A 144,179-nucleotide genomic window follows, 5' to 3' on the forward strand; every position below is an offset into this window, starting at 1 on the left:
CAGGAATACAAAAATGACAGGAATACAATTCAGACAAGACACAAAGGTCCTGCACGAGCCCTTAGTGTATGCCCGTATGTGTTTGAGTGCGTGTGTGTGTGTGTTTGTGAGGTGACAGGACAGGACAGGACAGGGGGGACCAGTAGGCGACCAGCATGGCTCCCAGTATGAAAGGAAAAGTGGGCTTGGATCAGTGACGTTAGCTGCTGCTGGAGAGAGAGAGGGAGGGAGAAAGAGGGACGGCTGGACTCCATTAAGCCGAAGCCTGCAGGAAAACTGTTTGGGATACTTCACTACTTCGGCGAGTTCTTTGGGGATTTCTTCCCGTTTTTATTACCTTCGAAAGACTTAATACATGATTTAAAGAAGGGGGGACTTGCCCTGTACCGTGTCGTCGACTGTTTTAGTTGTGTTTTTTCCGTCTTTGTGAAGGTGAGTGTACATATTTAAACGTCCGCTTTGCTCGTTCGCCGCTATGAAATATGAAAACGTTTTTTTTCTCGTTCTTGTCGTCTCACCGCTCCTGTTATAGATGGCCACGTTGTCAATTAGAAACCGCCTTTGCTTTTTTAATTGGTTTGTTTGCTTTTAGACACACTTTTCTGTTGAACTTACTCCTGTAGCCGAACGACCGACTGAGCGAGTGTGCATGCAGCCCGGGGGAGCCGTGGTACAGACTGTGCTTACATAATGAACCCGTCTCGCTATTTGTAAGAGTGCCTTTACCGTTATTTCTTAACAGGTGAACTGCCACATTAGCGGAAGTAATAGGTGCCAAAGGTAACTAACTTGTAGCCTATCAAAAGGTGCCTGTAGCCTTTGTTCTGCCGTGTTCATTGATTAGACGGCTGTTCTTCTAATCGCCGAACAGCTCCACACTGGACAACCGCAAATCAAAGACTTGACAGACAGGCGGATAGGATAGGCTAATGTAAACTTTTTGCATTTGACTTGACACAAAAGTTACACGTACAAGGTACAACACAGTAGATATGTAGCCTATCTGATTGTGTTCACGTCATCCTTTCCTAAATCGTCCTTCAGGGTCAAATATTCATTAATGAGCTAAATGACCTCATCTGTTACCGCTGTGGCGTTGTCATAACAGTGTGTCTGAGGAAGTACTATGTCTTCCTTTTACTAAAGTAAAATTAGTAGTAGGCCTACCACAATGGGAAAACAATCTTAAGCGTAAGTGCTGCATTCAAAATATAGGCCTAACAGAATCAGCAGTAAACGTTCTTTTAAATGGGCTTACTATTATGGCCTAAGTAATAGAAGTAAATGTACAATGAAGGATGGACCCTAGTTGTCTTTGGAGTTATCAGTACAATCCTCTTGTGTGCATTTTTACATCGTGATATTGATAAACTCAATATATCAATGAAAATCAATTGAAAATGTGCTAATGGATTACATAAAAGTTAAAGGTCATGATCTAAATGTATGTTTTTTGTCAGATCCAGTCAATGGAAAGCTTGACAAATCGAAAAAAAATTCATCCCGTTTTGAAGGAAAAATGACCTGCAGTTTTGTTTCGTACTGTGCCTGGTAAAGCATGTTTCCTATGAAATATCTTAACTCCCAGGTCAAGCTGACATATGGTGGTCGCCCTGATGACATCACTATGACACCATCAGGGTTACTTTTTCAGACTTTTTGGAAACCTCTTCCAGAGCAGAGGATATGATGAAACTGATGTCACAGGCTGGGCTGTCCCACAAATAACGTGAATAGTCTGAATTGAAAAGGATACCCAGCAATCATGATGTGACAATATCTCTGATGGTAGATTTTTCTATTGTCCTATTGCCCAACCCTAGACACCATTTAAGTGTGGGAAAAATATTGACGCTTTTACATGTAAGAACTGTTTTAATGCTTTATTATGTGTAGGTGGTACCCAATCGAATTACCTTTTTATACCTTTAGATTGTTTAAAGTAGTGTGTGGTTTTATGAACAAATTAGCAATCAATGCAGAACACTCACTGTCAAATACTGTAACTGCAATGGAGTATAAATGTATAGTTTCATGGGAATATATGTAGAAATTAAAATACTAGAGTGCTCAAGTTTATTTACATCTCTCCTCAGCCTACATTCTCAGAAATATCTGCCTTATGTCTGTCTTCAATGATCTAACAGTACAGTTATTTCTCAAGGCCTTTGCACCACATTCATTCCTTTCCAGAGGGTCAAAAAGTGCAGTTTTCTACTTCAGTGTGACAGAAGATTATCTGGACATTTCCCCCTCCCTCCTGACCGTGTGTGTGTGTGTGTGTGTGTGTGTGTGTGTGTGTGTGTGTGTGTGTGTGTGTGTGTGTGTGTGTGTGTGTGTGTGTGTGTGTGTGTGTGTGTGTGTGTGTGTGTGTGTGTGTGTGTGTGTGTGTGTGTGTGTGTGTGTGTGTGTGTGTGTGTGTGTGTGTGTGTGTGTGTGTGTGTGTGTGTGTGTGTGTTTTTCAGGATGGCGCTGGACGGGATCCGGATGCCCGATGGCTGCTACGCCGACGGGACGTGGGAGCTGAAGATGCATGTCACCGACCTCCACAGGGACGTGTCGCTGAGGGTCACTGGGGAAATCCACATCGGAGGGGTCATGCTCAAACTGGTGGAGAAACTAGGTATGCAGGCAATTCACTGCTGTGTATCTTTTCCAAAGCAATTTATCTAAAGCGCAATAAACGGACTGAAGCGTATAGTCTTGACTGTGACTAGACTGCAGATTTGGGACGCATTCCATTTGCCAAAAGAGTGGGTCTGGCTGGAGATAAAAAATAAATAAATAAAACATTTCCTCTGACGCTTTATCATCCTGCCCAAGCAAAATTTAGTTATCATGTCAATAGCTGACTTGTGTTATCTATCACGTTTGTTGGGCAATAAATACCTACATTTTTTTCAAAAGTAGAGACCATTATGAGATAAGTAAACGCAGCGCTTGTATGCAAAATACAAAACTTTTTTTTGAAATCTGGTCATAGTTAAGAGAAGACATTCTCCACCTTTGTCAATGCTGGAAACTCAAAAATATGCTCCTACCAGTCTAAAAAAACACTGAGAGAGAAGTATGAAGTCAACAGTATTGTCGATGGAAATAAAAATGAAAAATGTTTTAGCAGACTATTTATGGAAATCTATCTGTCCTTGACCTTTGTTGCATGACACTAGCTCAAACTCCTCTTTCAGGTGTTTGGACCTGCCTTTCAGTGGTTAATATACCACTTTGTTACCCTGCATTGTATATGGGTCAGTAGCCCAAGGTATAAAGCAACCATACACAGCAACTGTATCATGGACTGTTCTTGTAACTGCAGCTACTAACATGACACGTTTGGGTGCAAGTAAGCATAAGAGTCCTCTGTTCCAGCCACTTGAACACTGCCCTGTTTGACGGAGGCTGGAGAAAGTTCAGCAGTGGCGGCGAGTGCCGTGCCATTTGGGAGTGACAGTGTGTTGTGTGTGTGTGTCGATGGCGCTCGAATGCTCAGCATTCCTGCAGCGCTCCAAGGTTTTATTCCCTGCCCCATGCTCCCGTTTTTAGCTCTCCTGTTGGAGCTCCACATAATTGAGGTCTTTGTTCTCTGTGGTCGTCTGTGCCGTGCAGCAGCATCTAAGCTAAGGGGCGAGTGCAGTGTTGCTGCCGCGTGTGGGACGACATGAATTCATTGGTCCTCCCATCACCCCCAAACTCCACTCAAGACCATGGCCTTATCCATTGTTTGAGTCGTGTTTGCACTTTTTGTCGAGGTCTGGTTGAAGGGTACGACTGTTCTTGACGCGACACCTTCTCTGTTGTGCAGTGTTTGAGGGAAATTCTTTCAGCGGGGGCTAGTTGTTTCGTAAGCGTTATTAATACGTGATGGGAGTTGGACTTTTTTTTTCATTTTTTTTTCACCATTCTTAATTTTGTGTTTTCCTTCTCTTAAGGATGTAGCCATTTAGCCATGCTGATTACTTTTTCCTTTTTTATCTGGTCAGGATTCCGGTGGTTTGAGGTCTTCACGTCAGCAGTTGTTGACAATAGTTTGATTTGTTAAACACGATGTTTTCGTTGCGTGTTACTTGTTTAGGCGCCTAAGTGAAACAACAGGTTGTAAGTTTGCATGGTTGTTTGTCACTCTCTGTCCGTTTCAGACATTTCACATAGTGAGTGTGGGGACGTTTCATTTGACTGCAATCTCCCTCCTACCCTGAGTCAACAGGTTGTTTTGCATTGTAATCATTAACCAGCAAACAACATGGGTTTATCCACATGGCTACACAGTGCAGGAGACTGGACACTATTCATTTAACGCACACTATGTTGTGCTTGGAATAGATTGGAGATATTGCATTCCATAATCCAGAAAATAAACATCCTTAATGATCATTTGGGACAGTATAGACCAAGCTCTGCATTCAAATCTGTCCAAAGAAATAACATCTTCGAAATGAGTGGAGAGACCTTCTTGTAAAAAAAAAAACACTCACCGTGTTAGTGTGCAATCTGTGTTGCTAGGCAATAATCTGTGCAAGTATATTTATAAGATTGAAAAATATATATATAGCAAACTGTTCTCATGTGACACCCTTCAGTAGTAAACATCTTGAGGGTCTTTTTGTCAGTTTAGCTCCCAGCTCTTACTGGTGACAGTGCTGCAAAGTCCTCACTGGACACCTCTTTAGTGCTGTCACATACTCTGTGCTGGATTCGCTGATTGCGTGGATGTGGTGGTTATACATAGATACTGTACATGTGCAGATGAACACACAAATATCCACCGTGCTGCTGTGAGAAGGGACACGTAGAGAGCACAAAGTTTTGGCAGGCGATGCCGCTGCGTCAGTTTCACATTCAAAGGACATCCTGGTGCAATGAAAAATCTGTCCCTTTTTCGCTTTCTCTTTCTTTTTGTCTCTTGATCTCATACTCTCCAAAATGAAGGACGTCTTGTGAATCGGTTGCTTTCCAAAAGACTGACAGACCTCTTGGGTTTTTTTCACTTATCAAAAACATTTGTAGCTGACATGCAATTAGCTCTGAACAGCAGCATCGGTTTGGTATGAATATGTGCTGGCGTCAGCTGTCTTTTGTGCGATTTTGCCGGTGTTTTCTCACTAGTAGTATTTGTGCATGTGTTTCCCACTCGTGAGCGTAGGTTGTGTTGGGCAGTGTCGGGTGGGTGTATCCTGCTTCCATCTTTCAACTACTTTACTCGTGAGCCACAGGTTCTCTCGTCCATATTGCTGAGGCTCAAATGGCCTTCAATAATGGATTAAATAGACAAATGCCAGGAAGGCACTTAGCTATTGATCACTGTTGCGAACACTGCGTCCATTTCCCCCACAACCCCTCCAGGAGAGCAGTATTTAAAGGCCAGATGATAGTTCTCCAGCTCTCGTAATCCTTTCATCCTTCCGTTTGCCCAATCGTCTTTTCTGACTTTGTTGTTGTTGGTGATGCCCTCCTCCCTGAAAGCAGATTGTGTGCCATTTAGAAAGGGGAAAACAAATCATTGCACACAAACAACATTAGCTGGCGGGTGTTTTTATTGGATTTAAAGGGATTGTTCCCCCAAGTGACATAGCTTTTAGGTCCGGCAAAGCGTTGCTTACAGTAAGTGCTAAAGCTGTCAATGTTTTCCCACAAATGCATTTCTGTTAAGCACATGGTAAAGGTAGAAAAATACCAACTTTTTTGTGATAATGGTGTTCTCCATGCCCCTGGAATCAATGCCCCGGCCCCGCAGCCTCTCACGACTGTCACGAGATTAAAAACACAAGGCAATTGCACAAACCACAGAAGAAGCAAGTTTTTGGAATAATCAGCGCTAGCTAGCTGATGTAAATGATTGGTGAACATGTTGTGATACTACCCTTGTTGTAATGGTTCTGCATAGCCCTAAGAAAAGACAGCTGAGGGTAGAGGGGCTGGATGGAGAAGAAAATGGGAGGTAAAGAGAGAGAGAGAGGGGGGGTTGCAGAGTCATAAGGGCCTCAGCCTTCTCTCTCTTTCCTTCCCGTTGTGACGTTTGCCACGCTGCGAAAATTCCATAAAAGTCTTTGACGGAGAAGGAACTGACTTCCAGGGTTTGGCATGTTGTTCTCCGGTGGCTGCCGTCATTGCTGGATTCACTGCTGCCGCCACTTCCCTCCCTCTCTCTCTCTCTCTCTCTCTCTCTGTCTCTAACTCTGTCAGTCCTCCCTTGTTTCCTTTCTCCCCTTTCCTCTCTGTCCCACTCCCTCCACAACAAAATTTGTGTGGAAAATATTTTAGTTTAGTCTCGCTTTTTTCACAGCTTTGGCAGCCATGTGTTACACGCTCCTCCAGCCACGTAGCAAGTCTTAATAATGATTAGACAATGAAAGAACACATTGTTCACTTTCTCATGGTTTCCGACTACAGGTTCATGTACACTGGCTGTTAAATGCTCCATAAATAGAACTTGAGTGGACTAATTGGTCTGGTGTGACTCTGATAGTTCATCTGGTGGTTTCTTTTGAGGGGGGGCCTGCAGTTTTTTGGGCCGCCGTACCATCAGCCAAGCGCAGATAACTTTCCACCCCGCTTGTCAGAGAAAATATGTGTTTTGTATTTTGCCATGACCTACATATTCACGTTGCAAAGTGAGTCGGACAACCGTGTCCTCATCCCACATTCATTTCAGTTTTGTTGTAGAAACCATGAAATAAATGTATTCGAAATCAACCATTCTGTTTCAGAGGCACTTCTAACAAAGCAACAAGCAAGTAGCATTGTTATCATTTTCAATTAGAAATCACTTAAGTGATTTTAATATTTCCTGAGTAACCTTGGTTTTTCAAAATAATGCTCCATTATATCAGCTGTTTTGAATTCTGTGACCTTTGGACGATGCCAAGATGCTGACTGCTGGAGGTTGCGTTGACCAGAGGGAGATGGCTTTGGGTTTGACAATGGAGTGCAGGTTTCATTAGGAAACAGACGCGATTTAACACAGGATACTGAACTTCCTCTGGGGCTTTTTTTATGCACCATTCTCCCATGTGCCTTCCTTGCATTCCCGCCTTCCTGCCCTCGCCGTGTCCCTTCACTGAGGAGAAAGATGGTTTCTTAAGTCCCTACAGAGCTGAGATACGTCATATCTGTCCTGATGAGGCATCCTGACATCTTTACATTCAATATCAAAGGACAGTGGAAGATTCCTTTTGATAGGTGGCAATAACCACTTTCCCTCTCCCCATGTTATCTTGCCGTGACGTGCAGAATATATCACCAAGTGTAATTACACTCATTGATTGTGAATGTGGAGCCGTACTAAATGTCCGGCAGAACGAAGTGAGAGACGGCCTGGCAGCCCGTGTGATCATCCTGCTCTCTAATCTTTCTGACAGGAAGTAGTTAGCCTAAGTAGCTGGTCCTGCCCAGGCCAGAGCTTTCCTGTTTCACTAGCAAGATGCTAACAGTGATTGTGCTGTTCTGTACTCAGATTTGCCCTTATTGCTCTCACACAGACCTATATGTTAACATGCATGCTTACAGTTTCTCACATATTTTAGCATCCCAAACAAATAGTTATGCCCCAAACATTTCCCTTCAATAGTCTTGCTTTGTCGTGCAGACTGGGGAAAGTTAGTCAGTGTCACACGTGCTACTATGTGGATTGGAAACGTGACCTCCTATGACCAGTCCTTGACTGATGCTTTGGTGCTTTGAAGAGAATTTAAAAGGAGATGATGTCTGTGTAAGTAATTAACTTGGTAGCATAGAACTGATTCACTAACACAGCAGGTTTCTTCATTGACAAGGCAATGTTCCATATGTTATGACAGAACTAAAATAGTCTTTGAAAGCTTTTAGTTTAATGTATTCCCTTGATGAAGGGCCATGACTCATGTGGGAATCGTATCAGCTGCTTAGTGCTCCAAATATCACATGATCAATTATTCTGCACTGGGATGTAGGCTTTCTAGAAACTGACTGTACAAATATATTTAAAAAGCACAGCGTGATCAATTTACCATATCTGAATTATTTCTTTTTTTTCACAAATTCGGACACTTTTAGGAAAGCCTGTTGTGCTTGTTAAGGATGATTTAATTAGTTATGTTTGGCATCTTAAACACGCGGTGGAACTAACTGTTATGCCCCCTCTGGGAATCTGAAGTTTATTGCTTTTTGTCCCTCTCTGCTTCCTGTAGTTGCAGGCAGCACAGGGGATCCAGTGGAAGGAAATGTTAGAGCAGCACATTGTTGTTGTAACACCACACACCTGTATCTCAACGGAGTAAACTGATATGGAGTTTTTGTTCTTGGTTCTCAGCCCACATTGTATACATTAAGACTCCCTGTACTCTGTCCTTTACAGAGCAAAAGGGCAAGAGAGGTGTTTGGTGTCATAACCGAGGGATGAGGCTTTATAAGGGCAGCTGTGACAGAGCATCAATTGTGCGAATATTTCATTACAGCCCTGTCACTCCTAAAGTTTATACATGATACATATGCCAGCTAATTTAAAGCATTCCCTGTTTTCTCTTTATTTAATTTGCTCAACAGCAGGTGCATATGTCTAAAAGAGTATCACAAAATGATTAAAAAGGCAAAAATGCTGTCTCTAATCATTCAATTTGACTGACCACCAGTCATAAAAATATTATAGGAAATGGAGAGAAGTAGCCATTTTCACATTTAAATAGCTGTCACAGGGAAAACATATTCATTCTTATACTTGAAAGTGATCCATTGATTATCGGAATATTCTGATATTTTCATTGCTGCTGAAGATTGGTCAAATATTTAACCTGGAAGCAATTGTTTGTTAGCAGACTCAACTATTCAGTAGTGTCACTTTACCGTAGAAGTTCTCCTTACAGGGTTTCTAGAGATATACAGCTAGAGGCTTGGGAGTAACTGAGCCTTCTGCTTCACTCTCAAGAGGCCATCACTGTGTGTCAGATAATCCCAGTCCTGAGGGGGGACGTCTGGCAGGATGCATACATGCATGGGAAAGACGGATGAATATTGTCTATCTCCTCCATCGATCTAATTCCCAGAGTTTCTTTTGTAATGTCATTATCCCACTGGGTCCCTGAACACTTAATTGTATCAAGCATTGTCAGAGCGGAGGGGGAGTAGTGAGTACCCCCTACTGTTTTGTTGTGTTTGGAAAATGACACAAATGAATACAAACTTTGAGTCTCTAAGGAGGTTTCTTCTAATAGCCTTCCAGGCCTCTCCTAATGCATCAAAGCCAGAGCTATTGCACTCTCTTCTTACTGTAACAGGCGACATGCTCCTAAATATCAAGTCAAGATATCTGACTCACTCCACTCCACTGTGCTAAGGACATGTTCTTAATGTATTTTTTCCGGGCCTGGTTCTACATCCACCACTTTCAAAGCTGAGGTACTGTCCAATTTTAGATGGAACGCCTGTTACCAGCACTTGGTGGGGCTAATCCTGAAGCATAGTCCTAGCTCATCTAAGATTCTTTAGGCAATTGACAATTTTAGATATTTCGTGCGTGCATGTGTGTGTTGTCAAATCAGACGGTATATTATCTTTTCAAAATATATAGTAAAATATTTAGATTTACATTTGTGTGTGTATATTGGGAACTAGAAGTGCCAGTACAACACTATTGAATTCAATCAATATCTGTCACAATGTCTGACTCCTTTTAAGCCAGCCATGACCTTAAAGGATTTCTCACTGTGTATCACGGACACAGGGACAAACCTTTTGTTTCTCATTTCTTCAGCCTAAAAGCTTAAAAGGCAGGCAGCTTTAAGAGTCAGTTTTGTCTAAATGCTTTGTCAGGTAACGCTGACTGCTTGAAAGGGTTCGGACTTTGCCTGCCAGCAGAATTTGGGAATCTAATGCACTGTGTATTGCATATTTAATGCTTGTGATAAATGGCCTGTTACGGCCTCCGCACACATCCTGCGTCTACCTCTGGAGCGCGTCGCCTTACCTTACTGCTGCGTCTCTCGGACTTTTCTCGGACACACATGGAACGTCTCAGCAGCTGCTGCTGCTGCTGCTGCTGCAGCGCTAAAAGCCCTATCTTTCTACATAGAGCTTTCATAGATAATTCTCATTAAAAATGAAGTTCTTTCGTGTCATTTATGATGCATATGATTTATATTGAGTCTAATATTGAGTCTGGACAGTAATCCGTGCGCCCCATTGCCTTTTTTTTATTTTTATTTTTTTTGCCACATTTTCGCTTGTTGGAAGTTTTATTTTGAAAGGGACACACCAGGAAATGGTGAAACTACAGCGAAAGCTGCCGGTGTGAAGTCAATATGACTCTCAGCAGAGTATTTCTCTATCAGTTAAAGCAGAGAGACCCGAGAGAGACGCGCGGCTCTCAGAAAAAAATAGGCGAGCCTCCTGACGTAAAGGGGAGCGTCGCTGCAGACGTGCCTCCGACATGCATCAGCAGCGCGTCTGAGGTTGGATGTGTATCCGCTCTAGGTTGATTACACGGTCAGTGACAAAGTCAGATGCAGACGCGAGGTAGACGCGCAGTAGAGGTAGGATGTGTGTGGAGGCCGTTAGATTGACGATTCCCAGGAAGCTGAGCTGTTGTGTGTTGTTTGCTGCCTGAAGTGAGCTCGGCTTACATCGTTGAACTCAGGTTGTCGATGGAGAGTTCTTGAGTTTTATTGGTTAGTGAAGAATACCCTAAGGACACAGCTGGAAAAGATCAAAATATTGGTCAATAATTTCACCTTTGAGGGTCCATGTCAGGCAAAATGATTGTTGCCATTACACACTCTTGATTGTGTTGTAGATGAAAACAGATGCACTACAAGTATGACTTCACAATTCAGCTTGTTATCTCTTGATCATTCATCACAGGTTCAGAAACGAGTCTATCTGCTCCTTGGCTGTCTTTCTGTATAGTTATTGTGACTACTTGATGCTGCATACATTGTTTTCAGAGTGATCATAGGTATTGTTGAATTCATCATCACTTCAATCTCCCATTGTGATGTTGTGTGACTCTCTTATCTCCTGTCTGCCATAGATACTGTCATCACCTGTCTCTATAGAACTTGTACACATGTTGGATATCTGATGCTAATACTATCTAGCATGACTGCACACACGCAAGTGTAGTGCCTAAAGGCCATTTACAGTACATCTAATTTAAGGACAATGCAGAACAGTTGCTTCCTGTATCTTTTGCTTGTCAATACCAACCTTCACCATGCATCAAGGCAGCATATATTTAGAAAGAGAGAGGGGCTTCCATGTTGTAGAGGTGGATATACACTTGAGTGTGTCTGTGTACACAAGAAAGAGATAGAATAAGACTGACAAACCTTCAGCTCTGTGTCTTTGTTGTGTATGAAAACAAGTTGTCACGCCGGTCCACTGCCCCAGCAGCGCCAGCCAGGAGTCGCCAAGGAAACGGCATGACCAGCCTCACCCAGCTGTAATGTTTTATCAGCTAATGGCTGAAAATGACAAAGCCTCACGCTGCATGGCCTTGATTATCACTGACAGCCAACAGCGTGACTCCGACAGCTTATGAAAAACATGTTGAAATGGGGAAAGGTGAACCGTGCAAACACAGTCAAAAAGCCCTGACGCGTAAGTGTGTCCACTCCGTATCACCCCCATCAGTGATGCTAGAGATAAACCTAGATTTGGCTTTGGTTTTCACCTGACTGTCACTGCTTTGTGGATTGACGCCTTATAAGATAAGATTACATTTGAGTCATTGGGTGCAAATGTTACAGTAAATATATCTTTTTTTTTTCTTTTTTTTTTACTTCTAGTCAAACAACTGGCAAATTGATAATCTCACCTTGAACAGTTTTCTGTTATTTTATTATTAGTATTTCAGATGATAAGAAAATCAACCCACCATTTCCCTCAACTTATCCAAATATCCTGCCAGAATCGAAAATGCATATTGTTGTTCTGCAACACATGAAAACATGTCAGTTTGCAAAATAACACTTCGGTCTGGTTTCTGTCATAGGCGTAAAGGCAATTTTTCAATTTTAGGCTGGAAATCAAATTGGATATACATTATTTATATGTTTGTCTCATTGGCCAGAAGACTTTCATTTTGACTTTCCACTCAGCTCATGCTTGCTTTGGCTTGTTGCGTCTCGTATATTTATCGTGTCCCCGGCAAGAGCTCCTCCCTCGTCCTCTGCTCATCCTCTCCTTTTCATGCCCTTTTCTCTCATTCCTTCTCTGTCATCCTGTCCTGTGTTGTCCCGTCCCTTCCCCCTCACAGACAGGCCTCCATAAACATAGCTGCCTCCAAATGTAAACACCCCACATACTCTGACTAGGAGGGGACGGATGGAGAGAGCAAAGAGGAGTGATGGGGAGGATAGGGCCTCCTTCATTCTGCGTCCTGTATTATCTAAACCAAAGTCCTCCAAACTGGCCACTGCTGTGTGTGACTGCTTTGCAACATTTCAAGTACAATGTCACAGTGTGCTCTTTGCATAATTGATTCAAAGAATATTAAATATGTCCATGACCTTTTTGAAAAGTAGTATTTCTCACTGTGGAATCTGCTACACAAACCAGAGTTGTATTGGTCATGGTCGAGATCTGTGGTGGTGGTGGTGATGGTGTTGAATGAAAAGGACCACATTTATGTATTCATTTAGCTTGTTAAAGCACACACACAATCACACAGCTAATGTAGTTAATGGATGCATCAAGACACCCTTCGTATGACAAATCCCCAAACCCGCGCACACACAATCTCTGTATCATTTTTCACATCCTGCAGAGGTCATAAAACATGGTTTTCTCATTCTGTTTCCCCCTCCCCTTGTCTTTCAAGCCCGCCTTTTGCACATACACGCACATACACACACATATCACTCTACTGAGGGGCTGTGGGTCCACATTTAATGCACCCAATTACTTAGGCCCCCGCTCCTCTGGCTGCTGCTGCTGCATTACGTCAGGCTTGGCAGGCTGTATTTTTAGCTTGGAGATGCCATTGGCCCTCTCTCCCTCCCGTTCTGTGGATTGAGTTACCACCTTGTTGCTGAAAGAACCCAATGGACGCCTACCGAGGCTGCCCTCGTCCAATCACAACACATCGAACCACTGCGTAATGACACAAGCAAAGCAGAAGGAAAAGACTATGTCCATTAAGGTTTTGGCTGTGGGCGGTGACAAGGAAACAGTGGAGCAGAAGGGGCCAGCCATCGGAAGCGTAGACCAGCCGAGACGTGCATTCACGCCTTGCCTCTGACTGTATGGTGGTCATGCATGCTGAGTATGAAAACGTTTCTATAGAACGTGGTCTGTGGTTCTGAAGAACTGAGTGCCAAACGTTGATGCTAGCTTTTCAGCGTTGCTCCCAGACACCAGAAATTACAAGGTTGTAAAAGAGGAAAAGAACTGTCAGCAGAGTTATGAAAATACGTTCAGGTTCTATTTTAAATTTTCCTCTCCTTACTCCCTCTCATTACTCCAGCCTTTAATAGCTGCAGGGCACTTAAGGGCGCAGTTTTCTCTGATGATAGCAATGAAGTTGTGTTCTGCACAGCTGAGGCATCAATGTGCGGCGATGACAGCTAGACCCCATGCTGCTAGAGTAACTCACACAGGGTCTCCGAAAGAAAGCTTGGAATGTTTTCACTCAAGTACCAAAAGTGTTTCCCCCACCGGAGTAAACAGTATAAAACCCAACAGCTTGACAAACAAACCCCCCCCCCCCCCCCTCTCTCACCCCACAAGACTATTCACACAGTCCTAGGGCCTTCACAATGAGATGCATTGAGATGCTGGTGGCCACACGGCTTCTAAAACTTCACTCGCCATCACCAGTGTAATCTCTTCCTCATTCCAGTGTGCTCCACTCACATCACAGCAGTCCTGTTTCCTAGTTTTAAGCAGCCAAATCTGTTGTTTCACCCACTCACCCGCTAATCCGACTCATTCAGCTTGTAGACGGGATCAGCAGGAGAGTGTCAACATTGCATATGGGTGCCCCTATGTAAAGTTAAGGTCGCAAAGAGACAATGGCAGCACATGGACACAGAAAGGCCACTCAAGGTTTACGTTACCATGGCACCAAGCTGTTTGACATACGGAGAGGTCAACGTTGAGCAACATTCAAAATCATTCCACCATCTTTTATAACTGTTGCTATATTCCTCTCTGCCAGTGCAGGATTATAATGAAAGAATCTGGACCGCCATAGTGTTTTTCCTTACTGCTGTTTGCTTGCCATGCATTGGAAAGTAATTGTAATCCATTATGGCTGCAATTTGTCCATTAGTGGCTATGCCCTTCCTCCTTTGATAAGTAGATGTTTGTGCTACCAGCCTTGAGTACAAAATAGATGCATTTCTTAATGGGTGTCTAAATGCAGCTTTTGCCTGTCTGTAAACTCAGGAATGTTCTACAGTGAGTAGGTGATGGTCAACACTAACACATATATTTTTCGATTTTTTTTTTTTTTACCTATCGGGACACTAATGCTGAAGCTATTAATCAGTTATCTGGTTGTCAAATATTCGCGCATTCAACAGATTTGATGATCGAGTAATAACTGTCAAGTCATTTATCAAGGAAAAATACCAAACATTTAAAGGATGACTGTGCGGACGTCTGTGACTCTGGACACAGTGATTCTTGTTCAGAGAGACCCAGAGTGAGTCGGAGGATAGGCTGGAGAAGCGATGATGGGGTATGTGGGTGGAGGAAATGAGACACCGCTTTGGGAAGCGCCTTCCTGGACTAATGCCGGAGTAATGACATCACTACTGGGTGGGGGGGGGGGGCAGAAAGTATAATAGGCTAAAAAACTAAACGTTAAAGACCACTTACTCAATTTCAACTATCATACTGCTAAGGCCAATACTGTCAGACAGAGTAACACATGACAAGTATGGGGATAAACAGTTTTTATGTCTTTTCTCAAAACCTTAAAAGTGAAGAGAAGTCAATTATTTGCCTGCTATTCATTTTTACCTTTTAACATATTTAGATATTGTGTGTGTGATCGTATATCGTAATGATAGAAAGATAAGAAGTGGATCCAAAGGAACTTTCTTGAGTGTGTGTGTGTGATGTGTTCGCTTTCACTTTGAAGCGATTTGCCGCTCAAACACAACTTCAGTCCTTAGCAGTGCTGCTCATATACAAACCAGAGCAACGTGATCTGGAAAAACAGCTGCTTTGAATTCCCTTAAAAGCCCTTTAGACACATACCCATGCACGTACACCCCCCCCCCCCATGAAACCACAGCAGGTTCATCCCTATTGTGCTGGCCTCGAAAAGCCTGGGAGCCATGTGGGGTTTTGGGTGGCTTGTGTCTGCTGTTGCGGGATCACAGAGATAGTTTAGAACAAAGAGGGAGGTATGAACCTGATATCCCCACAGTGTCACACAAACAGCCACGTCTTTTCGCGCACTCGGTGGCCTCCTCCCTCTCACTTTGACTTCACCGCCCCCTGTGCAGACCTTCTCTGTGCCCCTTAACCCCAAATGTAACCCGCTACCCTGGAGGGACATATTTGTTGAGCTCAGGTCAGTACAGCGTGATGGATACAGACTGAGCGCTCTAGTTACACTTTCCTTTTGCCAACAATATCTTCCCCTTGCTATCAATAGATAGAAATTCCGTCTATAGCAACGCAATTGGCAAAGAGAACGCTAGTAGTAATTCTACTATATTTTTTGTTGTGTTTTCCTTTGCATCTTTGCCTTTATAACTAAATCTCCTCCATCCTACTGTTTTCCCTCCCCTCCGTAGATGTGAAGAAGGACTGGTCAGACCATGCCCTGTGGTGGGAGAAGAAGAAGACATGGCTGTTGAAAACCCACTGGACGTTGGACAAGTACGGCATCCAGGCCGACGCCAGGCTGCTCTTCACGCCGCAGCACAAGCTGCTGCGTCTCCAGCTGCCCAACATTAAGCACATGAAGGTCAAGGTCAACTTCTCGGACCGGGTCTTCAAGAACGTGTCGGACATCTGCAAAACGTTCAGTAAGTGGAAATATTGACTCGTTTACAGGACGGCCATAAGAGCGGCTTTCACTCCATTTGAGATGTGGAAAGCCCAATGCGAGATGAGGTGTGACTTACTGCCAAAGAGTTGTGGGAACAAGAGTATAATTGTGGTCCAGTCTACTTTGAGCTACTGAAGGCACACACCCTGCTGGACTGAAGATGTATCACTTCAATGTTCTACATCTCACTTGAACTAATCATGTCCTTCCACTCACTTTTTTTATCCCTGGCATTTTGTTGTGTTTATTAAACATACTCTGAGTTGTGCTTGCTGAAGTCATGTCTCCTGACGTTGTAGTCCACTGTTGGCACTGAAGTCGTGTCCTTGGAACCTGAGCTCCATCGGTCTCACAGTAATGTTTAGTAAACAGAGATTATCAATCTGTCTCAGTATTATAACAAAGGCCCGCACCTAAGTACAAATTGCTGTAACATGTAACTAATGCATACTCTTGCTTACTTACTGCACCTTCTACATAAATATCCAAATTTAACTGACCCCAGTAGTGTACCCTAGTGTCACACACTCACACAAGCACATACTATCAATATCTTCACCCCATCCTGTCATAGATGTGTCAGAGGTCACACTCTGTGACCCCAGTGACCTCTGACCTGCTAACGCCTACTCTTCCTCAGCTCATACCTGCCGCCTGCCTCTTAGTCACTGTCTCCAGTTGGGTTTACAGGCTTGGAGTACCAATATAAATCCTTCAATCAGGCAGGGTCACACAGCACACCTGTTGTGCCTTTGTCACTGGACTGGGTTAGGCAGGCAGGATCAAGGGCTCTAGTGGCAGCTCTCCTGTATTTATTGGCCTCTAAAGGTAGCACTGGAACTTGTTTTTAATTCGGCAGGAATGGAGTTTTTAAATTATTTCATAAGATGAGAACAAATGGCACTCTTTATTAAGGGCTGTTTTTTTCTTTTTCTTTTTTTTTCTTCTTTTTCTTTTCTTTTTTAAGTCGGTGCAAGGAGACCTAGTTCACTCCTAGTTAGGAATGTGTCTGCTGCCTCTGTGATAAATCTATTTCAGCTTAGCAGAAATCCAAGACAAATAGTTTTTGGCTGACATTGCGCGTGACAGGATGTTGCAAGATGTCACACTGTGGCTGGAAAGAGCACCTCAGTGCTTCTACTGTTGTACATTATCACTGTGTACATTATCACTTGCAAAAAGCACAACTTGTGACAACAAGGCCTTAACTGGAAGTGTGTGCACGACAGCTGACTCGCAGCTGGTCGGGCCTGGAAGCATTTCAGTTTTTGTTTTCTGAGCAACTTTTCAGTTTTACAATTTCCTGTGAAAATTTCTGCTGACTCTGTGCAAGCTGCACGGCATAGAGAATCAGAAGGGACATGAAGAGACGAGGCCTGTCCTACTGGCCTTCGCTCCAGACAGCAGAAAGGGAGGGACAGTGCTAGTGGAAAATCTAAACTGATAGGAATAGTCTTTAGAGTTTTTTTTTTTTTGTTTTAAGCAACTCACTATTGGCTCCAGTTCATTTTTCTCATACTCATTTATTTGGAGGGTATTTTTGCTCTGGCGTGTCCGGTCAATTTGTCTCACAGAAGCTATTTCCTGTTCCAAAACGAGTTCAGTTCTCCAGTGTAGTATTTGGCTGTTTGAATCCCCACACCCCTCCATTGTTTATTTTTCTACAGTTTAATAATAATATGCCTCAACATTCTGTCAGTCATTTTCTAATAACAGCCAATACAGAATGTTTTTAACTCAAACTTTCTATTTGTTTTGATTTGTTTGTCTCCAAAGCAAAACTAAAACTTTAACAGTGAGCGTCCCATACAGTGGAAAAGCATAGAAAATCAAAGTAACACTACAGGTTTAAAGTATAAAACCAATTATCAATGCTGCACTTGTCCCATGGCCATGGCAGCTGTGTCCTGACACAGACACAGTCCATCTGGACTGGCTGGGAAACCAAGAGGAGAAAGGCTGATGTACTGTAATACATAAAAACCACTCAGTCACTTCCACTCCTGCTTTGACCTCTGATTACATTTGGCAGCTCTTACATCCGGTGCTGCACTGCTCGCTTGATAGTGAAGCAAAGGCATTCGGGAGTTTCCACATTTAGTTGCAAGATAGCATTTTTGAACTCTGTCAACAATTCTGAAAATGTTTTGAACCAAAGTTTGTGCATTTGGAAATCTGAAGAATGTCTTGGCTATATAGCGAGTGTTGTGCTACAGTGCCAGCTGCAACTGTGTAGATATGCTGTAGATCTGCAACACATCATTATTGTCCTCATCTATTATACAATTAATAACTTATTTCAGTAAATGCCAGAAAATGGGAGTACATGTCTGTCACAACTTTGTGGATTCCAGACTCACATATCTATATGACTTGTTTTGTTAATCCAACAGTTGAACAGCCATGTATATTCAATTTCCAATAATATTAAGCAGAGAGAAGCGGAAAATTCTCACAACCAACCAATATTTGGCAGTTTTGTGAATATAAATGATAAATGACTTAAGTTTTTAATTAGATGATCGAAATTATTCCTGTTGACAGTTTAAACCTAACTTGCTCTGTCTGTAGTTTGAGCAAAACATTAATAATGGCACTGAACTGGCTCCTCTGGCTTTTATAAAGATTAATTTCCCCAGTGAACAGTCACTGTTAGACATGAGCTCTTCCCGTCTAGACAATTTAGACTCGCGTCCAATTAAATCCACCCATACACCCCCTCCTCCCTCTGATAGGAGGCTGTTTTACTCACTCCTGTGAGCCAGCGCACAGAATGTACTCTTCACGACTGACGCACACACGACTGTGTGGACCTGGAAGCCTGAGTTGGTACAAAAATGAGACTGCCTCTCTCAGCAAAGCAAGCACCACTTCAGGGTAACAGGAGTCAGGCTGCTCCACTTAAGCACTGTGGCTTTTTTTAAGTAAGCGCTCCTTTACTACCTACCATGTGTGGGGAAAACTGAGACACAATAGCATTCCCTGCTATATAAAAAAGGCAGCCACGGGGCGCCCATAGCTCAGTTGATAGGGCGTCCCCCCCCGGGCCAAGGCCCCGCAGCGGACCCGGGTTTGAGTCCTGCCCGGGTCGGTTCTCTGCATGTCCTCTCCTCTTTGCCCCATTTCAACACTGTCTCCCCAATCTGTCTAATAAAGCAAAAATGCCCAAAAAATTATCTTGTAACTGTAACTTTATTAGTCTGTAACGTTACCGTGAGTCAGATAAACGAGAAGAGAAAATGGAAGACCAGGCTGAAAAATAAAGTGGTCGCCAATATCTTTGGACCAGGACTACAGGTGGATGAGTTTGAAGGGAGTTGACGGTTGCGAAGGCTTAGTGCAGTGAAATATTTGGTCAGTGTGATTTTGTCCTCCAGAAACCTTTTTAGATTTGTGTGGGACTTTTTGCTTCACCCTTTTGGCCGAGCAGATTCATGGCCCCTTCAACCTGTGGTCTGCTGCACAACTGGCCCAAATGTGCTGGCCACTGTTGTCATAACACAGTAGGAGTGCGGGTTGGCCTCGGCTCCAAATCCTAAATGCTTTATCATTGTTTTTGAGTGGCCTTTTAGCATCTCAACCTCTGACACTCTTAATAAGTCTACTCTATTTATGTCCTTTTTTCAAGTTGTTCAACTCAATCTGAATCAGCCTAACTTCCCTGTACTAGTCATCGGCTAAATTCTTAAAAGGGAAAATATCCACATTCCACGCCTTGTAAATCTTCATGATTTCTTCCTTCCGTACTGACCCCATATGGGATGAAGCTTTTACCCTTCATTTTATTAATTGTTCCCTGGAAAAAGGTTTGATTTAGTTCTGAGTATTGATCATTCAGCCAATAAATACCTTCTCACCACATTGAGAAATATAGAGGGGGGAAAAACAGAAGGTGAAATCACTCCTCCTTTTTTAATTTTTTTTGTCCATGTAGGGCCTCAAACTGTTTGTACGGTAAACTTTAGTGCTGTAAAATTAGACGGTGACGGTGTTTGTGATTCCTCTGCGGCTGGACTTACTCACTGCAGTGAATCATGTGTTCCGAGGAGTTTAGATCTGTGCGAGCCCAGCTGGCTTTCAGTCAACTCCTCTCCTCTGGCTCGTCGCCTGGTTACTGCCACAAGTCTACAGGATGGAAGATCGGGCTCTTATTGTGCGTGGTGTCATTTCTGCTTATGGAAATCCAGCAAGCTTTTCTAAGCATTCTAAACATCACTCACAGTTCCTCATGCTGCTGACTTAGTCCACAAGTATGTGGTGATTGTAGGAGCAATTCCCCACCAGATCAGGATTCTTAAATTATCAATATAAACATACAATTCAACACTCAAGTCAGAATGTCAGCAGAAATGTACTGTAATGCTCGCCTGTGGAGCATTTCCCCCCTTAACCTGGGTTATGTAACTTTTATCTCTATATTTTTTGATGGTATCCATACTTTAGCAGACATGCAATCTCCATCATATCTACTACTACGCCTACTCCCTTCATAGAAGTGAGGAAAAGAGCATATCTGTCCATTTATTTACCCCACCCACCCATTTCCCACTTCCCTTCTTTCCAGACGATCGTACAGCAGAGGTGCCTAAAATAGGGGGCGCCTTTAGCTCAGTTGGTAAGGCGTCCCCCTCCCAGGCCGGGCCCAGCGGCAGACCCGGGTTCGGTTCCCGCCCGCGGTCGTTCTCTGCATGTCACTCCCCTCTCTGCCCCATTTCACCTCTGTCTCTCTGCACTATCAATAAAGCATAAAAATGCCCAAAAAATATCTTAAAAAAAAAGAAAAAAAAGAGGTGCCTAAAATATTACTTTTCCAGGATCCAAAACCTGTCAGAGAAAATATATCTTTACCAGACTTAGTAATGATTTTATGAAGATTTTGTAGCCAAACCTTCATTAATGGCTATTGAGTTTGGATCTAATAGAGGGCAACAATATATCAGGATGTAACAGTTCCATGGAAAAAAAAGTAATTGATGATTATTCATGAGCTCTATTGTGTCACAGCTTGGTCCTGCTAAATAGATGTCAAGTATTCATCCTATAAAGGAGTTCCTGGGTGTTGGTGACAATGAGGTCATAAGAATGAACAGTGAAAATGACATCGTAGTAAAATGCCACATGCCTCTGCAATGCCTCACCAAGAGGCGCAGTCTGAGGCACACACTCACAGTTTGATCCACGCTTCACCGTGCGTGTGTTTTGGCCTGCTCGCACGGCTCAGTGGGACTGAAGCTCGGCAGCACGCCTGCAACTCACATGGCTGTATAAGGGCACAGGGATTGTGCTTCACTGCCGCAGCAGAGCAGGAACGGAGGAGGAGGGAGGCAGGGAGAAAGAGAGAGAGAGAGAGAGAGAGAGAGGGTGAGCTCCCATCTGGTAGTTCTTAAAACTCCTGGAATGCTTTTGCTTTAGTTACACAAACCAAACAATCTTTCTCACCAAGCCAAGACGTTCTCTCTTCTCTTCTGTCCTTATCAACCTCAGCGACCTCTTTAATCGGTCTTCAACACCTTTCCAATCCCTCATCTCTCTTCATCAAAAGTTGATAAGGGTGAAAAATAAGAGATACATTTCAGTGGAAATGAGAAAATTATTTTTTTACAAAAATCCAACATAAACAAAATAATGAAAAACCGCTCTTGAATATCCGCTAGGTTTATTAATTTATATGGCATCGATGGATAAACCCAGATCCAGCTGAGGATCCAGATGTGCTCCCCCTCTCGACTAACATCATCCATTTTAGTCCTGGCACATTATGGCCGTCTCACTGCTTCAGCAGAACCGTCCCGAGCTCATCTTAAAACATCATGGCTGCTAGTGAGTGATGGTTCCCTGGCCTCCAAGCCCCAGGGAGAGAGAAGGGGAGAGAGGGCCTGCTCTGTTTTAGTCATTATTATATTTGGTGTGGTGTCATACCGTCTGATTGGGATCTTGCACACGGCTCACACATGGGTAGGATACGGTTGTTTATTTCACTAATGTAATCTCGTCATCTTTCAAGGATGAATTTTCCTGCTTTTTTGTGAAAAAAGTCAAAGGAAGGAGGGTAAGAAGGAGATGGAGGTTGTGTGTCTGCCCTGTGTCATTTGGGGATTACAGTTGGAGCACGATTTGTTGGGGCCCTGAAAAAAGGGTTTTCGCAATTTTCCACCCCTCTTGCGCACAGCTGTGTCTAATTCTTACCAATCTCTGTCCCCTCGCTTTCTCTTACGCTTATTTTTTTTTTTTTTTACCGCCAACTTTTCAATTTAAGTTGCGTCAACATAACATAATTGTGTTCACCTACATTGCAGGTTCTGCAACTTTTCCGCGAGCTTTGCGATGTGGTCTATTTGAAGCGTGTTTTAATTAAAACACTACAATTATTTAGTTTTTTATTAAATCAAATCAACTTTTTTTAAATGTTTATAGCAACATTTAAAAACAACCGGAGTTGACCAAAGCTGTGTGCAACATTGAAACCAGATGCACAAGCGACAAACAAACACAGATAAAAGGACTTGTTAGGCATGGTTTTGTTTAATCTGGCATCACATAAGACTTTGTTGTTCTCTCTCTCTCCCTCCCTCCAGACATCCGCCACCCAGAGGAGCTATCTCTACTGCGTAAGCCCCGTGATCCCAAGAAGAAGAAGAAAAAGTTGGAGGAGGCCGAGGAGGATGCCCTGGAGCTGGAGGGTCCTCTCTTAACCCCTGGATCAGGTGAGCTTATGGAGAGGAACTCCTACATGCAGATAAAGCACCGTTGGGTCTAAAGCGTGTGTTTCAGTGTTTGCTGTATAATTCAATTGAATGTTAATATGAAAGAATTTACACTTTAACAATATAATCGTTCAATGGGAGACAAAGTGTAGGTGTAAGTTTTGCACCTCACATGTTTAACAAATGAGTTGAACCGTACTGGCTCCTGCAAACTAAGTTTATATGCAAGGTCTACTTTGAAGTACAGCATTTTTAGAGCATCGGCTTTTATTTTTGTATTTCATTGTCAAAAGTACTAATCTCGTCTCCATCAAGCAGCAGGTTGAATAACAGGTTTCTCCGACTGCTATTGAGCTTCTTCCATTCTTTCTTGTGTCTGATTTGCGCGTGTGTTTCGAAAAACCCTCTGCGATAACTCCCAAACTGTTGCACCCTGCGTCCAGTGACCAAATATGAATGTGTGAATTTGAGGCCAGGGTTCTACAGTCCTGACTCCCCAGTTCCTTGGCAGGGAGGATGAAGAATGGTTGAAATTCCACACATAGTTGGTCACGCTGCCATTTTAAACCCAAACCAGGCTACACAACTGCAGTTACACTAGCCCTCCTCCCTCCTCCTGCCAGTGATGGGAGAGTTACAGCCATGTGAGCACGGAGGCGCAGAACAAAACGGGCTGTGCTGCTGCCTGTCACACAGTTACCATTAACCAAAACTGCTAACAGTTTGAGACAGGGTGAATGGGACTCTTTGTTCGATTTGAGTTTCTTCTGGCCCGACCTCGTCTGTCCGCCGGCTATTTAGACACAGCTCAACATGCATTTAAACACTCTTATGTGAGTGCAAGCGGTCTCAACAATGATTGTATAACCATCAACATTCTGTAAACTAAGAATAGAAGTAGAATGTGACAGCCAGGGGAAAATAAATGCAATAACGGCACATGATGATCACGCCCAAAGTTGCACCATTGCACTGTGCTATGTTAATGCCTCTGGTGTAGATACATTTTGTTTTCAGTGGGCGACTGTCTTCACACCATGAGGTGGTGCAGAGAAATAGAGTTTCAACAGGAATGTGCAGAATCTGTTTTTAATGTCACCATCACTGTCCCTATGTGTCTCTCTCTCGCTCTCTCTCTCCCTCACACACACACACACACGCGCGCACGTCGAACGCACACACACACACACACACACACACACACACACACACACACACACACACACACACACACACACACACACACACACACACACACACGCACACGCCCATCCCATCCTCCCTATCAGACCACATGCAACAGTTAAAGCATTTCTTCATGGCCAAGTTGTAAGGCGTTATTCCGTCCCTTGTGGAGAAGGCAGGCCTCTTAGCTCAAGTCTTCTGATATGAATCACAAGGCTTTGCAGCGAGGCAGCGATGCAATCGGAACCACAGCCTTCTCTTGTGCAGCTCTCTGCTTATTTACACTCCACACCACCGCGGACATGAAATCAAGGAGTTACCGCATCTTGCCATTTTTTCAGTTTATTAATAAAAGACAAGTTTTCCATAATTACTCTAATCATTAGCCAATCTATTTATTTTAATTTTTATATTGTATTAGTTTCCTATGATAATAAACTGAATCTGAATAAACATCAAGTCCCTCTGGGCCCATTACAGTTTGATGTGCGTGTTATTTATCTAATTATCTTCCCTGTCAGAATGGAGAATGACATGTCTCAGACAGCCAGTACTGTAAATGTGTGCTGTAGTTTATACATGCAGGGCTGGGTCACGTTGACCAACGCCTTTTAGGCTGGGTTTGCAATCAGTCATGCTGTGTTTGATGGCTATGAATGGGTGGATGGAAACGACAGCACCTCGCCAGTCATTCTAAGACCAAATCACCCTGCTAGAGGAGGGTGAAACTGAGTCATCCACCCTGAGGCTAGCAGTTGGCAGTGCCCGTGGAAACGCTGCAGATCGCCCCATTCTTGTATTTCTCTACTCTTGTCTTTTTCTCTTCTGCTTCCTCCCCTCCTTGTAGAGTTGTCACTATCTTAAATCTGTCCACTTGATGTTGTTTGTTCCTTTTCCGCCTTTTCCCTTCACCTATGTTCCTTTCTTTCTTTTCTCTTATTCTTTCTCTTTTCATCCTAGCCTCTGAGATAATATACATCGGACCTGTCAAAGGTAAGCTTTCCTCCTCCTCTTTCCTCTACTCTTCAGCAGTGCTTCCTTATCCCCCCCCATTCCTCTTCCCCTTCCTCCCTACCCTTCACAGCTGGAGTGTTGAGGTCACATGACATCTGCAACCTTTGGGACCAGCAGCCGAGTCACCTGACTGCTCCTCCAGAGGACGTCAGCTGATTCGGGTGGCCCCATGATATAGAGCTTTGCCTCTAATTAGAATCTTACAGGCATGCGCACGGCGCCCACTGACTTGAAGGATAGTTGTATCCCTCTGAAAGTGGGGCTCACTGAGATGGTCATAAGTAAATTATTATTAGATGTTTTTGCTATCCCTTTTCTAGAAGTTCATAAATCCCAACTGTGATATATCGCCTATTAGTACATATTCTCAAATACAGGCCACAACTAATAGCCCACACAGGCTTTGTGTAAAAAATCAAATCCACAAGAGACACTTCATTTATTGACAACCCCCTTCGTGATTTACTTCTAGTCTTAACAGCCCATGGTGGTCCATCTCCATCCATCTGAGCCCTTTATCAATCCACTGTGTGGGAGCCTTAGGGAGTCAAGTCAAGTTAACATTCTTTCTGCCTTTTTGCCTCTATTGGAGAGTCTGTAAACAGGATGAAGGAGGGGCCTAGTTGTGTTTTTAATGGGCTAGCAGCTTCCACCTTGTACATGGTCTCTCTGGATATTTGGGATTCCTCAAGAGACCCTATGGGAGATGGGAGTACTCTCCCTGACCCGATGAACTCAGCATTAAGGGGGAAATCTGGAAAGAAGCATTGAATAACACCCTCCCCCACAAGAGAAGGGTGGCCATGGCCGGCACCCCGTTCTCATGACCTCAGTTCGCAAACACAAACACACACGTGCACACTCACAAACACAAACCAAGCCCACTTCCTGATTTACAGAAGGGATCTAGTGATTTAGCCAGTGTTGCTTCTTGACCTAGGCCATACAGAGAGGGAAAGGGAATGGGGGATGTGGGGCCAAAAATACTCCTACAGGAAACTCAAACAGCTTTGATGACTTGATTAGCTTGCAGCCAAAATTCAGACAAATTTAAAAAACTAATGAAATATACAGAGATATTGACTCCGAAATGATATAGATCCTTCATTTTGAAGATTTGGGTAAAATATATATATTTCTGTATCCTCCTCCCATATCGTTGCGCTCCCCCTCTCCTCTCTTGGCGAGTTGTGCAGTAGTTTGCTGTGTGCAGTGCATTCCTGCAGGTTTTCTGACTGTGAGTAAGTGGGTGACCCTGATCATGTTTTGCAACATCTGCATGCTGATCCACATCCATCACGCCTTCAGCAGGAGGACATTGTTGAAGCCACTCATCTGCAAAGTGTTTGCTGGTAGTCACATGGTTCTGTTGAGCGCTAGCTGGCCTGGCTAGGCTGCAAGTGTGTGTGTGTGTGCTTTTTGAAAGGTGTTCATCCCTGTTTTCTCCTGATGCCGTTTTTGTTGATGCACTTATTTGCTTTGAAAAGTGTTGGTGTAAGAAAACAATTACAGTGTATGAGTGTTGTATATTTAATTTAATGAATATGATTGATTACTTAACATTGATTGATTACTTTATTACTTAATAGATTACAATCGTCATTACACTTACAGGGACTAACTGATGACTGTGTCTTTTCAGGGAGCATCTACTCCAGTCCAGGCTTGTACAGTAAGACTATGACGCCCACCTATGACTCCAGAGACGGCAGCCCGCTGTCGCCCACCACTGCCTGGTTTGGGGACAGCCCCCTCTCTGAGGGAAATCCCAGCATCCTTGCTGTCAGCCAGCCCATCTCCTCACCAGACATCTTGGTCAAACTCTACAAGCACCAGTCTCTGCTGGACAAAGCCAAAATCAACCAGGGGTGAGATGAACTTTCTCTTAGTGGTTTGTGGTTTGTTTATACTGCTCATAGTCAGCAATCCTGCGGTGGGATTACTTTGCATCTTATAAAAACATTGTTTTGACTGTCTGTACAGGTGGTTGGACTCATCCAGGTCTCTGATGGAGCAGGATGTTAAGGAGAATGAGGTGCTGCTGCTGAGGTTTAAATACCACAGTTTCTTTGACCTCAACCCTAAGGTAATTCTCAGATTTGCATATAGGAAAAAGTTTGTATGGTAAAGGTATACATCCTTGTGTGGTTCCAGAGGGAAATCTGATGCCCTGAGTGGTGTCACTTAAAGCAATATATTCAGTCCTGTCAATGTGGAGTTAGAAAGAAAAGAGTTTACTACACTTACTTCTAATCTGCTAGGCTACTGTTTTAAGGTCACAGTATCCACCAGTAGCACAACACCTGAATCTCTGACCAAACTGTCAGATGCATTGTGGGTAATGTAGGCGGTACGTTATGACATGAAAATAAGGATTTGTGGATTAAAAAAGACATTCTATGGTCCTGCTGCATCGATTTTCATCCTTGTTCTTAAACTGTCCATCATGAGTCTGACAGTTGTATAGGAGTGCAATGTTAGAGCAGTGCAGCACTCTTAAAAGAGTCTCTGAAAGTCAATGGACAAAAATCATGGCACCATCACTAACCACATATAACTTCTGACTAGTGCTCCAAATCCTAATGTTTCCTGTGTATATAACAGAGCATGAGAGTTTGTGTTCATTCACTGTTTGTTTGTATGCGTGTTGACCTCTGTGACAAATCTCTCCACAGTATGATGCCATCCGAGTGAACCAGCTCTATGAACAGTCTAAGTGGGCCATCCTGCTGGAGGAAATTGAGTGCACAGAGGAGGAAATGATGATGTTTGCTGCCCTGCAGGTAAAGAGACTGTGTGTGTATTTGTGTGTGCGTCTGTGTGTGTACTTGTGTATGTGCCTGATCTTAATTTTCCTGTTTCAGCATTTGTTTTTTCAGGGTCTGAAATTCGAAGACTTGCAGTATTTTTTTTTCATTGGGCAACGGGCACATTGCCTATTAGCCGCTAATGAATTGGATGGGCTTCCAGCCCAGAGCTGAGCCATATGGCTGCCAGTTCTGCTACAGCATGCATACTTTAACTTGGCTATTGTACATTGATGAAGAATAACTTAAAGGGGGCATTATCTCACAAGTTCCCTCTGGGCTTCTTAATATTACCCAATATCAATCAATTCACTTGATTTAGTTTAGTTTACTCATAGAACAAAGATAAAAGAGGGTCAGTAGACTTCTGAACAAAAATATCTCTTATGAATAATTATAATTATTTTTTAAATGAGATATGTCTTCCTGGAAACCAGGATAAGTGGGTCATCATGACAAAGAAATTAAAGCATTTTGCTAAATGTATGGGCCAATGATATCAACTCTTTATGGCTGAGAAATGTCAAACCTTGATGCAACTTGCTGTCATCACTCTCATAGAGTTGATATGGCCTGGACTATTGAGCCATTAGCAGCATCAGTTATAGGGCCCGACCGATTAAATTGGCCGATTATAGCATATTTCGGAATTATCGGCATCGGCCGTTTTTTTGCAGATTTTCTGACTTTTCTTTATTTATTGTTTTCAAGCTATCTTGTGTGAAATGTATTGCTGCCCTCGAAGTAGCCTAAATGAATAGCATTAAGGCTATAGCCTATTTACAGCAGCAGCAGGTGTGTTGTAATACTTTGGATTAATTTACAATTGACAGTTCCCCTGCAACCAATAGCAGAGATATTGGTCATCGCTTGACTGTTAATAATAATAATTGATAGACTTGATATGCCGCTTTTTTGGAGGTCACTCAAAGACAGTTTTCATTATAGAGAATCATAGATGTAGAAAAAGAAAACAAAATACAGAAAAAATTCAAATAAGGTTTGAAGTAGAGTCAGGTGTCATTATGCTTCCTTAAAGAGGTGAGTTTTGAGTTGACTTTTGAATGAGTTTAATGAGTCTGAGATGCTGATGTTTGGGGGAGGGAGTTAAATGCTTAATGTCTGAATTTAGACATATTTCTAATACTTTATAAATAATAATAATTTTTTCAATATATATTTTGGGGATTTAAAAAAAAATGTAATCGACCAATTTAATCGTAATCGGAATTTTTCTCTGAAAATAATTGGCATCGGCACTCCAAAATCAATATTGGTCGGGCCCTAATCAGAAACACTCGCTTCTCTTCTTAGAGACAATTTGAATAGACAATCACAGGAGGATCAACTGGAGTGTTGGAGCAGTGGGAGTGATTTACAGATGTGAGCCCCTTTAGCCCCCTCAGGTAGCCCCCTGTATTTGGGGGAGGCGGGGTGTCCCTGCTATTTCTGACCCTCATAAACTGGGTGCCAAGACCTGAGGACGCCACACTGTCCTCACCCCCGGGGTAATTATAGAGGATCTTGGGCCACAGGACCCCGGTGCCTTGGCCCAGACCACCCACCTCCCCGGCAGGACACTGTCTCATAGACCTGCTTACATTCCTCTTACACTCTGAGGTGTTACGTGAGTTTCATAACACCGGTTATACTTGCACTCAACTGGTTTCACGTTACTCTCTCTCGAGATGCTAATCCAATTTGGGTGTTTAGACTAGCAGCTATTCTGTCACTACCCTTCTGTTGATAGCTACTAGTAGTATATGAGCTCAGGGATTTTGGCTAAGGTTTCACCGGTGAGAGTGGATACGCAGAGTCTAAAATAAAGAGCCTATGATTGTCCACTTCCCAGTATGTTGCTGGCCTTAGCATGCTGTCACCTGGATGTCTCACTTTGGAAGCACAAAGAAATGAAGCAATCAGGTTCCAAGAGAAGTGTCCGACATCCTAGTCAGTCATCGACTCGGGGCACTGCTTGTACTTTGTACCTCTGCGGATAAACGCTCTGCAACTCATCCACACACAAACAAAGAAACAAGCCCCCCGCCCCAGTGTTGCGTTTTTTAAAAGATCGTCTTACTGGTTAGAGGCGAAAGAAAAGGAGTGTCATGGCGAGCCCTTTGTCCCACATTCTGTAACCATAGCTGGCCTAAGCCTTGCATATCTCTCTCAAACTCTGCCTCTCTACCTCCACTCCTCTCTCTCTCTCTCTCTCTCTCTCTCTCTCTCTCTCTCTCTCTCTCTCGGCAGCTGTTCATTCATATATTGGTGGGGGGTTGGTGATGGGTTGACATTATAAATACCATTTGTCAACAAGTTGTATTTAGTGTCTGTGACACAGGCTTAGAGGGAAACACAGTCAGGTTTTTGGTAATTGGGCCTGTCCTGATGAATTGGTGTTTCCCGTTTGTTACGAGAACACAGTCTCTTATCCTATTAGCCCAGTCTCACATATGTTACCATTAAAAAAAAAAAAAAAAAACATTCATTGCCTTTTTAGTTTAAAGGCGTGCTGAGCAGAACACATTATCCAAACCATACCACTTAGTTCTCTCTGTGATTCATCCTCCAAACCAATGGCTTCATCCTGTCTTCACCCTGAACCTTGTCTCCTCATGTTCAAGTCTTTCAACGATAAGTCCATTGTTTCATCACTTGTATACCCAACTGTGCTAATTTGCAGCACTTTAATATTATCACATCTTAAAGTATTTACGTGGCAATTATCACACACCTGTTCTCTTTAATAAGACTTAAGTCGGAGGGTTTGTGAATCGCTTGCAAATATAGCAGGAAACTTTATAGTAATAAGCAAAACTGTTGATGAAAGTGTCGCAACTGCTAACAATTGCTAGCTAGGTCTATCTACAGTTCCCTCTTGCTTTACTTTAAGTCAATCTCTGGGACTTGTTGTTTTCCCCCTGGAAGCGTCAAGGGATCTGGTAGATAGAAACATTCTGTAACAGGAACATTGTAGATGTTCACAGTGCTAGAGTGAGGATAAGACTTTGAAACCTTGTCCACAGGACTAACAGATCAGCCTCTGTTCTCCAAAACCTCTGGTTCCGTGCATACTGTACATGTGTGTCAAGAGACGTTAAGAAAAACATTCTCAACTTTCTTTGCATGTGACTGCTTCACACTATTTTCATGACTCAGGCGTCTTACAAGGGAAATTCTTACGGTACAGAATAAACCCAGGTCTGGACATATCTCAAAATAATTTACATTCTAACATTGAAAAAATACATATGTAGGAACCTCAAGATGCAAGGTGAAGGTCATGAAAAATGATTTCTTTCTTTCTTTCTTTCCTTTAGTACCACATCAACAAGCTGTCGATAATGTCTTCAGACAACCACATGAACAACAGTGAGAAGGACGTGGACGAGGTGGATGCAGCCCTGTCAGACCTGGAGATTACTCTGGAGGGAGGGAAGACGTCCAACACACTGGTATGAAATCGCTGCCACATCTTCACATTCACTACAGGAAATACCTTTTTGGTTATTGAAAAAATAATAATTCGGGTTGTTTTTAATCTAAAGTCATTATGTGATTTTTTTTTTTTTTGCATTGTGTTTGGTCCTTAGTTTTTCTACCGTATTCTGAGGAAGTCTCCTTTCATTGGTTGTATAAAAAAAATGGGAGCAGAAACCTGCAAAGACACTGTGCACTGACCCAGCAGAGGGGGACATAACAATGAATATCACTGGATGCACAAAATGTCCCACTGTTATTCATTATGCCTGCATCTGACAAGAGCCTGTGTGTGGATGTGAGATATTTGACACTTAAACAAACTCAACAAAAGCTGCATGTTACATGGTTACGTTGGGTCCATTATTACAGCAGGCCTGCCTTAAGAACTTGTTCAAAAAGAAGTTTATACAGCTTATCAGCGGAAACTGGGCTTTGAGATATCACATGAGACGTTGTTATCATTATATTAGCATACTCCACTGAGCAATGACATTGAAAATGTACAAAGTTTAGTCGGTGGTCACTGGTCTTATTCTTTTAGGTCTATACTAACAGTGGGTTGTTTGCTTCCTCTATAGGGTGACATCACATCTATTCCTGAGCTGGCTGACTACGTCAAGGTCTTCAAGTAAGTCCACATCCAGAGCTCCCACAAGACCACATGCTGTAAAGAAACACCACTGTGTATGCGTGCGTGCAAAGTCAGCATTTGTCCTTAAAGATGTTGAGTCTATCAGAGAAGCATGAAAAAACATCTTCTGGCTAAATAAGACAGCTGTTGCCTGGTTTGCATCAGTGTAATGGGCTTGCATTGTTTGCCAAAGGAGATTTACAGGCTGAGCTTTCAGTTTTTTTGCATTTTGAAGTGATTACAGTTGGACAGAGCATATTTTTAACTCTATTCATTTTTGGCTTGAAGCCTTTGCTGACAGGCAGGTGGCCCCTGCAGTGGTTCCCTCATAAAAAAAGTAGAAACCGTGGGGGGGTTTGATATCAAGAGGCATTTCCTCTTTAATGGTTTGTTCACATCCAACGTTGGCTCCTCTCCTATTCACCTTGCTGACAGTGCACTTGAGAAACTCTCCCTCTTTTTCTACTCTGAACTCACTTATGCCCCTCCCCTCCCTCACTCTTGACCACAAATAAAGAAAATGGGTGTCTTTTCCAATTGAAGTCTGACATGTCTCCCTTATGTATTTTCCAGACCCAAGAAACTGACACTGAAGGGCTATAAGCAGTACTGGTGCACATTCAAGGATATCACAATTTCCTGTTACAAGAGTAAAGAGGAGGCACATGGGACACCGGCTCATCAAATGAATCTTAGAGGTGCATACACTCAAAAATCTAATTTCAAGCTCATGCAAGAATGTAATGCCTTATTTATCTGCTGCTAATAGATTCCATTTGGTGGCGTGTCTAAAGAACGTCTGTGACCTTTCACCTCTTCTCTCCTGTCTTCCATGTGTAGGTTGTGAGGTAACTCCGGATGTTAACATCTCGGGTCAGAAATTCAACATCAAGCTGCTAATCCCAGTAGCCGATGGCATGAACGAGATCTGGCTTCGGTGTGACATGGTAAGACACGAGTTAGGCCACCGTATAGATCAATTCCCGTCCTTTGACAGGTTCTTAACTATCAGCGCTTGACTTTCTGCTCCAGGAGAAGCAGTACGCCCACTGGATGGCTGCGTGTCGTCTGGCCTCCAAGGGCAAGACCATGGCCGACAGCTCGTACAACCTGGAGGTCCAGAACATTCTGTCCTTCCTCAAGATGCAACACATGAACCCCGACCCTCAGTTCATCGAGCCAATCACCACCGACATCAACCCAGAGTGCCTGGTGTCCCCGCGCTATCTGAAGAAGTACAAGAACAAGCAGGTAAGGCCATGCAAGCTCTCTTTCCATATGGCAACATGGATGGTCAAAGGTGCAGCCTCAAAGACACTGAGTGAGCTATCTGGTCTACTGTGTATTTTTTGCGAAGTGTTGTTTACGTGTTTGATGAGTCTGTTGTGGACTTAGATGAAGCCGCCCCCTGATGCTTCCCAGATGGGCGCCTCCTGGCATCAGGCTTGTCTTGCATTGGAATGTAGCCTCCCTTTTTACTCCCCTCCTTCACTCTCCTCCACCTCTTCCCTCCTTCCCTTCTCCCACACCACCCTCCGTCCGAGGGGAAACCAGGGCAGCAGACGTCCAAACCGTGCCACAAGTGTACAGCAGAGTCGCTAATGTCAGACTGTAATGGAGACTTCTTCTCCATTCTGCCTTTGTGTTAGTAGACAAACACATCAGTCTTAGGTGTCAATCTGTTATCACTGGTGAGAAATCAGAACATATACAGTGAGTCGAAACATGACTTGCTACCTGCAAACATCTTAATAACATGGGGAAACTTTAAGAACTAAAAAATAATTAACTGTTGTGGAAGCATTAGGAAAAGTCTACAGAATCTGTGAATCTGATGGGCACATCAGATTCACATGCAAGCAACAGGCCTGTGTGTACATTGGAACAGCTGAGCACACGGCTGCCATAGCTTTGTTAGTAAGGGGATGGGTGAAGAAGGAGGAGTGTGCGTGGGAGTTAGCTTACTCATTGTATCTGGTTTTGTTTAAGTTGTAGTGGAAAAGTGGAATGCTGCAAAGGGGTTTCAGGGTTGTACTAAGGGGTATTGGTACAATAAATGATGACTCAGAATTTCTAGGCGTCACTGTTCAGGAACTTTAAGTCTAGAGCTACAGTTCCCCCACACAGAGCTGCTTAACAAGTACAATCAACTTTCAGTTCTCTCTTTCTTCTCTTTATCAAAACTCATTTTCAACAGAAAGTCAGGGAATCCCTTGAATATAGTTAGGATCAATAACATGAAATTAATTCATTTAGCCAGGGAGTGTCCAATCCTTGTTCAAGTCAAAAAAAGGATCACAAAGCCAATTCACACTATACACATCGATTCCTTCAGAGCAGCTAACCTGTGGGTTTAACCCCAATGCGATTGTGTCAGTGTGTTGGACAGAAAGAGAGAAGTCCCGGTCCACTTCTTGGTTAACTTCTGTATTGCACTTTGCCGCCTAAGGTTTTCTTTCATTAGTTTTCCTGGAGAATTATCCTGAGATTTTTCTGAACTGAGACAGCAGCCCATCATTCTAATCATAAACTCTTGTTATTTTGCTATCATTTGAGCTACAGCTATCAGGAACCATAAAAAAGACGCTATCTTGAACAAGGGGTGGGTATATTAGCTCGGCAATGTGTGTCTGTTTGGAGTCGTTGTTCTTTCTGGTCCGGCTCCAGTCTCACTCCCAATCCCAGTGTGATAAGGGGGGTGGGGGGCATCCCCAGGCTCCGCACATGAAAGAGTAGTGGCATATGGTACAGTATGTGTAATGTCCTCATGCACTCACACACATGTGTACTCCCCTAGTGGGCGTGGGGTTTCGGGAAATGAGCCGTGCCTGGGAATGTCGCGCGGGAAAACTGTCTGGGAAAAGCCCATTCTTCTCCCGGTCAGCTGCGACCCCTCCCCTTCTCCCTCAAACTGGACTTCCTGTTGCAGGACTGGTCCGGGGAGACTTCCGTGCTGCAGCTCCCAGCGGATACACACACACACAAAAACACACACACACACACACACACACACACACACACACACACACACACACACACACACACACACACACACACACACACACAGGAATTTCTAGATTACTTGGACCAGTGTGGTTTTGGGCCAAATCTACACATTGAGAAAACAAAAATTAACCACACAATAATAACCTCTGTGGAGTGGGAGACAGACATGACACTCCTACGTCTAGGTGCTTCTTGGTACATACTGCCATCTTGTGGATGGAAGGGGAGTGACAGAAGCTGTGTGATCATGTGAATGACCCTTTGTAAAAGCCTGTTAATAAACAATCTAGACCTGAAATGAACCATTCCAGACCCCACTCCTTTAATGTGAAAAAACACAAATGTTGTAACCTTCCTCTTTTTTTCTTGTTTGCTTTTAAATTATACAATGTTTGACTGCTGCGCTGCTCTCTATCTCCCTCTTGTGTCTGAATACTGCATGACCCCCAGACTCCACAGCCCCTCTTCCCCACGTTGTATCTATATTCATATTATGGCCTCCTATTTTATTGTTTTGGACCTTTTCCCCTCTCGACATTGATCTTACTTGCTTGTTCTCTTTGTCCAAACTTTCTTTTCTTATCTCTCTTCTTGTATGCATCTCCTCCATTCCTCTGTGTCCCTGTCCTATCCCCTCCTCCCATCTTCAGCCAGGCTTTATCAGGGACTTGGTAAGTTGAGTAATGTGTCCACTGGGTGCCTTTTTAGATACGTGTATGTGCATGATTGTATATACTCTGAACACTTTCCGTGTTTGGGTTACCTCATCTAACCAACAGTAGTATAGCTGTGTAACACATCATAGTGGTCTATAGTCACGGTAGAGTAGATGAAATCCTAAGTTCTTGTTAGTTTATGTTTGTCTTCATTTAGCTCGAATGTTGTCATTGTACCATAACACATGCAAATGGATTAAAACATTGAGGGCATCTTTATTGTACATATTTTTCTTTACTAACAGGTACTGAAATGTCCAAGTTGTGGCTGTCCGGAAAAAACATTAAGATATTGAGCAAAATAAATGAACCAAGCAAGTGTTTTTACCATGTATCAAAGATAACCATTAGTTTTTAGATTGATGGAAGCTTTAATGTGCTTTTGTTCTGTATAATGTGTAAAAGCAGAGACTAGACACTTGTGGAAGGCAAGTGATCCATCACAGTAAAGCTAATGTATTGTTTAGTTATTTTATCATAATGCAGTTGAACAGGGACTTCCAGATCGTTTTAGTTTTGATGCTATTGAGTGCTTATGAGTGTTTGTGAAAGCACATTCATAACTCTATAAAATGCTGCAGAAAATGGCACAGCACTAAGTTTACAAATGGATATGTTAAAGTCCTTATCTTAGACTTAGACAGTGTAACCCTCTGAATGTTGCACTTCTCTTCCAGTTCAACTACTAGATGAAATGTTTTCGGCACAGTAGGGGAACACACACAGACATGCATGCACACACTCACACCGAATGGAAGCTTCTCTTGGCTCATTAACAGTAGTCTGGCTCCTGAGGTCCATATTTGTTTGTCCGTTCTGTGTGACGTTTACTGTGACAGCTCTCTGGTTATTGGCAGGCACTGTGTGTAGCTGATGGCTTAATGGAGTTAGCCACAGCTTGTTTACACATTGTATTGGGGTGTGTGTAATTTGGGTGCAGCGGGGGGTTAAGTATGGTGATTGCTTTCATTTACGGTGGGGAGAGTGTTAATGTTTGTCTTCAATGAAAGGATGGGAGTGTGCTGAAAAAACTTGTTTGTTAAGTGTGTGATTTTGTATTTGTCAGATTTCAGCCCGGATCCTTGAAGCCCACCAGAATGTGGCCCAGATGAGTCTCATTGAGGCCAAGATGCGCTTCATCCAGGCGTGGCAGTCCCTACCCGAGTTTGGAATGACACATTTCCTTGCCAAGTAAGATTTATCAGAGCTGGCTTATCAGTAGTTCCATAAATTGCTGATTTGTCTCTATACTCAGCCACTCTCTCAGCTTAATTAGGTGGAGAGTTACTCATATTGTCATTTGATCGACACGCTTTCATTGCTCAATGGATTCTCCTTTTCTTCTTCTCTGCAGGTTTCAGGGTGGAAAGAGGGACGAGCTGATTGGCATCACTTACAACCGTCTGATCCGGATGGATGCCAGCACCGGAGACGCCATCAAGACCTGGCGCTTCAGCAACATGAAACAGTGGAACGTCAACTGGGAGATCAAGATGGTAGGGAACCTGCTGAATATATACATTTTAATGGCATAGTTTGTCTTGAATAGTTATTTGTAGCCTTTTGTTTTCTTAGTTAATGTTGTTTCCAGAGCTGAAACTATTAGTTGATTAAAGGGGAATTCAACTGATTTTACACATCAAAGTCTGTTTACAGATGGTGGAAGGTACCACTGCATGTAATAAATATGTTTTATATAGCTTTTTGTGGAAACTGAAAGAACTGTGGGGAAACAAAACAGGACATTTGTGTAATCAAACCTTGAATGAACCGTAAGTAGGTCTTCTACTATGCAAAGTGATAATAAAAATCAGTTCCAGCTAGCCCTTAGCTGATTGTAGAACCAACATCAATGAGCTAGAAGCATCTGAAAGGTGCATACAGCTGCTGTTTGAATCTGCAGCACTAGCACAACCCTTCCACAATACTGGGATTTATACGTTAATTAGAAAAAGTATTGCTCAACACAGAGGTATGAGGTCACTGAAGCGTGACTCTTACTTGCTTTGCTCTGTGTGCTCAGGTGACGGTGGAGTTTGCGGACGAGCCCAGTCTGTCGTTCATCTGCGCCGAGGTGGACTGTAAAGTGGTCCACGAGTTCATCGGTGGCTACATCTTCCTGTCCACGCGCGCCAAGGACCAGAACGAGTCTCTAGATGAGGAGATGTTCTACAAGCTGACCAGCGGCTGGGTCTGAGCTTTCCCCAAACCACCGGGGGGGCCGCAACGATTATAGGTCAGGGGCCAGGAGGGGAGTGTGTGTGGAGAGAATCACAGTGTATGGGGTTTATTTTATTCTACTATTTTTCAGTAATTTTTTTATTTTGTTTGGAGCTGTGCTGACGATTCCAGCACAACACCAATATTGCCATTGCGGACACCTTTTTTTATTGTTATTGTTAATAATTTTTTATTTTTTTTGCATTAACGCTGACAAAGTAATTTGTTACAACACTAATATTCTGGAGAATTCAGTCCAGATGAACCTTTTGAACCTAAACTCCTGTGGTTGAGCAGAAGCCTAACAGAAACCTGAGATACTCCGTTTCCCTTCGAACCACCTGCCTCCTCTCCTCCTGGACCGATGGCCATCAATTTACGTCCATGACAACCCTTTAAAATCAATCAAACACCACATTTAATCCCAAAGAATCTATTTGTTTCCCCTCTTCACTCTTTCCCTCACTTTTTCTTTATTCTCTCTATAGAACTGGACTAAAGGCGCTGACATCAAACTGTCATTAAAACATATTGCAGTTGTGGTGCCTCAGGTACCTACAGCTGTATCGAATTATTTATCCTAAAAGACGAGACTTCATCAAAGAGTCCAATTTGAAAAAGGGTCTGTAAACAGCAGTGGCCACCGATCGCAGCACTACATGTCCATCCTGTCCACTATATGAAGGGTTTAATCTCTCTGAAGTCACATGTAAGCACTTCTACAGTATACAGTCCTTTTTAATGAATAAGCTGTCGTTAAATTTCCTTTTTTGCTTTTTATGTCTGTTGTCTTTTGTTTCAGCGCTTGTCCATAGTATTGTATTGTGCTGACAGGTGTGATATTGAGAGCCTGAGTTTTGTTTTGTATTTAATAGATTGCTAACAGTGAGCATGTCTGAAAACAACCTGCAGTTCAATGCACCGGGGCGAGTGTACTGTGGGGTTGACAAATCTTTTCCAACTGATGTTAATGCCCTTGCTGCAAAAATGTGCATCTTCAAAAGTCATGAATTCTAGTTGTTTAGCTCTTTCATCGCTTGATATGTTGAACCAAGGTAGATTACTGAAGACACAAGGTATCGCAAGTTAATGTGTATTTTAACTATCTCATCCTTTGCTTTTAAAAATATCCGAAGACTCAAGATATGCTACATGACTTTTCAAGATGTCCATTATCTTATTTTCCCAACTTTTAGCTCTCCCCTTTGCGGGAAAGGTGTTCTCATCTTCTGACCTGGAAGTACGCATTCAAAGTCTGCATGTTTGATAGTTGCAACCAGAGTTGGAAGCCCCTGACATCCCTTTGCTAAAAACATGTACACTACGTAACAGCAGGGATTATTACTCCCTTGTTCTACATTTTTAGTTAATTGCCATTCTGTTTCTCACACCATATAGTATTATTATTATGATTATTATTATTATCATTTGTATCATTACACACCAGCAAAAGGTCACCTAGTTTGAAGAATGAAATATGCAACATTGTTTTTCCTCTCTCCTGTCCTCAGTATGAAGGATCAGTAAATTAAGTATTATTTTTTTGTAACTAATGTAAAAACACAAACGTTTTATAGAATTGTACAGTTTTTTTTCTTCTGCTTTTTTGGGGGATTTGGATGTTTTCCCATTCATAAAAAGAAAAGGGGGGAAAAGCCATCTGTTGACATGTGTAGTATTCAGCATTGTGCCTGCTTATGTTTTGGTCTTACTGAGTTTTCAGATGAAGATATATATATATGAATATATATGAAGATAACACTAATCTCAAACTCCAGGTTTGATGAAGATTTGTCGAGTACATATTATAATTTTTTTTAAATACAGACACATATGCCTTCTCAATGTGCTCTTTTTTTTCTTGCATTTCTGCTTAATTTTAATTGATTTTCTTCTTTCTCTGCTACCACTTACAGTTCCCAGTGTCCATTTGTGGCCCTGGGTTATGTTTTTAACTCATTCTTTAGACTGACAGTGATACTTAATTTGCTTGTTGAGTGCAAATGTGATTTGCCCAGCGCCTTTTTAAACTACTTCACTTGCCTGGTTTTGTCACAACTGATGTGTGCCATTTAATAATGTCCATATGAAGGAGACCTACATTGTTTAGACCCTGGAGTTTGAGACAAATCAGCAAGAGTGAACAGAGATAAGAGAAAAGCCAAAGCTAGTCTGTTTTTATTTTCTCTGATGTTGTTTTTGTTTGCCTCCAGTGTCAGGAGCAGCAGTGCATGTCCTGCCGTTCTGTTGTCTGACTGTAAAAAATGCATTTATTTTAAAAAATAAAGTAATTTTTATTTAAAAAACTAAGTCAAACGGTACATTGTCTTTCATTCGCCCCTTCAGCAGAATGTCTAAATGTAGCTGTGGTCCTATATTTTACTTGTCAACAAATCCCATGTAATCTTGCTCCATTCGCTCCCACTAAATGAAAAAGTAAACATTTATAAAAGAAGGGTTAAGTATTTACCTAAAACAACTTGTCACTGGATTTTTCAGCAAATGTTGCTCTAACAAGAGTAAAACATGCATTTGTTTGGGTCTTTTTTCAGCATCGATACACATTTGGTGTATTAGTAAATATTTACAGCAGCACAATGTATGTGGGCGTGCGTTCCCATTTTAATAGCAATGTTTTGAGCAGTTTTTGGACTTCAATGGAGGTCTATGGCACATAAGAATAAGCTACGTCAGGCTTTGTCTACACACTTTATGGTAACATCAGTTGGATTTGGACTTTAATGGGATTTTTACAAATACAGAATACAATACAAAATATATGTAACATTTTCAGTCATCCAGCTCATAGTTTAATTACAAGTCATTGGTTCTCACATTCCAATTCGTACTAAAAACTATCTGGCGCTAAAAAAAAAACCGTGCCCTGCGTATCGAATCACATACTCTTTCTTTTTTCTATCCTACATACTACATCTGACGATAAAAATAATCTAGTTCGGATGCAGTACGCATACACTTGTTTTCATATGGAGAATCATTCGATGTGACGTCAATTCAGGTGCATACTGGATTATGAGTCAGACTCAAATAGCATGCTTTTTTCAACACTTAAAATCTCGGACGGATGTAGTAGACATCCGTGTCTTTCTAACCATCCTAAATCTGTCCACAAGAATCAGGCATCCTTAACCCTCCTGTTATTCCCAAATATTACTAACACATTTCACCCTTGGGGTCAATCTGACACCAGGGATATTTGCCTCGAGAAAATGATTTACAGAAAATGATTGACCAAGTTTTTGTGTCAGGCACTTTGTTTATTTGTTGAATACATAAATAACCCCTTGATAATGAAACCTATCAGTGAGTTGACCTGTTCTCTAGTGCCACCAACACAATACACAATATTGTACTTGAGAAAATCACAAAATACATATTGGGCAAGGCTTCATAGGAAAACTTAGGTAAACACTGGGCTGACGGCTTTGTTAGAAGGTTAAATTCAAGTCAAAGTAAAGACTATCTGAAGTATACTGTATAACATGCAATTTATTGTGTTTGTCTGCTATTGTACCATGCAAATCCGCACACTTTCTGCGTACATGCCACATGTGTACTTGCTGTGTATGTCCACTAGAAGGCAGTGTATAACCACTTTAACTTCCCCATGTTACATTGCTCTATGCGTTCAAAACCTCTCAAGAGGTTTCTGTGTGCTCAAATTTGACATATTTACCTGGCATCCCAGCAGAAAGCCAAAAGTGCCAGATTGAGGAGGAGATTAGATCAGAGAATGCCTGCAGACTGTCTATTGGAGGACGCTTTTGCCCATTCCTCTAGAGTGGACAGAGCACACGTCCGTCTGTCACCTGCTGAGCAGCTGAACTACCAAGGTGTTAGTGTGGCCATGATAACTGGGGAGTTGCACGCACCACCTGATCTCCACAGTAGTAGAATGGCAGCAAAGACAGCAATGGGTTAAAGAAAGAAAGTTTTAGAGAGATTGTAAAGATGTTGATGGTAATGTTGTGTACAGGTGACAGTTTATAGGCTGGATAATTGCTAGTGTGAGCTGATATAAATTCAGACAAACAGCATGATGATAGGGAGTACAATCATTGGGAACAAAAGAGCTCTGATGGCTGAATCATCACACACTGTTCATTCGTCCTTTTTCCTGAGGGTGAGTTAGTAAAACTATGGCAGTGATTCTGTAATAAAAAAATAGAATAGCTTCACTTCCCGTTCTTGGTAAGTGTAATGAAAAATTGCACATTCTTTTGTCCTGCGTTTGTGCAATTTTAACTCTATGGATTTCGATTCAGTTGACTCTGGCAATCATTCATTAAGTGTCTTATTAATAATGGCTGACAGTACATTTCAACAGCCTTTGCGCTTGTATCCACCCTCCAGTCCGTTGTGCGATCAGATGAGGTGTGCAGCATTGCAGTGGGAACAGTGAACTTCATTCTGTAAGAACATCTTGTTCTTGTGGAGGATGAGTCTTCATCCAACTCTTAAACTGGAATGTATGACAGCAGCAACTTTCAAAAAAGCTTTCAAAGCATACAGAAACTCAAGACTCGATTGTAGATGGTTATTTGTAATAGCTGGTAGTCAAATGGGATCTGGTCCCTTTGTGTTCACAGTGTGTATGGGAAGTAAATCAGTCTCAACAATGGTTCCATGGGAGTGGCTGACAGCCTCGTTGAGACATTAGAAAATGTGGGAGGATGACATCATTGAAATATGCTATATCGATAAAAAAAAAAGTATTATTATAAATAGATTGCGCAGCTCACAATTAAAGTGCAGGAAGTCGAAACATAACAAAAGTAACACAATGCGTGGAGCAAGGTAGCACCTGTTGCCATTCAACACAGGAGCTTCCTGATTGAGTCAAGTGCAGAGTTCAGATTCAAGGAAGTGCTGCTCCGCCGTCCTCATTCTTGATGTCTACGGCCAGTTAAAGTCATTGTTAATATCAGTGGGATCTCAACTTTTTGGCATTCGCCCCTTTTGCCCGCAGTAAATGGAGCGGTAAAGATAATGTCAGCTGTGACAGCAGGTGTTCTGATTAGCTAGTGTAAGGTAAGCCTGGATATTTCCTTGAAGAAAACCCTCTGTTTTCTCCAGACCAGAGCTTTGACCTTGTCTAGATCAATTGTTCTTTATTCTCTTTTTCTCACTGCTCTCCCCGGCTGCCAAAAGCTACCTGTCAAAGTACATTTCACGGTGGCTGGAGGTTAAAACACTTGCTGCCAAGATGATAGAAAGTGAAGAGATCTTGATGTTTTTCATCCATGCATATGCAGTCATGATCCCCCAAGAGGATAGATCCCACTGAGTCCATCCAGCGGCAGAATCAGGATAACATTTTTGTTTTATATTAACATATCTTGACAACTATTGGATGCATTTTTCATAAACTTTTGCAATGACACATACATGGTCCCCAGAGGAAGAATCCTTCTGACGTTAATCATTGCCTTGTCTTTTCATACAGTGCCATTTGACGGTCAACGTTTGAACTTATCTTGTGAAATATCTCATCATGCATAAGATGTAATGGCACCAAATCCTGAACAGATGTTCATGGTCCCCATACAATGGATCCTAAAGACTGTTGGTGTTCCTGTGACCCTCCCTTTAGCACCACCATGAGGGTTTTTATCATCCCTATCTCACGTCACATCATCAAGTCAATTTTTTATTCTGTCCCAATTCTTCAGTTCATAACCAGAAGAAATGACATTCACACCAGCTTAACCTGTATTTTGTGTTTAGTTTGGTATAGTGTTCCTACATTTTTTTTCAGCGTAATTTAAAGCCTTTGATATTTAAGTTTTTTAAATTAAGAACAGCTGTCATCATTTTGAATTACTAAGTGGTCTGATGTGTTTCCAGTGTGTTTGCTGCATTTATTCCCTCATGTGATTTCTGTATGCCAAACCATTTTAGCTGGCTACACTGCATAGCAACACTATTTCCCCTCTTTGACGGGAAAGATTAATACAAGACTCAGGAGATCCTCTTCCTTGAAAAGCAAAAGGCATGTACGCATTGTAGGATTCATTATTTAGTCCCTTTCCATTTCAGGACTTTCAATGAACCATGCGAACTTATTACACACATCGTACAGGCTTCACCTCTTGCATGCACTCACATATTAAAGCATGAAAAAGAAATCCACCCAAAGAAGAACTCACATATGTTTTCCTCATTATCTTGGACAGTTTACTCTAGATATGTTTCCATGGAAAAGCCTCCCGGTCTGGGCTAAACACTGAAGAGTGCCAAGACTCTTATCTTGATGTCATCAATCACACTCTGGCGCTTAACTGAATGTAAAGGCTCTAGAACACATATATTTGAGTTAAACCTCCTTGTGGTTCAAAGGCTAAAACATCAAATATATAAGCTAACAAAATAATGTTCAATCCAGATTGTCATATTGTGGCTGGTAACGGATGTGAAAGGCCTTTCGTATATCTATTTTAAGAAGATTTTATGGGCAGTTTAATGGGAACAAGTTTATGTAGATCGTCATCGTCCTGCAGTCTTTGTCGCTGACTCATTCACTAGAAGTTGTCCCACTTATTAAAACAATAAAGAGATGATCGGTCTCTGGTTCTTGTCTTAATAGAAACATGAAAGCAGCCTTATCCATCAACATTTGTCACCACTACATCACATCTGTTGGGAGGGTTTCTGGAGGCCAAAGGTCATCCACCTTGTTAGTCTTGCCTCAAAGTCAGGGGACGTCACGCATGAAGTTGCAGAAATTACCCAGCATGCAATTAAAGTCTCAGAGCTGATCCGGAGGGTGTCCTCTTAGCTGATGAAGTCATGTCACATGGTGTTTATAGAGATGAGATGGGGCCCGCCGTGAGCCAAGACGCTTGCCTCATCACTTGGTTCAGCACGCAAAGATCTTACGGTCATGCATGCATACAGTATACAGCACACATGTATAGCCCAGCACACATGTTGTGGTCCAAATATTAAAGTCAAAGCAATAAGATGTTGTATATTCCAGCTCACGTAACATTTCAAGTTGTCTCCTCTCCCAGGCTCTTTGCTGCGGGAGTCTTTTCTAAAGTAATCCACTTCTCCCCCCAGGGACCTGTTAGCTTTGAGCACTGTTGCACAAAATTGGGTAATGAGCGTCGCCCCTCGCTCAACTAAAACCTATTGTGTTTGGCCAAATCTTGTTTTTCGGTCAAGTTAATGCAATGTAAAGGCCTGTCGTTGTAAGGTGAATACATTAGGAAAAATCAGCTAAAGTGACCTTTTTCTAACCTTTTTCGAAGTATTCGAAGAACCTGTCTCTTTCCGATTAGGTCTGCTGACTAGTCAAACAATGAAGAAATAGAAGTATCCTGGGAGATATTAAAGTAATCGATAGGAATCTGAATGTCCCTTTAACTACGAACTATGGCTCAGTGTAACATAAACTATTTTTTTGGGTGTTTTTAAATTTAACTCCTTGGATCAATACTGTCAAAAAGGCCTCTAAAGCCATCACCTTTCTGGACCTCATTGGCATCTTCTCCCACAATCTTTCTTTTCATTACCCATTTGTCCTCAATTGTTCCTAGATATCAAAGCATGAAAGATAAGAAATAAGTCCGTGTTCATCCCAAAGTATGTGTGTATCTCCCTGTGGCTTCACGGCCATGACAACATCTCCAGAGTGACACCACTTGCTTTGCCGACAATAAAGACCAAATTAAACTAGCAAAATTAAATTGAATCCTTGGCTCTTTGTTTTACCCAGGGGGCTCTGCTCATTGATTGGCTAAATTGGAATGATTTGGACTGTTATCTGGCAACGGAAGGATAAGGGATAGGGTGTGACAGGGTTACTGGCAGGGACAAGGGACAGTGCGGAGAGAATTCAGACACAGAAACTTGTAGTTGGGACACACCAAAACAAACGTTAAAGTGATGAAAACTAAGGCATAAATTAAAAGGACTCATCACATAAAACACAATATTAAATGTGATATAGTTATAGAATGTGATAGACAGAAATGCTATGGAATCTATGGTCATAGCTATATTGCTATATTCCATTGTTGTATTAAGCCCAGTTCAGACCAAAGATTCACCTTGCAACTGCTTGCGACGAGACGGTTTTAGAACGTCGCAGGGGATAAATCGCAGCAGTGTGAACTGCTCGTCGCAGCGCGTTGCAAGCCGTTGCAAGGCGTCGCAGAAGATTTAACATGTCAAATCGCAAGGTCCAGTTTTAGAACGTTTCGGCGGTCTCGTCGCAAGGAGTTGCAGTTGCAAGCAGTTGCAAGGCGAATCTTTGGTCTGAACTGGGCTTTACAGATACAGAAACAGGAAAGACTCCGATAAGGCTTCCAGATGCCTGAATCATTCTTAATGAACAAAGTGAGTGAAGAACACCACACGCAAACCCACAGCAGCCAGCCGCACACATCACACACCCATCGTTCAACTGTCCGGCTGCCACGATTGAGATGGATGTAGTTTGTGGTGTTTAATGGTGTGTGGCTCCATCACAGAGTCTTTTAGCCGGCAATCTGACCGCAGCACACCCCGGGGAATTAACTTTGATTCAGAAAGGGCTCTCCCTTTGTTTTCACTCCTGAGTTAAACTGCTGCCGGTGGGCAAGGTGAGATTAAATGTTTCTCCTGTGTTGGCACGGTGACAGAGGGCAGGCCAGTGGAAAAAAGAGCAGACTGACTGAAACACATCTCATAGATATGAAGTGTTTTGTGTTTCTCTTTGTACTTCCTTTGTACTCTGTTGTGAAGCATGCGGCTGTTGTCTCAGAATAAGTGGCAAAGTGTGTAGTCCCCGTTTCCACTTTTGAATGTTTTCTTTTTAAGGACAGCCTCAGAAAAGAGGCAGCTTCTATCGACAATAATGAAGTCATTTTAATAGCGTGAATACTGCTTGCATATTAGAACTGGAATCTGAAATGCAAAAGTTGAGACATTTCTATCACACATTCTGCATGTCTTCAATGGATTCGTGGTTGAAATAATTTGGTCCATGGTTTTCTGTTCTTCTAAAAAATGTAGGGGAAAAAAAGAGAGAAGGAGGAACCACCTATTTCTCTCCAGGTTGCAGAAGTCAGGTCTTGTCCAACCAGTTTTCCGTTAAAGGTAAATTGACCTCCATCTATATGACATTCAACAACAGTCTGAATTTAATTAGGTATTGATTTTTGTTTATATATTCAAACTGAATATTTCATTGGTTCAACAATGAGATTTGGATTAGTAATGTAGCATGTAGTTGCTGTGTTTTATACATCCATAAAGCAGAAATGATTAACCTGAGAATAAAAGTCGGTACTTGAGGCTGGCCAGGCATTCAGGATGAATGGTGAGTTGATATGTGCTCCCAATCTTATTAAAGCTGCTGTCTTTTGCAAATAAGTATTCCAATGACTTGTCCCAAAATTCACATAAAAAATAATAATAATAATAATTATGTCAAAAACGATGTCAGTCAAAGAAGATACATGAATAGTTGTTGGAATCATTCTAAAGAACTGAAGGGTATTTCTGTTGCAGCTGTGTGCGAAAGATCATATGGATAATTCCTTCAATCTGACAGATCTTCTGGACTAATCGGATCAAGCCGTTTTGACAACCATTGTCCTGGAATGACTCATTGTTAAGGGAAAACAGATAGGGCCATGCATAGAAAGTGCGTAATAGCCATAAAAAGCGGTTCAGTTCTCAGTGAGAGCAGAAAGAAGAAACAGTAATGCAAGAAAAATGTCTTAGAAACAACACTGGGGTCTACTTCATGACACACCTTGGGAGCTTGTGCATCTAATCATGTGATTGGTTAGGGTCCACATATGAGAGAAATTCTATCAGCAAGCAAAATCAATGCCAGATCCAAGGTCTGAATACATATTCTTATTTCACACTATGAGGATTTTTTTTTATATTTCTGAAAGAGTCTAATTTTTACTCTGATCATCATAAATGATAAGTAACAGCAAACAAGATCATCAGTGCAAAAAACGCAATTTTTATTAATGCCTTTGTCATGGGTACGCTCACTCAGGAACAACTGTTGGCTATGTAAAAACACTACCGCTTTTGTCCAAAGGGGGTGCAAGAATTAACAAAAACTGTAAATTCCTCGGTGCACCTTTAAAGGCTATCAATGTGCATCATTACACTTGACCTGGATTGGATAATATGGAATGTGCATGTAGTGGTGAACACATGTCCGCATCATTTTGCTCTCACTTGACAAGTGAAACCTAAACAAGAGGTTTCGGACGGGGCCCCTCCTCATATAAACATGCAATTCCACGAAGTTACCAAGAACCGCAAAACAACCCTGAGTGATGGAGAAATATATTCTCCGTGTGAAACAAACACATTAAATCTTCAATGAAAGCCTGTTTGTTCTCTCATGGTGAGGCTCTCACGCAGCTCTGTACAACCAGTGTCTGGTGCGTGCGTTTCATGCCTCACATTACGAAGAGTAAACAACAAACCGTATGAATTCAGTGTGTTTGGTGAGTGTAGCGGAGAGAAAGAAAAAAAAATAATAGAGTGTGTGAGTGAATAGCAGCCATCTGGCCATGTGGGGAGATGAGAGGCAGCCGGTTCCTTTGCACCGTTCCATTCCTCTTTCGTCAGATTCTTCCCATGTTTACCCTGCTCACCGCGGGGACTGAGGTTCTCCCTAATCCAGTCAACCTGCATGGCTCCTCATCTAACGTCACAAGACGGATGTTTATGTTTTCCAGGATAGAGGGAGGAGGGATAGAGGGAGCGTAGAGAGAGAGAGAGAGAGAGGGGGGGGGGCGCTAAGGGAAAAGGAGTGCCAGGTATAGAGCTCTGACAGTAGCCTCCTCTGGGAGTTTTTTCTTTTGATGGAAAAAGTACTGATTGTACTTCAGGAGAGGCAACGTCACAGATTAACATCTCAACCCCATGGATTCTTTAACGGGTCCGTCATCGCAAGCTCATGTAAACTGAAGCCCACACAAGCTCTTTTCACATGGCAAAGGAGATTCCAAGGTGTTGAATGACTGAATACGTCACACAGAATGAAAAGGAAATGTGTAGAAACTAAGTGATATAGAAGGCATCCGAATCTTGCATTTCATGTAAAGTGGCAGCCAGAAAAATAGGCATCTGGGATGTGAATATTTCACTGACTGCAAGTGAGAAATATGCCATCCAGGTTTATAAGATGTGTATATATAAAGATGCACAGTTTTCCTCTTAAACGTAGTGGAGCCAAAATAATATAACTTGAATTTCACCATAACTCTGAAAATATGAGTGATGAAGCACAGCAACAGGTGACCACTGGGCCCGATGTTATCAAACAGCATGAACTTAATGGAAAAACTATGGGGAATATTAGGAACATTAATTTGAAGTGGATAAACTGCACTCAGGTCAGTGAAGCAAAGCTGTTCCAGAAGAATTACTCATGGAAAGCAAGATAAATATACCTTCAAATTGTGTTTGGTGCTGGAAAAAATAAGTAAGATATTAACTAGCTTTGTTTGTTTTTCAAAGTGAGTCCCCCATTCATTGAGGAGTGCTACATAAAATATACGAGGAAATTCCCCCAGAATAGCTGCGGCTTGTGACTTTTCCACCACCACTGACTATTCCCTTTCCCTGCGGATTCCAGTCCCATAAACACATCGCGGAAACTTGGAGCCACGTAAGCAGAACCTGAAGGAGGATTTCGGGTCTCTGCGGTGTGTCATGCATCCAAAAGGCTAACCTCAGAATTGAATTGAGCAACTAGCAGAATCAAGCTTCCAACATATTTGTTGTTGGGCAATCATTCTTCAGATTGTTATTGAGACTGGTAGTGCCGGACCAAACCTGGAAATGCTTCAGTGTTTTAGCCTCTTTCATCGGAGCAAATCCGCAGGTCAAGTCTTTTCCCCAGAGCCTCAGCTGTCTGAATTCCCAAACTCACATACAGGAAACAGCCAATGCCCTTTCAACCCTCTCTGCGTGTGTGCGTCGTGTGTGTGTATGCTAAGTTTCCCCCCCCCCCCCCCCCCTTTGGAAACTGTCCCTTTTTTCCATCAACCTGGTCCTATAGTGACTCATTACAAGTGAGGGTGTATGCTCATGTAGGGGAGCTCGGCACAGAGGTTCAGTTCAGTATTTCTACAGCGTTGTAGTCTATAGGGAGTCTAGCGTGCTGCATCCAATACCTTCTTGGTCTGTGGTCCCAATGGCCTCACAAAAGCCATAGCAGCAAACCACCACTCCCTTTCAGATTCTAAATTTACACTCAACCGATGAGCCTAGCTGTGTAAAGTCAGAGTAGATTGTCTGAACTTAAAAAAAAGAAAGAAGAAAGAAAGAAAAAAAAAGGTCTCAGAAGACTCGGCGAACAATTTTTCAAATCTTAAATGAACTATTTCCACATGCTCGGCCAGATGGTTGAGCAGCTTGATAGTGTGGAATCACAAAAGCCAGACAAAGTGTAATATGAGATAGAGGAAGCTCCAAGGTCTGGGGGAATAAGGGACATTCATATCTGATTATTGGTGTGTCAAACTGGAAAGTTTTTTGCCAGATTTCCTTTTTTTTTGGCTGCATGGATTAGGGTGTAATTCCTCTAAGGGTTTAAGAAGGCAAATAAATTATATTCATACGGGGAAACAAAATGAATGGCTGCCTTTTTCAACACAATCATACTTACAAGGACTGAGGTGTTGCAACCGATTATTACTGTGGCACACACAAACAAAGCCAGACAATCGCCTGCAAAGTGTTTTCTATTAGATTTTTTAAGGCCGGAGAAATCCCAAACAAACATTTCTGATTACAGGACAGCTGTTTGTAACCCAAGTGGATTTGTTTATCCTTCATCATTCATTTAATATCACAGCTTCCTAAACTGGCCCAAGGACTTCTGCAACATTACAACTGGCCCTCCTTGACAAATAGAGATGGCTTACATGCTCTGCTCATCATTTCCCTGTGCAGCATGTTACTGTTCAGCTGCAAAAGACCCAGAGGTAAAGAAACAGAAGCGCTACAAAACATGAAATCTGTCAGATGAGCAGGTGGTGTCCAAGTCTCTTCAAAATGAATACAGGGGCCTGTAAAAGAAGCCAAATCAGCCAGGAGATGAATTGTGGCTCTGTAGGGAATTCGGATGACTCACAACCAGTCAAGCAAAACATTGGACAGTGTGTGTGTGTGTGAATTCTCAGAAGACAGTCTTCTGTTGGCATGGCCATAGGAACAAAAGATGGCAGTCAACAACTGCTGGCAGTCTAGGAAAGTCCTAAACATGGACGCCGCGCCACACATCCAGCAGAGAGCAGTTGGAAGACGTTCAAGTTGTGTGGACTTGTCTAAACAAGCAAAATCAAAAAAGTGAAGCTTCTATTTTGATGGTGACATTTGGGAATGCCCTTGTTACTGTTGTCATGCTGTGGGGAACCTTCTATGACCACAGATATTTAGTGTTTTTTTATTGGAGAGGAGTGGTAAAGATTCATTAAAGGATTAATTGTAGCCTACAGTTGGAAAACGATACTATAATCAAATAGGCCTACATAGTCTAAGGTTTGATACACAGAGACCAGGTTAATAATAACAAAAAATATTTTTACTTTTCACAAACTGAATATGCCTGTATAATCCCCATACGGTCTCATAAGTGTCTTTGTTATGACCCCAGTTAACTCTGAAGTGCACAATTGTCAAATTATTAAATTAAATAAAATTTGAATGATGACCGTTGGGAAAGCTTGAGTTACTGAACCAGTGCATTGAGTTATTGTGTGCGACGCCCAACATAATCAGAGATAGGCCTATGTTAGGCCTAGGTTTGTGTCGCAAAGACAAATTACTTTTGTAACAGTAGGCTAAATAAAAAAGCTAAGATTCCGAAAGGGACTGATAGGTGTAATTGTAATGTAGCCTTTGTGATGTCTGTATGGCATGTGCTTTTTTCCATAAGGAAAATTGCTAACATAAACCTAATAAAGAGCCATTTAAATTGCACTTGCTTTGAGTTTTGATGCCAAAAACAAACAACACAAACAACCAGGTTGATACACTATCCGTAACATTGTTACTCGTCTATAGCTCATGAAAATCCATCCAAACCCTCTTAATGATAATACCATTTACCTTGTTCCTCGGATATTTCAAACACTTCAAACAGACTCACTAAACAGGCAGATGTGAAACGCATGCTACGTGGTGGTGTTACACTGTACGTGATTGGCGGGAGGGTTTGTGTGTCTGTGAACCTGCTACTGGTTTCCCCCCATACACACTCTCACACACAGAGAGCCGCAGTCAGTCAGTCGCACAGACGGTCTCCCCGACGAAACGGCAGCAGGGAAAACAAACTCCCCTCCCGCCGCTTATACGCCAACAACTGTCGTGAAAGTGAAGTCGACGCGATGCTACACGCGACATGCTACCGTTTAGTCTGAGTGGACAGTTCACAGCGAGGAAGAGACTGCTTAAAAGTGGGTGAACTGTGACAGCAGCTGGGAGAGTGGACCGAGGGGGTTTGTGGACTGCACGTGGAAAGCGCCGTTGAAACACATCGGTAAGTTGTGCCTTATTGTGTTTGAAAAAATGCAGTACGCACTCGAACTTGTTTTCCACATGAAAAAGTTTCATTGACCTGTTGTTTTAGCCTTATTGATAGACAAGTGTGCGCGCGCGTTTAGCTATAAAGTACGCGTTCTGTGCTGGTTTTGCAGGCTATACAACTTACTGTAATGTAGGCTACTTGTTTTCGTTTCATTTTAATTAGGGCTAACTTAGTAAATGTTTGACAAATGTTTCCACTAGGCTTTCGGAAGCGAACTTGGTCATGGGGCGCTCTTTCCTTTTCTTTGACAATATTAGGATACTTCTAGTTGATTGACCGTAGGCTAATACAAAACAGAATGATCTTATACCATTTTCCATGGTGTTAACTGAGGTGAAATACACCTCCCTCTTTTTTTCTGACTGCATAAGATAAGGCTGTGGACACTGTGTTGAAAAGACAACTGATAAGAATTATTGTGCCAAGCCATAATCAAATATTTGATCAGAGTTTGGCCCCCATCCTGCAAATTACTTGGAAGTGCAAATATGAAATTCCTTGCAGCCCAGACATGTGAATAAGGTGTTGTCCATCTTGAATAGCTTGCCCGTATGATTAGTGCAGGCAGTGCTTCTGTAGCCTATCATCAGTGGGTTGTTTGATCATAAAGCGACATGACACAATTGTGTCATATGCATTTCAAAGCTCTTATAATCAGATCATGCTAATGCATGTGCTAATGAACAATAGTCAGAGATGTGTTAATCATCCCTAAAAAAATCTATATGTTTGATTAACGATATATGATCCTAAATGTTCAGTGGAACACATGTCATTTGGATCATCCTTGGCTGTTGCCCTTCACTTTGTGTAACAACACTTAAGCACTCATATAACTAAGCGGCGGAGAAGTGTTTTCTGATGCTATGTGTTTTACTGTGTGCTAAGGCAGACCTGGCCCAAGGCATGTGAACATTTACCAACTTAGGGCCCTCCAGGGGGCACCAAGGGGCCCCCAAAACAAGCAACTTTAAAAATGGCTGTTTTCAGGTACAGTATTGAGCCGGGAACACACCGCACTGGCCGCGCGGCGAGATTACATACAAAGTCAATGTACTAGCGCGTGGCCGCGCGTCCACCCAATAATCGGCGGCAGGCGCTTCCGCGGCGCGTGGCCGCGCCTAATCGAAGCGCGTGAATCGAAGGCGCTGCCATTTGCAGCGCGGCCAACATTTGCGGCGAACGCAGAAGGTGAAATTATTTATCTTTTTGGCGTTGCCGCCGCTCGCCGCGCCGCAATAGCCAATCAGCGTTGAGATTGCCCGGTGGTCTGCAAGACGAGGTGGGCGTGTGGAGTGAGGACATTGGGCTTCCAATACATTGACTGCAAATATGTGTATTTTGCATCTGTTTAGCTGTTGGTTGTACTTTAGCCAAGGTAGCGCCGGTTAGCATAGTGAAACTCACCCAGCTGTGCCTGTGTACTGTTCCGGGGGATAATATGAACCCAAACTTGACGGCAGTGTCCGTGTGGAATTCCATATAGTGCAGCGAAGCACCGGTGTTGTCCTCCGTCAGCCGGCACACTTTCACTTTCAGGTAGGCTGATGTCTGCCTTTATTTGTGCTGCTGAGCACATGCTGTTGTTAATGTGTTTAGTATGTTGCTGAATTGCTGTTAATGTGTGTGTATTTGCGATCGGGGTGCGTGTTCAGGCTGTTTTAATGATATTTGTGACAAGACTGCCGCTGGTTACACAGTGAACCTACATCTGTATTTTTTGGCACAGCTGGACCATGTTATTGTTGTTGTTGCACCGTAAGTGTGACGGGTCTGATCTCGGCTTCGGCGTCAGGAATATATGGCCCAATATGATCAAGCGGCGAGCCTCCTGCGGCCAACCGCCGCTGCGGTGAACATGGCCCAATATGACCAAGCGGCGAGCCTCCTGCGTTCACACGGCCAATGCGGTGTGTTCCCGGCTTTGCAGTTCAAAAATGTCATCTTTCAATAAATGTCCCCTTACTTAGGCCTTTTTTTTTGCTGTTATTATTGTAATGGTCTTTTTAAATATTTAGAGTAAACAAGTCTTAAATCTTGTGATCAAATGTAAAACTATGTACTTTGTTTAAATTTAAATGAAATGTTCTATCTTATTTCTGGGACCTTGAAGGCAGTTGGACTCGGATTATCTTCTACCCGTCTGCCTTCCAATGGCATCAACTAACCCAATTACATTAAAATATTACTTCTTCCTATCCAAGAGTTCAAGGCTTAATTTGCTCAGGCACGCCATGAAAGATAAGCTAATATCTTTCCCCCATACTTCAGTGTCCAATTACAGTCGGCGTTATGCAGACTGTCGAGGTGGCTCCCTCCCTGTGTGTCCACCACCTCAGCCTGTTCTGTTGCCAGAGAGGAGAGCTATTCTTGAAGGCAGACATGCAGACATAAAGAGCCTTGTTTCTTTAATGGATCACGTAAAAGAAAATGGGAACAAAAACCAGCCTGTCAGTGTTTCGGACAAAATGACACTTGAAGTCCCTGAGGAGTCTAGACTGGTTCACCCTCCTGGCATAACAAAAATAAGGCTGTCTGTGCTAGGAACTCAAGCAACACATTCATTTTGGAACACATTTATGGAGATTTCTCTGAGTATATTATCCAACATTTATTATTCTGACTATGCACACTGACAACAGTGCTGTTGCTTTTAGCTCATCCTTAAACTACTTGTCCATGCTCTTTTGTATAGTTAATGCCTTATGCCATTGCCCCAGTAATGTATACTTGTGGTAATGAGCCCTGCAGTTGTGTTTGAGGCATCTATTTGTAAATGCTCTATGTTTGCTCTCTGCTGTTTACCCACCACGGTTCAGTCCCTCCCAAATGTTTTATTGCCACGAGGTGCTGGGTTGTACAGGATGGGCTCAATTAGGGACCTGGCATGTCATTCATTGATTCATGGTTAGCCCATGCCCTCTATGGCAGTATATAACATCATCTGGCAGCAGAGTCACCAAGGAAAATGGATGGGTCCTTTTGATATCTTTCCATTTGGAGGGAAAAAGAGTAGGGTCCTATTTAACATGCTGCTGTGATGAGGAGCTATGCTTTTGTGTGATCAATATTTTTTGTCTCCATTATTTTCTAACATAAAATAAGCATCGGAAGTATGTACAGCATTGTCATTTAGCTGTCGTCACACAGTAGCTTATACAACGTACATTTGTTGTCTCAAATATTATGGAGAAAGACTTTACATTAAAGACACACAAATCCTTCAAATTGTTAAGAAGGACCTTGAGCAAAAAAATAACTTTTTATCCTCTCCTCTTTTATGCTCCTCATCCAAAGTGCTCCCCCCTCCTTTGAGAGAGTTTCACATAAACTGCTGTAATAATCTCTCAAGATTTAAGTGGTGGTCTACAAATGACAGGAGGGCACCTCTCAGAGCAGCCAATTATGGATGCTTGCATGGGTTTGAATTGTGAAAAACCTTGAATTTCTTGTTGCACCAACACACACTAAGTTAAGCATTGGCTTGTGAGTAATCCAAATGCCCTGCTATCTTCAAAACAAAACAAGAAAAAAAGAGATGTTGCCGTTTGATTTTCCAAGTGCAGCTTTGGAGGAGTACATTGCAGAAATATTGCAGAAATGATGGGGAAACTCTTTCACTGGCTCTCATGTCTTGTTTTATGAAATACCAGAGAGAGTTCTTCCACAGCACGAGCTGGATTATATTGTTGTGCAACGCAATCATTCTTGGTTTTATTGGCCCTCATCAACTAACATGATACGTTTAAGTGACCTGTGACTGAAAGGATTTTACTGCTTGCGTCCAGACTTGAGTTTTGTTATTTGTAACTCAATGCCGCGCTAACGTAGGGTTTAGATTTTAATGAATCGGAGACTGACGTTGACACCCCAAAACAGCAGGTTAGACGGCGTTACCTCTCAATTATTTTCTGAGAGGTAACGTTCACCATCTGTTCATGTGGCGATGTTGGATCCTGCTCGTTCAAAGTGACACTGCCGTGTGACATCAGTCTCTAAAGATGTAATCTGTGAAGATTTGTGCTCGGTAGGAGGCTTTTTTTTTGTAGAAATACAGGCCTTGTACAGAGCCAAGCGTCAACATGAAGGGCATGTCTGAGAGGCTGCAGATGAAGCAAAGTGTTTTATTGCTTTCTCACACATCTTTGGGCTTGCAGTGGGGAATGGAAAAACAACAACTTTGTCCTTTTTAAAAGATTCCAAAGTCAGTTAATTATAAACGGGAGGAGTTGATACAGGCGATGAATTGCTTCTTGAGGAGGATATTTTCGTGTTTTGTAGTTGGTTATCTTGCCAGGTATCCTCATGTTTTGTAATGTTTTAGGATAGTTATTTCGTTCATCATACTCCAACTCCATTCAGATTTGGGTTTACTCTAATACCCCAACCGCAAGGCATACCTATTACATTGCTTTCCCGTATTGTCTGTGCTGTTGGTAGACGGACTTTAATTCCTGGACTTGCCTTCACATGTTATATTAATTATACCATTGCCCCCACTGTTTCTCAATCAATGCACATACGTCTCCGTAAATATCTTATTTTGTTCTCAATCTCATGGTCCAAAATGTATTGGTCCACAGAAATATGGGACAAGGACACACACATATCACTGTCTAGGTTTCACTTGTCCTTCAGTATGCCTCGGCTCAATATTCCACACCCATACTCTAACTAAATACTTCACTAAATGGCTCACTTTCTAAATAATACTCACACAACAGCTGCCAGCCTATTTAATTACATGAGCAGCAGAGAACATAAACTTGGGTGGATTTTTCAACCTGTTCCAACTGAAGGTCTGGCTTTGAGTATCTCCAAAGGAAATTAAAGACATACCTTCACCAGTGTGATAAAGCCCACATCATCCCCTTGTCTTTGGGGCCCCTCTCCTCTTCTTCTTCTGCAGCTTCTCCTATAGTGGCAGGTTCCAGTGAGCTTGTGAGCCCAGGCTGGAGTGGCAGGACTGTGTTGATGCAAAGTGGCTGTGCAGCTTGCTCAAAGACCCCATACACTCCAATGAGGTCCCATGAGAGCCATGAGCAACTGACTGAACAGATTTCACATTAACACGCCGGGCAAGAGGGAAGCCGGGGAAACGAGCAGGGAACATTGCTGCTAGTTTGGACTGCTCGGCACGGCAGCACACGGCCACAGTTAATGAGTTGTTTTTTGAAAGAGGTTCTGCTTGAAAAGTGGGGGTGATAATCACTCTGTCAAATATATGTACTTCGCTTTTACTGCCACCGTTGCTGCTTGGCTCCATCCAATGCAACTACTCAAGCCCTGCACTGTAAGCATTGCATAAGGCAAAAAAACACAAGCTATACATTGCAGCTGGCTATATTTCACTGCCTTGAGGCTCCTCCGCCTCCTCTTACCCCCTGGTTTTTCTTCCTCCTTCCCGTCACGCGTCAGTGTGCCACCTGAGGGTGGATATGCACTCCCCTTTGCCTGATGACAGCTGGACGTGGGCAGCCTTCTGAGCCGGAGGAAGCAGCAGGAGTAGAGGGAGAGAGATGCTACAGATTAGGGCTTCCACACAGAGGAACTCTGCTGGGCTGATATGCTACTTGAGGGCAGCAAGACCAGTGACTTTACAACAATTAACCTTGATGTCCTTTTTTTAAAATGGTCTTCATTGTAACAGTAAATGGGTAGGGAACGAGAGCATAGATGCCAAGGGGAAGAGTTGGGCTAACTTGGGGCAGTTACTGTTTGTACATGAGTATGAACACAGATGTATACAGAATTCTGCATCAGTTGAAGAAAAAATTCAATCCTAATAAGAAAAGACAATTAATGTCTATTGTCTTCTAATTGAATGAAAGCGCTGAAAGCTCTGATACACACAAGACTTTGAACTGCCTTAGTGAACATGTAAATGCTGAATACAGTCATTGCTGATTTAAGAATATTGAAAAAGCTTGTTATATTCTGTGGACATGATGTTCAACCCTTTTGAGTGCTGTACTGTTTACACTTTGAGGTTGGACTGGCACAGTACCAGTCAATATTAAAACTCAGTATGACATCTACAAACAGCTTGGAGCAAAGTTTCTCACAGTTTTTACATTGTGCCTTGCTCATTTGAAAGTCCCTTATTGAACGAGCATTGAGTGCAAAACAATTGTGTGTCTTTCACCTAAGGTATTGTTTTTTATAGAGGAAAGTTTACTTCTGTTTCCCCGCCAAAGTGCTGGGCTGTTGGATATCAGTTCCAAAGTGACGTAGATTTATTAGCCTTTTTCTAATTAGTCTCTCCATAAAAATCTTGGCCCGAGTTTTTGTTTTTTTGTGAAGTCTTGCGTCGCTGAACGAGCAGAGAGGAAGGGAGATGGATGGAAAGATTAAGACAAAACTATTTTACACAGAAATCAAACATTATCTTTAAACATTATGCAGTGTAATGCTGTTTATGTTCCACTGTTGTCAAGCATTCCTTCATGCCAGTGACGTGATCCTATTTTAACATTGACCACCAGTCAACAATGGGCAATGGCAGCCTTTCAGCCACTAAGTTCAGGGGTTGGAGAAGGAGACTTCTGCACTTTAACAACCAGATTTACATTGTAATGTCTCCTGCAGGTTTTGCTTTTAGAGTAATCAGTGAATGGAACTTTGACTCCACTTGCTTCACTTAAGCTGCTGAGCACTCATTTTAAAACTTGCTGCGCTGTTCGCAAAACAACTTTCTGGTCTTTTGTTTATGAGCAAGCCGGTTTCATGAAGGCATTGTTTTGCAGCCTGGCTTGCTTCGCCTCACAGTAGAGTAATTCATTGACTGGTTCAGACAGACAGATTGGTTCTACAATAGGGCCTGTGCAGTATGTGGTTGTGCATGCTTGTGTCTCTTAAGGGGAATGTGTGGCTGGGAAATTAATGATTAAGCTCCATAGTCCTCATGAGAGCACTTGGACCCAACTAACTCACTTTCTATATCCTGTATTTAAGCACATTTAGTTCAACTACAACCATCTTTTTCCTGACACCATCAGACTCCTGTGTCTTTTGTAGTATATTCCCACCAGTAGACATTGGCTTGTAATATTAAAAACATAATTTCTGTGCTGTGTGAGTGAGACGTACCAGTACTCAACAGCTTTAGCTTAAGTCATTTCATCTCTGTGTGTAGCAGTGCGTCCATAGAGGACATTGGCAAGGCATTTAGAAAGATTGAGCATGGAGACTGGCTGCAACTCGGAGAGACACAACCATTCAAAGTCATTACTTTAACGTACTATACACTGTGAGCAGCAGAGAGTGTACACATTCAGATTGGTACTGTGCCTGGACTTATAGAGACGGATGGAAGTGAATGGCCTGAGGCTGTGAACACACAAAAGACATAAGATATATACAACTGAAACTGCTTGAGCTCGCCATTGTTTTATAAGGAAAAAAGGTTCCTATTATATTCACAGGCAAAAAAGGTAGGGAACCACCTGTCAGGTGCTAACCTTTGGAGAGTGAGATGACTATGTACTTAAGGTTGTTAGCTGCTTAATTAAACATTTTGTTTTTTATGCCCTCTCTTTTCTCCTCAGCGAAGAGTGGATCTCATCCCCTCCACTCTTACTATTGGCCAGCTGACTCCTGCCTTCCCTCTGAAGATGAGTGCCAAGTCAGCCATCAACAAGGAGGTGTTCACACCCCATGATGAGAAGATGCTGGTTGCTGTGCAGGTGAAGCGGAGGACCAAGAAGAAGATCCCTTTCCTGGCCACTGGTGGTCAGGGAGACTACATGACCTTCATCTGCCTATCAGGTCAGACACCATCTCTTTTCCTTCTCTTGACTTTTCTCTTTTCTCTTCGATTTCTGTGTGTTTTAAAGGCTTTTCTGCAATCTGCGTGTGTCTGTTGTGCTATTGCGACCCAAAGCCACATATCAACACGTCTCCCTTCATTTTCCCTCTAATGTTCCCACTGATGAGCTTGTTTACGTTTCCTCTGCCAATAGGATGACACACTAAATGAATTAACTGCTGGGCTTTAGGTCATTCCCTTTCAAATGAATTAGGTTTAAGCTTAAATTGGATAATTGTTTCACCAGATATTGAGCTTTAAATGATTTTGTTTTTCCCCCTATTTGAACGTTAGCTGAGATATTGCTTGTTAATTGAATTAGCCAATGGTATTATTCATGAGGGGAATAGCTAGAGCCTATTGATTGCAGTGCCAGCAGAAATTATTATGAAGATCAATGACATTTCTCAGTCCTAGAATTTTAATGTGCATTACACTCCGCTTTGGCAGTATGGCAGATCACATCGCTAAAGGTTCAAAGTTACTTTCTGGTGACTAGAAGTCATTTGGAGTTGTTCAGCACAACACACATGTCCGCACAGTTTTTGTGCTGGTTTCTCTTTCAAGGTTGCCTTCCAGAAGTGTAGCTACTCAACACTGTGCTTCATTGTGCTATTTCTATTTCTATATTTAATTTCTAGTTGTTTTTATGTGTCTTTGTATTCTTGGCATTGTTGGTCATCTTAATATCTTATTTACTCTTTTCAACACACAGAACAGTACACAGTCTCTTAGGCATAATGATGTTTGAGTATTGACTTTCTGCAGAGGACCCATATGTCTGATGCTGTGATGGCAAGCAGTTGCTGCTGCTGATGTGTCTTACAGCAAGTTACAACATTAAACCATATCAGCTCTGTTCTGGATTAATCTAGTGAGTGTTAAACATAACTGTTAATTGGTGTTGGGTGTCAAGGCTCTCCTCCGCTACCCCCTGAAAAAAAAATATATCCTGCCATATTTTTTTATTTTTCCTGCTGTCTGCTCTATGCTAACAGTCTTCTGACTAAGCTGCTGTTTTGTGTCACATGTGGGAGCACAGTAGTGAAGGCAAGCACTGTTATGTAGTTCACTTAGTCATGTGGCATTTCTTAGAGCCAGCCAAGCATTGTTCTGAATTGTGTGTGTGTGTTTGTGTGTGTGTGTGTGTGCGTGTGCGTGTGTGTTCCTGTGCAAATACTGTACAGCCAAATCATGAGTGTGTGAAGAAGGCTGTGCCTTCCAGCGCATTGGAGATGAGGCGCGCTGGTGTGTGTGACTTAAGGGTGTTCAGCATGTGTTTAACTATGTGAAAGCACTGTGTATAAGGGGGAAGGGGGTCGTTGACAGTCTCATGTCTACAGTAGCAGATAGTTGAGGCCTGAGGGCCATGCAGTCACCGAGTTATGTAATGAGTGGTTAAGGAAGCACTACAATATGAGGAGCTGTACGGGCATGTCACTGAAGCTGAGCTGGGTGCCAGCATGAAACACCAGGCCATCACTGCTCTAACTCCAAGATTGAATGCTGTGATGATACTGTCAATAGATCCAATCTAATACATGAAAAACAAGATATCTTCAACATACTGTATATCACCTACCTATATCACCTATACCAAAAATACCCTCACTTTCAGTAATTTAAGTAATGACTGTTTTAATGTTTTATCCCTTTTTCAAATAAATAACTGCTTTATAAACAGGCATGTACTATGGATGTTATGCAATTGGCCCTTGTAAACACCAGTCAGTTTGAGCTGTCTTCACAGTGTGGGTGAGTCTGAGTCTTTGAATAGGCTTGGTGTCTTGAACACATTGCGTTCTGTCTTAGGTAGGGAGCTACAGCTATCAGTGGAACATCTAGGCCTGGACAGCTGCCACTGTGAGAGTGCTTCTAGTTTCAGAATAACTCGTGGCTCCAGGAGAACTGGTTCAGCTAACATAGCTAACTGTTGTTTGGCTTCTGGGTGAAATCTTGGAAATCAGTAGTATGTCAGCAGAACAGCACAATCACATTCTTAATTTCCCCTAAGCATTAAACAGATTTTTGTCCACATCAGTAGAACATGAGTTTACTCGTGAAAGGCTATTTGATTTGGGTGCATTATAAGGCTCATATTGAGGCCCGTTTGAAGTGGTTTTAAAATACTGTTGCAATTGTTTTCCTCTTTGCTTTGTTTGAGCTCAGAGTCTGGTGGGTTTCAGTCTGGATCTTTGACTGAAATCTGGTGCGGTTTGATTGTGCAGAGACGCACAAGACAGACCAATTACAGGATTATGTCAGCGCTCACAAAACTAAATACAATTTTTTCTGATTTCTTGACATATCATGGTAACCATTTTCAACATGTTACTACATACAGTCAGCATGCATCATTTCCTTTTAAATTTTTTGTTTTGTTTTGTTATTGAGTACAGATGGATTTTAGTGAAAGTCTTGACTTCATACAATGTTGTTTCTGATATGTGTGAGCCCTGTATGACCAACAGAGGATACAGCCTTCGAGCACCGTTATTGGAATGTCATCATGACTTATTTGTCATAAGCCAGTGTGAAACCAAAGCAGACTAGACCTTGAATGCAGCAATTGGTCATTTAGTTTTTTGGCAAACTACAAGTTTTTTTTTACACAGCCTGTAGGATTGATACGAATGAATTACAAATATAATATTCACAGCAACATATTTTGCTTTGTTGACTTATTCAAATGTGGCAATACACTAAACACTCTGTGCTGTCATGCTCTGGTTTCACTTCACCTCTCTGACCAGTAAGTTGCTCCTAGCCTAGTGCTGTGCTGAGATTCTTCTAAAACCTCTTTGATCTTATACACATACACGTTCACACAGATTTGCTCAACTGCACACAAAAAATGTATGTTAACGCTTTCAAAACAGCATCAGGGGTCTTGATAACATAGGAGTATGCTGGAGCTGAGCCAGAAGCTCAACATGGCCCAAGCTGGTTCGAGAGCTTTCTCTTTGATCACTGGGCTTCATGCGGTGCCTTTATGGCTGGACCTCAGGGCTGAAACACAGGACCGCCCACATTATGTTTGGCAGGAGAGATGTGAGGCCAGTCGAGCTAGATAAGACACTGTGAAGGTTAACTGGGGCAACCCATCGGTCTATACATGCTTTTTCATTTTGTTGTTTTTTTCTCCTGCTGAAAGGAAAACATGTTTTTTCGTATTCTCAAGTCAGGGAATGCCATCCTTTTGGTTTGCACAACTTTACTTTGCGTCAACAGTGTCAGAGCCACCGTTCTCATCCCAATCGATGACATGAGCTTTGCTTCTTAGTTACTGGGATGAAAACAATGGCTGGCTACATTGAGTGTGTTAACATTGAGAGTAGTATACTGTTTGTCAACCATAACCTTGTTTTTTATCTATTATGTTTACATGGAGAATGAGAAACATAGTTATTCAAATCCCTGAGTAGATGATTCTAAAAGTATTAAGAGTTCTGATCATTTTATGTGCAGTTGTGTCTTAGGGTATTTCAGCTAGCATACCCAGGTTTCTGAAAACCAGGATATAATGTTGTGTACATGTGCAACACATAACCACGATACTTAAAAATAAAAATAAATTATAACAAGGATCCTTGTGCGCCTGTAAACATGCTTTTTGAACCTTTATGTTATTATGTAAATTGCCATGTGGGAAGCATGTGGGCTTCCACGTATATATGGGTGCATTCATGCAGTGCTTGTTTATGCAGGCATGTTATTCTGTGGGTTGGTTTACATGTTTAATTTTTCTGAGTAGGTGTTAATGTGTCTTGGTATGTCATACGCTGAAAGCCTCATGCTAAAGTGTCTTTGTTAGTGTGCATCTAATTTTGAGTTGTTGAGTATAGTGCTTGCTTATCTTCGTTTTGTTTGTTTTTGATGTTTATTCTTCTTAATCTCTGATCAATTGAATATGAAACAACATAAAGTAAAAAGGAGCTACTTAATCATATGATACACACAGGGATACTTTAATTTGAATACCTCTCATTTAAGTGAGTGATTTATGTCCCCCGTGTACATATTACGATCATTCCCCTCTTTCTTTTGTGTTTGTCAATGGTAAGCAGCAGTCTTTTGTTGGAGAGACAAAGATCTCTCACTTTGTTTAAAAGCAACACATTCGGTAATGGTTTCAGTATCAGAGGTTTCTCCTAGGCCACATAGAATATAGATTCCACACATAGCCCCACCAGTTTGTTAACTGCACATTCCTTTTTACTCCATTCATCATCAGTGGCCTTGTGGCTATTGATTACCTGGTAAGATGGATGGGAAAATGAATGGTGGAACTCACTGGTATATTAAGCTGCTCAGAACAATCAGAAAGTCGAATCAGTTATAACCTTGGTTTCTCAGTCCATAAATGCACTATTCTGACTTTTTGTAGTCCTATACATATATATTTGGTTATGGGTGTGTTTATAGAATAATACATGAGAGAAGGAGTGGATTAACAGTAGGAATGAAGTTCAAGGTTAGAAAATACGTGAATATTGTTTGTTTAAAATCCTTTCAAAATAACAGAGTTTAAGATCCAGAATGTTGTATTTGAACAGTGAGTCCCACTGTGATGATGTTGCCTTGTCAGTAAGAAGTCTGTGAGTTGACCACAATGTTTGAAAAAGTGTCTTTGGCTTCATTACGGGATCAAACTGATAGAACTGTTTTAAATGTTTGTTAACAAGCTTTACCAGGCGTGGGTGTGTTGGTGGTCAGTGTTGTGTTTTGAAGAATGTTGCCTTCTGTGGGTTCTCACAGGGCCAGTGTAGCAGCAGCAGCAACCAATGCTTACTTAGAGCAGAGACATACAGCCCACTCACACAGGACCAGATACATCAGCATCCTACTCAAACCTGTGTGTGTGTGTGTATGTGTGTGTGTGTGTGTGTGTGTGTGTGTGTGTGTGTGTGTGTGTGTGTGTGTGTGTGTGTGTGTGTGTGTGTGTGTGTGTGTGTGTGTGTGTGTGTGTGTGTGTGTGTGTGTGTGTGTGTGTGTGTGTGTGTGTGTGTGTGTGTGTGTGTGTGTGTGTGTGTGTGTGTGTGTGTGTGTGTGTGTGTGTGTGTGTGTGTGTGTGTGTCCAAGTGTGCATTCCACTGCTATCCATACCGAAACCTCTTGGTATCAGTCGGCCATGTTTATCTGGACCAATTAGGGTCTTGCAACAGCTCAGCTCATTACTGTGTCAGACTACTCTTCACCCCTAGCTCCTATCTCCTCTTGGCCAAGGTGAGGGTCCTTAAAAGTCCTGGGAAAGGCTTCAGTTATCTGATCTTCGCCGAGGAGAGGAAGGCAGAAAGTGAAAGGAAAGAGAATTGAAGGGATGATTGCAACGTTTAAAGAATATAGTTATGATTTTCCATATTTTGAAAGCAATGGAATGGTATACAGGAAAATGAGGACAATATAATTTATTTGAACATGTGGAAAAATGTAATGTATGAACAATATCTATAAGCACAACAGGTCAATTGAATTAGTTTTCCTATTATATAACAACAAAGGTGGATTGTTGACTTTGTTCACAGAAACATTTTGATTGCTACTACAACATCCCTGACCATGACACTTCAGTGGACGCTGATGTTGGATCGTTTATCTCTCCCAATGGCACTTCAGCCTCCAATTATGGATCAATGTGTTCATCCATTTAATTGTTTGTGAACTATGTGTCTTTTCCTGCGGCCCTATAACACAAAATGGTTTTGTGTCTTTGTTTATAGATCCACAATGAAAGGAATACTTATATTATTTTGGTAATAGTAGTTGGGTCTACAGGATAATATCTGAGTTTAAATATCAGTGATTCTTGAGAACCGGGACAAAAGGCCGTCTTCCATTATGTAACTGCTGTTATGTTTAAAACTAAAAATATTTAAAATTGTAGATGTTATTAGGGATTATTAATAGAATGTCTGGAGCACAATTATCTCCCTAAATTTAATTTTATCATTATTATGTCAAATATATGACACTTGTTATCTTCTCAAGACGTCCAAAACAGTGTGTCCTCAGAGAAGGGTTCAATCTTTCATATGCAATAAAAATGTACTTTAATGATTAAAAAGAGCTTTTTTTCATCAAAAGCAACACTAAATAATCCCTCATATCAATAAAAACAGTTTTTCTACAAACCATTCATGTTTTATAAGGATTCTAAGTGGTGGGACCACTTTACTGTAAGTCAACACCGTCAGACATTTCATTATGTAAAATGTAATAAAATCAGGTGAAATAAGGGGTAGCTGTCACTTTGAAGGACCTCCTTGTCAAATTCTACCTCTGCAGAGTATATTAGAGTCAGACAGGCTCTGATAAGTGTTGTAGTTTCAGAATATTTTACATTCCGAATCTTGAAAGTCCTGTGTCACAACCATGATATGTCAACACCCACTTACAATTTCTGATAATTTTATTTTCCTGAAGTAGTTCATACTAGCACCTAATATCAACAGAAAAACCAAATGGCTACTAGATAAATTCCATTTGTTATGTTTAAGAAACGTTAAATATGTCAACACCGTCAGACAGGAAATCTGACGGAGTTGACATCTGACGGTGGTGATAGGCCAATGACGGTAAACAAAACAAAAGCTGGGAGGTTGTGTCAAAGCTTAGCTCAGTAGCTTAGTATATGTTGGATACATACATGTAATTTGATTTGCCGAAACATAGGGTCTGTATTTTTTGATATGAGGGATTATTTAGTGCTTTGTCCCACTTCTCAAGAATCACTGATATAATTCACCAATATTTCAGCATGGGCAAGTTTTTCTATTCAGATGTATATTTTTATGTTGGTATATTTATCCATTTAAAAAAGACATATAGCATATAGACATGCCTTCAGTCAATTGCACAATCTGGTACGCTTGGTCTCTGATATCTTTTTCATTCATTAATTGAACGCACACAGCAGGTGGTGGGGGATAGATGAAAGGCACAGGTGTTCTGCAGGTGGTTTGAGATGTGTGTGTGTGTGGTTGTGTGTGCGTGTGCTTGTGCATGTGAAAAAAGCCTCCCTCTGTAGAGGCTGCCAGCGTGTATCATCCCGTCCACACAGAATGTGTGCGTGTGCATTTTGGGAAAGCAGTACACGCCCCAGTGGTTCTGACAGCTCCCCTCATAGTGCTTTCCTATACCAAAGCCAAACTGTCTATCATTCTCCTTTGTCGGCCCCTCCTCTGTCCAACTCAGTCTGCTTGCCTTCTATCCAAACAGCACATTGGGTAACTGAACTACAGTTTTTCTTCATAATCTCCTCACAAATCAAGCATACTCCTGTGAGCGTTCCAGCTGCCAGCCACCGCTTTTGTCAAGTGTGTGTGTGCGTGCGTCTGTTTCTTGTTCTTCAGCAGTAACAGTGGGGTTCTTTCTTTCTAGCAGGAATCTGATGATTGGTGTTTTGGAGGCAGAGCGTGGTTGGGGGTATTGAAGACTCCCCCTCAGCTCCCTCTTGACAATCTGTTTACAACAGGAGGGTGCCTATGGCTGCTTCCACTGGAGACATACAGGAGATCAGAGATGGAAATGATGTAGATGAAACAAGGGACGGTGTCTTTTGTTGCACCTTGTATGCTTAGAGAATTTATTTGACTCTGGGGAGTTGTTTGGAGCTCTTGTTATACTTTTAAATTAATTTAATATTGTTTTTTCTAGTGCTCAGAATGTTTTTGTAACACAATCATTTGGTTGAGATTCACCAAAATCATTGAATTCAATACAATATTTCTGAAATTGGCAATGGTTAGAGCACACGGTTTATTCCGTAGGACTTGTAAACTTAGACTTCTCATCGTAAAATAAAAAAAAGAGAAAGTATTTGATCTGACTTTAAAGTGGACACATAATTCTCACCTGGGCGTCCACTAGCAGTCCCAGTTGGCCATTACAACAACAGAACTAGGCGTGGGTTTTCTCAACATGATCTTTATGACTGTTCGTGTTCTCTCTCTTGTTTTGAGCGCTAGTTTGGAGTGAAGAGGTTTTTTGTTTCTGGCCTCCTTGCTGGGGAGTAGTATGGTTGTTGTTGTGAAAGTGTTGATGGCACACAATAGCAGGGAACGGCCCCTGCATGGGAGATGAGGTGATGTGGCCACTTAGGGATCGCAGAGGAGGTAATTACTCGAGTGGAAGAGCGCACCACACATGGTTTTGATACTGTGTTCTCTGACCGTATGTGTTGGCTCACTACTAAAAGAAAAAGACTGTCAACACAATTCCCTGTGTACCTGGGAAAAAAAAGTCCTGTTGCGGTGTTCTCAGCTTTGGTGTTGTGTAAACAAAGCGTGTGTAGTACCCCAGACCATTCCACACATCTGTGCAATGTGAAATGGGGGAGGAGAGGAGGAAAGAAGAGAGAGAGAGAGCTGTATTAAATGTGTAAAGTCAGCCATCCATATAATTAGCTGATGCCATGCTCTTCTCAAACGGAAGAGAACTTGACAACTTAATATTTATTAACACTCTACTCGACTTGCTCAATCCAACTGACTTTCCAACACATTTCATTTGGCTGTATTAAAACTCTCTGAAGATACCGAAAGAACTGATGGCTCATATGAAGAAAAACTATTTTTATAATCTGTTTCTTTGGGCTACTTTCAGCAGAGTTTATTTTATTTCACAATGTTTTGAAATTATTTGATTGTGAAGTGTAAAATACCCTGCGTGTGCACTTTAATTCTAGGCATTTTTACAAAGCTATTTTCTGACAGCAAGTTGTAGGTAAACAATCCTGCTTTAGGTCAAGGTTTGCTAGATATATGGGGGAAAAAGGCAACTACTGTCACACTGTATGGCAATGGATCCATCAATTCAAACCCCTTGTGAAATATTTTTTACCATTCGTCTCACATATATTTCCCCACTGGTTCTTTTCTGTACACTGGTCAGTGCTTCAAGCAATAATTGAAGAAACAGAACTTCTGTTTGATTTCCCAAGTCAACAGAACCAATACAAGAAAGAATATGAATGAATATTTGGTATAAATTCCTCTCCAGCTTAACAAATACCTGGTTCCACATTCAATTTCATTACCGTACTTACGCGTATAAGACTATTCATGTGTGAAACTGTTGAATGTGGTTTGGCTGAAAACCCGACTATTCCCTTTTTGAAAACATTGAGTTTTTCAATGCTTCCGATGTTTGCCAACTGATGACATGTTTCTTGAATAGGCTGCAGAAGGAAGGAACACATTTTGTCTGACAGGCAACAGCGCTCCCTGATGAAAACACAAAAGAATGGAGCTTGGTAATGTTCTTCTCAGTGGCCAGTGCCATCTGTCTTTCAAGCACAAACAGAATGCTTTGGGTATTCATCGAATCATTTATATACCCATCTCTGTTTGACTGCAGTAAACTTCAGTGTACATGATCGGTTCATTTGTTTGTTTGCAAGCAGAAGTAAGTGGGTGGTGCATACAATGAACTTCGTCATTTAAGTTTAAAGTTTTTCCTCTTCTCAATGAAAGTGTTTAGACTTGAGAGAGAGAGAGAGAGAGAGAATAGGTCAGAAATGGAGAGGAAGTAAAAGAACAACTAGTATATGGGGATTGTGGGAGTAACATAAACAGTAGCTACAAATCAGAAGATGTGTTGTAGTTCAAAAGTGAAATCCTATTGTTGTTTGACCTTCACTCAGCAGTTCAACCTGTTCTCTGTTGGACATAAATCATCATAGGGACTTACCAAAGAGTCTGGATACACAATCATCCTGGCTTCATGCCTCCAGTGCAATGTATCATCGCTTTGGCTGACACAACTTAGGTACATTTTGCTAAAACTATCCAGCTGTATGAAAATGCTGCCAGATGAAACATTTTAGGACTACATCTTTTGGGTACAATAAGAGAGACATATGTGATGATTATTATTATTATTAGTAACAATTTTTTTTTTTAGATTTGTGTAACTATTGACCAAAAGGAAAGGAGGATTCAATCCAGTATAGATAATGTATTCATTAGCCAGACAGGGACAGAGCTCTGGATAGTGAAAGAGACAAATGTTGGGGGAGTAAGAAAGGGAAAGCTCTCGAGGGTCCTAGCCTCTGGCAGTCTTTACTAGAAAGAGAAGGGTTTAAAATGGAAAAAAAAGTTGAAAGCTATTACTATTATCAATTGACTGTGCTGGTTGTGAGTCAGAAATTCTTCTTTCATGTTATGTGGAATGGTATTTCACCTAGTATAATCCCAATTGTTTCACTTTATTACTCTGCTTGAAAATTGAAAGAATGATATGTTGTTCACAAAATGATAGTGAAGTAAAAAGACTTGTGTTTTATGTGCACGACCACAATGTAATGATATTACCTACTATGTATTTCTCCTCATACCTGCTCTTATCTCCAGAGCCATGTTTTTTTTTAGTTTAAATGGTTAATTTCTCCTCATGTTGAAGTGGGTCTTGCCTTGATTTACGATTCCTTTGATCGCCAGGACGGTGTCTAATACTTCAAGTGCTGCATTAATAAAATGTCTGCCAGGGCCAAAGGAGCTGTTACATGTATGCGTGTCCTTTTATAAAATATAAACTATCAGCTTTTTTTTTTTATCCCTGTCTGCATATATACATGTATACACATTCATGTTGTTCACTGCTCAATATCACCGTCATCTCCTCCATTTTTCCAGAAAACGATTGTGAGGGAGAAACAGCAGAATTGTGACTTGTTGTGATGTTCAAACATCAACATTCGCAGAAAATAAATATAGCAAAACATTTTATCCATTGTGCATCTGCTAATTAAAGTGATCATCTATCAGGAGCTGTACTAAATAATGTCCTGGCCAACGTAATCAACAAGATTTATTATTTTCCTCAGTTTTTCAATGTATCATGCTCAATGAATGTGAAAAATAGAAATCATTAGAATCATTCTTCGAAAGCCCAAGTGTCTGCTATACAATTGTGGTTCCATGGCCCAGGGAGCGGAAGTGGGTTGTTAACTCACTGTAAGTGATTGAGGCAAGCACTGACAACGAATCGATTAGGCTTCTCTGCAGCTCTCGCAGTAAATATTTGTTTGGCTCTCTCCCTCCAGCCCTGAGTTAAGAGAACAATGCAGATAGCATATGCTGAATTATAGTTTGGAAAAGCAAACATTTAACACTGAGTCCCCTCCTCCCCACTCTACTAATAAATAATGAGACCACGTAGAACTGCTGATACATCCATTCCATCTATGCGATTCATGGTGGTTGTCTGTCAGTGCTGAGGTGTAGCTCTACATTTGACTTGACTTTGTTTTTCATGAGTCATGTCACAAACTGATACCTCAGCAGTTTTAAAGGATCCTATCGCCGTCTTGTTGTTTCTCATGAATGTGAAGATATTATAGTTTCATTTTATTATTGAACGTTCATTCTATTTGCAAACTTGGCATTCACCACAGGAATTCCAAGTTGCACAAATGCAAATACTTTACATGTACCATACGTCAATCTGCTGACTATATTAAAAAAATATAAAGATAAATCCTCCTTTTCTCCTGCAGGCTCCGAGCAAAACTCAGGTGTGATGGGATAGCTCAACAGAATGCATGTTGAAGGCTAGTGGTATTCATTCATTTCTTTTAGATTGTGAACTTGTCACCTGGTATTGTGTAGTATTCTAGCACACATCTTAGTTGTTGTCTCCTAGACTTGGCAGAAAGGTTTTTGGACTCTGTTTAGTCGTACTACAGCCGTCAAAGATAGAACAAGAAATATTTTTAAAATAAATAGTAAGTAAGTAGGCATTGTAAGAAAAGCTTCTATAAGGGGTTCTTATGAGGCATAGATGGATTGATACAATTCAGATTTAATGAATACAGAGTTGTACATGGTTATATGCTCCCTGAGCCTTATGATTCTTATATCATTTTAAAGCAGCTTGTATTGATTTTGAAGTTGGGCACATGGATTTGCTGAGCCAGTGCATCCAGAGTTAACTCTATCAGTCTCTTATTAGAGAGGGTGGATTTATCTACAGCCCCAAAACAGAGAGGAATTCTGCCTTCCAAGCAGATCCAAGTCCAGCTGCAATCTAAAAGACAAGATGCATTTGACAAGGCCTTTTTAACATTTTGTCAGAAGGGCTGATTAGCAACCATTTACATTTTACTAGTTCAAATGACATTTTGACTAGTAAAAATGTTAATTTCAGATATCTGTAAAACATTTTCCATATTGTTGACTTCAACAATTGACTTTTCCACAAGTGAGAATTGAATTGGTTATCAGTTTTTAGAATTGCAACTAGTATCCATAAAACTATCCATAATTACATTTTGGATATTTCAGTTTGGAATAACAACACGTCAAAATTGAATTGTAGATATCTGTATTTGAGTTTGAATGGAAGTCAATGGTTGAAGTTGACTAGACGTAATTAAGTTGAAAAACCTACAATAAACATTTCTGCTACCGAGAAATTAATTGTTGATAACAAGAATCAACATTTTGACAAGTGAGAAAATGCCTTGTACCCCTACTGATTTTTATGTTAGTGCAGACAGTTGGATTTGATAATGTTCCGTGCCTTATGTTCTCCTTTTTTTGCATTTATTTTTTATTTTTACATGTTATTTGTCCGGTTTTTGTCCAATAGTTTGAGCTGCAGAGGAGTGTGTTTGTGTGCGTCTTAATGAATCCAGCCATTTGTGTATGGTTTGATCAAGGCCATTAGACGTTGATCAGCTTTGATGTAAACAGACAGCACTGAATCTACTGAACTTTAGTAATTCGACATTGAGGGTAATATCGAACCCACTTTTGGAAAAAACACACTCTTTACAACACACACACACACACACACACACACACACAATATCACTCTTTGTTGGGGTTATCAGATAAAAGCCAGCCTCTTGTGAGATTAGATAGAAGAACAAATGGCTTTTTTGGCCAGAGATATTTCTCTTTGTAACAAATCTTGAGCAGCATCAGGGTCAAGTCGGACTCCAGCAGTTATCAGAAAGAGGTATTGCTTATAAAAGCCACAGTCTGGCTGAGGGATGCTTTACCGTCACAGAAGGGAACGCAACATCTGACCAGACTTGGTGTACACCTCAGTGAGACATTTGACAGAAACATGTGAGATGGTCTAATATCTGGACTGACTTTATTTTCAAAAAATGCAGACAGCAAATCAGCAACACGTCAAATACTTGTTGCAGTTATCATACAAATAGTTTTGCTCTTGCAAAATCACTAGCGTAATTAGAAACAACTTTTGTTTTCATGATGCAGAGACGATAAGACATAATAGAGAAGCTATTATGACTTGTGTAAATCTTATAAAGCAGATTCAGAGGGATTGTGGTCGATGGCTTGCCACTCATTGTTTACCCATTCAAGCCCCTTGTATTGTTTTCAAATAGTTAACGTTAATGGGATGGGAATGTTCTTGAACAGTCAAATAAACAGTGTGTTTATTCCATTGGTGTATTTTGTTACAATTTCTAAGCTTGAAAATAAAAGTTTCTATTATCACATTTGAACTTTAAGTCATCAACCGTTTTTAAAGGGAAGCACATTTTCTTCCAGTCCCCTCATCATTGGTAGGCCTTAAAATGTTCAGTTATGCTGGGATCTTTTTGACAATATGCTCATTATTATTTAATGTGGTTTGTGAAATTAACCAAACAGACATTTATTAGGCGGAAATTAGGCGGAGAAAAAATCTGACAAGATGGCGACAATCATAGGCCAGGACGATTGAATGCAGTTAGGATAACTGTCAGCCCGGATGCTACATCCATTTTATATACTATCTATGTTTTTTTATATGTACTCATTTGCAGCTGACATATGCATGGGAGAAAAAAAATTCCAGAGCCGATCTTGAGATGGAGTTCACTCAGCTATTGTGACCTAATTATATAAAGGTTAAGATGGTGTTGACTTCAAGTTTCCATTACTTTCTCCTCCCATGCAAACTGCAACTATACAAATCAACTGTGAACTAAAAATAATCGCTTTCAAATATATTAGTTTTTCTCTCTGCTATATTCTCTGTTGGTCAAATTCACATCTCCTCTATACAGTACTGCCGCAATATTCTTCTATCTGTGTTACTTTGGATTTGAAATCATAGAAGACAAATACTGAGGTTCCTGAGAGGCCCAGCAAAAGCACTTAGTGAACTTTTATCTTTGATTACTGGTAGTGTAGTGTTTGTCTCTTGTATGTTCCCAAGGAAATATATATATATATATATATATATATATATAAGGGGTGTCGCAATCACAATTGTAAGTCGGGAATCTATAGAAATGAAGTTGCAATCGTCGACACCTGCATTTGCAAACCAGCATAGTAAAATGTTGTAAAGTATCACAAGACTGTTTTAGTTTAGTTCTCATATTTGCTCTGCATGCAATACACAAGTGAAAAAGACTTTGATACATTTTCTACATATCAATATTGTGTTGAAGATCAACACAGTTAACACAACTGTCCAATTTTTCATACGTAGATACTTTTTCTCATTTATCTTCCTCTATCTTTACATAGCATTGTTTTCGTTAACCATGGCTCCTTCCCGATATACTTGATCAGGCATGTGGATGTATGGGTCTATGTTGAGAAGCATTGGAAAATTTGAAGTAATAGTCTCTGTGCTCACCTCACATGGCCTCCTCTGTGTTCTCTTATTGATCTGCTTTAGAAAAACAAACAACTTTCTGAATAAGGTGGCCATTTAGCTGTTGTGCAATGAGCTGCTTGTTTTCCCATATTGATTTTTTCGACAGAAAGCCAAGTATTTGTATCTTAAGATCGTAGGCCTTTTTAGATGATCTAACCCAACTTTCTGTGTGCAGGTCTGGCCTTCGTCAGACCGTTGAATGGTGATGACAGATTTTTGAGTAGACTTGTGAAGCTTAATGCAGTGAAGTCTGTGCGGATGTGTAATCACTGAGTAGCTCTTTTAAATGGCTTGCCTCATTTCCTTGAAGTACAAAGAATGTACATTATTTTAATTAATTGACTGATACAAGCTTCATTTCTTATGTCTGTCCAGACATGCAGTGCGGGATTTGGAGAAAATGTTGTTTATACTATATCATATCAAACATCCAACAAATGACTTAAAAAATGTATTTGTTTGCTGAATATCTGTATGTGACATATCTCCAACTGCTTCATTGCAAAATCCTTTTTGTGCATCATGTTCGTCTTTTCTCGAAAAAAACAATTTTTTCGATTAAATTTTGAAGCAGGTCTGCATCTATATTATTGCATCTTTCATTGTTTCTCCTGTGTGCAGTTAAGTTTAGTATTGGACTTTATTACAGCTCTAACACAGCAGGCAGAGGGGGACCAGGAGCTACCAGCTGTATGAGTCTCTGCATTGATATGATTGCCTTTCGCAATAGGTTTATTGTGGAAATTCACATTGCAATAATATAAAAAAGACAATATGGTCCTTTAATTTATTTTTCTTGTTGGTGTCATGGGTCACATGCAACAAAATGTCAGTATTAGACATACCCACCTGATAACCCCAATGACTCACTCTGCCTGAAATTGGGTAAATGGAAAATAATCTGCCTGCCTTGTAGAGTTACAGATTAATGACATTGGAGCCTGGAGTTTCTTTCAGTTTCCATTTGTATAGTAACTCATTATTGTATTAAACTCTGATCACACAATGGGTCGCAATACAATTTGTCATGTGTATTGATGTCTTCTCAACTTTGCTCTCATTTGTCGAAATGTACAATACAATATAGTATTAGTTAAATTAGCAATGAAAAGTTGTTTGTTGTATATAATTTCTCTGTGTTACACTTTGAATACAGAAGTGACCTGTAGTTTTTTTTGGCACTGGCCATCTGCATAATGCCCATCTCTTCACTGTCCATGCTTTAAGTGCAGCATTTACCTAATCCAAGTGTGCCTGTGAGTGACATACATGTTAATTGTGTTAATGAAGGTCAAGCAGAGGAGCAGCTGGAGCCCTTTTTCTGTATCTACAACACTCCCTGTAGGGAAGTCGCTGCCTGGTGTGAACGCCACCAGGACACCCAAACACAATATGCTCCCCACCTACCACCTCACACCTTTCTCTGGATTGCCACTGAGAAAATCAGTCACACATTGAAACATACAAGATGTAGAAGATACTATGAGGTCGGCTGTCCCAAACTAGCATTAAGTGAGGCAGAACGATGTGGACTATGTAGTTCTGAAAAAAACAGCTTTGATCAAACGTTTTTGATAAATAAGCGGTAGAAAAAGACTAAAAGATAAACCTCAAAGAACCCTGAGATAATTGCTGTTGGCCATAAGCAGCAGACACAGCAACTTGAACATCCTAGGGTAGTTGTGTTTCCGGCTCATCTGTTGAATTTTACAGTAACTAGAGTACTTAAAAACACATGCCAAACCGGGTCAGGGCCAATATTAATAATTTGTTACTGCTACAAAAATGGTTTGGGAGTACTCAGACATTCATGTGTGCTTTTTTATTTTCATCCATTCAATGGTATTGGCTGTGTTCACTTTTTTGACAGACATAGTGACGATGACAATGGCTCATCGGAATGATCTAGACTTGTCACTTACAAGGGGTAAAATCAAATGATAATAAAGTTTGTGGAGCTAAGTACAGAGTATTCTACCTGTATTTGTTGTAGATCCTCATACTTCTACCTCTCTCTTGAGCATCTTATTGTTATTTGTGTATCATTTTGGTTGCAAATTTGGATAGGGGTTGCTGGTTGAAACACCTCCTTTGCAAACATTTGGAAGTCTTGGGATGAGTCCATTTTCACCAGAAGACGTACATCTTGTCTTGTGGTTCTTCATTTTAGTGCACCTACTTTCTCAATCTGCCTGTCCTCTCAGATCACAAAGCCGGGGTTACAACTATGTGTGGCGTGTACTTCCATTAAAGGGTGTACAGTTGCTGTTTGGTGGTCTTTAAAATGCAAACTTTTCACAAAGTAAAGTAAAACCTTGTTTTAGAGTAGTGTGACACTGAATTTTGAGATTAGTCAAATGATTTTGATAAATATATTTTTGTGAGCCTTATAGTTTGGGGAATTGTCTCAACCTGTAATCCCTCCACTTAATCCGGAGATACAAGAATCACGAAAATCTGAGATGCAGGGATTTACCAGACAGCAGCGCCCTGTAACTGTGTGTAATGGATAACAGCTGAGCCCAATGTTTTCCATATTTATTGTTGAATTATATCACAGCAGCTAAGGAAAGCTGTGTGAGATGCAGCCTCATAAAGGATACATGTCATGGAATACAAAGGAAAATTTAAGTCCCCACATTCGGAAAATTTTAAAGGAGTATTTTATGGGCTACATGCTACAGCACCTCTTCACTACAATCATCCCCTGATGCTTGTTGAGATGAGCACACAGTTTGTTTTGAGGTCAAAATAAGTGCATCTTGTACAAAGTGATGTGCATTTAGAGTCAAGAGTCAATAAAATATATATACAAATGCAATTATACGAACATCAACAGACCTTACCTTCTCTACTGTAGAGCATATAGTATCAGCCTATACTATATGCTTTACAGTAGAGATGGTAAACACTGAGGGTTCTAGTAATACTGATACAAACCACAACTAGACAAAGTTGCGGATGCACTACAAGGGCTTAACATGATGTATAAAAGTTGAACTTGATGGAAGAATGCATTTATAATATAAATGAGGATCATGTCTCTACAGATAAGTTTTTCTTAACCGGTGTTCAGGCTAACACCTTTACATCAGGCAGCTTGAAGTTTTTTGTTTATCGGTATTTAAAGGTTAGACAGGATGCGGACTGGCACGTTGGCATCTCACTCTCTCCAGGCAGCTGTGTGGCTGAACAGCCCAGTGACAGCAGACTGCGGGGACTCTAGCGGTCTACTGTTGAGTCTTCCTCTGTCAAGCACTGGGTGGGCTCTGCTCTGTTATTTCACATTAAGGGCATGGCTTAGGACCCCTGGAAGGCACCCTGACAGTGCAGTAGCGGTACAGTACACACTGTATATCGTTGAATGCAAAGCCCACACATTTACACTTGGAGGAAAATATGTATGTTGGACATGTTCTTCAATGTATGCATACAAATATGTCAGAACAACAGAAGATTTAAAAAATATATATATTTTTCTCCAAACATTTCATTTAGTTTACTGTTGGAATTTGCTCAGCGCCCTTGTTTTTTGAGTGTTTGCTGATTATATGAAAGTAAAATAATTGAGGTTGTCATTTTTCTTCTCTGACACCTAACACTATATTAAGACAGAAGGAAAGGAAGAACAGTGTCATAGCTTATCATCATTATCACAAAACACCAGCTGCCTTCCTGCTACATGGAACATAATTCATGGGAAAACCAGATGGAAACGCATTGACTGATGGAACAAATACAATTTTTCCTGCATGTCTGTGATCCATCCTCGCAATCTCTGCCCTTTTAATGACACTGTTGTTATGTGTGAGATGTGTTTGTGAAGGCCAATAGCTCCTCCTTATCAATCGGATATGAGGTTTTATTTGCCTTGTCTGATGTGAGGATCAAATCAATAAGCTTTTTCATTTTGGTACATGACATGCACAGATTGTGTTTGGCATTGCTTATTTCAAAGATGCAAGCAGGAGTAAACAGCTGCTCTAAAATCCTACACATCCAAACTGTTGTCTTAACAGTACAAAACATGTTATGCCTTAGATCCACAACTTATTACTTTTTACACTCGATAATAATAACCCGTTTGGGATGTGGTTGTTCAAGGCCACAGCTCTTAAAAAAAACCTGAATATACAGTATATTACATACATAAAATAACATTGTGTTAATGGTAATTTCAAGATCACATCACATTAATAAAAAACATGTAATGTAACATAATTTATCGGTCAATAAACAGATAAAGTGCAACCAAAAGAGACTTTTAGATTTACGGTACTGTTTGGTCAAACATCCACCCCTAGACTGCATTTATTCCTCAGGCACGTCTGCTGTGACAGGGATCATAAACTCCGTGAGACAAATCCAGGTTGTGTCGTAAAGCCATGTGTTGGACTGGACCCTTGTTTATTATAACACTGCATAAATTTGTTCCCAATACAATTGTATATATTAGTCCACCCTTTCTTTGTCCTTTTCCATGGTCCCTGTTGGAATGAGTACTGAATTATTCATCCTCTACTCCGTTCTTCCCAAGAACAAGACTTATGGATTTGAAACCAGAGGAAAGGCAATGGGGAGATAGACACCCTGGTGCAATAGGCCTAGAGTGTTTATAACATTGTAAATGTATTTAATTGTGTGCGACTCCCATGTTTGGGATAACCTCCACTATTCTCTAGTTTTTACTACATAATTTGGGCAGTGTGAGTAAAGAAATATTTTAGGTAGCTTGAATTAAAATCATATTATAACAACGCTCTTAAGAGGCGTATATTATGCATCCTTCCTTTCTGTGCGAAGGGATGTTGTTGCTCTTTTAAAATGTCAGTTGTGGTTGTGTTCATTCTGTGGTCTAGAGGAGCAGGTTCTTGCTGAGGAGTCCTCACAGCGGCCGTCACCGGTGAGAAAGACTGATGGTTACTCTTTTACCATCCATCACTTTTTAGTGACATGCATGTCTATCACGTACCCCAACACTTTGCATAGGTCAAAAATAGTTTCTGCTGCTTTGTGACTTTGCTTGAAGAAAGTTTTTTTTTTTTCATGCCAGGTGTAGCAGTGAAGGTCACACACTTGCTTGAAGCTGAGCTGTCAGCTTCTCAGCCTGTGTGATCGTTTATCATGAAGGATGAGTTGAGGGTCAGTCTTTAAGTTTTAGAAGAACAACGTAACCATGGCGGAATGTTAAATGGAACTCAAAAGATTTATACATTTTGATTAACTACTGTTTGACCTTCCTGCACATGAAATATTGACCTCACTCTGTAGTCTCGAGAAAGCATTTTGGGTGGGGTTCCAATCCTGTCTGAATGCAGTATGTGGTAGGAATTGTAAAATAAACTGTTTTGCAGGCATATGTAAACGTACACAAACATGTGCCTGCACACACACCAAGGTGCACTATAAGTAACTTGTTGGTCATTACATGATAAGATGTTTCACCTTAATTTGAATTAACAATGAAATGCCAATGTTTTTTTATTACCCTAATCTATGAAAAGTAGACAATACATCAAAGCTGAAGTGCCCTGTCTGCAGCATAATACTACATGATTCTATCATTTTCTTTGCTATTCAAAAAATGCAGTTCCGCTAAAATCTTTTTTCAGAATTTTCCTGTCAAAGCAATGAAAGTAAAACTTGTCTGTTTTCTCAAGGCTTTCCTAAACTCTATAAGCAGCACGCATTCTTGGACATTTGAAGTGAGCAGTTCATAATTAATCTCTGTCTCCATCCTTATTAGATACAGAAGGTGCTTCAGTAAACCTTGTCTAAAACAGAACAGATGGGCCAGGAAATGAGATTTGCGGAAAAAGCCTGAGCTGGAATGCTTAGATTCTTCATTTGATTTCACTTTTTGGGGTTGAAGATAGACCAAACCAGAATGACTCACCAGTATTCAATCCAACTCAACAGATGTTCCAGTAAGAGCTGTAAACAATTTAAGATATTGAGTTAATAGATAAATTAGTTGAGTAGTAGAATTGTAGGTTTAAATTCCTTGGTTGCTAACATCCCAAAACAAAAAGCAAGACCACCCAGAATTGTGGTAAATACTTCGGTATCTCCGAAGTGACCCGGAGTGATGGAGGATTGTTAGGGTGATGAAATTACAACAAGTTGGATTTAGTTTAAAAGAAATTATGACATAATGAACAAGCAGTTTTAAAGTATTTCCGAAAGAGATGTTTCAGGATTACGGTAAGACAGGGAGTGTACACTAAGCTTTTGTGATGAACACCATATTTGAAAGGATCTGAATGATCTACAAACACACTATACTCATCTTGGGCTCACTAACAGTTTGTCACTAACCATGTCTTTCCAAGATCCATCTGACCTTTGTCTGACACAGGGGTTGTTTTTGGTTTAAGGATTTCTGTTCCAGGCACATGAGTTTAGGTCATCCTTACGAAGTGTTGAGGAATGTGCTTTGTTTTAACTGTTTGAATTACCGACGCATGCTATTACTTGATCATATACAGATTAGGTTGTTTTGAGATTTGCCTCATACAACAGGTTTTAATTATGTTTTAGCTCTTTCCACACCAAGTTGAGAGATTGTACTATCAAATTGTAATGACGTAATACAACCGCTTGCTTGATTTGTCTTTATCCCTCATTCTGTTTAATCTATGTTTTCATCTGCCTTCATTTAGCTTTTTTTACATTTTCCTCCAATGAAATTGAATATAGAAACCTAGCCAATAAACTTATGTCAATTTATGATGCACCTGGACACATCCTCAGGTATGTAACCTGGAGTCATAGGGTGTTTCTGGGCTTTCAACAATCAGACACCGTTACCCCTTACAGCTCACTGTACTTGGCTCTCTTACTCTTATTGGTCTCCTCAATTCTGCCAACCCAAGGTACAGTGAGCTCCAAGAGGATGACCTGCTTGGAGGCTTCTGAGATCAGCACCATGTCTGGCCTCAATGTTGTTGTGGCAGCTTCTGGGAAGTTTAGTTTTTTCCCCAGGTCAACTTTCAGCTCCCAGTCTTGTGCTGTTGCTTACAGGCCTGAGGAGGTGGTCCTGGCAGCTGCTGTATACTTCTCCCCTGCCCTGATGAAAGCGATGTTCTTCTTCACTGGGCAGAGGCGCTTGCACTGGCTGATCCCACTGCAGATGGTTTCCGCTATCGCCTTGAGGACTTTGTCATTGAGCTAGCTGTATCGCCCCTCGCCCAGGGCTTTCGGACACCAGCTGAGGATGTGCTCCAGGGTCCCTCTCTTCAGGCACAGAGGGCAAGCTGGTGACTCCACCATCCCCCAGCAAAACAGGTTGGATGGGGTTGGTAGCACATCATCATGAAAGGCCTGGATTAAGAACTTGATTTGAAGGGCCTCGGCTTTCCAAAGTTCGGTCCAAGTAATGTGGGCTCCACTGCTTGCTCCCATCTTGTCTAGGCTCCCTGCTGCCGCATTCCAACCGTCCTGCGGGCTCGCTCCTCTTCTAATGACGCTCGCACCTCCTTTTGATTGAGTGACCTCTTGTCCTTCCCCTGTGCCTTGTTGTAGAAAGGTATTTTGCTGCTGCCCAAGCCAGCTCTTCCGCAAAACACTGTGCCCACCAGCACACTTTTTTTTTCCCCAGCCACTTCCAAAGGAACTTGCTGACTCTCCCCTCAACAAAATAGTGCAGCTGGTAACCAGAACGATCGTGCATTTTGTGATAAAAGCATGAAATTTGGTACACTTATAGCCAAAGGCATTCTCAAAAGATTTGGATATGGAGCCACCATGAATTTTCAAAATGGCGCCCATGGCAGCCATCTTTCAAAATGGCTGTCAGTAACAACTGTTCGCTTATGAATGATGGATATAATATGATGTTTCAGACTTATTTACCATACATAGTACTTGGTAAATGTATTTTGGATAATCTAAATGTGTCATTAAATATTCAAGATGGCTGACATCTTCAAGATTGCAGCCATCACAGGACATGGAGCTCTTTTCAAGGTTATTCATTGCTTGCCAGACCCGAGATGGAAACCTAGAGGAGTTCTTTCGACACGAGAACCAACCATGTCCACCAGCGCTTTCTGATGGGGGAGGTCTCCGACTGGGAGTGAAGAGTGATCTGCTTCCATGCCTGGAACAAGTTCACAGTGCATACTCTGACAGTCCAAAGGTTACCTGCACCATTGTAGATGGGGCAGCCATCATCCAGATGCTGAAACCAAGTTCAGTAAAAACCTTCAATGACTATGCCCATGTGATCTTCATTCCATATCTGACCAGAAAGTTTGAAACTGTGTCCAGGCTTGATCTGGTGTGGGACCGCTACTTGTCTGACTCTCTGAAAGCTGCTACGAGAGCAAAGCGTGGCACTGGAATTCAGAGACGTGTGGTAGGTGATGCAGCCATTCCCAGGAACTGGCAAAACTTTCTTAGAGTTGACAGCTACAAGACTGAGTTGTTTGCCTTTCTCTCGGAGGCTCTGCTCAGATGGTTTGTGCAGGAGGATAAACAGCTTGTCATCACAAGTGACATGGAAGTCCTTAGCAAGCCACCTCTCCCAGATAGGACATCGATTGCTCCTTGCACGCATGAGGAAGCGGATAGTCGCATGTTATTGCACGTAGCCCATGCAGCAAGAAACGGCCACCACAAAATTATGATTCAAACAGTTGATACTGATGTTGTGGTGCTGGCTGTGGCAGTGGCTCAGACTCTACAACCAGAGGATGAGCTTTGGTTGGCTTTCGGTACTGGTAAGAATTTTCAATATTTGGCAGCCCATGAAATTGCAGCAGGGCTCGGGCCCGAGAAAGCATGTGCACTACCAGTGTTCCATGCATTGACGGGTTGTGACACTGTGTCAAGCTTTGTTGGCCATGGGAAAAAGACTGCATGGGCTGTATGGTCTGTGCTTCCAGAACTTACACATGCCCTGTTGAAAGTGTCTTCAGCCCCAGATGACATACCACAGGAGGTAATGGCCACAATTGAGAGGTTTGTTATCTTAGTCTATGACCGAACCAGCACATGTACAGAAATCAATACGGCAAGGAGGAAGTTATTTGCAAAGAGGCACAATGTGCAAACAATCCCCCCTACCAAGGCTGCCCTAGAAGAGCATGTTAAGAGAGCTGTATACCAAGGAGGGCACGTGTGGGGTACAGTCCTGGTGTCAACACCAGAACTACCTTCACCGTGCGAATGGGGCTGGTCAAAGTCACCTGAGGGGGACTATGAACCCTTCTGGACATGCCTACCAGATGCAGGCCAGTCAAGTTATGAACTTGTCTCATGCAAATGCAAGAAGGGTTGTGTTGGGCAGTGTAAGTGCAAAAAATCCCACTTACAGTGCACAGCCCTTTGTGTCTGTGAAGGCGAGTGTGACTAGTCTTCCCTGTGATAGACCCTAGGTTTCCCTTGCTCAACATGAGTATTTTGAGATAGAAAGAAGATTCTTAGAAATTCCAAAGTTCCCAATTCAAATTCTGCATCAAGATAAATGTATAATTAAACATAGAGATCATCCATATCTAACCAGTTGGCGGCCATTTTGAATTTTCAATGAAAATGTTCCACTATCCAAAAGACATTTACCAAGTAGTATGAATGGTAAATAAGTCTGAAATATCATATTAAATCCATCATTCATAAGAAAACAGTTGTTGCTGGCGGACATTTTGAAAAATGGCTGCCATGGGCGCCATGTTGAAAATTCATGATGGCTCCACATCCAAATCTTTTGAGAATGCCTTTGGCTATAAGTGTACCAAATTTCATGCTTTTATCACAAAATGCACAATTCCTTTATATTTTGGAACTAACCTCTTGTACTAAAAATACATCTTTAAAAATACAAATTTTATTTTAGTTTTATGTATTGTGGATATATGTGGAAACACAATCCGGTCACTGTCTTATATAAACAATAGGAGGCCATGGTAGACTGATTTAAGTGATTTTGGTTTGTTCCACGCCATCAGAGAAGGGGGGATGCCTCAGGCCGGTGCCCCAGTGTAATTAAATATTTCTTTGTATCCATGGGCTCTGGCTCTAGAGGAATGTCTACTATGTGGGCTGGGGCCTATCCTGAATAGCTGGGTTATTAAGTGGTCCACGGAGCACTGGGTGATGGACGAGCACAGGGGGTCACAATGTGGAATATACGCCTGGCGAGAGACCTTGTGTTTCCTCCCTGGATGTACACACAGGCAGAAAGCAAGATGAGCCAGAGAAACAACAACCTGCACCTGTGGAAAATGGGATTGGTTTCTTTGCCTCTGTATTTCATGACATTTTCCTGTGGGTCTCTTTTCATAGGATTCTAAGATGTATTGCTTGTCCTTCACCGTGAATTGGTGTAATCTACGCCTGGTGCACTGTAGATCTGAAACGATGAATCACTTGCTATTAGACAATTATGTGCTGGGTTTTTTATCAGTCAGTTTTGTGTTTATTGACATCTACTAAAAAAAGTTAAAGCCTTCAATGAGCCAACTGGTTCAACCAGTGCTCTCACTATTCTTTGCCCCATATTTTTTCTTTTTTTTTACAGTGGCCTACACATCTCTTAACCTTATCGCTAACCTGACATTCACATTCAGTTTTTCTTTTTCATCTTCTGCTCACTAAATGCTGCTCTCAGTGCTCTGGTTATTCTACTCTAAGATAACTTTACTCCCCTCTTGTAACTTCATTTATCAACTCCTCCAGGCGCATTCTGCACCTCAAGACATCAAAGGAACATGTCACAGTGATCGGTATCTTATTTTCATTGTGTCACAAGCTGTCAACAGTTAATCCCAACGCCCCATAATTTAAAGTGTTGCCGTCATACCAAATTAAAGTTCAGCCGCTAAGGTTAAAGTTTCCAGTTAAAGCCGAGCAAAGGTTTAGGGTAACTTTGACCTCAACAGAACCTCAACTAACTAAATGAAAGAAATGCTACATGTCATATTCTTTCTTAAATACATATGTACACTCCAAACCTGTTATTCAAAAATGGAGGAAAAAAAAGTGATTTACTTTTTTCATTCCAGCCACTTTATTCATATATTTTTCTTTAATTTTGACTAAACTTAAATAAGCCTCGGTGCCTCAAATGAGAGTTTTCATTTTAGATGGCTGACGCACATGATTTGTCAAGCCTCCAGAATCCTTTTAATGTGTTTGTCCTTGGGTGAGTGTTATAATTGGGTGGATAACATATTTGACTGGAAGCAAAAGCCAGCTATGTTTTTAAAAAGCGCATTTGGGTTTTAAATCCTTACTATTTTAAAGAACCTTGGATAAAAGGAAATGTATTGGCTTTCCAGAGATCCTCAGGACACAAACTAATTTTATACCCAACACATGAGGCTATATCAATGTCCTGTCAGTCATAGGAGGGTTTGTTAAAATTCAAACAGGCTAACTTATCTTCAATTCTTTCATGTGAAAATGACATTACTTATTTAGCAATAATTCAAAGTATTGTCTAGTATATAGTCATTTTAACAGACATTAGCAGTACCCTTTGGAATTCCCTCAGGGATTGTTTACAGCTGTTAACGGTGGTGCTTGATTGTTTTCAGGGGTTCATTAGTCACTAAATTTAAAAATACAATGCCTTAAATCAAAATGTAAACAATCCAGGGGGCATAATGCACATACATATTTGCATCGGGTAACTTCTCCTGCTCAGTTTTCAGCTTGTGTGATGGATGAATGGACTTGTCAAATATTAAAAAGAAAGAAATTGCACATGTAATCTAAAGACTCGGTGCAATTGTTTTTTTATTAAAGTTAAAGTCAGATTGTCGCTGTCTGCCGCTCACTGATTAAAAATAATGAAATAATTATTATAAAATAATCGAGGCATTTAGGATGAATGTGAATTTGATAGCAGTAAAAGTTAAAATAATAAAGAAACATACAGCAACGTTTTCAGTCAAACAAACAAGTTTTATACAAACTCAAAGGTTTAATACAGCTGCTTTGTTACATCCTTTAGTAAATGTTTCATTGTCGTATGAGGATTTACAACCGCTCCATTGTGTCTGTGGTGTCGGGTTAAGCCAATGGTGTCTCTATCTGTTGTATGAGTAACTCGTCTAGGATTGAACGAAGCTGATCACAATTCTATAGCTATTATTCGCAGTGCACTCCATTTTACCATTGGTGCCTTACCACTGCATGGGCACCATCCTGTCTGAGAAGGCCTTACACACACAGCAGTCCCTGTGTTTTTGAAACGCATGAATAGACTGTTAGAGGCCTTTGTTTCCGGGCTGTTGCTAGACTATTGCCAGTGATGTGGTTCATTCCAGTGCCAGCTTCTTTCTGAAGATAACAGTGTTTTCCAGCTCAAGCAAAGTGGGGGCAGCTTTAAAGTCGACCTGTAATCATAGAGCCAGACAGAGAAAAGTGGTAAGACGTGCCCTGGTCCCTGAGACGACCGCTTTTATATTAAGTGTCAGAATTCAACCTGTGAGGCTTACTGTTTGAATATTTACCTTGCAGGATGGTGTCCTTGCTACCGAATACGAAACCATTCTCAAATCCATAAATGTAGGGGCTGCTTGGATTGCTTTGTTTGTCTTAAAACATATCATCTTTCCCTTTAGGCCCTCAGCCAAAGCAGTAGACAGTTCTTTGAGTCAAGCACTTTGTCCTTTAGCGTTCAATTTCCTACTGTCTTAATCATGTCCAAATTACTTTGGATTTGTATTAATTGGGAACCAGCCACGAGTCAAAGTTGCATATGAAGTGTCCTCGCTTGCTGTCCCTGAATGAGCCGGGCCAGGTGCCAGCCACTTGCTTTGCAGGTATCTTTTGTGCCATGCAAATGGGATTGTCATGGCAACCGTGTCTACTTCATGTCAGTGCAGAGAGCCAATTGACTGCGAACTGAAGGGGTCTGATTTGTCTAGAGATCTTTAGCCCACCTGGTTGAGATAGAGATTAAAATGTTTCTTTGTAGTAGAATTGGGAGGCAAATGATTAAAAACAAACGTTTGTCTTTTGAACTCAAATAAAAGGGTATCATGTAACTGTAGTCAGAAATTGTACTGAAGAGGTGGCAGCTGTTTTTTATTGTTACTGATAGTAGCGCGGATGTCATAAATCCTCAGTGTGTTATGAAATATTAAGTTATTGGTCTGAAACTTGGAACCACCAGTGGTTCCAAAGGCAACACGATGCCTCCCTGACTGTACAGGCACACATCATCTTCCATATCAGATGTGATCGATTGTTATTCTGTGGTTTGGGATTTTATATCTCCTCTCTGATGGCCCAAAATGCTGGCGCTTATCATATTTCTGGCATGTGGCAGTTGATTTTTTGAGAATCATCAGTGTTGACAGTAGTATTAAGTTCCATTACATAAGGGAAAATAAGTTATTAATGTTATTCCTGTGCGGGTGGTCCTTTCCTATATTCTGTTAGCTTTTCATGGTCTCATTGGAAAGTTCCAGAATATTTTTGCAGGAATTCCACTGTTGTTCATTCCATACTTCCCATCATGGCATTGGATGTGCTGGATTATATTTGTTTTCATAGTGCTATCATTCAACATTTCCGCTAATGCTTGTATGCATTCATATTGGACATCCTGCACACTTCTCACATGATCGTTTATGTCATTGCGGCTTTTTGCCAGAACTCCTCCTGGTGCTCACATTTCTCCATTTAACAACCACAGCTATGATAATATTTCCTCGAGGGAAAGCTGATCCTGAGAACGTTTCCTCCGCGATGTCCGCAGTCTGTGAACGGTACAGTACGAGTTTCCGTCCAGGCTTGCGTTCCACTAGCGCACAGCCAAGCACAACAAAAGCACTGATCCACTGGAGGAAGTGAGAGCGTGTCGCCATCAGGAGCATGAGAAAAGGAGCAGGGCAGGAACCCCAGCATGGCCTTCCGCTGACAGGCCCCCAATGGAAACAATGGCTTTGGCAGCCTCTCAGTAGTTGTCCTCTTTTCCTTGTTTTTTTATAGGCCTGTAATGTAGCCAAGTGGTGTTTGCGCGTTCTCATAGAGTTTATCATGGTTCGATATTGTGTTTTGGGGTGTGGTTGCGATTTATTATTTTCGATTTGTAAATTTAAAGCAAGTCAGGGAAGTGTGTCACATTTCAGTTTCATATTCGATCCACTTCAGTTCATGTACAGCAATGGAAAATGTGTCTTCATCCATCATTGTTTCCTTTTTGTGCAAGAGTTCAAGCTCAGTCAACTCTGAGACTCAATCTGAACCTGCATGGATGAGATCCTCAACATTGTGACCACTCGTTTTTAAGTGATGCATGGAGGGGGATGCAATGGACTTGTGACCAGTTTAGAATTTTGGAATGACTGGATTGAAGTAGCTCCCCTGTGAGGCAATTCAAAATAAATTAGGAAATCAATATTTGACTGTACGTTAGCCAGCTAGACGGCCTTTTCAAGTCACTCGTGAGGGTATTTACCATTATCCCGATTCAGGATTGTCCTGATAATGGAAATTCACCATGATCAACACATTTTGAATACGATCGCAAATTAACAATTAGTTCTTATTCCCTTCCATCCCTGATATCAAGTATTGAATTTCTTACAACCTTGCACGGTTGTATGACAGCTCGCCTCTGTCAGTATTTTGTAGTATTTTGTTTTGAGAATGACTCTTCTCCATACAGCTTCGGCCAGTGGTTGCATTTATACTGAGAGCAACTTCAGGTTTGATTTTATTAAAATGCCTTGGGGTATACATTTTTTCACTCTTGGATGAAGATAGCCCGTCAGTGTAAGTAATGGTTTAATCTGCAGGGAAGCAACTTAGACAAAATGGGAGTCAACAGCTAAATATGAATTTGATTCGAGAAGCTTAAAAGTGTCTGTCACTTTGATAAGACCTCTGTGTTATGTGTTGACGATTTTGCTCAGTGGCCTGAGACAGCAGGTCCCTTTCACATATTCACTGATGCATTTCAGTGCTCAGGTCTCAGTGTATTGCCATACGTTTTGGCAAACAGTGCTCCCAGATTGAACATGAAGAAATGCTTTTCCCCCTTGTGAGAAACGGTTTCATGCAATTTTTTCCATTGTTGTGCAACTGGTTTTTTCTAATTCAGTTTTATTGTTTTGAAAGCAGGCTCACCACAAGGCTTGTGATAGGACATTGAATATGTTCATGAAGGAGTCTGTCAGTCAAAACCTCTCAATACATTGCTGTTTGTGTATTTTAATATGTTGCATTCCCTTGCTGTGCCTGATTGCTTTGACTTTGTCCATTTTGCAATGAGCAAACTTAGTTATTGTTACTCAAAAGGGGGATATTCTTTTTATCTGTTTAATATCAATGTAAAATAAAAATCTTATGGGTTTCAGACTGTTAGTCAGACAAAATTAGCATTTTATTGACAACCTTGGGTGCATTTAATGCTTTATTTTATTTTATTGTCCAACATTTTATAGACAATTTTCCTGCTTCCTACAGTATAGAGGGTTTTCTGGTGGGGTGAAACGGAGACAAGGCTCACATCGAAGAGAGAACAATGGTTTCTAGTCCAATATATATTCTTCTTCTTGTCTTTTATCTCTCTGCAACCAATTCTCCACTTACCAAGCGGGAGCAATAAAACCCATTTCTACTTGATCAGTTCAAGGAAAGTAGTGGTCCTGCGCTATATACTCTATCATCTCCCACTGCTGTACCTCAAAGACAAATTATTCTCGCTGTGAATTGGATGACCTGAGTTTCTAGACTCCAACCCTTTCACCACACTGGTTCATTACATCCAGCTGTCATCCCCTTTTATGACATTTTCTGGTTTCTGGTTGCTTCTATTAGCCTTTTCTTTGACCCGAGACAGATCTGATCACTCACTTCATCTGTTCGTCAAGGTTGTGTTTGAGTTACAGTACACTCTTAAAAGGAGAATTTAGAAATGAAATGACTGCTCATCTGCCTGTATTGTTGGCTATCAGTCTGCCTCTTTCTGTATGTCCAACCCTGCAACCTCCAGCCAGTACCTCAAAGTATTAACTGCAGCTGTGTAAATGAATACACAAATCATATCCAAACATCCCACCCCCTTTGCGGAGTTTGCTTACTGAATAATATATCACCTGATGTAACATTCAGCCCTACCCTTTATTTTTCCTAAACCGTTCTCAGAGAAAGGTGTGGTAAATCTTTCACAAAGTGAACCTGAACAAATGGCTAACTGTAACGCAGCGGCAACCAGCAGGGATGCAAGTGGGTTTTTTCGGAGAGCTGAGTAGCAAAGGAAAGAGCAACAGCGTTGGTGACCCAGGCATTTCCCTCTTTCTGAGATGACACAGTTCGAAAATGTGGGAGAGCGGAAGCAAAGGTTTTGCTGACGGGGTTAAAACAGCATGTTGCTCCCCCTGAGAAGTACGAAGAGTGTTAGAATCCATCCAGACACACATCCAGGAGTCCAGACACATGATAGAGCTGCGCGCTTGGAGGATCTCTGTAAACATGTTGATCTTTGTCTGGGAAAAGACAGAGCACGGATATCCATGGGAACAGAGTTGAAGTTACTGTTAATGCTGAGGTGAGCGGGGCCAAGCTGAGGACAACGTGATGACGTCATTGGACAGGAGCTGAACAGTCAGTCAGAGTGACGTGAACTGTAAAACACCATTGCCAGTTAATCATAAAGATTTCATTTTAGTAGCATGCTACGACTAACCCTGTAGTAGGACAACCTCATTAGGTCATATACCAAGGTACATAAAATGTTCATCAAAGAACATGCAAGCATCAGGAAGGCACTCTTATTCTGGATTGTTCAAATGTAATGAACGCACTAAGTGTAATTGTTGAAGATTTTTAAAAAGCAATACCTCACGCTTGAACACAATGCAATTTGGCAGCAGCTGCAGTACAAGATAAATGAGCTTTGTCCAGCACAGTGTAAAAATACTGGGCACTTTATACTTTGACAGGAGCAATATAACCAAGTGTTTATGTTCTTCCAACCAGTAGAGTAGAAAATGTTCTTTTATGTAGCTGATTCACAACAGAAACCTATTGCATAGTATACTATATATATACGATGTTACACCCAATTTGGCAGGATAAATCTAAAAGCCAAACAATCCATTTGACAGGGTTTGTCTTTTCATGGTAAGCCTCATTTTTCTTTTCATGAAATTGTATCATTGGCTCTGTTGCTGTTGGCTCCAAAAATGAAATTTACCATTGTTAAAGGATCCCTTTGTTTCTGTCGCCTGCAATATGAAACCTGTGCTTCTGCTACACTCTTACATTTTCGCAGCATGTGACCTGAGCTGTCTTTTTATCCTTATCCAAACTTTGTCACTACAGACTACAAGTTAGGCAGAAACCTAACACTCTGGAATTTAGAATAAGTCTTAATAATTGTTGCAACGATCTCAACTGCTGTATTTTGTTGTTTTTGTTTCCACAGTGACAAATAAGAAACCGGCTAGCGTATCCATCACCAAGGTGAAGCAGTTCCAAGGATCATCTGCCTTCACAAAAAGGTCCCAGTGGACAATCGACCAGCTACGGCAGGTCAACGGCATCGATGCCAACAAAGTATGTCATTTATAGTATCTATGAAACACTGCTATTTATTCCGTTAAAGATGATCTGAGTAACTTTCAGTTTCTGTTCATTCTTGCACCCCCCTTTGGACAAAAGCAGTAGTGATTTACCATACCTGTTGTTCCTGGGCGAGCGTACCCATGACACAGGCTTAAAGAAAAACTATATAAAAAGAGCATTCTTTGCAATGATGGTCTTGTTTGCTGTAACATGTAATTCACGATCATCAGAGGAAAAATGTCTCAGAAATATTAAAAGGTTCCTCGTAGCACCTTTTAATATAGCCAGTTGAAAATGTTTTGGTTCACATCAGTATTGCTCACAAACATTTCCCTGATGGCTGAGAGGTTTTTCCCCCTGACTGCACACACACACACACACACACACACACACACACACACACACACACACACCACTCTCATGTCTCCCTCTAACTGCTATTCTCTCCCAGGACTGTCCAGAGTTTGACCTGATGTTCGAAAATGCTTTTGATCAGTGGGTCGCTGGCTCAGCAGGAGACAAGTGCACCTTCATTCAAATTCTTCACCACACCTGCCAGCGCTACAGCTCAGTGCGAAAACCAGACTTTGTCAACTGTCAGTCCAAACTGCTCGGGGGTAAGAAATACCACTTCTAGCTGTCCTTTTTTTTCTTGACAGCAGCGGCTCTGCAAAGGCAGACTCGCTGCTGTCATACTGTGCTGCAAACCAGTCTGAATCTGATTATGCATGATGACAACCGGCACCTGGTGTGTATGAAAATGCATGCGTACTCCTTGTACAAAGCATCTGTTGCACGCTCTGCTGAAGTCATGTCAATGAGGATGTCCCAACAAAATAAATCAGCAGTGACTCAAAGCATCTGACACAGATCAACTGGTTTAAAGCGCATAAAAATACTCAAAACAACACTAAATAATCTTTTTTTCCTGATTTATGTGATGTCAGTGTGAGACTCACCTTTTTATAATTGGTTTCCAGCCTTCATTATAACATTAAACCTCACAGTAAGAGCTGTCCGGCCCCTTAATTTATTTGACATTAATATGCATGCATTTGTGAGAATATCCTCTCCCTTTGAAAATAATACTTATTTCATGCCCAACTAATAAATGAATGACAGACTGATCAAACAAGTCCAAGCATAACAGATTGCCCTACACTTAAGCCATTTAAAATGGAATTGTAAGTGCAAATAACTGGCTATTTTCTGGCTGCAAACCCGGTGTTTGTAACCTACGAGGTGAAGGGATTCTGGTGCTGGTTGATGGTTTCATCCTAAATGAATACCCGGTGGAGAATGCAGCACCCCAAGCGGTTTAATCAGATATCGATCTGTTTACCACCAAGCCTCATCTTTAAGCACTCGTCAACCTGTTGTATAATTCATGCTTCCTGGAGAACGTCCACATGCCCTGAATAAACATTCAATCAATTCCCAGAAAGAGATTTCTTGTAAATTGGCTTACTTGATTTTAAACCTCTAACTGTTTCACTGCAAGTACTATGAGTCTCTTCTAATAGGACATACAGTACATTGCAGAGGTGAGACACATGTTTATAAAGAGACTACTCAATTACTGTCAAAATCTCCTTATCTTTTCCCTTCCTGTTTTTATCACTCTGTGTGTGCGAACCCACTATCTCTACTCATTGATGATGAAGCTGCCCATTCTCTTATTCTCCATATTTAGCTCACTTATACTGACCCTGGTGGTGCATACTATAGTGTCTGTATATCATAGGTGGGAAAGGTAGTGGTGTCCTCCGGCCTTTAGGTGTAGGATGGATTTATTGCAAGGGCTGCATATCAATCGCATGCACTGATTAACTGCAGAGCTGTGAGCTGTGATGGACGAAAAAATGTTAGACAGTTCACCCCGCATGTTGTTTAAAACATTGTCGATAGGAGCAGAGACGACGTAAGCCTGCCACCAACTTCTGTCCACTCCAGTTTAAGTCTCACACCAGTGCAAAACAAAAATCATGACGCTGCTCAGGTGTGGGACCAAAACTGTGGGAGACTCTTATCTGCTGAATCCTCTGGGGATGGCACAACAGGTAGATTGTTATTATTGCACATTATCCTGCTTATACTCAATAAAATATATATATTTTTTAATAAAGTATGTTTGCTATTCAAGAAAGGGAGCATATAGAGCGAATAAAGATGACATTAGCTGGGCTGGTGTTAATTTCCCCATGTGTGTACTAATGGGTCGCCGATTGTGAATGCCAGCGGCTTTGTACTTTGATTAAGCTCTACGTGATTAGTGACAAGTTAAATGAAGTGTCATATTCTAATGCAAAACCATGAAACTCAATTCAAGAAAGATATGTTTTTTAAATATTGGACTGCCTTCTGACTTGTGAAATGCGAGGTGAACTTGTACTCTCTGCTACTACTTTTAGTTGTAGACTTCTTTCAGAGATGTATGGTGTAGGTGCGCAGACTCATGTTTCTGGTCCTTAATGGCGCATGTAATTGGTCTGGAAATAAAAGCAGCTAATTTGCTAGTTGACTTGGTATCAGTGCCAACTTGGGCTGCTGGCCCCACTTGTATTACCCTGTTGTTTTGTACTCCAATTCCCACTTGAGCTTTTATATCTCACTGGAATGTACTCATTACTTTTAATCTAAATGAAATGGATGGGCTGAGTGGATGCTTTAAACCCCTGAGCATTACAATTAATATCAATTACTACAGTCCCTATTAGTCCTATTTACCCTATGGATGCACAATTAAATAGTTGCACAGAATTTACTGTACATAGAACATAAAACCCTTTATACTTAACCCATGATTTAATAATCCAAAACTGGTAACCCCTCTTTACTAATTTCGAGACTATATTATGTTTTGATCATGAAAATGTGCCCATGACTTTTAATATTTTCTCATCACAGAAGACCAAGCTGTAGATTCAGTCATTGTCCGTTGCAAGGTCTTTTTGAAAAGAAAGAGGAAAGAATTTGTTGCACACCATGGTCATCTACTAAGACAAGGTAAGCCAGCGGAACAGTATCCAAAGCTACTTTGTAAGTTATACCCCCTACTAACTAAGGTGGTATACGAAGTTTCTCGGACTAGGTTAAACAAATGTATCCCCTACTAAAAAGTGACAAGTTTCCAATAGTAGTCATGCCTGATAAGAAACCAGAGCACAGTATCTGGCAAAAACACTTGATTTGAACTACTGCAAGAATGGCAAGCAAATGGATGATCTAAGGCAGGGGTGTCTAAACTTTTTTCACTGAGGGCCACATACAGAAAAATCTACGAAGGGCCGGGCCACTTTGCAAAAATAACACATCAGAACATGTAGCTGCTCTGATGTTTAGTTTCATAGTGTCTTCGTAAATTGTAATCCTTCTTCGGGGCAACGCTTTCCTTGCACATTAAAAAGACACATTTCCCCTCTGGTAAAATGCCATTGATACTGCTTTTGCATCCAATGTCCAGCTGGGTGAAAATAGTAGCCAGCCGAGATCCCGACCCTCCTAGCGGGTTCCGGGGGTATGCCCCCCCGGGAGATTTTTTTAAGTTTTTAAAGTGAAATGCATGAATCTGGTGCACTTTGAGAGGAAAATTAAGAGGCTAAATCTGACACTGTGTCAGATGAATTAGAAGCTATTGGAGAAGGACACATGGATTTTCCATAAAAATATTAATTTAGAATTAAATATTATGCAGGGTCCTCTGCGGGACGTAGTTTGGACACCCCTGATCTAAGAGATACAGCATGTCCCACTTCACGCCTGGGAATTAAACTATTGTCATTTTCCAACGCAGAACATTACCTATTTTCAAATGAAGCATTCTGAACAGAGGGCTCCTATCAGTGACCTTTGTTGTCAGTTTTGGAGAGAAACTGTATTTATCATTTACACACACACAGAACTTTCTCTGTATGCTCCCAGTGAGCACAAGGCCAAAATGTCCCTGGTTAATGTTATCACAGTGGGGCTAGGGTACATTCTGAAAGGGATTTTAAGTTTACATCCAAAGGTTATGTGATGTCCACTGTCCTTGGCCTCTCGATGTCAAACTGTGTGAGGAGTCATTGACTAATACTGTGCTAAATCACGTCTGGACATACAAGGGCAGTACAATGATGGAGGGCTGCTGCTTCTGGAATGGTTTCCTCTGGATTCTGTACTTCTGTAAAGCATTACACACATTTACATATATATGCGCTTAGTCGAGACGATAACGCTGGAAATGATGGCTGTTTAATGCATTGTGCTATACTGTCATTTTCTGCTGATTAATGGAAGTGTGTGTGAGTAGGCTATCTGTGAATACCTAGTAGCTTTTGCCGACAGTATCGGCACAGCTCTGTTACATTCAGGACAGAATGTCCATGCTTGTCCTCATTGTTATTTCTGTCATGTTGGTTAAAAGGCTACAACAAAGCACCGTGACTTAAGTCTGACTGAGCATGCAAGGTCCGCCTCATGAACAAACGTCAGGGTCAGATTGATTTACGTAGTTGCATCTGACTGTTGAAATAGGCTAAATTATTTGGGAACAGCATTGCAAAAGGGAGAACTGTCAGCTCTGTGTTAAAGATTTGTGAGTGAGCAATCAAATAGAGGAAGGAGAGAATTGACTGTGCAGTGAATAACTGCAGGGATTATGTGGAGAAAAGGGATTGAATGGAAGGCCACAGAAAAATAATAGGAATGTGTGTCGGGAGGAAGTTGCCCTTCCTGGTTGAACCTGTGTTCATTATTTTGCTACGAATAATGTTGAGATTTTAGCATTAATTACAGTGCAGCTGGGGTTAATCTTACAGTAGGGTCTGCATAGCTGTTCTCAGGCCCCTATGATGTCAAGTACATTAGCCATTTATTGTTGAATTCTGTTTTCACGTCCACATCATTATTTTAATCTTTATTGATTACAAACGTTCGAATAGGAGCATTGGTCTATATTGTATTTATTTTAAACTTGCCTTTGTGGAATTCAATATAGGGGAGACCGGGGTAAGTAGGCACACTTTTTACTCTAGTGAGAATTGCTCATCACCTAAAAAAATTTCAATAGTCATTCCTACATTAAATTGAAGCTTAAGGTGTTGGCTTGAAATGTGAACCCCTCACTTTTTCTAACTTATTGTAATAAAGAAGAAATTTACCATCAAAGACACTCTAACACATTGTGACAACCAACCCCATCAAGAGGTCGGTTGTCACACACTATGGGGTTGTTTGTCACAATGTTATCTTTATGGGAAACATCTTAAAAAGAAGGCAAGAAAGCAGAACTACATTTGAAAGTTTCATTTCATTGTCAAGTTGAAAAATAGGCCTACATAACTTTATGCATCTTAACACAAAATGAGCAAGGAATTAACAAAAAAGAAATCCATATTAAGACCAACCTACTGTATGTAACAACATAAAGAACAAAACAAATAGGTCTAACAATAATAGCCTACTCAACTAGGATACACACATTCACTATCTGAGTTACAGTGATGGCAAATGTAGGGTCTGCTCACTCTAACTAAGCAGAGATTGTGTGCCCACTGGTTGCACATACAACACTTCTCCCTTACCTCCCCTAAACGGGTGCTGGAGAACGTTTCCATACAAACCAAACACAAGCTATCCTCTTCATCTGATGAAGATTCCTCCTCCTGTCTCTTTCTCTTCTGTTTCTTCTTCTCCAGCTGGGGTGCAGTAGCCTTGGCAACTGGTCTAGTTTGGGATGCACTGGGTCGTTTTGATTTTGTTGCCCTTTTTCTCTTTAGCATGCTAGCTGCCTTTCCTGCTCAATTCTCTCCTTCTCTGTGGTGTGAGTGAGGATACAGCTTGACATTTTCTTTTGTTATTGGGTTCCTTTCCTGGCTGCACCCTTTGGATAACATGTGACAACCAACCTCCCAAAAAATGTGACGACCAACCCCAACTGGAATGTATTGCTAGCATCAAGGCCAACAACCATCTGACAACTAATTAGCTTGCTAAAACAATCTAAACTATAGCTTACCCTTCACACTTTTTTAGGGTAACAAGTGTTTTGTTATAAACCCATTGTGTAAAAGCCTAGAAGAAAAATACTGAGGAGCTAAATATTTTCAATTTGACATGAAAAACACTAACAGTCCTCTCACCTCAAATGCCTTGTTTCCATCGAGTAGAGCGGGTCGGGTCGGAGCGGCTCAGAGCGGGACGGCTCACTGTTAAGAATCTCGGTGGTGTTTCCACCGCCGACCCTACCCTTACTGGTTGGGCGGAGTTTAGGCTGGACTGCGATAGCTGCCGCCAGAATGTGGGTCAAACTATCGGGCCGTGGAACAACTGTGGTCAAGCCAGCAGTCTCTCGTTTTTGCTTGGTCAAACCAGCCGCTTCTTTATTTATTCCCCCGTGTTGTTGTGAGCGTGTATTTACTACTATCTTTGGCGTAAACACACAGAGACGGCTCGGTGCAACTCATGGAGACAGTGAGCGAACAGTACTGGCTGCGGCAGCTACGTGATCAACTGATTAATTTATTGACAAGGAAAACCACCACACAAAACAGTGCTGTGCTCACATTTTCGCCAAAACACAAGACTCTCTTCACTCTTACCGAGATGGCGGAAATGATTCTTTCGACCAATCAAATGACGGCATTGTGTAGCTCCGCCTTTTCGGACCCTTTCAGGTGGCTAGTACCCCAACGGAGGAGTACTGAGATTAGGAGCGGCTCAGAGCGGTTAGGTGCGCTTAAACCGTACCCTACCCAACTTTTGGCAAATTAAAAGCCAAACTACCCGGACCGAACCGCTCCGATCCGACCCGCTCTACTCAGTGGAAACGAGACATAACTCCAAGGAAGACTATGTAGGTGACCTCTGATCCCAGTTGTGGATATTTACATACCAAAATTTAACAGACAGCGCCTTCTGCTTCCGAGATATAACGATTGTGACAACCTACCCGTGTGACAAATCACCCCGTTCTCCCCTATAGTAAACTGTCCCCCTGTAAAATAGCATGTGGACTAAATAGGAAGTTTGTAAAAATATTGTAGATTTTCTAGAAGAAAGCTTGTAAAGAAACATGAGCTCAGATGGAATGCTTTGCTTTATTTAAAAAAAAATGTCAGCCTTGGCCTTCATTAGCCTGGCTCCGCCCGCCTGCCTACATCCGGCCAAATTTAATTTTCCCTTCAGTAGTCAGTCTGGGTGTACAGCGCATTTCCCAGATTCTCCGGAGAATCTACAATCGTCCAATCAGCGAACCGAGCGAGTGGCTGAGAACGCTCCAGTTTCAGTTGAATGCTGCGTTCCTTTATGCTCGGAAGAAGGAGATTTCCGACTTGGTAGTTCCGAGTTCCGACCTGTCTGTGTTCCAGTGCATCTGCTCGCGAATGTATGGACGCCTAAAACCGTTCTCGTCTAAATAACTAAACGTTAGGCTCTAACAAGTTACTGTTGCCAGGTACCGGTAGATTCATAGACTACAATATGTAGTGAAGTCGGAAATTTCCGAGTTCCCTGTCCAACTGGAACGCACCATCAAAAGCCGGCTCATGACACACGTGATGACCAAACGTGATGCGATTGGTTGGCTAATCCAGAGTGGCACTGGGCAGATCCAATAGTCTTAAACTTCGACAGACACCCGCCTCCAAGTGAGTGAACGTTTGCCAATTACAGCACTTCCAGACCTTCTGTACAAATGAAATGAAGTACGATGGTCTGGTTGGACCAGGCTAGGCCTTCATGCTTTCATGTTGATTTATTGGATTTGAATGTAATTTAGTGTAGAGCTTTAAACACATAGAGAGCAAAAGAAATATCAATTGGTTTAATGTAAAAATGAAATAAAATGTGTTATTTTATAACACTCACAATAATACTCAAATTGTAGCCGCAGCTGTTGTGGTTGATTTAATCACAAAGAGTAATGTGGAAATCTATTTGATTTCATTAGTATTCCTCGCGCATTTTTGTATTTACTTTTCTGGGCGCCTGTCCTCTGATAACTGCTGGAAGAAAAAGGGGAATTTGATTATCAGATTATGAGTAAAACAAATTGTGTATTGAACACACTGTACCAGCCAATTTTGACATTGTTGTGTATTTTTCTATTCAAAAGTTTAATGTATAGAGAGTGTCAGTCAGTAAGTATCTGTAATTAACGTTAGGAAAATGTTATTATATTGTATGTCCTCTCCCAAATGAAACAAAAAACAATTAAATCAAGGATGATATTTTAAAATCTTGCAGGTCTAACTGGGAATAGATGGCCCTGGTCCAAAACAATTGTAATTGTTGAGGCCCAAAAGATTCTGGGTATGTCGGTGAAGCTGTGAGTAGGATTGGGATTCACTTATAGAAATACTTTGACAGAATTATTCATATGCTGCTTCGAAGTTATAGCAGCGACCAAAAGCCCTATGGTATTATCTTGGTGATAAGGAGAATTTTTAATAGTACATGTCGAAGGGCAGATAAGTATCTTCTCCTTAACACTTAAAAAGAAAATGATCGTGAGACATTCTTTCCCTTCCAACACCCACATGTTATACCCCACTGCATTATCCTAGCATGGCGATGACATTGTCAGAGTGGAAATACTAAAGGCGCTGTAGCATGTACTGTTTGAATGGAGCGCTATGTGTAGGTGTGTTTGTGCTTGTGAAGTTAACCATCCCCTCTAATCTATCCCATGTGCTTTGAGAGTAAATTAGATTTGGCAGTCAGCGTATTGTGAAGAGTACGGGGCATGTTCCTGTTGATAGCCATCAGCGTATCAGCAGAGCAGCCGGTAATCTACTGCTGTTTACAGTAGAACTCGGAAAGGAGGGGCTTCAATGAGCTTTCCCCCTTCCCTTGTTATGTTTGTCTTTGCTCATAATTCCTATTTTCTGGCTGGAATATTTTGTTTACAGAAAAAAAACATTGCGTTTTTTCTGTTCAGTCTCCATTGTTCAAAGAAACCCTGGATATCATGGAGATATCACGGGGTAAGAGCAACAAAATTCCTTGTGCATTGTTGAGAGAGGCGTGTCGTGGATGTACTAGGCTTGGCCCTCGTACTGGTAGGTCATTCTAGGTCATGATGACAGGAAAAAACTTCAAACTCTAGCAGGATTAAAATGCATACTTGATTTAATACCAGTCAACCTCCTAAGTAACATAAAAAAACAAACCAGTGAATGGCCAGTGAATGGCTGATGAGCTCACTAAAGGCTAAGAGTCTGGATCACAGGGCATCGCATGAACATAATCCACTCCTACACATGTTTCATTCAGCTGCTGATGCTGCAGCCTCCTTCATAAACTCTCCGCAATGTTTCCACCTGGTCTTCTCCACTGGGGGAGCCCACGTCACCGCTCTCTACTGATCTCTGACAGTTGAGAAGAAAGGCACCAGAGAAAGGAAAAAATTGTGTTCTGGACAGAAATAAAGGGAGATGTTGTCTGAGAGCCTTGTGAGGGTTGAGGGTTATGTGTGGGGGAAGATGGGAATATTACTCCCGGCACTCCAGTCGAAGGAGGAGAGGATCAAGAGGAAATCTGTGAGGTGAAAAGGTCTTATCCTTTTCGAGTGACGCTTCTCAGAGAAAGTTTTTTTTCTTTCACAAGGAGTGCTTTTCTAATAGTATCCACATTGGCAATGCAGGATAATTACACTTGAACTTTGCTTTGCTAATGGCTGCAGACTTCCTAGTTAAGAAAGTAAATACTCCAATCATATTGGAGCTGGGGATCTTGTTTGCTGTGTGGGCAGATTCTAATATGTATACTTTTCACCAAATGGAAAGGGGAAGGAAGGAAGCTTATTTCATCATTTGTCCAGATGTGTTCATCATGTGCAGTATGGCCTGCAGGCTGCGGTTCATTTACTGTGATCTCTGGAAAACTGACTAAAGGGAAAGCCCTGTGTATGTGCACATGTTTCAATTTCCTTAAGTTTGTGTGTGTGAACATCTAAACGTCCGTCTGTGTGTCTATGGCGCGGGTGTGTTTCTACAAAAACTGCCTTTGACTTTATCAAGTTAACTTCCTTTCCAAGGAACACCAGCTGGCCTTGCCGTCTGCTTTTGGGCTGTAATAAAACCCTCTGCAGTAGAGCTATTCCCAATGATCTGCCACTCAGCTTACCTGCCATGAAGCCGCAGGACACTCACTCTATATTGCAGTTTGGTGTTGAAGTAGAGAGGATTAGGCTTGTCAAGTCTCAATACAGTCTGTACCTTCAAGTTTTGCTTGGTTCGTTTCTTCACCTCAAGTTATTTACTGTATTTCTCAGGATGAAGACATTTTAAAATCGAATGTTGCTTATCTTTTCATTCATTGTTTTTCTTTATTTTTCACTTTTGAAACTTAGGCACAGGCAGATAATAGTCATATATTATTTTATATAACTTAACAGTATGTTTGACCTTTTGAGTGGCTGGAGGGTTCATCACTAAATCAATGCTCTAAATAAATATAAATATATATATACACACAAAGTGTCCTTTTTATTCTTCTTTGGGAAACAAAAATAAATAATGAAATGCAAATTTCCATTTCATCTACATTGCAGACGAAGACAAAAAGTATGAGGAAGATTGCTGTTCACAGTCTGGTTGCTACAGCAAAGTGCACAACAGCAGCACTTCCGACGTGTGTTAGATTAATGTCTTGTCAGTGTAAATATCCGCAGGGCCGCCACAGCTATGGGAAGACGTATTCTCCGTCTAATATCCATTACTGGTTCTCCAGGGCTCCTCTCTTTATTACTCTATAGTTTTCGAAGAAGGGGAGAGTAATCGCATAAGTTGCACATAAAGTTCAAAATTGAAGAAAAAACGGTTCTGAATGTCACTAGGAATGGTGCTTTTTTTCTCTCTTTTTTAAAGAGACATTAAATCTGGGGGTGCATGTGCTGTTGCTGCACATTTTGAAGTTTGAAAAGGTTAATTTCACCTGATCCTTCAAGTCAATCAGCTTTGAAGAAATCTCATCAGCCACCTTCCCACGTTTGCACCTGATGGATGCCATTTAGTTTTTCATTGTGTCTTCCTCGATTGACACTAATGCTCAGGGTCGCTGATTAAGCTACACCCATGTCATGTCACAGCTTCGTCTGTTAGAGCTGGTTTAACTACGTTCTGTTGTTCACCAAAGGTTTCATAATTTCTTCTTCCTCTTTTCTTTTTCCCTCCTTTCTTTTCCCCTGTATCTGCAGGTAACAGTATACTCCACTCAGCTGCAGACAGTGTGACCAGCGCCGTACAGAAGGCCAGCCAGGCTCTGAACGAGCGCGGTGAGCGATTAGGTCGGGCCGAAGATAAGACTGCAGACATGATGAACAGTGCTGAGGTGTTCTCTGTCACTGCACACAAGGTGAGGCAAAAATATTAGCTAGATACATTCCAAGGCGTAACCCTCAAGGCGGGCTTACTATGTGCATTTTAATACAGTGCATCACGATTCTGACTGTTCATAGAATAACTTGGCATGTTTTTTTTTAAAGTCAACATCAGTTCAGCCAAAAAGATCAAACATTGTAAACTGAGGGTATTTGTAAGAGTTGTTTCATTGTGACTCCAGCCCTCTTGGCTGCAGTGCACTCTGGGAAGATCATTTTTATTTTCTTCCCCCCTCATTTACTCTCTCGTCAATAGTTTTCTATTGGGCGTTCCCTCATACTCCATGTATCCCAGATTTCTTGTTTGTCAGGGAAAAACTAATTGCATGCTGTTTAATGAGGCTATTAACATAATATGATTTTGTTTTTTAACTGCAAAAACCAAGAAAAAATCAATTGCTTTGTAACGATTATGTAACTGATTATGGTCGTGGCTGTCTTTTTGATAGCCCAATGTATATCACAAACTCCGGGGATTTGCAGCTGTGCTTCTTGTATAAAAACTAAGCAGCCACGTCCCACTGTCAGGCTGTTAGTGTATCGATAATGTGCCATCTAAAGTGGGATTTCAATGACCTTCATAGTACAGCCTTCTCCTACCTATAACAATGACTATTTTGATTGATTAATAATGCCATACTACTGAGTGTGGGACAATTAAAAGACCCTGCATGTTCCTCCTAACCACGCACAAATGAGCTTCCTCACTGTGATGGATTACAAAAAATCTGTGATAAGCAGAGAAAAATGCTCCAGCTCTTGTGGGGAGAATCACACATATGCCTGCGTCTCTCATTTCATCTGTTGCCTTTAGCTTTTTTATAATTTGATTTATAACTATTCTTCTTGGTTGATTATCAAGACTCGTAATGTTGCACGCCTGAAGCCCTCTGTTAAAGGCAATGGCTAGCCTTTCAGATGGAGAAAGAAGAAGTAATTCCTGGTAGAATTAATAAGGCTGTCTGCATTTTATACATTCCATTTCTGTTGATTAAGGCTTGACATCATATATTGTGAATGATTTGAGCTTGTCCTGCTTCTCTGCATGTGTTTGTAAGTGGACTTGCAGTGCTAAAAGATTGCCATACTGTGAGAGGGTCACCTTGACTCTTCTTCTCTTTGTTCACATCTACAATCCCAGCTCTGCTCCTCACTTTGTCACTCAAAACGATTTAGCTGCACTGTCTAAATCAAGATCCCTCCTTTCTGCATGTTGCTCTACTGCCCCCACATGTTCAATCTGTAGAATTCAGTTCTCCTCATAGCTACCACACTCCTTTATATTCACTTTTGTGCGCGTGTGTGTGTGTCTGTCTTTAAACCTTAGGCCTCCTTACCCTGTAGCTTTGTATTAGATCAAGGGCCCTGGTCATCCCTCTAGCAAGCCTCCAGCCGAGCCCATTGAAACCCTTGTTAATGAGATAAATGTAAAAGAAAAAACACCAGAACCCCTAAACCTAAACCTTAATGAACAGCTTTTTTTCTCAAATAAAACCGGTACCTTTATAGCTTTCCTCATTTTACTCACTGTCCTCACAATGGCTTTTTATTGTTTGATACACCTGCAGTACTTGTTGTTTTTAGCTGGCTAGCAATTTGCTGAAAGATTGGTTTAATATTAATATTCTAAATCTTTTATCCCTCCACCCCACCCCATTTTCTCTACAGCTTGCCATGAAGCACAAGTGTTAGACCACTGCAAAAACCAACTGAGTGGGGGTGGGATGGGGATCAACAACCGCTGTGCAGGAGAAGGATTCCAGATTTTTTATTATTTTTGAAGATTTTTAATATGATTGCTATTTGTTAACAATGTTAATATTTTAATGTTTTGAGTTATTTGAATTCTGATGCATCCTCTTATGGTGAGGCATCGAGCAGGGGACAGAGGGGAAGGAAGAGAGGTAAACAACCCTCTTCCGACCGTCAGCAGAATGTTTCCTGCTTCTGTTTGCCAAAAAAAAGTAACAACCTGCAGCCATGACTGTATTTGATGACCACGGTCACTCAAAAAAAAAACACTTCCCTCCCTTTTCATATGCTCAGTGGCTAATGTGACTGCACACACACTGACAAGTCATTATCAGCAATCACTCCCAAGACAAGGAGCGGCTTGTCTCACAGGGTTTTAATTGTCGAGTTATTTATGAACACCGCAGTAATTATTCAGACTGATTTATGAGTGACGTACCTGCTTGTGGGTTTTTCACAGGTGTTATTTTGGATGAGTACATAACACATACTGTATGTACCTGACACTAGCCTGGATTTTCTTACCTGATGCTGCTTTGGTAAATGTTTTGGCTACACAAGAGGGAGAGAGGAATGCCAGATGAAAACAGCCAAATGTTAACTATATCAATAAATCCAAAATGATAGATACGTGTTTTTTTTCAATGAGATGTTACCTCCTCTCCTTTGGCTCTTGGACATTGCAGTCTTTCAATCCGTTGTTCTGTCCATCATTTCAAAATCAACGTCAAAGGGTATTAGTCCGATTGTTATAAACACATTATTTCATAAACTGCATATGGAACAGAATATGTAACGACAATAAAATATGTACTTGTTTACCATTTGAAAAGCAACCCAAACTACATGGAATACAGTTGCCAGCTACTTGAAGAACTGTGTTATGAAAATAAGTTTATTTTTTGTTTTAAGTATAATAATTTATGTTAAGGGAAAAAGGGTGTTAGGGCAATTCAGCAAACCAGCTTCTGTATTGTAAAAAGCAAAAACATGTAATTCTTCTAATGCTACTATATTGATGTCTGTAGAGCTAATTTGTCACACATGAACATTTTACCTTAAAAGCTTTTTGTATAATTTTGGTTGGACATTATAATGATGTATGTATGCTGATAGATAAAGGGCAAAGTGTCTCAAATAGCAACAGCAGCGGTGTGTAGTAGTGTATTTTTCTGTGTCATTGCTCTCACGCCGACTGACTTCCTCACTGGTTAAAAATCTCACACTCGAGATGTGTTTGATTCTTTTTTTTTATATTTTGAATTTTATAATTCTTGATGTTACACAATGCACCGACAACCTTATTTTGCAGAGCACTGTTGAGTTCATACTGAAACGTTCCAGTTGCCTAACTGTCACTGTGCTTGCATTCTTCTCTCTTAACACTTTGGATGTTTTATTGTTTTAATAAAGAAAAAAAATATATAAATGGTTTCCTTTTTCTTATAACCAGCTTGAACAGTTCAATCAAACAATGGAATCAGAAGTTGTACATTTGTTATTGTTGAATATTCTTTAACATTGATATTGCAATTTGCGTGTTTTACTCACAGGGATTTTATTTTAAATCATTAAAGAGCACCTATTGTGCTTTTTCGTCTTTTCTGAATTATAAATTCTGTTATAATGTTGTATAGTCTTGTTTTCATTTTTTCAATAATTTGCCAAAAGCTTCAAAGGGCCTTTGCTCTATCTGAAGTGCTCAGTGTCACGTCATCCTCGTATCACACTGATCTCGATAATCTATAATAATGTAAGATGTCAAATGAATTCACATCAACAACCAAAATAAAATGGTTCTTTATTAGTGACTTTTGCTGAACAAGCAGTGTTTATACTACAGGGGATACAGAGATAATTGTTTTAGTGGTGAGGTTCATTCTTGGTACACATTTAAATATTTGTCTATATTTGAATGACTTTAGATGGTTCAATTTACCTGCATGTTTACCATGATTCACCAAGTAACTAGTTCTATGTTGCGTGTGTATTAAAAATATTTGTTTAATATGAATTAAAGAAGGGATATTGGAATCTTTATATTTAAGTTTCAACCTTCCATAGAAAACTTACGTAATGTATTTTGTCTTTGAAATAGTAAATTATGAGATTTATAAATCATCTTTTATTTTATTTTAATTTAATACGTTTTATATTATATTTACCAAAACAATGTCCTGTTTCCCATGCAGAGGGTGACGCCAGCGCACTGCAAAGCAGCAAGTCTAGTAAAGTCAATGTGTGTGTAAACACAGGAATAAAACGGCCCTTTAATTTGTCATCACAATATATTGAATTTATATATATATATATACAAAAAATCATATGTGACAATGTGCTTTGTTTCACCAGATTTGGTGCAAACAAATATTTGGTTCACCCCACAAAGCCACACAGGACATTTTACAACTGTTATGTAAAATATCTGTTGAGTTTCCCTTATTTTCTTCTGCTTTTACTGAAAATCAAACCATATCATCTTTAGCACTTAAACGTCTTCTGGCCACACCAATGACCAATAATGGCCAATAATTGGTAAAAGATTTCCACTGATGACATTTAAAGTTCCAAGCCTAACCCATGCAGAATTACATGCATCTGTTTACCCCTGAATAATTGTTTTAGACTGAATTTATAACCATACCCATATCAGAGATATTCTGCCATTTTGTACTTACATTTCCTAACTGTTATGAGCATCATACACAAATTTAAAATCATCCAGGACATAGTGCAGATAAAGTATTGTTGTAGAGCTTTACTGTATATCAACCCTAACCCATTCGCCGTTGTTGCAGAATGAAGGAAGGATCTGGTTAGCATGACCGTTGATAAAGACTTCTGAAGGTATATAGAATAGCAGTCAAGTGAGCATAAAAGTCTCTTATCAAAATATCTATGTTATATTCTCCCTCACTGCTGCCCACCTAATAGTATTTTAATCTTCCAATTAATGATGCGGCACGGTCAGACAAGCAGAAGGGGCCGTGAGCAAGAGAAGCAGTGCTGGAATCCAAGATCTATAGCTTTTAGTGCTGCAGAGGAAGGAAGTAAGTACCTCATAAAAGCCCCGGTGCAGATCTGTGCTACCATCACTCACTCTGCCAACTCCTGTGAATCACTCCTATCCCCTTTCTAAAAAAAACCCACCTCTAATTGTTCAGCACTCCTCTCTCTTTTCCCTCCCATCTATAGCGGCACACAGGAGGTCCCAGGAAATACCCAGTGTCAAATTTACCACACACACCTAGTTCTGGAAGGGGATATTTGTGTCTCAAAGATTGCAAATGGGCTCATTGAAGAGCTGAAATACATTTCCACCTTTTTTACATTTTACATGTACACCTATATTATTATTTTTGGTTACCTATGTGCACCACTTGAGGGCACACTAGCTTTATACAGAGACCCATCAACCTTCTCCGCTTGCTTTATTGCGCAATAGTTTATTGATTAGTGCTGGATATTAGTGTGTAATTTCAGTGTAATGTACACACTGATGGCAGGTGGAAGGTGTGCATTAAGGGCTGATTGAAAGATGTTCAATATCAGTAATTGCTACAGGGACTGTCTTGACAGGGGCTTGAGTTACAGTGGGACAGAGCAAGTGGGCAGTTTAGACAGTTTCCCAACCTGCAGACGGAGCAAAGCACACACCAGTAGAGGTCTTCAACATAAACGATCTTTGTGAGATATCTAAATTGCCTTGTTTAAAAAAAAAAAAAAAGGTGTTTGTCATACAAATCCTGCATAATATTCGTGGTGGAAGACATTTAGAGACCTTTACTAAAGTAAAAATATTAATACCACACTATGAAGCTAATCCTATTCAGGTAAAAATAGAAAGTCCCAATAAGTCCCTCAAAATGTACACTACCTAGATTTCCCTCAACACCTATTTTTTGCACACAGAGGGCACACTGGTTGTGGGTGACATACTGTAGGTACTTATTTCCTGAGTGAGTTTACCACCAGAGTGACGACTGTGTCTGTCCAGGTGTCACCTTGAGAGGTGCATTGAGATTCCTGTCAGCCATGGGAGTCTGTGTCACATCAGGAGAGTCTCGGTCGGTGGCTGCCTCTCTAACTAACTGGCTGTCCCCACCGGCCTGAGGGCTACTCCTTTTTAATCTGCCAACCTCCCAACCTCGCAAGCAGGAGTAATTACATGTAACACCCCGGGGTGAGAAGGCCGAATGAATTGGAACTGCACCTCTATTTCTCATTATTACGTACACACTCTCTGCAATAATCCCTGAGTAGTTCTATAAATTAGGAAAGGATTTAACACCCAAAGTTTTAATAACTGCGGTAGGATATTGCCCTGTGTCCCTCAGGTATTTTCCGGACAGTGGGATCCAGAAAAATGTGTCTGGGCAGGAGTTTTACAAATTGTTTCCACTAAAAGATTACAAAAACTTTCACATGGTTAGGAGCAGCTCTACATCAATGCGATTGTGTGTGCCGTATGGTGTTTTAAATAAGGTCATATGAATAGTGTACGGAATATGCCGAATGTCCACATAGCCTTAGCTTTGTAATCCTAGAACTGCTATATAGATTTTCACTTACAAATGTGTATTTAGCGATTATACAGAGATGGAAATAAGGAGTGCCAACCATACAGCCAGCTCACTTAAGTCAGATCATGCTACCCCATGTTGGCTTTATTAAAGAGATACAGGCATCTAGAGGTGACAAATGTGTTTTTCAAACCAGAAGGACGGCAGGTTGAAAAAAACACCACATCTCATTATGTTTTACTTTAGCGAGCAAACATATTTGCTCTTAAATGTGCGCTATGTAACTTTGGGTGTCAGAGAAGTAACCTTTTTGTAATGGTTATTCTCATAACAGAATAAACAAACTTTCTCCATGGGAAAATTGGATACCTGGAACAATGTTTGAAGTTGGAAAGATACCTTAAAATATAGCTTTTTCACTGTTTCACTACAGTTGGTACTGTTGGCCTACAGTTTTGTCTACAAATACAAGTCGAGAAAATATGTTGTGTAAACTAACTGCAGGCTCTGCAAATTTAAGAAAATCGCCATCCGGCTGAAACTGCGTAGTGCACCTTTAATTTGCGCAAACTAGCATGAAATGAGTCGACTTTGCTCTGTCGCATGTGTATTATGATGCTTTTACAGTATTGCTTCATGTGTTTATACCATAGATAGTATAATAAATATATAATATGTTTATACTTCTCTGTAAATATGCCTTAAACGCACTGCTGTCTGAGCTGTTTTTTTTGCCAGTAGACACAGAATCTTAGTTCCTCTCTGGGGAGTGCTCATTGTCGTCAAATCCCCAATCCGCCATGCTCAGCTCGGTGTATGCTGTTGCAGGGAGTGACGAGATCAGAGGTTATAAGCCAAATATCTCTAACTCTCTATATTAACATACTAAATCTGCTCCGTGTGAGTTGTGTGACTAAATGAAATGTGATACGGTTTGCTTGCAGTCATACTCCAAAGGTCACAGTTGGACAATGGCTGGTGCTGATTCCATACACCGGGATTAACTGCCAACATAACCTAGAACAGACAGATAGGTCAAACAGCAGCATGGCCTGATCTTATGCAAGGTAGCATTTCTCTATGCAGAGTCATGCCGCACTGTTTGCTTTGGCTGAGCTGAGCTATACGTGTCACCACAGGGCACCCACACGCAAGAGCTACATCCTGCAGACAGGCACACAGAGTCAGCACATCTGATACAGCTTTCTGAACTCTTAGCTAAATGAAGACTGAGGACCTTTCTCAGTATTGTGGTACTAGGCCTGCTAATAAATAGTGCCCTGCCTCACTTAATTATGCAAATGACCGCAGTACATCCAGTTTGGGTTTGTGACGTTTATATGTCTACAGAGAAGATTAACATGTGATGGAAGGAAGAGGCAGAATGACTGGTGGAGCTTGGGAAGTCACCTCAGCGCCCTGCCAACAGTGACTTGGCAGATGTGAAACGAGGCGGACTGCACAACAGCTGCTCGCTCTAAATCGGGCCTCCCGTTCTCCCCTCTGCCTTTGAGTTCCCGTGGAGTGCAATGTCAGCCGTGCTCGAATCATCAGTCATTATCCTCATTATGTATCTACCTCGCACGCTTCTCTCTCACGCACTTTATCTTTTTCTATGTTTTGTCCTCCATTCCTGTGGAAGTGGGTCCGAATGTACTGACTTGGCTTGTTTTTTTATTCTTTGAGTTTTCTTTGCTATCTGTAATTCTGCATCGGCATCGGGAGAGAAAGCACCTAATATAGTTTCCTGTGTTTATTAATAAAACGCAAAGGGATATTTTTGGGCTGATGGGAAAGGCATACAGAGGAATCGACTCTGCTTACAGAGAGTATAAATACCACCTTAAGCTCCTGCTGGAAATTCAGAAGACAAAGAGGGGGGGTGGAGAGAAAGCATCTGCAGTGACCCACTTCCTTGTGGACCTTTTAATGGCATTTATGTAGACAATGCAGTATACACATGGATTACTGTTGTTACACAAGGTGCAACACATCCCATCCGGGACTCTTGCTGTTTACTGTGAAGTCGAAAGGAAAAACAAATGGCAATGCTTACAAGAACATGATCTCTCTTGATGCGTGCACCATTTTTAAGCCTGGAGAACATGCAGTTTGGACGGAAAAAGGAGCTGACTTTGCATGTACTGTATTTGCTTGTGTGTCTCATCATGGTATGATGATGTGGCATCATTATCGATCCGGCAGCCCCTCTCCTGTAGTGTATTCAGCTGTTGTTATATTGACTCCACTGAAGAAACAGATTGGCTTCGAACGAGCAGTGACACACAATCACTCCCTCTTTGGGGACCACTCAATGCTCTCGCCCCATCACATGGCCAAAGACATACAGCAAACAGGATGATTTTCTATTTCCATGCAGACACATATTCACACCCAAATTATGCAGACCTGAGACAAAATTGTAGGGGTTCCTTTTTAGTGTTTTCTGTCCGGCATAGCTTCAATGGGAGATTCAGATAGACCACTTTGTCACGGCCCAGAATATCATACTGTATAATCACACTGCTCGAATTGCACACATTTTTATTATAGATTCCTACTCCCTCTGCAATTTTGTGCTTTCTTAAAACAGACTCAAGCTTCTATTGCGGGCTACTGTGTACAAGTACAGTTATATTTATCTATTAATCCCAATACACTTATGAATGAGGCTACATTTCAACAAAAGACCTGAATTCAATCAATCACATGCGCGCACATGCACACACACACACACACACACACACACACACACACACACACACACACACACACACACACACACACACACACACACACACACACACACACACACACACACACACACACACACACACACACACACACACACACACACACACACACACACACACACACACACACACACACACACACATATCTGCTCCAGTTAGTATCTGTTCATGGTGGTCTGTAACCAGAGGGGGGGAACGGGCCCATTCAAATTGTCACCCACATGGTATGTGTGCTTCTGAAAGGTGCATATTGCATATTGCCACAGCCAGTATATTGTGCCTTTCCTTCTCATCTTGCACTAATTGGTCGAAGCTGATTTTACTTTGTGTGAATGTTTACCTGCGTAGTGTCTTCACGAGAATCGTTTTAAATCTGTGTTTGCTTTGTGAGGGATATAGTCCTGTTAAAACGATTGGTACTGTACTGTACTGTACGAGGCCTCTGCTCCTCTGTGAGTGAGCAGGACATCAGTATGCAGACAACGCCCTACAGTTTTGCAGTGCATGCTTGCGTGAAGCCTCTAAATCACGGTCGGAATATGCAGGAGGGAGAATTCATATCAAAATCTGTCACGACCTGTTTGTCTCTGATACATCATCCCAGCCTTGTTAATATTCTCCAAATACCGCGAGGGGCGAAGGTAGTTATTTTATTTTTTTATTTTTTTTGTGTGCCCGGGGTAACTGCAGTGTGAAGCAGCATGAGTTTGTATCTGTCTCTCTATCGACGTGGGAGATTCATCTTCTGGGCAAAGTAAAGTAACGACAACCACCGCACCGACACCAGGGGGCAGCGATTAACATGAATTAATCACATTGATTCATTCCAGTCTCTCTCTTCACACATTGGCCCATAGACACACACACACACACACACACACACACACACACACACACACACACACACACACACACACACACACACACACACACACACACACACACACACACACACACATGTCTGCAAGGATTGTTAGGAGGAGCTCAAAACAGGCCAAATGATGGAGAGGAAGGGAATGGCAGTTACACCATAGCTTTTAAGTTTTGAGCCTTAAAGCAGCATACCAGTCATAATTTATCTAAATAAGGTCTGTGTGCAATTGTGTGTGGCATTTTCCTTGTCCTCTCTATGCCCTCATGTCTTTTCTTTTTGATCATGGTCAAGAGATTCAGCACTTAGGCCCATACAGTACATAACCACTAAGAGGCACTGCAGCTTAAGCTCAGTCCTGTGGAGCAGGAGAACCCAGCTGAACCTTTTTATTTTTATTTTTTTCGGGAGCAAGGACCGGCCACTACAGTGTCAGATGCTCACTTCAGTGCCAGCCCCTAAAAGTTACCCAGGATACCTAAATCTGCTGAGCTGTCTTCTCCTCCTGTACGCCCCCCCCCTCTCTCTCTCTCTCTTTCTCTCTCTCTACTGCAATACGACTTTTCCACCCAACTCCCAAAGAAACTTCTTTACATCTTACTTTTTCCGGCGATCCTCCTTTCCCCGTTCGGCCCTCCCTCTCCATGCTGTATCTTTTCCCTTCTCTTAGAGGCATCAGGTTCCAATCCAGCTGTAGTCAATATAATCCTTTTCATAATCTAATTTTCTGCATATGGTCACACTGCTCCTCTCCGCTCTGATTTTCCTCCCAAACCCCCCGAGTGCACTCTCCCATTTCTTCTCCCCATTACCTCTAAAACAGATACTGAATGGCTCTAATCTGATCTTCTTGACAATGCTTGTTGTAAAAATCCCTTTTTGTCAAAATCCATCAATATGTCCTTGCGATCTGCTACCTGTCCGTACTGTTTGTGCACTGAAAATAAATCCAGTGTTAACACACAGCCTAGGCTCTGTAAACAGGCATGTTGCTAGCTATGACGGGCAACTTTTCTTTACATCCTAGTTTACAGAGCCTAAGCTGTGTATGTTCGTACAGTGCACTGCACACACAGTTCGGACAGGTAGCGGATCGAGGACATATTCACTGATTTGTATCAGTCGCGGACTCAACCTGTAACAAAGTATGCATTTACAAATATCAAAGGCTCCTTTTAAGGGGTACATTTAATTCATCTCAAATTCAACTCTCACCTTGGTGTTGTACATGCATCCCGGTGTTTGCTGTGTTTCGGTCACAGTGAAAGTGAATGTGGCAGATCCGGCCACGCTGGGCTAAAATTCGTGTTGTATTATGCATGACTCTCCTCTCAGCAATTTGCAACCGGCCATGGATGATTTATCCTCATGTTGCCATTTGTTTGCCGATGCTCAGTGATAAAATCAACATTTTGCAAGTCAGCTGTCTTTGTCAGGAGCAGTTTGCGTCACAGAGTTCACAATTCATGAAATGTATTCAAATCTGACCTCAGGGATGCAGTGACACAGACTATTTTGTATATATTTGCTTGAAAATTCAGCGTTGATCTGCAGATACCTATACGATGAAAGGAACAAATAATTTTTGTTATGTCATTGATAAACTGTTTGGTATGCTGTAGTGAGTCCTGATTGATGTGAACAAAACTGGGAGCTTGTCTTTCCATGATGTCGGACCTTCTGCACACACAGTAGCATGAGCTATCTGTTGTTTTCTGACTCTTCTCTCATTCGGTATTCATTAGAAGCCGCCAGTGTGTGCAGTACATGCATGTTTGGGGGATTACCAAGGTCTATTAGCAGATAAAAGGGTCCTTCTCGCTGGAAAATCGCTGGAGATGGGGTATGTAGGTTAAACGTTATGTGTGCCAACACTCGCTTTTTAATCACAATAACATAACAGATAAGCCCCGCGCTCCATTTTGCGGCCCATTTTGAACACTCGCTCACAGCACCGCAGTATTGTTTCATCGGGGTTTTTCTGACGTCACTCTATACTTTCTCCACGTCTCTCACTCACTCTACCTCTGGCTGCGGCAAATCTGTGCAGCCATTGTCAAAAGAAATTAATGCATATCATCGGTGTGAAAAATCATATTCTTTGCACGTCCTCCTTTAACCTGTTATCCTGAAAAAGTACTGGGGGGAGGGGGGGAGGCAGTTTGCGTAGAGGGAATCTCACAGAAAGGATTACAGCCAGGCGAAGTAGGCAATACAGGAACTGCTGGGGGGGAAGGTGGGACACACCCTTGTGGAATATCTCGCCGTCTGATTGTGTTTGTTCTGCCTGACAGCTGAAGTCAATACGCACTTAATATTGTTATCTCTAGCTGTCTTTTTTCCTGTCCATTTTTGTTATTTCCTCCCTCCCTTTATTTGGCCCTATCCACATCCCTCTGACTCTCTCCATTGCCCGCTCCCTCCTCACAACACCCTGTGGCCCACTTGTGGATTTATAGGTCAACCGTCTGACGATTTCAGGTCCATCTTTTTTAATTCCCTCCCAACGGAGAGTCGGTGGGAAATGAGTTACGTGCTGCAACTCGCTTTGCAGAAATATACAGTAAGTTACTGCCCCGCTGTCTGCTACGCTGACTGACTGCGGGAATGTAATATGTACGCTGTCTTGGTTCTGAATGTCATGAATAGTAAGAAGGAGGTATCTGATGAAAATGTGAGTGAATAAATGAGGGAACTAGGGCTGTTTAATTTGTGAGGGCTGCAGCGTCCTTTCAGTGGCCTTTGAGACAAATCGTGGCACACTAATGACTCAGGGATAGATACGCTCAAAACACCTTGAATTGAGCTTGTCCATTATTCCTTTTTATATTTCTTGTTACTTTACTAAGTCTCTCTACAGTACCTTTTTGTCCATCTCTTCTTATTCCTCATCTCCGTAGCTGTCCTCAGCTGCCTTTTCTTCTTCGATCCATCTTCTTTTTCCCCAGTGAAATACAGACGTCTTTGGAAATGACTGCAATGCAGCTGAAAAACAACAGCAATGGTCCCACTCCCAGATCAGACAAAAAGGGAGGGTGGCCTGTCATCCATGCCTGTGTGATAGTTTGAAGAAACGGAAACAGTAAGAACGAAAGAATAAGAAAATCTGTATCAATAATAAACCACCATCAGAGAGATCAATATTACGCCGACTTGAGGAAATTAGATTTAAACGCCATAGGGAGCATTCAGCCTTCTATAACTGGTACTGCAAATAATATAGAGGGTGGATGAGAGGACAACAAAGCACGTGTGAACTCGTGTTGGTGGTTGTGTGACTTGTCTTAACATATAATTAAAGGGCAGAATAATAAAAACAGCTTTGTTGACAAAACAATACAAAAATGCCTCAAGCAAATGCACATTGGTGGCAAACATTGCTGAAATATTTACATTATTATATCCAGAATCAAGATATGTGCCGTGGGCTGCAACACTCATTTTCATTATCCATCAACGTGCCTTATTTCTGTATGAATTCATTCATCGCTTGGTTTAAGAAATGGTCAGAAAAATAGTAAAATAATGAAAAATTTAAAATAAAAACTCAAGATGATCAGATGGAAGCAGCAAATCTTCACATTTGATGCACTGGAACTAGGGATGTGTTATTGCTCTGAAAATGAATAAAATTGTTAATTTATTAATTTTCTGTCAATCGACTAATCAATTAATCGACTAATCGTTTTGCCTCTAGGCGTTATGTCAATGAGCTGTATACCTCATGCTACTGCTCTGTATTTGGTGTTATGCCACAAGGGGCAATGAGGCAAACAATACGATCCTTGTAGGTGTTTGCCTTCTGCAGACACACTTTCTACAAAGTGGACGTCCACCTGAGGTCACTCTTCCAACAGAAACGTGTCTGCACATGGACAGACCCCAAAAGTCAATTTGTGCACATAGATTGAATTGACTGTGTTTTACGTTAGTAGATGGGATCATGGGATAAGCACTATGTACACGTTTCAGCCCCATACCCATAGGGAAAAGTAACTACTTGTATTAATTTCTTCCTTCCTTTACCGTCAATCGTCTCATGACCCCTTAGTTTTATCTTGTGACCATTTAGACTTTAGAGGGACTCAGGGACACCCCTAGTTTAGAACCATGACAACTAAATGACTAAGCCATCTCACTTCACATGAATTTGTTCAACAAGCTCAACCACAGCCAGCCATAGCAATAAAATTGCTTCGCACAGAATGTATTGATGTATCATTGTTCACATTTTGATAATGTCATTTATCATCATTTGACTACATTTTGACAGGACGTTTTGAAAACTTAATCTGAACTTCACTTAATGAATTCTTCTCCCACCAATGCCAATAACTTGCTTCATGGCGGAGACTTGTCCAATGCAACTCCTTCCCTCTCCATTTAGGCATTTAGACGAGGCTCCGTCCTTGCAGAATCCAATTGTGTACCGTCTCTCAGTGATGAGCTCTGTCTGTCAGTGGCCTGCTGCCTATCAGCTCAGGATGACAGACAATTAGCGGCAGTAGGAATGGCTTTTGAGGCAGACCCATTCCCCCTGAATTCCCTTGTCACAGCTCATTGCGATAAGACAGTGACTGCAGATGCACAGCAAGGGGGGATAGCAGGGCAGTTTCACCGTGCATCCATATTTCAACAGCCACTTGGGCTTGAGACTGACTTTAAGAGCTGGGCACACACTCTCATGCACGTGTACACACACATAAATACTAACCACAGCACTTAGGAAAAACACGTCTTGCTGCATCAGGCACACACACACACATACTGTACACACACACACAATTTCCCTTTAGAGGTTGGGTTTGTGTGTTGTGATGCCTCAGCTTTGTTCAGCATATTTTTCCTCTTTCTTTTTTTTTGTAACCACTGATGAAGGGGAAAAACACTGGAATGTCATATTCAGAGATGAGATGCACTCTGCCACAGCATACCTAAAAACCTACTCACTTATTCAATGCACAGAAGCAATTACCAGAGAATGAAATCTCTGCATTCGTGCGCAGCGTTGATGTTTATAGCTCCGGCTGAGTTAATTATTTTGGGGCGCTGGAACCTTACCAGGCAGTTCCAAACACCTTCAGGAATTTAATCAGTTTTGCTCACTTTATTATCACTGCACCAAGATGTTAATGTGTTGTTGGGGAGTGTTTTCGGTGGGACTGGAAAAGGTCAGAGTCGGAGTCTCCCCTAGCAAAAAGTGTGGTCGATGTAACACGTTCAGCCTTCTACATTCATTAACCATGTGTCTCTGGGAATGAGTGTGAGTAAAATATACAGAGAGAAGATATTATATGACTCATGCTATATACACTATCATTGTGTATGTGCCGGTGTTACTCTTCAGTTTGAAAAACTATTTTGCAATCAGGTTCAGGATCATGAATTGAGTTCGACTGAATCATTTTTGGAAACAGCTGTTCTGATAAACATGACTTTAAAGGAACACTCCTGCAGGTGAAGCAAGCATGACGCAGCATTTTTTGTTTCCTCTAATATTTTCAATGTCAATTAACCTGAAACCAACCTCAATTTAAGGACACTTTACTATCCAATTGATAAAATAAAGAACATTTTTCTTTAATAAATAACTTGTTCATTTTACAACTACAGCACTGATACGTTCACTTCATAACAAAACCAGTCAGTTGTCCATGAGTTGCAAAGTCATGAAGTCTTGTCATAACACAACACTTTTTAAAATATCAAATCATTCAATTTCTTTGGTTTCTCTTCTGGAGGCAAAGCTAATTTAGTGACTTGAAAATTATTGTGACATGGTATTTCATGTTGTTCTAGCTACAGGCCAGTATTGGTATATGTCTTCTTACAAAAACATGATATTTAAATAATTGAGTACACTAGCGATTAAATAGGTCAATATTTATTCATTTATTTATTGTTAATACACTGTAATCAAATTTACAATCATAGCCCAGCACTTATGAAAAAAGACAACAATAATGTGTGTGTGTGTGTGTGTGTGTGTGTGTGTATTTATATTTATTTAATATATATATATATATATATATATATATATATATATATATATATATATATATATATATATATATATATATATATATATATATGTGTATTTATGAATGTATTTATGAATAGGTACCATAAAGATACCATGTACAGGACTTTGACTACTTTAGTCATTTTTTTTTAAGTATTTTTAAGTCAACCCAAAGATAAAATACCTTAGGTTACGCAATACATCTTGAAACCGGTTGTAAGATTTTCACATGATCATAGTTGCCTGATGGAGAAGAAAGAAGAGGGAAACTAAAGCACAGTGCAGTTGCCCGCCATTTGACACAGTGCAAATGGCGGGGTGTGTGTTTGCACGCCTGTTTTGGCCATTGTCTAGAAACCACCAATTGTGTTCCTGCTATCCTGAATGTGTGCAATTGTATAATGTATGCTGCAGTACTAAGAGTGTAGATGAGCACAGCTCTCCCAGTTGCGACTTCTTATCTAAAAAATTAAAAAAGGTACTCTGTAGGACTTTAGTTAATCATAGAAATGGTCATGTGTGCAATACACCACAATTTGAAGCAAAAAATTGAAATCAGAATTGTATTGAAAAATGTGACACTATTTGGTTGTTACATTTTTCAATTATGTTCAGTTCAATTAGTACTGGCCTACTCTTAGACAAAATGGCAATAATGAAAGTGGACATGCGAGTGAAACATGCTGAAAATACACCAAAGGTACAGCTAATTATAATAATGCATGCATGTGTGTACAGATAATCCTTGACTGTATGCGAAGGTCTTAACATTTTGCACCCTGGGAGGCTCGGCATCACTGCACAGGTGGAGGAGGTTACAGTAAATGTAACGTGCTGAGATAACACACACACACACACACACACACACACACACACACACACACACACACACACACACACACACACACACACACACACACACACACACACACACACACACACACACACACACACACACACACACACACAAACACACATACATAGAGGAGGACCTGTTCGAATGAATACTTTAAGGAAAAACCCAGTGGGAAGCAAAAAGGCTCTGCAGAGGAAACTCTTGTCATGCGTAAATGGCAGGGGTCACAGATTTAAAGCTGACTTTTGCACTGTGACCCCGTTGTTCCTCTGAGTCGGCAGAGTTGGATAGTGTGCACTCAGCATCTGACGGCCTGTCCGGGCGGGTGGCGGGTACAGAGAGGAGCTGAAGGGGCAGGAGAAGTGATAGAGGTGTGAGGAAGCTCCAGAGGTTGGAGGGTCAGACCAGAGGGAGACTGTGGGGCTCTGAGAGTCATGCTTTGATCAGCCTGGCAGTGGTCTTACTTTGTAATGCAGTGTGTGTGTGTGTCCGTGTGTGTCCGTGCTTCTCTGATCAGCAGTTTGTCTCATGATAGCATCATTAGCTAATGCTTAGCTAATGCTTAGCTAATGCTTATTAATCATGTGTAGTTAATGCTAAGTAACGGTTCATTAATGTACCCTTCTTGTAAAGTGTTACCGATATGGTTTTAGTCAAATAAATCAACCAATAAATAATAAAACATTTTGAACAAGCATTAAAAGGTTAGATGGTGTTCAACCCCAATCATTTATTACATCACATGCCACGTGACCCCGAATTTTGGACTGTTCACTTATTGCATTCAGACATGCTTATGTCACTTCGTCACACAAGTGACGGTTATATACAGTGTAATCTAGAAATCCCGAGTGGGTATTCCAAAACCTGACAGGTATGTGAATCTGTTCTGATAAGCTTTCATATTTCTGGTACTTGCTGAAGTATTATTCAGATGACCATTGCAAGCTCCATTAACCAATCTCAAGTGTATTTGATGTCTTGTATATTGAGCCAGGCATTATCATAAACAAATGGGCACCCAGCCTTAACGGTACATCAGTACCCACATGGCACTTTTTCCAAATGCCTAAAATGCGCTGGTGTATGTTAATAGAAGCAGAGAGCGAACATTATTTGCATTAGTTATTTGTACGTTATTTATTTGACAAGTGCAGCATTTCCACGTTTGCGTTGTGTGTCTTATTATTTTGTGATGGCACTAAGGGACATTAAGTAATGTATGACCCTTACCAGTTACCAGTAGGAATTGATGTAACCTCACATTGGCTCATTACAATTTACACCTTACTCATTCACACCTGCAGCACTGTCACACTCTACCTGCCCCCCTTGATCTACGGGGGGTCAGAAACTGGCCAATAGACCATGAGATAGGTTTCTAGTAGTCACCCAAAACACAATTTTGAACCTGAAAAAATACATACTATTTCACCTTTAATTCATGTCACACTGCAGTCCTTTGCAACAGAATGCACTGCTGCCCCTGAGTCGCAGGCGTCTCTGTTGGTCTGTTTATCTGTAACGTCTTCCACTCAATGAACCTGTCAATCTTCAGTAATGGTGGTGGCAGCGGCCTTGACCCTGACCTCTATCAAAAGTCAGAGCTTTCAGCCATTTTAAAAGACAGCAGCACACATTGCATCTAGTCCAGCTGGAATCGCTCTGTCATTCTTTGCACTCAGCTGGTTCGGATGAAGAAAAAATCATTCAGCTTTCCCTCACAACCATCATCATGTCAAAGTCTTTCTCTCTTTCCTTAGACTTTTGCCAAGTTGTTCTTCCTGTCCCTTTCTTCGCCTGGCCATTACTAGTCACATGTTTCATTAAAGCCACTACGAGTAACTCTGCCCGTTGGCGGCCCCTTTGGACAAGAGCGGTAGTATTTTTACGACGCCAGCTGTCGTGAAGCTGTTTTCTAGTGCGTGCCGGACGTGCGAGATTCAAATGATCAGAAAGCAATATAGTGAATGTCTGTGTGCTGAGGGCACCAGACTCTTTTCGGCTCCGTGAGAGTGGTTAGTGACACAGCATCAACTAATGCCAGTCAGTGCTACACACACCTGATTGCAATGAGTTGATGCAGTGTCACCTAACTAATCTCACGGAGCTGAAAGATTCCGTGTCCTCACAGAACGCGAGAGACGGCAGTTAGTATGGATCACGATGAGGTAATGTGTTTATGTTGTTGTAAATAATGACTATTTCAGATGAATAATGGTCATCTGATGATGGTGAGGCAAAGTAAACTTTGTTTTAGTAGGCTACCGCTCATTCATTTAGGAGTAGGCTAAACACCACAGTCTAGTTCGCTCCCGTGAAATTGTGTATACGTTGCTTGGCAACGCCCTCCCGCCCATCTACCACCTTTTAGCTTTTCTTTTTCTCCTTCTTGCATTTTCTTTTTTTTCTTTGATGGTTCAGCTCTGTTATCAGTCATTATGACGACACATAACTGTCTCAATCAAGGCTCCCGCTCCCCTTCCCTCACCTGGAGGGATAGGCTTCTCAAATCGCGTTCCTGCGCCACACTGAAATCTGCGACCAATACGGATATGTGCATGCACGCGCGAACCGAAAATCGGACTGGGTGTGCGACCAGACCAAACGCAATAATAAAAACTATATAAAAACGTCTTTCTTTGCACTGATGGTCTTTTTTGCTGTTAAAGGTAATTTATGATTATCAGAGGAAACATGAGGCTGTTTAAAATATATTTAAATGTTACTCGTAGCTGCTTTAATGCATTGCAGTCTATTTTGGATTGTAAAATGTTAAGTTTAGCAATTGTCAAATACCAGTAGTGCAAACTATTGTTTCAGGGATACAACAGGTATATGCATGATCAGGACCGAGTTGAATGTAAACAACACTCTTGATCTTGTATCCTGAATTCCAAAGTGTTGCCCCCCGGTCACCCTTCACCGTCTCCTCCTCCCTCCATTGCTCTTTTGACAAACTGTCAGTCTCTCCTGTGTCTCTATTAGCCTCATCCCTCCATCACGGTCCCTCCCTCTCTCCATTCCTCCATCCCTCCATCCCTCCCCCTTTTACCTCAACCCCCTGGAGAGCAGCGATACTGCTGATGCATCTCCACCCGAGATAATTTGTTTAAATGACAGATTAGGAGGGTAACTCGATTTGTGTCCGATGCAGCATGTAGTGTCTGTTACCAATCTAATAAAGCCAACCTCCACGCCCCCTCTGCGTCTTCCTCTCAGTCCCCCCCTTACCCTCCTCCACACGCCCCTGTATCTAACGCAATCACCTCACGGTTCAATGGAATAGAATGAGGGTGGGGGGGGGCAGAAGAGGCTTGTCTCCAGGGCTGTAACAGGATCGCAGGCCGGGGCCACCAAGGCCTCCGCATTAATTGAATTGTGAGGGCCAGGAAGCTGCGAGGTTTGGCGAGGCGCTCATTGACTCATTGATCGGCGCAGAGGGGCTGGAGAAAATATGCCTTGCAGTCGCGGCCTATCAATCAAACAATTAAGCCTAGTCTCTGTAGCTGGCTGTGGTCCATTTAAGTCTAACCTCCCAGCTCCCGTCGCTGCACATTCCAAATGAATTGCTTCTCACCACAGGATAAGACCCACCACCACCACCTCCTCCCCCTCGTCTCCTCCAGTCACTCCTTTGTATACCTATGGGGAAAAGGTAACTGTGTGTCTGTAACATGTCTGTGTAAACTGTGACAGTACACCATCACTGTGTGTGAATGCATAAGGCATGCTCAGAGCCACCTGCCCTCTTTTCTTTTAAAATCCAAGCACGTTTTTATTGGATTTTAGCAGCGCAGAGATAATTATGCATGCCAGCTCTCCGTGTTACTATCTAGGAAACCATCACCGTGAGGAGATAGGAGGGAGAATGTTTTAGCTTGAGACGGTTGCACACAACAAGATGAGGAGGCGAGGGTGGGGGGGGTTTATCAGCATCAGTGTGGCCTTTCTTGCAGCATGCCCCTCCTCCTCTCATCCCCTGCTTCTCCCTACCCCCTCCCCGTCTTACAGGGCAGCAAAACCATGTCCTACAACAGCAGCAGGAGGATTATTCCTCATTCACGGCTCCGTGACTGGAATCCACTGCCGCTCTCCTCTAGCCCATATGGCATTATCAATTTTGTTCACTATGGCAGAGTCTGTCACCTCAAGACCGTGCCTCCCTGGCATGTCGCCCCAGCTAGCATCTGTCAGAGGGGACTAGTGGGGTTTTAATGTCTCTGTCTCGCTTACACTTTGCCGCTTTGCTTCTTCCTCCCTCCCCCTTTTCTCATCCCCTGTCCCCACTATTCCTTCTCATCTTCCCTCCTTCACTTTCACAACCCTCATTTTGGGTTGTAACATAGAGGAAGGGTTTAAAAATGTAGTATACACCCTCCTGGTTTTCACCGCTACACAACCTCTCACTGCTGCCCTTCTACAGCAAAGATAGCCATTTTTATTGCCGAGCTATGATAAATCAAAGATGTCTCTTTTTTTTCTTTTTTCTTTTTATTTGTCCTTAATCTTTCCGAATGGCCACCTGGCCTGATTTGTGACCTTGAGTATATGTGTCAGAAGCTGGGAGGGCAGTAGGATCACAAATACAGGCCACACCCACATACAGTAAGCACACACCCACGTCAACGCATTCACATACACTCAGGCATTTGACAAATGTGGTATGGACGTCCTTGGGCTGTAAACAAACACACACAGACAGGGCATTGAAGGACATGGGATGTCACCAAATAAAGATTGAAGGTGGTGAGGAATAATTCTGCCATCATGGAGGCATCGAATGTAAACAGCCAGACAGTCAGACTCCTGGATGCAGCTGGTCTGCACGCTAAGGTGAACATTAAATCCCATGGTTTTGCTTTAAGCAGAGAGTCAATGTATAAAGAATACACAATGAGCTTGAATTCCTAGCTCTGCTCAGAATAAAGACTTGTTTAATGCTGCAGCATCTGGACTGCAGAGGCCACAGCTATTCCTGTACTTTTAGATAACACCACCTTTTGTGTTTATAGTCATTCCCTAGGGGCACTTTGTTCTGCGCAGTATGTTAAGGTGTGAGTGTCTGTGAACAGTCTGTGAACTGTACATATATTTGCATGAATTTCTGCCTATATATAATTGTGTAATCCTAAAGATACGCGCTTGGATTCTTGTACAGTATGTAAGAGCTTGTACATAACGTGGTTATGGGGTTTACCATTGTTCCTCTTTAGGTCTATTAAGACGTACTGTGTATGTGTGCACTCATACAGTATCTGTGTTGCATCTTCTCTATATCTAAGTGTGTACATGTGTGTGTATCCCTGTAAAGCTTAAATATTTGTTATGTCTTACAATTTGGAATGGTTATTTCGGATGTTTGTATGTATCTGGTAGTGTTGTGTCGAGTATTTTTTTTTTTTTCACAATTTTACAATGTCTCCTCCTTAAAGTCAAAAATATGTCTATGTGTGTGGGTAAGTGGTAATGTGTATCTTTAAAAATGCTTTCCTAGTGCTGTGGATATTTGAAATAATGCACATTTCCGACATTGCAAAATAGGGACAGATAAAATTGAAGAAAATCAAAAAGCATATTTCATTATCTTATCTGTCATAAGCTTGCTTTGCATAATCTAAGAATGATCAAAGGATGCTAAAAAATAAACAAAACCAAAATTGAGTCCAAGCCTAGTGTAAAATTCATCACTTAATGAAATAATCATGAGAGCAGAGATTGAAATGAGATTTGAAAATGGGATGTCTGGGCTAAGCAGTGAATCTCCAGTTGAATTTCTGTGTGTTTTGGATGGAGTCTTTGTGTGTGTGTGTGTGTGCGTGTGTGTGTGTGTGTGTGTGTGTGTGTGTGTGTGTGTGTGTGTGTGTGTGTGTGTGTGTGTTTTACACCATCCGTCCTCGGTTGGGAAAGGCTTCCAGCCAAACTGTCATGACAGAACCAGAAGATGTGGAGTGTTTAACTTTTCTTTCCCTTCAGGCAGTTTTTTAACATAGAACATTTGCACCATATTGAAATCATCCCAGGCATGTTGGCAGCAGCTTCTTTGAGCCAGGCAGCATTGATCTCATGCCAAGTCATTTTTAGCAGAATAGTTTCCTTTATCTTTACCTTTCAGAGATGGAAGATCTCATGTTTTAATAGTCACCATCATATAGAGCGGGAAAAGGGATTCTCCGCAGGCCAGAGGACCCCTGACATAATCAATCAAGCTTCTGATTTACAAACTTTACAAAAGCCAAGCGTCAGATTGACTGTTAAAAAAAAAAAAACATGTTGGCACCGTCTGCTATCAGCACTCCAGGCTGCAGCCTCTAAATAGTTTCTGCTTTGTTAGATCTGATTATACATGTACTCTGCTTTAAGAGAGAATCTCTTTGTGTTGGCGTCTCTTTTGTCACACAGATGTGTGAACACGATTTCTCCGCCTTATCTTCCTCCCCATCGATCACTGAAAGACAGTGATTCGCTGAATTGCTCTTTTATCCTGGATGCCTCGACGACATCACTTGTAAAATGGACGGTGTGTTGTGGGAAGAAAGCCAGCTGGCAAGAGACGGCGGTCTTGGGCGAGAGGGACTCGATAGGAAAGCGCTATTCATATCATGTTCTCATGATTTTTCTGTTTCTATTTCTGTCTTCTTTTAGCTCCCAGAAGTGTCCAAATGACTTGCATATACGCTCTCGCAAAGTGTTGACCCTTTTCCTTTTATTTTTGCTCTGTGCAGCCATGGAAAGAAAATGGGAGCTGCTAATGACTATCACACTTCCAATCTCCAATTAGCTAAAGAGAGGAGCTGGCTAATTACTTCGGAGAATGTTCACCAGCCAGTCCTTTAGGCTCCAGGATAAATTATGTTGCACTGGGAGGGCAATTCTGTCAGCTAATGTTGTAACATCCTCTACAAAGCCCACAAATTCAGCTCTGTCTGGACCTATTCACTTTATATTCTCCTATTACATATTTTAATGGGCATGCAGTCCAAAGACCAGGTAGTTTAAAGTATCCGATTGAATGGATGTATGGTATTATTTAACATTCATAAGGAGAAAATTACAAGTCACCTATGTGATCTATAATCCTCTGTGCTGCCTTCATTTGGTGCCACAAATGCCAATTAGTGGCCTTGAAAATGTTCTGACAGTGTCTTACCTGTCGGGTAAACACGCACACACAAACAGTTCCATTATAGAGAGCTGGTGAAGTAGCTGTCCATTCCCATGTTTTTGTCTCAGGGAAAATAGTAGAAACACAAGTTAGGAGAAACAGGAGGGAAGACACATTCTGAAAGGTAGAAAAGGGTGTTAACATTTTGACAGGCTACAATAATTATGACCGCCTGACTCATCTCAACACTACACTGGAAGCTGATGGATGCATTTTGATGATTGAAGGTTGTGTTTGTGTATACCAAATGTAGAGAGTGTGTGTGTGTGTGTGTGTGTGTGTGTGTGTGTGTGTGTGTGTGTGTGTGTGTGTGTGTGTGTGTGTGTGTGTGTGTGTGTGTGTGTGTGTGTGTTTAAGAGGGACAGGAGCAAGAGAGGAAGAGAGTGGTAGCATGTCTCATCTTTAGTTTTAGACTGCGGCTGTGTCAGTGCTGACAGTTCGCAGGTTTCACTGTGAGAAGCTGCCTAGGAATCCCGCAGGGATCTTATTAGGGGCACTTCATCCGGGTGAAGAGGCTGCACTGCAGTCAGACAAACAATATGCACCTACACACACACACACACACACACACACACACACACACACACACACACACACACACACACACACACACACACACACACACACACACACACACACACTCAATCTTCTAAAATAAACTCTGGTTATCGAAACTTGGCATTGGATGCTTGTTAATATTCACTCATTCTTCGACCAGATTTTTCCTGATCCAAAATGATAACTCTCCTCAAAGTTTTGATTCTAGCAAGATTTCTGCTCCCACACAACACCGATGTGTTGAAAAGGTTGTCACATTCTGTTAAAACAATAATCATTTTTTTAATGTATTTTTCACAGCATGTTGTTCTAACACTGCCCTCATCCATTTGTATTTTGCTAGAGTAACTAAGATGAAGAGGTGCAGGAGGTTGCGGCAGAAGCAGCGTATTATTGAGCCGTCTAAAGGGCACGGATTGATCTCGGTTGGAAGTCGTCAATAAATGAGCCTCATGATAATCAAAGGCAGATCAATACATGACCCTCTTGCCTAAATGCACGTCAATACACAACATTGTTATTATCATGTAACGATTTAATCAAGCATGAAATGCACCTCGGAAGAGTCCTCGAGCACAGTGCGTCCTGAAGTGAGTACAGAGAGTGAAGTAGACGTTATATTAATGAGTAGATTTTATATTTCTGATTAAGTTGTACGATGCCCGCTTTAAATCCTTTTCATTTCTTACCCAGCGCTTTACAGTCTCTCCACTCACGAGACCGTTCGATGTGTAGGCAGATTTTATCAACCAAGAAAGCAACCGCAGGGGGGGAAACGTCAAATCTGTCTTATCTATAAGGCAAAAAACCCTTAACTTTGCCGAACTCGAGGGAAAAAGACGGCGTACATGCAGATAATCAGTATCACAGGAGTTGCAGTCCATCATGCGGAGAGCAGACATACTATTTTATATGCTCTATAGTTAGGCCTATCTGTGAAATATGAGGGAGATTATGAAAGGGAATGGATACAGCAAGCACTGTATCTGCTAAGTCTTCCCCGAGGTCCTTTCCAGCATTACTTCAGAGGGTTTGGGAGGGACAGAGTGAAATACAAACTGCCTAGTTGTCAGATTGAGGGCTCATTTTCTTTATTAGCGGATTTAGGCTCATTAAGGCTGATTTGCCATGTTCATTTTCTTTACCATAAGCCAGGGGAAAAGATGTCAGTCTCTGCGGACAGCAGGGAGAACGTGCACGTTTAATAAGCTATATGTAATATGTAGAAATGCGAGCATAATTTCATGTGCTAGGGCTTGGGGATTGGCTTTTTCAGTGGGGGAAAAAAAGAGAAAAATGAAAACTGATGCTGGTAGAAATTCATTTAACTCAAAGATCCCTAACATCAGTTATTTTTTCCCTTTTGTTTTTGTTGATTTAAAGGTGCTGCGAGGAACTTTTAAATATTTCTGAAACAGTCAAATTATTTCCATGGTGTAACAGCAAACAAGATCATCAGTGCAAAGAATGCTATTTTTCTATAGTTTTTCTCAATGCCTTTGTCCTGGGTACGCTCACCAAGGAACAACAGCTGGGGAAGTAAAAACACTACTGCTTTTGTCCAAAGGGGGTGCGAGAATGAACAAAAACTGAAAGTTCCTCGGAGCACCTTTAACCTATGACGAGGCATTTTAACAGTCACTTTGCGTGCCTCGGGGGTGCTGCCTGCTGAGGATCAATAATGGAAGTGTTACCCTGTAGCCACAAGCACCTTTTCAATTGGTCTACATCAACCATTAAGCTGTTTATTATAATCGCCCCATGCACTCAAAGAGAGGTCTCCCTCAATTTGCATAAAAAAAACCACACGGACAAAAACAGAAGAATGCATACCACAAAAAAGCACATGCATGCAAACACATGTGCACACACCCTGTACTATCAGTTCACTGCAGTAACTGTCATTGCCGTGTGTCCACACAGCTGTATACATATAGCTTTAGCAGAGAAAACAGAGCAGCCGCTCCAGTATTTGAGACTAGCAATGAGTTTGGCTCATAGTCAGCCACAAGATGACCTTCATTCACATCTATCTAGACAGCATGGATCCCTGTGAAGAGGAGGAGGAAGGGGGGTGGAGGGAGGGAGCGAGGGAGAGGCAGGCAGTGGGGAGGAGGGTGGTGGTGGTGATGTTTCTTTTCTGTCCACTGTAGCAGCATTTTCTATGTGTTCCTGGCTCTGAAACTGATACTCACTCGCACAGGAAGAGGTGGGGGGTGGAGGAGGGGAGAGAGACCTCTCAAGGTGAACTAGGCAAAGGGATTCCAGGGAGGAAATGAAAAGAAACACGGACAGGCGATGGATAAAAAAACTAAATTAAAAAGAGATGCAAAGAAGGAAAATGACTCAGCTATAGCCGGATTGGGAAGACCAAGTGTAGAGTTAAGAAGCAGAAATAATGAAGGGTGAGGCATGGAGGGGAGTGGAGTGGGAAATGCAGATTCATTTCCATCCAATTTGCAGCCAGAAACTTCCCAGCCCCGATACCTGTATGTTCGTGGTTTAATTAAGAAAACTGATAAATTTTTTCTGGAGAAATGAGAATGCAAAATATTGGCTTTTTTAGTGACACAAACATAAAAAATGGAGACACACGTAGCACCTCGGGTGATGTATTAGATGTTACGTCTTGAGTCCTTGGAGAGCTGTCTGACGTGCAGCCTTCAACGTGGTTGAAGCTTGACACCATCTTGACACACACAGTACATATGTGCATGTACGTATATGTACAGTGTACGCCCTTAAACAACCTCACAAATAAAATAGTATAGTAACTAATTGACAGCTGGTCAAATGCTACTCTGCCCCCCCCCCCCCCCCCTGACAAATGTGTTAAGGCAAAAGCAGAACCAAACATCTGACCGTTCATTCATACGGTATATCCAGCACGCACACACATACAGTCTTGTGACATACATGATGTATAGGCCACACGAAAGAGTCCCGTGTCCGTTTAATCATAGCTGCAGGTGTAGTGAAGTGAGATACCGCACACTGCTAAAGGAAGCCGAGATTGATTTGATGGGGGCTGCGAGCACAGACTAATATAGTGGAGGGAGGGACAGGGGGAAAAAAAGGAAGGATAGAGTGCCCAGAAGGGGAAGGATTGAAATGAGTTTTTTTTCTTTAGGTCCCTGATAATCATATAGTAGAAGTGATAAGGTGATCAGAAAAAGGAGAGGAGGTTGTTATCCGGTCATCTAGCAGATAAAGCAAACACATTTTCAGTGCGCAGATGAAAATTGCGTCTCTGGGAGTAATCTACTGTCAGTGTCACTGGCCCGTGCCTCATTATGGAAGTTTTCCAAGACAATCATCATTGCTTCTGCTGGACAGCATCCACATTCTCACTGGGAGAGAGCAGACCAAGTATTCCGCAAGGGTCAGGACAGAGAGAAAACAATACAGTATGTCATACAACGGGTTCATCAAATCTCATTTAAACACTGTCGTCTTTTACTAGGACTCCATTTGTATGTATAGTGTGTTACAAACTTAGACCATGTGTGAGCTCTTTATAGAGAATCAGATCAATGCCTTTGCTTGCCTTAGTGTGCCGGTCTGGGGTATACAGTTGACTGGCCTTTAGAGTATAAGCTGATTGCTCCTCATTAGATGTGTGGATTAGATCAGGGACGGCGTAAACCTGTTCAAGGACTCTGTGACCTTGTTCGTCCAGCTTTCTCTTTTAAAAGTTTAGTGTGGCAACATATGCTGGGTTTATACTCACCCTTCTGACTGTCCCACCCACCCACTCACACATGCATGATGGGTTTTGTGTGGGAGGCTCTATTAGACAACAACAATAAAGCGGTGCATTATTATCTTCACTCACTTTAGTATTCTTCTCTTCTAATTTAGATCTATGTGTCAAGGGGTGAGTTTGTTTTGTCTGGATGCAGTGGTTTGGTGCTGAGCAGGTAGTTAAGAGTGGATTTTTTGGGGCCGTATGGCTGATAACGGCTAAATTAAACTGAGAGCAGTGAGAGTGAATCAAAACAGTCAAATTGCGGGTCAGATAGCTAAACAATGCTCTGGAACTTGCTATAAGCTGTGGTAGAGTCGAGGGGAGCTGCAGATTCAGGTGACAATTATCTTAATGTTAATCACTATGACAAAGCCCCTGTTACATTGATTATACTTTGTAATAAAAATGATAGATTATATCTGTTTTAACTGCACTGCACATACACTGTGATGCCCTTGAGTGGGTCATTTGATCTCATGAAACATGAGAGACAAACGTCCCTTTATTTGGAGTAGCAAGGCTGAAAATGCTAAATGCATGTATAACTGGTGTATAAGTATAGAAGAAATGTCATGTATTGTGATACACCATAACTAAATCAACTATTTAACACTACAAGGCTGCAAACCTAGATGAAGCCCAATTAACTTATTGCCTTGTCAATTTTACATTTGCAAATATACGTCTCAACCAATGAATTGACTGGTTATTCGATGAATCCCCATTCACAGCCTCGCAAAAATATTCTTCAGTTAAAAAAAAAACATGTAACAGTATTATTAGGCAGCAACTGCATATCAAATAAGATGCAATGTATTGAAGTGGTCTGTGAATTTTGGGTTAGTATTACCCCAAACCAGTCCATTCCAATGACCACAATAGAATACTTTCTCATTTTAGGTCTCTTTTCTTCTCCTTCTCCTTGTCTCCATAAAATGGATGAGCACGCTCTCTCTTTCTTTCTCATCCTCTCTGTTTTTGTATTTCAGTAGCAAGACGAGCTGTTTTCTGGTCTATGCTTTACTGAGGAGCTGGAGGGAGTTGCAGCTATTTATTATGAGAGCGAAATAGAGTTGCCCCTTAGACAACAATCAATTTTCTCTGCCAGTTGCTTGCCTGCCTCTGTAAACCTGTAATGACTTATCTGTAAAATTGTTATGTTACGCTCACTTCAAAATAAGCCATTCATCAAGTAATCTCCACAAACTAAACTTTGTAAGTGAATAAATATATAGGTTTTAAAGTTACGAGAGTGGTATTTTGATATGTACTTGAATGCCCTTTTTTGTACTCCATTAACTGAATTTATTTGTTGAGGTAAAATGAAAAAAGGGCGAATTTCATCTCATAATGTGGGAGTTGATATTTATGTTGCGTCAAGAAATCATTCTTCAAAGTGTTACAAAGCCAAATCTGGGAAGGAAAAAGATAGCATAACTGGAGAGGGAGAAAGAGCAGTGGAGAGATAATAAAACAAAACCAAATACTGGCATATACATGGAATAGTATAGGCTATTTGTGCTCAGGAATTCAAAAACAGAACACACAGCAGGTAGAAAGAAACACAGTACAATTGAGATGTCATTAAGTTTCTTCTTTCTTTCTGACAAACCAACACTATTTGAGCTCCTCTTGTTAATTTGATTTTAATGGAAAAGAAGGCCAGAGGAACAATCTGATTCAGTTATGATGTAATCCAACCCTTGGAGCAGGCAGAGCAGAGGCAAGAAAGGCTTTGTGTGACTATAGTGACTAATGTGCCTGTAAGCCATGAGCTGTGAGGCTCATGGGTGTGTGTGGACATGTGTCGAACAGGGAAAAGACTCCAATCCCCCACCAACATTTACCGCTGGTCCCTATACTATATACAGCCACATCTCTTATCAGACCAACTGCCCTGTGTTCCAAATTGTATACTTTTCTTTTTTCCATTCTACAGTACATACTACAGCTGATCATACAAATAATCTACTGTAGTTAGCATGCAGTATGCAAACAATTGGGATATACTTACTTTTTTCATCATAACATTGCACCTTGATCTTTACTCTTGCTTATATCCGTCGCATCCCCGGTTGTTTTCATACCAAGGCTCTGTCAATGTGACGTCACATCCGGTGCGCACTGGATTGTGGGTCATAATCGCTCAAATAGCATGCTGATTTTCAACACTAATAACATCAGCCAGATGTAGTAGGCATCTGGGGAATTTCCAAGCATCCTAAATCTGACCACAAGAATTGGGACATCCTAAATCTTTTTTTCTACCATACTAAATAGCAGAAAGTATGGGTATTGGAACACAGGGCAGGTCTGAACCAAGCATTATTTTCTCATTGCAGAATAAAAAGGACAGAATGATGAGATCAGAGAGGAAGAGAGGAATTGATAGGGACTTTGGTTGTGCCTTTAGGTTCAAATGTGACTTCAGCTCTCTGCCTTGACATTGGGTCCCTATGACAGCCTCTGTTCCAGCTGCAAGACGCCCCAACACTGACAGCTGTGTATGTTGAGCATGACTGGAATGACTAACCCAATGTACCCAAACACACACACACAGCAGATTTCACTTTGATGCAGCATAAATGTATACAGAACAAATAGCATGAAGCCAAAGACTGCAAAGAGGGAGAAGACACGTGAATGCAGACACTTACACACGCAAACTGTGTGCTTAGACAAGACACTGACGGAAAGAGAAGGAATTAGTGAAATCCAACGTTTGTCCATCCGTTTTGTTACGCCAGCAAGGCTTAATTACTCACCGCCTCACACTCTGGCAGAGTTGAGGCTCGCCCCTGATTACTGTAACTCAGAGGAGCTTTTGCCACTTTGTTGGCAATACACATGTCTTCCTCATAAGTTAGATAAAATTAAAAAAACAGGTTGCATAAATGTATAGACTTTACACACAAGGCTGAGTGCCCCACCATAAAGTGGCGCAGTAAAATTGCGTGCTCAAGAAGTAATTCTAGTGGGAAAAAAAAGTAATGAATATACAATGTTATTAATAGCTGTTCTCTACTCGTATTTTTCTGCCGTCACCGTGGCAACTGAGAGATAACACATCAAATCGTTCTAATTGAAAATATATCTACAGCATGGCAAAGTTACATGAACACCTGCCATTCTAACTCTATCAGGACCTGCAGCTGATTGGTGATGCAGTGGGTGGTTTCGGTGATCTGTTCGTCATGCCGTGGCGGCACATTGGCTCCTAGATTTACATCTACCCAGGCGTCTGCCTGTCTGTCTTTGTCTCCATCTGGTCTGATTGGCCATTGGTCAAATATAATGAAGGGTCATTTAGTCCTAATCTGTCACAGGCGTATTGCTGCTCTGCATGTCGCCCCATGTAGGAGACAAGGAGAGATACACAGGAAGGAAGGTAGAAAGAACGAAACTGAGAGATGCATTTGGATGTGTTGTATCACTAGGAGCCTTAGTCACCGTCAGCATGGATTCTTCAGAGAAATGAAATCTCTGGCGTTAATCCAGAGGCCTCTTAAATCTTTCCAGTGGAGTGTGGCCAGCCAAGCCCAACTTGCTCACCCTCACAGAGATAATGGATGCAGGAGCAGGTTACAGGTCCTGGCCCTTACAAGTGCTGCTGTTATTGTTCTCTCTGCCAGAACATGTCAAAAAGTGTTTTATGTTTATGGTTGAATGAGTACTGTGCCGTGTTCCTATATACTGTATACACTCACGGTATGTGTTGTGGGGTGTGTGCACGTTTGCAGTGCTATTGTGCGTTTTACCCTTTCGGCCCTCATCCTGCACACACACACACACACACACACACACACACACACACAACACACACACGATGAAACTGCTTGTCGTGCATTCATGTAAAAGCTATTGATTTTCTTCCTCTTCATTTCTCAATGGATCAATACCTGTCCAGGACAATGCATGTGAACACACAGCTGAAAATCAGGGGAACAAGCCCTTTGATGTCTTTTTATTCTTGGTTCCACAAGAAAAAAAAAGAGAGACACTAATTGGTGGCTCACACAGGGAGCATCGTCTAGCATGGGCTCCTCTTTTTTCACTAGAAAGCTGTGCCATTGCTCTTAAAAGTTAGCATGGTTTGCTAACCGAGAGCTCCTTCATTGAACAGCATAGGGTTTCTTTGCATATAAATGATTAGTTTACCATACATTTTGTATTTGGAGTCTTTATTGGTATTCACACTGTGGTTTAGGAATGTAATTACAAAAACAAGATTTATAATAAGAACTGCACATACATCATGTTTTAAATCCCTCGACTGTGAGCGAGTGTTATTGCGTTATTATTGCTGTCAATAATTTTCCCAAGTTTTGATTACATTTTAAAGGCCTCATGCTGCGCTGGTCTGCACGGTTTAATAATTGCAGTTAGTTGCTAAGCCCTGCCATGCTAAATTTACTTCTGCACAATTTCATTACTCTGTGACCATTACATATTCATAGAATCTGAATGAAAAGCAGTTGAGGGTGATTAGGTGTTAGTTGATGAACACACTAATCCTTTGTGGAGCATAACACCCTGACTGACAGCTGTCAGCTTAATGTCATGTGTTGAACATCATTCCCTATACACTTGTTATACCAACTATGAAATCACACTGTTGTCTATGTCCTTTAAATTTACATGGTATAATGCATGGAACTGATTATGCATCCTGTATGCTTTGCTTACTGATATGCGTGACACTGCAGATTAATGAGGTTTAGGCATGTTTGTTCATCTATCTGATGATCTGAAACATGTTACATGTGGTCAGACTGTTCCATCTGTTGGACCATCATGGAAAATGCCTATGCTTGATTGGAAGTCATGATTCCATAAATCTTCCAGCTGTCAAGCTAGACTTGAGACATTATACAGCTGCTGATTAATGACCTCCCTGACTTTAAATATGGTTCTCTTTTTTTCTAGTTGGATAGTTTTTATCTTATTTTTTTATTTAAATATTTCACGATATGTTGAGGTCCATCGTCATGGATTGTCTTATCTTGTGTTAATTTGGTGATGTCAATCCAGTAATTTCACTTTTGCAAACACAAGCTACCTTTTAACCATTACTACTTATACTATACACCCACCACATACAAGGTTCCCTGCATATTTATTTACACACGTGAATTTGAGATCCATGTAAGTGGGGGGAGTCAGAAATGGGTAGAGCGGCCAGTGAGGCATACACAATTCAGGATGGGAAAAAGAAATGGTGGAGTTTGGAGGAAGACAGAGAGAAAGATGAAAAGGGAGGCAGAGGGATCACAGTGCACCTACTGCAGTCTTGAAAGAATGTGTTTGCCACTCCTATCTCAAACCCCCTACATCCCACCCCACCCTGCCCCTGTGACACCCGCATGGCTCATGACTGTGCTGCACATACACATACACACATATTCGCACCACAATCTTAGAGTGTATCTTGATGTTCATGTCTGATGCAGGTGCAAAGTGCATAAAATCTACTCGCATCTTGCACATGACAAACACAAAATGAACGTCACTGAAGATCCCTCTATTCACAAGGAGCTCAAACACTTCATTGTGGACTGGTGCACGTCAACTTTGATCCTATGACGTCATCCTGCTGGCGCCATAGGAAAATGACATCAGCGTCATCCCTTAGTCTACATAGATGTTGTCCCTGACTTCTTGACATTGTGGCTTCATGTGCAGTGCGGAGAGAGCAGCAGACTAAATCCCATGATGGATTGGAGAGATACCACCATGTGTCTGCTGAAACTGTCTGATGCATCATTGCTTAGAGTACTATGGAGTCTGTCATATGTATCTAGAGCGTACATTAAAGAGCTTCCAGAGACTCTGTGTATGAATTGCAGGCCTTAAGTGGCAACAACCTTGAGAGCGATCTCTTGACAGGCACTTGAGATGTTCTTCTTTTTTCCATTCTGCATTAGTGATGATGGTAGACTATCAACTGCAGCTTGTGTCTAGCATACAGTATTTGCTTATACTCGCATGTGCACATACAGACAGGATCTAATGCAGCCTTCAATAATTCAATCCAAGAGGGAATAACACATCTCAAATAGATAGATTTATAGCTAGACTAGCCAAAGTCCTATTCAGCTCTGGCCCTGGAACAATTGATTTCTCTAAAGCCATACATTTCATATGAAGTATATGAATAGGAAACCTCAAACTATGACTATATTTTGTCATGCTTCATGTTAAGCAAATGTAAATTTAAAAGAAAAACAGTCAAGCACAGAGAATGGATAGCTGTTTACTGGTCTGTTTTGATCTCATTACTGAACCATGCTAAAATGCAATTATCCCTGGGGGCGACTTTTTGTAGCACCAATAGTGATGAAAGTAGGCTGCATGTTTTCAGACACGCCAACGTTGTGGCTCCATGAATGGCAATTTCTGTCTGTCAATTGTGCCCACACAGTGCCCAGAGGATAAACCCTTTGAAATTTGGTGATCCTCTGCCACCATGAGGTTCACATTTTTGGTTTAAAATGAAATGTCTCACTGAGTTTATATTTTCACTTTGTACAGGCATGCATGTTTATTGCGAATTCAAAAAATTAAATCTGTGTTCATGCAGAAGTGTTGACAAAGTCGCTGTGCTGAAAAGGCTTTGTTCAACACCTCTACTTTAATGGATGATGCAGTAATGTTTAGACAAGTACATGTAAAAAGATGCACATGGCTCAGACAATCAATTCTTGTGAAATGGAAAGTAGAAACTGCTTTCAAGGTATGCATCTTTAATCTTTGCAAATATAGGAATTGACAATGAAACTTGCCTGTATAGCACTTCAAATGGAACAGTTATCCTCTCAGCTGTGAACACACGCACACACTCACACACGCACACACTCACACACGCACGCGCACGCGCACACACACACACACACACACACACACACACACACACACACACACACACACACACACACACACACACACACACACACACACACACGCAAAGCTGTCCAAAGTTGACAAGCTCAGCAAGACAGGGCCTTCTTCCTCTTCATCATTTATTCACCAACACAGCACACTGTGGCCGGTACATCCTATAGAGCAAACATTTATTCTCAGCATTCTTCAATTTCCCACACAAAGCTCTTTTCAAGCTCCGCTCGGCCTCTTCAACCACCACCAACGGGCCGGCCATATTGGTTCCATAAGCCAATCTTGGTTGCCATGCATATTGTGATCCGGTCAAATAGTGCTGAGAGGAGTTATCAGTGTAACTGAATACATGCATGCATGGATGGTTTTATGTAAGAATGGACAGGTAATTCATTATGTATGAGTGGACGGACAGTATTTCACAATGTGTTCCCTGCAGTTCTTAATTTGTCAGCTATAACCAAAGAAATCTCCATACACATTTACCAAGCATATATATACTGTATGTCGGTCTGTCTTCCTTTCTCGCTTTTAAACTGCACAGTGGCAATTCTCAGTCTACAAAGGTTCCGTTGGCACAATGAGGCACACACACACACACACACACACACACACACACACACACACACACACACACACACACACACACACACACACACACACACACACACACACACACACACATTTGAATTACTTCGACCAAACATATTATCCTGTTGTGTTTTCCATCAAGGAATTGCACTCTCTTGTTTCACATCACACCTGCCACTCATTCTCTAGTGAATAGCTCTATAACATTTGCGTCTCATGAGTTGCACCCTAATGGTATTCAGGCTTGTGTTCCTGCTAGATAGTTTTTCCGATGCAAATGGAATTATGGCAATGGCCACATCATTAGCGTGCCACTAAAGTTAATAAGTGGTGGTGAGGCATCTTCATGGCCCATTGGCCACTGGGGTGGATGGGAAAAGATTGGAGGCGGTGTGTCAAGGTTGATGATTTCGCTCACGTGTTTGTGTAATGCATTTTTTTAAATCCGCCTCATACACTCAATCAGGAAAAAAATGCAGTTTTGTAGAGTGACTTTAATTAGCATTGTTTAATAAGGCTCACCATGGGAACCTTTTTAAAGCCTGTATGTGATAGTGGTACACAGAGGGACATGCTCTGTTCCAATGAAGGAAAAATGTATAGGTTGAATGATTCAATAAAGAACTTCCATTGTTTGTGTCTGTATGTTCATGTAGGCAATTCATGTAAATGAATGCCATTGAAAGTAACACAATAAAATGAATCGAATGAAAGCATGGAGCACCTGGGGTGTGAGACGGGGTATCTACCAAAAACGGCCGTCACGTTTCTACAGCTTATCAAACTGGCAGGCAAGTGCATTGGAAGGCAGTAAAATAGTATAATTAAGGCAATATAATTTAGTGCCGTACAGCATTGGCAGTAGAAGCCAGAAAAGTAATGGCCAAACGTAGGGTTTAAATAATACTGTCAGGAAATGGCCACAGTACTGTACATACAGTAAGGAAAGCAAAACTGTATGGGATATACAGAAAGACCCGCTTCTGTGTAAGACATTTTTATTTGGTATGAAAAGTCGGTGATACTTGAAGCCTTAGTCGTTGCTTATTGCCTTCACATATCTTTACCATTTTACTGACAGAAAACCCTGAACTGTTTGACTTGATATACAAGATATAATAGCCTCCCCCTATTTAAATGAGGGATCATCTCTTTTCATGAAAGTCAAAGCCAAAGAGAGAAATGGAAACACTGTTTGCAGGAAACTGGCAGCCAGGTGTGACTCACAGATTGACAGTCACGGGAGGAGATGCTCCGGAGCGACGTGAGTAAGATGGTGAAATGTAGCGCCCCGGTCCGCAGGGGGTTCTATGAGCTCTGCGTCACCCACCCACCCACCCACCCACCCAGTGCTTTACCAGCCCTGAGGGAGGAGAGCAGGAAAGCTTCCTTATACCCACAGCTCCACAATCTCCCTGCCATGGCTACAGCAATGACATCGTCCCCATGGCTTGAATTCCACGCTGCACTCCCTGCTAACCTCTGACCTTGAGCCGCTCAGTTGTGCACCGACTTCTTCGAAGAGGAAGGATGACGCTGCAGACTTTTTGCTCAGAGCTCGTCTATAAACTTTGGCGTCCAAGTCCCATGTGTACCAGGCGGGCATGTGTGGCAGGGCGCTGAGAAAACACAGAGGTTTGGGAGATTAGTCATTTGACTTACTGAAGGATATATACTGTATAAGGCTCAAGGCTGCCATATAGTGCTGACATATAGAAAAAGGAGTTCTGCAAGAAGAGGAAAAGGCTTGAACTGGAAGGGGTGAAGGTCATTAGGCCTGTCCATGGTGTAAAGCCACGTTTCCACTGAGCGCAACAGTTCCATTTGGAAGGGTATCAAGATAAGCATACTCTACCTATTTTGGTCACACTTTCATTGGAGTACCAAGCAGTCCCACAAGGTCCCAAGACTGCAGTTTGTTTTTAGGTTGACAGAATCGTAATAAATGATGTCCTCTGTGTCACTTTTCACAGAGCAGTAAAAGAAGTCTGTACCAGGTTTTCATACAGCGGTGCTCCTCCAGGAGGATTTTTAAATAATCCTCTATACTGTATCCTGCAGGGCGTGTCTCTATTTAATACGACAAAGCCTTGTCCTGATGTGCTTCTGCAGCAGGGCTGGGTGTGGCACCCTGGGGTTTTGCTGCATGGCTGCTTAAAGGTAAACCCCTTCCTGAACAGGACAGACAGAAATACTGTCGGAAGCCGCAAAAGTCTCTCCGTGCACACACACACACACACACACACACACACACACACACACACACACACACACACACACACACACACACACACACACACACACACACACACACACACACACACACACACACACATACCTATCCTCACATAGCTGTCCGTGCATACAGCTCACCGGCAGCAGCTGAGCTCCTTGTCGACCTTGAGGGATCGATGCAGAGGTGGTACAGCAGAGCTGAGTGGCCACGTGGAATCTCATAAATAAGAATGAAGGATGGCCCCAGGGGCCCAGGGTGAGTAGGATGTGGGGGCCATCACTAAACACCCCAGCACAGAGGCACGACACAGACACTCTGTGGCCCAGCGCCCCCTCACCCATCTGGAGATTAATTACGCCTGTTTCTACATTACCATCAAGCGTCCCCCCTCCCCCTCCCCCCAGGGAACCTTGACTCCTTCGACCCTACACACACACTCGTCTTCCTCCACCCACCACATCCACCCACATGCTGTAGGGCCACGTCAGGGAAATGGGCAGGTCACTGTAACTCAATCTCGCCTTTTACAGCTCCATGAAAACCTACCATGCTGCAGATAACAGTTTTTACGGTGCTGATACCATACCTTAGAGCTGGGGAACTCATGTTCTTTTCATCAACCGCCGTTTAATGCAACCTCATTCTCGCCACTGCATATCTGTAATCATATGTGCGATGCAAGAGCAGGCACTGGAACTATTTTCCCATCAGCCTTCTCAGCACGGTGACAGCGCTGCGGTCATCATTCACTGCTCTGCCCTCGGAGCTTACGTGTCCATTGGATATTGATAGGATCCTTGAAAAATCACCCTCATAGAAAGCATTCTGCCAACAATACCCATAAAGTGAGCTGTGGATCTATATAGAGGGTTAATGGTGCTGAACGCCTGCCTTGCTATACTCCCTAATACATCAACCACCAATTATGCAGTAAATGTGGGTTGTTAAAGTCATTTATAAACACAATTTGACAAAAAATCTTTGACACAAATCACTTCATATCCTTGTGTTAGAGATTTCATTAAGACATTAATGTTTTAATGGCTTACTGGCGTCTTAAGGGAGAACATATTCCCTGTAATTGTTTAGTGGCAGGTATTGCTGCTCAAGCTAACCTTGCTGGTATACTTTGATTATTTCCATTTATAATATTCAATTATCCCTATACACCCTGGGCCTGAAGTCAATTTATATAATTTGTGATGGATAAAAAGCTATAGAGCGAGCAAAAGTCATAATCTTGTTTATTTATGTCACATCTTATCAGGTGGGGTATTGATCATGTGCTGCTGCATGTCTCTCCACTCATGAGTGCATGTAGATAAAACATTGAGTTAAGTCCATTTCTGTGGAGGAGACAATTTTCTGTGCAAGCTACGATGTAGCCATAAAACTGAATGCCACAGCATGCGAGAGCAGCTGACATTTCGTCTCACCTTGTGATAAAGTACGGCATGAAAAAAGTGCTGACAACATATCTATCATTCTGTTTACTGGGTGGGAATATGAGAATTGTGTGTTCTGGTAAAGGAGGCTATTCCCCTGAACGATGGTGATTATTTAGCAGCCTGGTGCTTGAGGTGACCTGGTAAAAGGTTATTGTGGTTCATGAGGGTCACAGTCAGTTTTAGAGCTGTTCTCCAGTATCCAACATAGATCTCCTTGCTATGTATTTTCTAGTATAAGTAGTATAACTAATATAATATTCTTCACAGAATATGTGAGTTTAGGGTTCAACATTGTAATATCTATACTTTTCTGTTATGTCCTGAATTAGCTCCATCATTTGAGCAGTGGCAAAGTGAGTGTTATTTTCAGCCATGCTTAATTATAATGCTCATTTAATTATTAAAATCCATTGTTTTTGATTATCACTTTAGCTGAATTATTAACCTGTATGTAGCTCACAGGTGTCTCCCCCCCCCAACCCCACCCAAAGGATAATACCAAAAAATCCAATTAAACGCATAAGCTTTCACTCCTCCCAAGATGTGATGATAAAAACTGCTGGAGATGGGAGAACTGGATCCCCCCAAGCCACATCTGGTGCACTTTGATTATGAGAGATAATGTGAGACAAACTCATGGTTTTGAAGTGTGAATTAACGATGAGGTTTGATGAGAGGATTCCATTCGATCCTTTCTCGAGGGTTTCAAAATTCGCCAGAACCAACCGAAATCTTGACACGATCGGGGTTTTATCTTGTCCCTCCTATACCCGTGCCCGAAGAGATGGTGCTCATTAATTGCTGCTGCAATGAAAAATTCCCTATCTTTGTACTTTTGCTGATGCTTGTGCATTTACTGGCTCTATCTACCCTCTCTCGCATGACTCAGGGCTTTTTAGCATTATTGTATTCTCTTTTTTTATACTTTTTTTGCTCATACCCTTCAGTCACTGTCTGTTTGCCTTTTTCTGCATGTATTTCCATCTCTCTGTCTCTTGCCCTCTCTCTGTCCCTCTCTCTTGCGCTCTCATTTTTCTGACTACCAGCCTCTGAATCAAATATGGAGAGGATAGCTGACGGGCCAAGCTAGGTTTCTAAGTGAGAGCATGA

The 144,179-nt window shown here is 41.5% G+C and overlaps 2 protein-coding genes across 3 annotated transcripts; both read left to right on the forward strand.

The window, feature by feature from the left end:
• The first annotated feature begins 239 nt into the window (after positions 1–239).
• fermt2 (FERM domain containing kindlin 2) lies at positions 240–40,046 on the forward strand. The gene is made up of 15 exons (XM_080041813.1): positions 240–432; positions 2,466–2,623; positions 15,720–15,953; positions 22,552–22,680; positions 26,522–26,747; positions 26,863–26,965; positions 27,555–27,662; positions 31,007–31,141; positions 31,748–31,797; positions 32,374–32,498; positions 32,641–32,747; positions 32,833–33,051; positions 36,589–36,713; positions 36,877–37,018; positions 37,546–40,046. Exons 2-15 carry the CDS (start codon positions 2,467–2,469, stop codon positions 37,717–37,719), a joined length of 2,034 nt encoding a protein of 677 aa, XP_079897939.1. The 5' UTR covers positions 240–432; position 2,466; the 3' UTR covers positions 37,720–40,046.
• An 11,968-nt stretch (positions 40,047–52,014) lies between these two features.
• stxbp6 (syntaxin binding protein 6 (amisyn)) lies at positions 52,015–106,816 on the forward strand. 2 transcript variants are annotated; one of them, XM_080042377.1, is made up of 7 exons: positions 52,015–52,275; positions 59,871–60,090; positions 92,151–92,281; positions 92,742–92,907; positions 95,198–95,296; positions 103,470–103,627; positions 105,321–106,816. In XM_080042377.1, the coding sequence occupies exons 2-7, from the start codon at positions 59,937–59,939 to the stop codon at positions 105,342–105,344; spliced, it is 732 nt and encodes a 243-aa protein (XP_079898503.1). In that variant the 5' UTR covers positions 52,015–52,275; positions 59,871–59,936; the 3' UTR covers positions 105,345–106,816. The 2 variants fall into 2 exon arrangements, with proteins under 2 accessions (XP_079898503.1, XP_079898502.1); XM_080042376.1 differs by lacking the exon at positions 95,198–95,296.
• Positions 106,817–144,179: the final 37,363 nt, after the last annotated feature.

The sequence above is a fragment of the Ammodytes marinus genome, assembly GCF_949987685.1.
Source record: "Ammodytes marinus genome assembly, chromosome: 15".
NCBI lineage: Eukaryota > Metazoa > Chordata > Actinopteri > Uranoscopiformes > Ammodytidae > Ammodytes > Ammodytes marinus.

Coding starts and splice junctions, on each gene's coding strand:
- fermt2 (XM_080041813.1), top strand. CDS start 2,467: ATGGCGCTGGACGGGATCCGGATGCCCGATGGCTGCTACGCCGACGGG. Junction 26,748..26,862: donor AAAGCCAAAATCAACCAGGG/GTGAGATGAACT, acceptor CTGTCTGTACAG/GTGGTTGGACTCATCCAGGT. Junction 26,966..27,554: donor TCTTTGACCTCAACCCTAAG/GTAATTCTCAGA, acceptor ATCTCTCCACAG/TATGATGCCATCCGAGTGAA.
- stxbp6 (XM_080042377.1), top strand. CDS start 59,937: ATGAGTGCCAAGTCAGCCATCAACAAGGAGGTGTTCACACCCCATGAT. Junction 92,908..95,197: donor TCAGTCCAAACTGCTCGGGG/GTAAGAAATACC, acceptor TTCTCATCACAG/AAGACCAAGCTGTAGATTCA. Junction 95,297..103,469: donor TGGTCATCTACTAAGACAAG/GTAAGCCAGCGG, acceptor CTGTATCTGCAG/GTAACAGTATACTCCACTCA.